General features: G+C 48.4%; 5 protein-coding genes, 1 non-coding gene and 1 pseudogene across 12 annotated transcripts; 4 read left to right on the top strand and 3 right to left on the bottom strand.

The window, feature by feature from the left end:
- Positions 1–13,266: 13,266 nt before the first annotated feature.
- LOC120238145 lies at positions 13,267–14,090 on the bottom strand (annotated as a pseudogene).
- Positions 14,091–21,251: 7,161 nt separating this feature from the next.
- Positions 21,252–37,452, top strand: KIFC1 (kinesin family member C1). Of its 4 annotated transcripts, none has more exons than XM_039241858.1 (11): positions 21,252–21,667; positions 29,256–29,393; positions 29,514–29,613; positions 30,124–30,177; positions 30,292–30,342; positions 30,544–30,938; positions 32,278–33,057; positions 33,714–34,004; positions 34,129–34,202; positions 34,446–34,521; positions 37,364–37,452. In XM_039241858.1, the coding sequence occupies exons 2-11, from the start codon at positions 29,367–29,369 to the stop codon at positions 37,406–37,408; spliced, it is 1,893 nt and encodes a 630-aa protein (XP_039097789.1). In that variant the 5' UTR covers positions 21,252–21,667; positions 29,256–29,366; the 3' UTR covers positions 37,409–37,452. The 4 variants fall into 4 exon arrangements, with proteins under 4 accessions (XP_039097789.1, XP_039097791.1, XP_039097790.1 ...); XM_039241860.1 differs by lacking the exon at positions 21,252–21,667 and adding an exon at positions 21,688–21,862; XM_039241857.1 differs by lacking the exon at positions 21,252–21,667 and adding an exon at positions 21,754–21,862 and having other exon boundaries at positions 30,547–30,938.
- A 1,147-nt stretch (positions 37,453–38,599) lies between these two features.
- PHF1 (PHD finger protein 1) lies at positions 38,600–43,684 on the top strand. 3 transcript variants are annotated; one of them, XM_039241852.1, is made up of 15 exons: positions 38,600–38,809; positions 39,530–39,704; positions 39,800–39,881; positions 39,972–40,067; positions 40,459–40,559; positions 40,659–40,807; positions 40,945–41,040; positions 41,243–41,311; positions 41,450–41,573; positions 41,683–41,750; positions 41,924–42,028; positions 42,154–42,343; positions 42,432–42,526; positions 42,796–42,873; positions 43,032–43,684. In XM_039241852.1, the coding sequence occupies exons 2-15, from the start codon at positions 39,546–39,548 to the stop codon at positions 43,318–43,320; spliced, it is 1,701 nt and encodes a 566-aa protein (XP_039097783.1). In that variant the 5' UTR covers positions 38,600–38,809; positions 39,530–39,545; the 3' UTR covers positions 43,321–43,684. The 3 variants fall into 3 exon arrangements, with proteins under 3 accessions (XP_039097783.1, XP_039097784.1, XP_039097782.1); XM_039241851.1 differs by having other exon boundaries at positions 38,601–38,808; positions 39,528–39,704; positions 42,793–42,873; XM_039241853.1 differs by lacking the exon at positions 42,796–42,873.
- A 99-nt stretch (positions 43,685–43,783) lies between these two features.
- On the bottom strand, positions 43,784–45,385 carry CUTA (cutA divalent cation tolerance homolog). 2 transcript variants are annotated; one of them, XM_039241744.1, is made up of 7 exons: positions 45,303–45,321; positions 45,167–45,213; positions 44,699–44,904; positions 44,458–44,517; positions 44,309–44,354; positions 44,136–44,185; positions 43,784–44,008 (listed from the first exon to the last, which is right to left on the bottom strand). In XM_039241744.1, the coding sequence occupies exons 2-7, from the start codon at positions 45,206–45,208 to the stop codon at positions 43,882–43,884; spliced, it is 531 nt and encodes a 176-aa protein (XP_039097675.1). In that variant the 5' UTR covers positions 45,209–45,213; positions 45,303–45,321; the 3' UTR covers positions 43,784–43,881. The 2 variants fall into 2 exon arrangements, with proteins under 2 accessions (XP_039097675.1, XP_039097676.1); XM_039241745.1 differs by lacking the exon at positions 45,167–45,213 and having other exon boundaries at positions 45,303–45,385.
- Positions 45,386–51,096: 5,711 nt separating this feature from the next.
- SYNGAP1 (synaptic Ras GTPase activating protein 1) lies at positions 51,097–78,384 on the top strand. The gene is made up of 18 exons (XM_039241842.1): positions 51,097–51,177; positions 53,331–53,436; positions 59,602–59,693; positions 60,164–60,285; positions 62,070–62,223; positions 62,439–62,537; positions 63,945–64,571; positions 64,713–64,857; positions 65,085–65,229; positions 66,731–66,967; positions 67,103–67,304; positions 67,516–67,694; positions 68,372–68,413; positions 68,794–69,868; positions 70,187–70,360; positions 71,999–72,210; positions 73,453–73,543; positions 77,617–78,384. The coding sequence occupies exons 1-18, from the start codon at positions 51,160–51,162 to the stop codon at positions 77,761–77,763; spliced, it is 3,867 nt and encodes a 1,288-aa protein (XP_039097773.1). The 5' UTR covers positions 51,097–51,159; the 3' UTR covers positions 77,764–78,384.
- A 2,035-nt stretch (positions 78,385–80,419) lies between these two features.
- ZBTB9 (zinc finger and BTB domain containing 9) lies at positions 80,420–83,315 on the top strand. The gene is made up of 2 exons (XM_039241743.1): positions 80,420–80,677; positions 80,863–83,315. Exon 2 carries the CDS (start codon positions 80,945–80,947, stop codon positions 82,361–82,363), a length of 1,419 nt encoding a protein of 472 aa, XP_039097674.1. The 5' UTR covers positions 80,420–80,677; positions 80,863–80,944; the 3' UTR covers positions 82,364–83,315.
- Positions 83,316–127,726: 44,411 nt separating this feature from the next.
- LOC120238221 lies at positions 127,727–127,830 on the bottom strand. The gene has a single exon (XR_005530158.1). It is a non-coding gene; the product is annotated as a U6 spliceosomal RNA (small nuclear RNA).
- Between the last annotated feature and the right edge of the window lie 12,196 nt (positions 127,831–140,026).

Below are 140,026 nucleotides of genomic sequence, written 5' to 3'. Positions count from 1 at the left end.
TAACAGGCCCAGGCTCATCAGCAGAAGGAGCTATTTTCTTTCAGATGTCAGGGACCCCAGACACGAGTCCTGCTGCTGTGCCTATTTTCCCAGCTTATCACACATTAATGTGGTAATCTAAGGATTGGCTGATGCCATTCCCTGTAGGATACCAGTTCTGGTAACAGCAAAGCTTCCTGAACTATGAGAACTATGAGCATTGAACCAGAATAGGAGAGAAGGATCATGGCAGATACTTCATGGAAGCTACAGCTGCCTCTTATTGGCTCATCTAAAAAAAGCAGGGAAGAGGGGTGCCTGGATGGCCCAGTCAGTTAAGCATCTAATTCTTGGTTTCCACTCAGGTCATGATCTCACAGTTTGTGATTTCAAGCCCCTCCTTGGGCTCCTCACTGAGAGCTTGGAGCCTCCTTGGGATTCTCTCTCCCTCTATCTCTGACACTCCCAGCTTGTGCTCGCTCTCTCTCTCTCAAAAATAAATAAATAAATAAATAAATAAATAAATAAATAAATAAACATTTAAAAAATTAAACAACAACAACAAGGGAGGGAACTTTCTGCAAGACTGGCTGATAGAGGTTGAGACCTATAATGGTCGGTGGTGTTGGTGACCCCTAAGGGATGCCTCCCAATATCCACACATTGTGTAGCCAATAGACTACCGGTGGATATGACTATGAGCCAGTTCTGAGCCTAAGCCTAAAGAAACCTTGGTAGTTTTCATTTTTGCTCTCTTGGGAACTTTAAGTCTCCAGGTAAGAAATCTGTCTACTCTGTTGGAGTGACTGTGTGGAAAGGCCACACGGAGAGGGAGGGGCCCTGAGATTTCCCAACAAAGCCAGCAACAATGAGAATTGAGGCCTCAGATGTATGATGCCAGTTGAGCAACTCCAGTCATCCCCTGGCCACTTGAGCCCTCCAAGCTGAGGCTCAAGACATGTGAGGGAAAGAAGCCGTCGTGGGAGTTCCAGCCCCAACAGGCATCACATGAATCAGAAGCAAGTTATGACCTGCCAAAATTCCTGACCCACTGCATTGAGAGAAACAATACAACGGTTACTGTTTTAAGACACTGAGTTTTGGTGCAGTTTTTTATGCATCAATAGGTAACCAAACTGGACCAGAAGAACTTAGGGTTCTTGATGTCCGACGGACTCCCTCTACCATAAAGAAGATCTCATGACATTTAGACTGTGCTCAAAAAGAGCTAAACATACAGGCATCTCAAAGCATATACTGGTCTGGAAGGAAATATGCATTTTAGAATTTTTTTTAAGTTTCTTCATTTATTTTGAGAGAGAGAGGCGCAGAGAGAGGAGAGAATCCCAAGCAGGCTCTGCACTGTCAGCACATTGCCCTACACAAGGCTTGAACTCATGAACTGTGAGATTGTGACCTGAGCCAAAATCAAGAGTTGGACGCTTAACTGACTACTGAGCCACCCAGGCGCTTTGGAATTTTTATAAAATCTCTAAAAAATATGAGCTTAGGCATTGTTTTCTTTATTTATCGCAAGGTTTCAAAAGCCTAAACTTAAAGAGTGGGAAATGCCCCAAACACTACCTCCAGATTGGGTGGATTTTTGACCCGTCCCAGTATGAGCACCCTCTAACACAGAGCAAGGGAGCTGGCATCCCCTCCGCTTATGATATTTTTTGGCAGTGGCTTAAATTTGATAACTTCAGTTTTTTTTAATTTACTTACTTTTATTTTATTTTTTAAATTTATTTATTTCTTTTGAGAGAGAGAGTACAAATGCAAGTAGTGGAGGGGCAGAGAGAGGGGGATAGGGAGAGAATCCCAAGCAGGTTCCATGGGGGTCAGTGCAGAGCCAGATGTGGGGCTAGAACTCACCAATCGTGAGATCTGACCTGAGGCAAAGGCAGACACTTAACTGACTGAGCCATCCAGGTGTCCCTATTTACTTTTATTTTGGAGAAAGAGAATGCAAGTGGGAAAGAAGGAAGAGAGAGAATCTTATGCAGGCTCTACACTCAGTGTGGAGCCAACTTGGGCCTTGATCCCATGACCCCAGGATCATGACCTGAACCCAGATCAAGAGTGGTCAACTGACTAAGCCACCCAGGTGCACCGATCTGATGCCTTTAGTTTATTTTTTTAATGTTTATTTATTATTGAGAGAAAGACAGAAGGAACAGCTGCAGGGGAGGGGCAGGGAAAGAGGGAGACACAGAATCCAAAGCAGGCTCCAGGCTCTGAGCTATCGGCACAGAGCCCATCTGGGGCTTGATCTCGCAAGTGGCAAGACCATGATATGAGCTAAAGTCGGACACTCAACAGGCTGAGTCGCCCAGGCACCCCTGATGCCTTTAGTTTAAACCCAGGTTGGGGCACCTGGGTGGCTCAGTCAGTTAAGCATCTGACTTCAGTTCAGGTCATGATCTCCCAGTTTGTGGGTTCCAGCCCTGTGTCGGGTTCTGTGCTGACAGCTCAGAACCTAGAGCCTGCTTGGATTTCTGTGTCTCCCTTTCACTCTGTCCCTCCCCTTCTTGGGATCTGTCTCAAAAATAAACATAAACAATTTTTTTAAATAAATAAAGCCAAGTTAAGTTTTTTTTGTGTTTTTTTCCTCCTCATTAAACTTTTGTTTTAATGGGTCTCAAAATTCTGTGACAGATTTTTGGTCAAGTTGTTTCCATTAAAAAGTACTGATTTTATTTATTTATTTTTTTAATGTTTTATTTATTTCTGAGAGAAAGAGAGAGACAGCGTGAGCAGGGAGGGTCAGAGAGAGAGGGAGACACAATCTGAAACAGGCTCCAGACTCTGAGTTGGCTGTCGGCACAAAGCCTGATGCGGGGATCGAACCCGTGAACCGTGAGATCATGACCTGAGCCAAAGTCGGACGCTTAACCAACTTTGCGCCACACAGGCACCCCACAAATCCGTTTTCATAAGGAGCTCGTCTAGAAAGATTTTCTTCAGCTGGGGCAGATCCTGGAGATGGGCGATGAAGGGCACTGGGACTGCGTACCCGGGACCTTCAACCTCACAACAAACCTCTGGCGGCCGAAGGACTCTGGACAGCAGAGCTCCATGCAGAGCCAGAAGGTGCAGTTGGGGCCACATTGGCGCGGCTGCTTCAGGGGCAGGATGGTGTTGTCATGACAGCGGTGTTGGGAGGGGTCGTAGACCTGGTCCCCACATCGGTGGGGGGGGGGGGGCGGGCTGGCACAGCCACAGGCCTGAGCCCATGGGGGCATCTGGGGAGACACTGCGACTGCCTTTGAACCCTGGAGGAAGAGGATTGTTATGCACAGGAACTCCTAAGATGCTTCTTCGAGCTTTCATCGCTTCTGAAGAGGCTGTAGGACAATGAAGGAGACCAATCAGGACTGGACAAAAAGTACTGATTTTAAAAAGTAATAACTTAAGGGGCTCCTGGGTGGCTCAGTTGGTTAAGCTTCCTACTTCAGCTCAGGTCATGATCTCACAGTTTGTGGGTTTGAGCCTGGAGTCGGGCTCTGTGCTGACAGCTCAGAGCCTGGAGTCTGCTTCAGATTCTGTGTCTCCCTCTTCTTCTGCCCCTCTCCCACTTGCTCTCTGTCTCTCAAAATAAAAATAAAAGACATTAAAAAATGTTTTTAAAATTAATAACTTAAGGGGTGCCTGGGTGGCTCAGTCGGTTAAGCATCCGACTTTGGCTCAGGTCATGATCTCACGGTCCGTGGGTCCGAGCCTGGCGTTGGGCTCTGTGCTGACAGCCAGCTCAGAGCCTGGAGCCTGTTTCAGATTCTGTATCTCCCTCTCTCTCTGACCCTGCCCTGCACATGCTGTCTCTCCCTCTCTCTCTCTCTCTCAGAAATAAATAAAATATTAAAAATTTAAAAAAATAAAATAAGAAATTAATAACTTAAAACTGCCCCCCCAATGCAATGGTCCACAAAACCTCCTTTTCTTCTGAAGGCTTTACAATTCACTGTTATCATTAACCAGTCTTTTACTTTTAAACTTAAATGGCCGATTGACACAATCAGTTCTGAGACCGCTCCTCCACCATGAAGCTAGGTTATGTTTTAAAAATAAACTCCTATAGGGGCGCCTGGGTGGCTTAGTCGGTTAAGCGTCCGACTTTCGCTTAGGTCATGATCTCGCGGTTCGTGGGTTCGGGCCCCGCGTCGGGCTCTGTGCTGACTGCCAGCTCAGAGCCTGGAGCCTGTTTCGGTCTGTGACTCCCTCTCTCTGACCCTCCCCTGCTCACGCTGTCTCTCTCTCTCTCTCCTAGAAATAAATAAAAAACATTAAAAAAAATAAACTCCTATAAGAAAGAAAATACTCATCTTTACAGAATTCTCCTCATGTGGTGCTGGCACATTCTCCCAAGGAGCACCTGAATGTAAGGAAAGGATGGTGAGGTTAGTAACCACATGAGACAGGGTCTGAATCCCATCTCTTTCATGTTTTAGCTGTGGGGCTTTGGAGAAGTTATTCAACCTTTTCCGTCTGTGCTCCCTCATCACTGAAAAGTGAGAATGTTAATACCTATCTTGAAGGGTTGCTTTGAGAGTAAAAGAGGTAATGTATATGAAACTACATTACATACTGCTGGGCATATGGTTAAGGCTCAAATATATCTTGGCTTCATTTTGCTGCATTCAAAGGTTATTGGAGACAGAGTTATGACTCAAGGAAGTCCAAAGAGGAGCGAGAGGGCTAGATAGCTCACTGGCAGTTTGGTTGAGTCACCATCACTGCCCTCTCTTCTCTCTATTGCATTGACGTAGATCCTAGAGGTACTAGATTTTTAAAATAGTAACCTATTCCCCTATATTTCCTGTATCCTCCATCCCTACACTCATTACAGAAAACAGGGTTCTGGTTTTATCTAAAGAAAGGAATGATAATAGAACATCAATTATAAATGAATCAAACTTTTTGCTTTGGGGGCTTTAAAAGCCAAAGACTAATGGCATAAGAAGACAGCTTTATTATTATTTTTTTAATGTTTTATTTATTTCTAGGAGAGAGAGAGAGAGACAGCGTGAGCAGGGGAGGGTCAGAGAGAGAGGGAGTCACAGACTGAAACAGGCTCCAGGCTCTGAGCTGGCAGTCAGCACAGAGCCCGACGCGGGGCCCGAACCCACGAACCGCGAGATCATGACCTAAGCGAAAGTCGGACACTTAACCGACTAAGCCACCCAGGCGCCCCAGAAAACAGCTTTAAAAGAATAATTAGAGAGCTGTTTTTTTCTCAACATTGTCACACATATGCATAAATATTCACACACATGCATACACACACACTGACACGTGTGCATGACCACACTCAAAGGACTAGCCAAATATTCTCTGAACTTCAGAGTAGAGAAGTAGAGCAGAGAGCTAGAACGAATTTCGCCATTGACTTAGATCCTTAGAAACTATTAATGTGTTTTTCTCTTTGTACTTAGCAAGGAAATGACCTCCTTTGTATTTGGTTATGGCATCAATCTACTTGTGAGGAGATTAAGATTGTTTTAGAAGGAATACTAAGAAGAAAAGAGGTAATATGCATTATTGAAATTCAAAATAGTTTTTTTCCAGCAAAACAATAGGCTTGAAAACTTGATTCTGTGTGAAATAATTTCCTATATTCACTTAGCTCCCATTTAACAAGATCAAGATCCAAAACTAGATTCAAATTTCTACCAAAGTAGGGGTAATTTGGTCTATTGTCTTTGATTTCCTCATCTACTCATGATGATGATGACAATACCTACATCAAAGGATTGTTTCCAGAAGGAGCTTCTGTCTTCTGAAGCGGCAACTGGAGCCAGGAAGCCAAGGATATGATATGGAAGGAATGAAAGAGAAGCCTGCCCTTTCTTCTCTTGGGCATTGAGGAAGATAGCTGGGAGGTGAGAGTGAGATAAAAATCAAAGAGGCTTAACTTGCTTTTGTGGGAATGGCTTCAGAAATATCCAGAAAAGAGAAGAAATCATTGAAAATGGCACAAACCTGTACCCAGTGTAGATAAGTGGACAAATCAGGGTGAGCCGTCAGAGAGACAGGGTCTAGTTTGTACTTCCAGTCCTCCAGTGATGAGTATTCAGTTGAGAGCCACGGGCTTGCCATGGAACATGGTGTGGCAGGAAGATCCAAACAGGAAACAGAGGCATGTAGTTTGGGTCAGAGACTGGATGGAGGACATGGTGGAAATTAAAAGGGTCCATTGGGCTTTGCAGAGCTATGGGGAGGTTGAGATCAGACCTAGACAAGAAAGACATATGGGGGGTGCCTGGGTGACTCAGTCCATTAAGCGTCTGATTCCTGATTTTGGCTCAGGTCATGATCTGGCAGTTCATGAGTTCGAGCCCCACCTTGGGCTCTACACTGACAGCACAGAGCCTGCTTGGGATTCTCTGTCTCCTCCCTGTCTCCTCCTCCTCCACTCATGCTCTCTCTTTCTTTCAAAAATAAATAAACTTAAAAAAGAAAGGAAGAAAGAAAGAAAGAAAGAAAGAAAGAAAGAAAGAAAGAAAGAGAAGAAATAAAGAAAGAAAGACATGTGAGATACTGTAAGTGCTAACTTGAGCCAAAGTCTAGCAGGGTGAGCATGACCAAGTACATATTGGACCATAAACCAGAGGAGCCAAAGGACATACTGAGAGCACAAGGACCCCAATTCTCCTCGTATATTCATCCCCAAGGAGATCATTTATGCCTTTTCTTTCTCTCCATGCACCCCCAACAGCTACTTGGCAAAAACCCTGGGAGGAGGCAAGACCTCTGAGAAATCTGAGACTCAGCTTTTTTACCTAGATAGACTAAAAAGTATCTGAACAGCCTATTTATTCTGTGGTATTGCACTGAAACAACTCCAGCTTTTAATGCCACCCGGTGGATGAAGGTTGTAAGAAAGACCACATTGCTTATAGATAGACTATATCTCCTCATATCTCTGAGTTTTGGTATACGATAATTGATCCTATTAAAGAGTTTAGACATTCAAAATTGCCTGCAATAGTCATTTTTTGTTGTGTAACAAACAACTCCAAGATCTCAGCGGTTTATAACAACAACCAACTATTTTCATGCTTTTGGTGGTAGAAATTGGCTATGGTTTGGCTTATCCAAATTGGGCTTGACAGGGAGTGGAGCCTGACTTGCGGCTTGATCCCATAACTGTGAGCTCATGACCTGAAGTGAAATCAAGAGGTTGATGGTTAATTAACTGAGCTAACCAGGCACCCTGGGCCTTAAAAAAAATTTTTTTAAATGTTTTTTTTTTTTTCTTTATTTCTAGGAGAGAGAGAGAGAGAGACAGCATGAGCAGGGGAGGGTCAGAGAGAGAGTCACAGACTGAAACAGGCTCCAGGCTCCAAACTGGCAGTCAGCACAGAGCCCGACGCGGGGCTCGAACCCACGAACTGCGAGATCATGACCTAAGCGAAAGTTGGACGCCCAACCGACTAAGCCACCCAGGCGCCCCCCAAAATTTTTTTTTAAATTAGGGATGCCTCGCTAGCTCAGCAGGTAGAGCATGTGACTCTTGATCTCTGACTTAGGAGTTCAAGCCGCACCTTGGGCATAGAAATTACTAAAAAAGAGGGGCGCCTGGGTGGCTTAGTCGGTTAAGCGTCCGACTTTCGCTTAGGTCATGATCTCGCGGTTCGTGGGTTCGAGCCCCGCGTCGGGCTCTGTGCTGACTGCCAGCTCAGAGCCTGGAGCCTGTTTCAGTCTGTGACTCCCTCTCTCTCTGACCCTCCCCTGCTCACGCTGTCTCTCTCTCTCCACTAGAAATAAATAAAACATAAAAAAAGTTTAAAAAAAAAAAAGAAATTACTAAAAAAGAAAAAAAAATTAAAGAGTAGGGGGCCAAGGGGCTCACTGTTTTGTACATATTATTTGATGGTGGAGGAAACACTCTATGAGATTATTGCTTGGATACAGAGTTATAACCAACATTAAAACAGAAACAGCACACATTTTGCCAGAGAAGAGAAAAAAGAGAGTATATTCTCAAATTATTTTATAATACTTAAATATAAGTTTGTTAATGACATTTGACAAAGACAGTATAAGATAGGAAAACTATAGGCTAATCTCACTAACAAACATAGTTGGGAAAATCCTAAACAAGATTTTTGTAAATCTAACCAAGGTGTGTGTGTGTGTGTGTGTGTGTGTGTGTGTGTGTGTACTGCTAACCTGACAATTAAAAAGGGGGGGAACCCTTAAGTAATTATTGTATTATTTATAGGGATTTTATTGTGTACATAGAAAACCCAACACATCATTAGAATTGATAGGAAACCTTAGAAATGTTACTGGTTCTGAGATAAATAAGCAAAAAAACTGATTTTCTTTATACAAGCAGCAGATTAGTAAGAAAATATAATTTTATAAAAGCCCTTTACAATATAATAACGACTTGAAAGTAACTAGGGATAAATCAAACAAAAATGTTTAAGAAATTTCTGAGAAAAATTATATCATTTTATTGAAATGTGCTAAAGCAGACCTAAATAAAGACATGCTATGTTTTTGGATGAGAAGACTTAGTATTATAGTGGTGTCAGCTCTCCCCCAAGTAATCCGTAAATCTAATGCAATTTTTAAAAAAATCCTTAGTAACAGTTTTTCTGAACTTCAAAACCTGATTCCACATGGATGAACAAAGAGCCAAGAACAACTAAGATATAATAAGATATGTGCCGTACCATATATCAACAATTATGGCAGGGTGCCTGGGTGGCTCAGTTCCTTAAGCATAGAATTCTTGATTTCAGCTCAGGTCATGATCTCTGGTCATGAAATCAAGCCCCACATCAGGCTCTGCACTGATGGCATGGAGCCCGCTTGGGATTCTCTCTCTTTCCTTTTCTCTGCCCCAGCTCTTTCTCTCTCTCTCTCTCTCTCAAACTAAAAAATAAATAAATAAAATTTAAAAATAAATAAATAATAAACACTAAAAAATTATGGCAATTATTTAGTAATTAAGATAGTTGGGTATTCATACAGAGATAAACTCATAGAGCAATGGAATAGAATAGAAAGTTTAACAATAATCATGCATATATATGGACATCCAATACAGACACAGGTAAGTTATCCTTGTTCTCTGGATGGGATTGAGTATTCAATAAATTGCACTGAGACAATTAGTTTTCCATAAGAAAAAACAAAATAAAGGGGCACCTGGGTGGTTCAGTCAGTTAACCATCTGACTTCGGCTCAGGTCATGATCTCAGGGTTCCTGAGTTCTAGCCCCACATCAGGTGAGCATGGACCTGCATCGGGTGAGCTTGAGTGACGCTTTGGGTGAGCATGAGCCCCACTTTGGCTGAGCCCCGCTTCTCTTTCCCTCTCTCCCTCAATCACTTGTGCCCTCCTTCTCTCTAAAAAATAATGCATTAGTAATAATGCTGCTATAAACATTCTTGTACAAGTTCTGTGTGGACATATGCTTTTATTTAATCTGCTGGCTCATGTCAAGAATAAACAAAGCTGGACACTACTTCAAGTGGTAAGGACAGATTTTAGTCCGTAAGATACTATCGCAGAAGGGAAAAGCATGAATGGAACTCAACTTTGATTCATACCGAGGTAACTGGGCATTTTAAAGGGAGAATGATGGAATAGGGAGGGGGTTGAGTGGCAACTTTGTAGAGTTAGGGAAGTGAAAAATTACAAAAAGCAGGAAGCGGAGGAGTTGGTCCATGTGAAAAACATTTGGCGCCTATCCAGGTTAGGCTTCTATCCTCCCAAAGAGGCTGGGAGGCAGGGGCCCTACTTTCAGGAGTCAGCAGGAAGAAGCAATAAATTCTTTTGGCAGCCTTGAGTTTTCTCAGGTAGGTGCTTTAAGGGGGTCAAGGGTCATCACAAGGATGTGGCCTTGAGCTGTTGGAAATGATGTTAGCATTTTTTAAAGTCTTTATAGGTCTAGATGGAAAGGGTTTAGAGAAACTTGGCTAGAGTTTGGTCAAGGAGAGAATCATTTTAGTCACATGGTAATTTTATATTTAACATTAACATATTTTGAAGAACCCTGGGTATCTTTGTGTGCTTTTTGAAAAACATGTGAATATATTGCTATTCTAAAAAGTAATAATAAGAGGTGTATTATAGCAGACATCATATACAGGCATATAACCAAGAATTACTATCTAAAATTTATAGAAAGCTTCCACAGATCAATATGAAAAAGACAATAAACCCCACAGAAAAAGTGAAGACAGGACAAAAGACAATTCCTCAAAGAAGAAACAAAAACTGCCAATGAAAATAATGAGATAACATTTCACATTCATCAGATTGGCAAAGATAAGTCTGGTAATATCAAATGTGAGACTATGGGGCAATAAGGACCCTCTTACATTGGATGGGAGAGTAAACTGGAAAAAACACTGTGGAAACCATTTGGCAATCTTTAGTAAAGTTGATAACACAATTCCATTTATACACTTTAAAAAAATGTTTGTTTACTTTTGAGAGAGAGAGACAGAGCTCAAGCAGAGGAAGGGCAGAGAGAAAGACACACACGGAATCTGAAGCAGGCTCCAGGCTCTGAGCCATCAGCACAGAGTCCTATGCAGGGCTCAAACTCACAAACCTTGAGATCATGACCTGAGCTGAAGTTGGACATTTAATGGACTGAGCCACCCAGGTGCCCCTCCACTTATAAACTTATACCCAAATTCTCCCACATTTGCACAAGAAGACATACAGGAGTATGTTTATTGCAGCATTGTTTCATATAGCATAAGTTGGAAATAACTTGAATATTCATAAGCAAAAAATGATACATGATATGTGATATCTTTATATAATTGAATATTATACTGCTGTGCTGTTCAATATGGTAGCTACAAGCCACATGGGACTCTTTAAATTTAAATTTAAAAACAATAGATTCAAATTTAAATTGATTAAAATGAATTCTATGTTTTAAGTGTCAGAGTTTGAATTCAGTTCCTCAGTCACATTAGCTGCATTCAGATGCCTCGAGTGCTCAGTAGTGGTACCATATTGGACAGTGTAGATATAGAGCATTTCCATCACTGCAGAAAGTTCTATCTACTGGACGGCACTGTTATAGAACAGATAAAATGAAACGTCTGGGTCTACATGTTTCAAAATATATAAGTCTCAAAAATATGGGGCACCTGGGTGGCTCACTCGGTTAAGCGTCCGACTTTAGCTCGGGTCATGATCTCATGGCTTGTGGCTTCAAGCTCTGCGTTGGGCTCTGTGCTGACAGCTAGCTCAGAGCTTGGAGCCTGCTTCAGATTCTGTGTCTCTCTGACCCTCCCCTGCTCACGCACTCTCTCTCAGAAATAAATAAAACATTAAAAAAAAATATATATATATATATATATAAGGTTGATAGGAAAAAGCAGGCAAGCTGTCCAGGGACACCCAGAGTGTCCCACCTAAATACCCTCCCATTTAATAAACCTTCCCAATTAAAATTTGAAAGAAATTAAAAACATTCATTGCCTTCAGAGATGGTAAGTGTGTAGTGAGGGATGAAGTGGTTGATAGACTTTTCACATATAGCCTTTGCCTCTTTTAAATTTTGAACCATGCCAACGATATTATCTATTCAAATATAGTAAAATAAATTCTGGCCCCAACCGGTTCAAGAAAAATGCTCAACGCAGGTATAGCCTGTTTGGACTTTGGCAAAACCATATTTTATGGGTTACTTGTTTAAACCTATCCATCCACCAGATTATCTTAAAAAAGAACCTTGTGTTTCCTTTCTGTGATCTTTTACAATTTCCACAGAATGCAAAATTTGAATATTTGCACTGAAACGTCTCCAGCAAGATCTTGCTCAATCCTGTTTCACGTGAAAATGAAAACCTATGACCAAAAAAGTTTTGAAATTACTTGTAAAGAACTGTAATGTGAAGATGAAACTAAACTGTAATGTGTTAGCTAATAAATAAGTCCAGTTTGAACACATTAAAATGCGGTATGTTCTTATAGACCCATAAAAATACAGTAATAGTACAAAATAATTTGCGGGAATGGCAATAATCACATTTAGGCTAGAGGTTACCTCTGAGAAGAGAGGAAGGCTATCAGGAAGGAGTACACAGGGGCATCAACTGAGTCTGTAATATTTTACTTTTAAAAAAAATACAGCAAATTGTTAGTGTTGAATAAGGTGGGTAGTGAGTCCGTGAGGTTCATTATGGCGATGCTATGTAGTTTTCTACTTATTTCATCTGTTTTTTTTTTTTAACACTATAAACGCTTTATTAACAATCGCAAATCACCCCTGTGGGCCAAGTGGTCGTCCCAGACATCAGGACCCAGCCACAAGTTCAGCGCAGCCTCCCTGCGGCCTCTCGCTCTGATAGGGTGAGCACTTGCGCCCAGGACCTCTTACCTTGCGGAGAGTGGAGCTGCTCGTGCTGCCCATGAACTCCACGCGCACCTGCGCTCACCGCTGGCGAGCCGGTCCCGCCCCGGCACGTTGCCGACCTTGGCCAGTTCGATAGGCTGAACCCGGCTGGTGTACGTGATTGCAGTTAGATGTAGATCTCCTCGTTTTGAAACAGAAAAAAAGACAAAGGAGAAAATCATTTTAAGCGTTAAATGTGAAAGCCTGGATGTGAGGGAGCACATTGCACCTCTGAGAAACTTAAAAAAGCTTTGTAGCCGGATTTGCCCTGGAGAAGTCTGGCCATGTGAGCATGGGCAGGACACTGGACTATTTAAGCCTTGGTGACAGAAAAACATAAGCAAATATAAGATCAGATATGAATTTTTCTTTGTAGAATGGACCTCTTTTTATTAGCCAAGGCGTCACTAGATTAGGTAAACATCAAAAAGCTACATACAATTCTTAATGTGAATACATTTTTACATTGCACTTACTGCTCTCAAGATTCTGGCACCCAGAGGGAAGAAGATGTGTACCACTGTATGTGCTGTGCTGAGTATGTGACATCCGTGATCTCTTGTAGTTTTTCATTGCCTCTCTATCTGCTCATCTATCTGTACTCCTCACTGGGCGAGTACTTCAAAAAAGTCAGGGACCATGTCTGTCCTGTTCACTGCTGTGTGCCCAGCATCCAGCACAGAGCCCCTGGGTCCATGCTGCAAAAAAAAAAAAGCTTCTTTTTTTGTTTGGTTTTGTTTTTTTGTTTTAATTGTTGAGTCAACATCTTTCTTCTTGGCCGTTTGTTTTATACTTATTAAATAAACCAAAAGAACCGTTGTTTGTTATACAAACATGAGCACAGGTATGTATGACTGAAATTAACCATCTCACAATAGAAAATGTCAATGTTCGGAGTCTATCATGCTTCAAGATTCTGGGCCATTTTCTAGTATGGAAAACAAACTGAGCATTTCCATCTCCAACAGATGCATGTTGTCTCCTTGATATTAAGGCATGAAATCGTCCTTCCAAGTCCATACTACATGTTTGCTGCCAGTGCTGGCTACAGTGTTCTGGTTCATGCTCCAACCCTGGTTAAGCTAACACAGTGTCTCCTTGGTGACTGCCGATTCTTCTTCTCGTATTCTTTGGTTCTGAGCAATCTCCACAAGCTGCTGGGCTGCTTGGTTTTCATTCATATACCAAGGAGGTTTATAAGTCTTCCTTCCTTTGACTAGATGTTCCAAAGAGTGCTCCTTTGTTTCGATGTCTAGTAACCATGATGTGTGTGTGCTGTTTTGTCTGTTCTTCGCTTTGTCAAAGAAGCTTTCTGGTGTCCAAGTGCTTGTCCAAGAAACAACAGAAACTGACTCTCCAAATTTAACAACGGTAAACCACAGCAGCCTAAGCATTTACTAATAAAGCATTTTGACTAACTTGATAAGAGGTTCCCAGTTTTGTTGCTCTCAGAAAGAGATCACTGTGTGTTGTAGCCCCAAATAGACCATCAACCACAAGGAATCACTGATATTAGCATCCTTCAAAATATTATCTGCTTCTTGTTCCACTTCTTCTCTATAAGCAAGAATCAGTTTTCTTCCATAAAACTCTTCCAGGGCTTTCTTCCCTACTGTCAGGACTCAGATATAGGCTTCCAGATACACTCAAGTGCAGCATCTTACAACTCCCAGGCCCTTGGATGTTGATGATTCTTGGGATCTCCCAGGCCCAAGCTAATCAGGTAACACATTTCAAAATCCAGGGGGAGGGAGACCACTAACTGCTGCCTTTCCAAAGAAGCAGTTACTGATGGGAGCACTTCTTACACTGAATTTGCATTCTGCATAAAAATGAAGCAAGATGTTAAGAGTAGTAGCACTTTTTCCCCCCTTTTTTGACTAATTTTTTCTGAGGAGCACTGACCAAAGAAAGAAAGATGGTTCCTTAGATCTACTTTAAAGGGTGTATCTTCCCTGGATCTTCAACATTGCTTTTCAGTGTGATAATGGACCTTACTCAGGGAATGGCTGTCCCTTACTTAGGGAGTGGCCTATCCATGCAGATGGAGGGTGTGGTGGTGGTGAGTGGTCCGTCCTTGGCAATGTGGACTGGAAACTGGAGAGAGGGGTCTTCGTATCTCCAGAGAGGGATCATATGCATTCACCTCTTTTATTTAACATCTTTCATTTCTTATCAAAGAAATGACAGCAAAATATAGAAAGCAACATTTCTTTCATCTGACCCAACCTCTAGCCTACTTTGGTGACCAGTTATTTCCCAGTCTGGGTATGAAATTTTTCATTACAAGATATTCTCTAGGACGTTCGTTGAATAAGGTTTATAGTAGTGGAATTCTGTGATCCAGACACATGGTTAAAAAGAACATTCCTGTAGCAGTTTGAGGTGAAACCTGGATGATGCCTGGCCTCTGAAGGTTGCCTCATGCCCAGTGTCACATGGGCATTCTCATCCCCAATCTCATCTCCCCTCCTCTTCCAAATCTGGGCTGTTAGGTGTGTTTGGATAGTCTGGGAGAGCAGGGAGAAGAATGAGATGGCAAGAGAGAATCCAGCCATCTGTTTGTAGTTAATGTGAGGAGCTCTCTTATCTTTCTGAGAACTGGAAAGTCACTGGGGAAATAATTACCACATGGACTAAAAATCTCTATTAGTCTTTGGGTAGAAAAATGCAAACAGGAATTTTCCAATGTTCCCCATCCAACTTTTGTGTCCTCAAGAACATCTCAACATTTCAATGGATCATTGGTGGGGATGGGGGGCAGATTTAATTCTCAGTCTCAGGGAAATGTTTTTAAAATAATTTTTTCATGCCAAGGTATTATAACCATGTTACACGACATTTGAAGACATAGTGAAAAGTTTTGCATTTTGGTTGTTTTCCCCAACTCTTTTTCTTATGCATCCTCCTTTTTTTTTTTTTTTCCAAATGCAATTTTGAATGTAGAGTATGGTGGACTTCTTCACTCACCTCACATCATAAATGCTTTCCTTTGTGGAGGATCCAGATGCGGTGATATGTTTCTGAAAGCAAATGTGCTATAATACCATTTTTTAAAAACTTGAATAACTCACAAGGAGGGAAACTCTAGATTTAGAATCTAACCTGGCAAGATAATATGCCGATTTGATTAATTATAACAAAATCAGCAAGGTCTCAAACAGGAGGCTATCAATATAAGGTTAATGTACAAGTGTAATTTCATATAACAAATATAGTTTCAACATGAAGTGAACAAATACAATTTGCTAACAAATAGTCTTGACAAATGCAATTTCCTATAATTAAAAAAATCAAAGCCTTCAATTTTAGGCCTGTCCCTGGGGTGTCTGGGTGGCTCAGTTGATTAAGTGCCTGACTTCGGCTCAGGTCATGATCTCACAGTGTGTGGGTTCGAGCCCCACATCAGGCTCTGTGTTGAATGCTTGCTCAGAGCCTGGAGCCTGCTTCGGATTCTGTGTCTCCTTCTCTCTCCGCTCCTCCCCCGCTCACGCTCTGTCTCACTCTGTCAAAAATAAATAAATGTATAAAAATTTAAAAAAAAGAAGTAGGCTGTCCCAGAGGGTGCCTGATTTTATCCCACTTTTAAAAATGAAATTAAAAAAAATAAAATGAGTGATATCTGGGTGGCTTTGTTGTTTGAGTGTCAGACTCTTGATTTTGGATCAGGTCATGATCTCACGGTTTATGAATTGAGCCCTGCATTGGGCTCTGCACTGACAGAGCAGAGCCTGCTTAGGATTCTCTCTCCCACTCTTTCTGCCCCTCCCCCCTCTCAAAAAAAAACTTTAAAAAATAAAATAAAATAAAATGGTAGTTACACTTTAACTAGAGACAGAGCATGCAAAAGTAATTTTGGAAGAGTTTCTTCCCCTTGGCCAAATGTTGGTCCATTGTACTTGATACATACTGTTTGTACCTATACCTGTACCTAAGCTCCATTGAAAGACCTCAGGTCAATGAAATTCTTTTCTTGCAACACTTTCCATAAGATATCACTGTCACTTGTAACTGATTTGAACCAAGGTTGAATTACAGTCTTTTAAAATGTATCATTTATTTTTCTGCCACACTTGTTACTGTATGGTCTCCAGAATCACCATTTTCAGTGGCTGCGTGATGTTCCACATGTTCTCAAATGCCTTTCTCTCCTATAGTTCATCTCATTTTATAGGTGTACACTGAATGGTATGGCTGTGTGCTTATGGTCTGTCTCTTCAGTTGACTCTAAGCTCCCTGAGGGCAGGGCTATGTCAGTTTGGGCTCAGGGCTGAATCACCAGCAGCAGCACACATAGAAGATGCATTGTCCCTGATACGTATACTATATGCCATATATATATATATACACACACATATACGTACATGTTTTAAATATTTGTAGATTAAATTTGCACCATAGTTTTGTCATCTTCTATTTAACAATTACCCACTCGTGGAAACTTTGTTTGTTTGCAGCACTTTACTTTTGTAAATTTTTGTGTGCATTTTTGATTACTTCCTTAAACTAAATTCTTAAATTGGAATATTACTTTAAGAGGTGTCAGTACTTTCGGGGCAGTTGGTTAAGCGTCTGACTTCAGCTCAGGTCATGATCTCATGGTTTGTGAGTTCGAGCCCCGCATTGGGCTCTGTGCTGATAGCTCGGAGCCTGGAGCCTGCTTCAGATTCTGTGTGTGTGTGTGTGTGTGTGTGAAAAATAAATAAACATTAAGAAAAACAAAAAGAAGTGGTGGTACTTTCAAGTTTCCTAAACTTCTAGGAAAGAAGTAGCAATAATGTATGGGAGTACCAATCTGACAGGGAAAGAGATTTCGTCTTTCTCATTTTCTTTTCATTCTTTTTATCTTATTGTGTAATGCATTCACGTGGTACAAAATGTGAAAGTACTCCCTGTGCCCTGGCACACTTTGAATTGCCTGGTCTTCATGCCATCTTGGGTTTCACTTCCTACACAGATTCGACAATATTGGAGGATTTTCTCCCACTCCAAATACTTCTTTCCCTTGGTGGAGAAAAGGCTGATAGTGCACCTTAGGCCTAATGGTAGTTCTCCCATGGGCTACTCAATTCTTGGTGCCTGAAGAAACACCCATAATTGTCACTTGTGGATTTGGGGTAAGTGGCCTGGAATAGGGTTCCTCCTCTACCGTGTTTTCAGAAGGTGAGCATGTGAGGGCCTCTGGAGAGCTTTGCTGCATCGTTTCCCCTAGAGCCTGTAGACAAGGACCCGGGAGTCACCGCAGTGCCAGAACACTCTGGGAAAAACTGGAGGCTTTTCTCTCCAGAATAAACCTCAAGACTACTCCTTGCCATGACTTACTCTGTGGAAATGAGTGGGTCTCCACCTTACAGGACTGGTATCCAGCTATGCCTTGGTTGTGTTACCAAATAAAACCCTGGGATAAAGGAAGAACAATTTTAGGGGAAATCAGCCACCTCTGGCTGGGTCCTCTCAGATCCACAAAACTAGACCCATCCTTTGGGACCTCAGTTCCTGGCCTGTAACCACATCTCACTCCTGTCAAGATGGAAGCTACTTTTTCTGCATGGTTACTTATCTTGCTGCTCACAGCTGAGATGAGAGCTTCCTCTGGAAATCTTTCCCCAACTCCTCACTTCTGAGAAAGGTGATCTAACAGCACTGGTCTTGGGGCACCTGGGTGGCTTAGTCAGTTAAGTGTCCGACTTTCGCTTAGGTCATGATCTCGCGGTTTGTGGGTTCGAGCCCCGCATTGGGCTCTGTGCTGACAGCCAGCTCAGAGCCTGGAGCCTATTTCAGAGTCTGTATCTCCCTCTCTCTCTGACCTTCCCCTGCTCACACTGTCTCTCTCTCTCTCTCTCTCCTAGAAAAAAAAAAATAATAACAGCACTGGTCTTCCTTCTACCATATGCTAATATTTTGTTGTCTGTCTCCCCTTACTCCCCAACTGGTAGCTCTGATAGGAAAGAGATTATGTTTGTCTCTTTCATCAAAGCCTCGCACAGTGTATGTGACATGAGCGGGCACTTCAGAAATGTTGAATGAATTGTGCTTGAAAACCGAATGACCTGTTAAAGCTTTTCTTAATAGCTTTGAGAAATAAAATTCACTTTTTTTTTAATGGTTTTTTTTTTTAATTTCTAGGAGAGAGAGAGAGAGAGAGACAGCATGAGCAGGGGAGGGTCAGAGAGAGAGGGAATCACAGACTGAAACAGGCTCCAGGCTCTGAGCTGTCAGCACAGAGCCCGACGCGGGGCTCGAACCCACGAACCGCGAGATCACGACCTAAGCGAAAGTCGGACGCTTAACCGACTAAGCCACCCAGGCGCCCCTAAAATTCACCTTTTAAAATGTACAAATCAGGAGCTCCTGGATGGCTCAGTCGATTAAGTGTCCAACTTCAGCTCAGGTCATGATCTCACAGTTCATGAGTGTCAGTCCCACGTCAGGCTCTGTGCTGACAGCTCAGAGCCTGGATCCTGCTTCAGATTCTGTCTCCCTCTCTCTCTGATCCACCCCTGCTCACGCTGTCTCTCTCTCAGAAAAAAAAAATTATAAAAAAATATTTTTCTGTGCATTAGCTAAATTATTTCTGAAAGTCACTAGAGAAATAGGCATGAGTAAAATGTTTTGAACGTAATTTTTTAAAAGTTTATTTATTTATTTTGAGGGGGGGTACAGAGAGTGAGGGAGGCAGAGAATCCTAAGTGGGTATTTGACGTGGGGCTGGATCTCAGGAACAGTGAGATCATGACTTGAGCTGAAATCAAGAGTCTGATGCTTAACCAACAGAGCCACCCTGGTGCCCCCAAATGGCATACTTTTAAAAGTTATATTTTCTCGGCGTGCGTTGGGTGGTTCAGTCAGTTAAGTGTCTGACTTCGGCTCAGGTCACGATCTCCCAGTTTGTGAGTTCCAGCCCTGCATCGGTCTCTGTGCTGACAGCTCAGAGCCTGGAGCCTGTTTCAGATTCTGTGTCTCTCTCTCTGCCCCTCCCCCACTAGCACTCTGTCTCTCTCTCTCAAAATAAACATTAAAAAAAAGGCTTTAAAAGTTATATTTTCTGATGGTTGCTGATGATAGAAATGTAGCAGATTTTGTATATTGATTTCTGTGGCAACTTTGCTAAACTCACTTATCAGTTCTATTTCAATTTTCTTTTGGGGTTGCTACATACACAATAATTTTATCGGTAAATACTGACATTCTTGTTTCTTTCCAATCCTTATGTATTTGTTGTTATTGTTTACTGGACTGGCTAAACTTCCATTATGTAGTAACTAGGGTTAATGAGAGGAAGCATCCTTGGCTTGTTTCTCATCTTAGGAGAAATGCTTTCAACATTGCACCACTATTGTGATGTGTGTGTTGGGTGTTTGAAGATGTCCTTCATCAGGTTACGGGGTGTTCTTTTCTGTTAACAGATGTTGAATATTTTGAGTAGTTTTTATGCATCAATTGACATGAATAAACTGCTTCCCCTTTAAGGTACTAATGGGTCTGTATTTCTCCTAGTTTAGCATTAGTTTAATTTTAACTTTGAGAAATGCCTTTTGCTGTATGTTTCTTCTCAATTCTCCCTCTTTACCTGTGCATTAAGTGTTGGTCTCCTTGGGGCGCCTGGGTGGCTCAGTCAGTTGAGCGGCTGACTTCCGCTCAGGTCATGATTCTCTGTCCCCTTCTCTCTCCGGATGTCCGCCACTTGTGCACTCTCTCTCAAAAATAAACATTAAAAAAGTAAAAAGTGTTGGTCTTCTTGTTTCCTCCATCACTCCTCCTTTCTTTTCTTTTTCTTTTTTTTTTAATGTTTTATTTCTAGGAGAGAGAGAGAGAGAGAGAGACAGCATGAGCAGGGGAGGGTCAGAGAGAGAGGGAGTCACAGACCGAAACAGGCTCCAGGCTCTGAGCTAGCAGTCAGCACAGAGCCGGACGCGGGGCTCGAACCCACGAACCGCGAGATCATGACCTAAGCGAAAGTCGGATGCTTAACTGACTAAGCCACCCAGGTGCCCCACTCCTCCTTTCTTTTCAAGCTCCTGCTTTTCGTAGGTTGCCTAAGCTATTAAACGTTGAGGGATGACAACAGGGATTTCAGACAGTCTCCCCACTGTCTGCTCCCTCCACAAGCAGGTTTGAATTCAAGTTAAAGCACTGAATTAGGAGATAGGTGGCTTGTGTTCCAGTCCCCTCAATCCCCAAAAATGCACCAAGACAGTGCCTTTCAGTCTCACCAATAAATTTCCTGTGCTGCCTATCTCCAGGTTGATTGGGAACTCAGATGAATAAATGCAATAAAATCACTCTGCAAATTACTCACAGGTAAGGACTGGTTGTTCTTGACACTAAGATTGTTAGAGGTAGCGTCTAGATAGAGGTAGTTCCTTACCCTTTCTAAACCTTAAACCTTGTCTCCTTCGTCCAATTTGCAGATAATAAATGCATAAACGGTTGACACGTAGTAAGACCTCAATGAATAGAACTTGGCGATTATTATTTTATTGTTTTTTAATATAGTTTATTGTCAAGTTGGTTTCCATATAACACCCAGTGCTCATCCCAACAAACTTGGCGATTATTAAAAGAGATAATGCACGTGCAGAGAGCCTGAAAGCATAATATACTCCATAAATGTAAGCAGTATGCCCTCTGTGGGTTCGAAGCTCCGAAGGACCTAAGCCAGCTCCAGTATCGGCGCCCAGGTACCGAGGAGGTAGGGTGAAGAGGGGGACTGCAGAGAAGACTACCCTTAACCTCGAATCCCCACCGTCGGGCTCCCATGGAGCGCCAAGCTGTACCCACGGTCCCAAAGTTTGGTGAAGAATGCCAAAATGACTGGGGAAGGGGCAAACGCGGCCACCCTCGCATTCGCCGGAGGGCTCCAGCTCCCACTTAAAACGCCCCGCAACCAACCGCAGTCACAATCCTCCAGTAGGGGCTAACTAGTGCGCTCCCTGCTGCAGTCGCTAGGGGGAGCTCGTCGCGTCCCTCGCCCTAAACGGGCCGTCGTTTGCGCACGCGTGATTCCTCTTCTCCGGCGTTTCGCCCCTACACCAGTTACGTTCGAACGGCGCGTTCCAGGCGTTATCTGGCGTAAAGCCCGGCGGCGCCGAGCCGAGCGGAAGTCCAGCGGGACTACTGCTGGAGGAGGGGTGGGTAAGAGAGGTGGAAGGAAGCCGGAAGTGTGACTAACCAGGCTGCCTCCCGGGCGCCGACGAAAGCAAGAACAAGGAGCCGACTTCGCGGGGTGTGGCCTCGGGAGGCGGAGGGCGCTGCGATTGGCCCTCGGCTGTGGCGACGGCGACGATTGGCCCCTGAGTGCGGAGGGAGGTGAGAAGGGTAGCGGCGGTTGGAATTCAAACGTGGCGGGTGTGGCGCTGGGCTACTAATCCCCTGAGTTCGGAGCGCGCGTGCCTTCTGTCGCGAGCTGGCGAGAGAACGCGGGTCCCGGGAGTCCCGGCGCCCTGTCCTCTTCCATTGTGCTCTCCTGGCGCGTGTGGCACGGAGCTGGCCATGGAGCCGCAGGTGAGTAGGAGCCGCCTTGGATCTCCTGCCCTCGATGCTGACGAGCCCCTGGCTCCCGGCCCGGCCTTCGTCCTCCCTGCTTGGAGGGCGAAGGCCCGTGCGTCCCCGCGCAGTGGAAGGGGGTGAGGGAGGGAGAGGCAGGGAGCAGCCCCAGAGTGTCTGAGTGCACGTCTGCCTGCCCTCGCCCAATTTCACGGAGTCCCAAAACACCCTCCCTTTCATGTCTCCAGGATTTCCCATTTCGAATTCTCAGGATTGTCTGTCTCGTACCCACTTCTTCATTCGTACCGACGATTGCAGTGTGTGATTGAGAAGGGAGAGTTCTGAGATTTCCGTCTACCTCTGGGGAAACGGTGCCTGAGGCCACATCCCTGCTGGTTTTCTTTCCTGTCCTCTCTCCTGGTTGCTGCCGCTCTGGAGTGTAGAAAGGGGATGTAGGGAGTGGGATAAGCTGAACTGAAGGACGTCTCATTCTCTCCTTCCTCTCTCCTTCCCCAAGTTTTACAGAGATCTCTCTCTGCCCCGTCTGCCTGGTTGACTTAGTTTCTTCTCTTATCAGTGCCACTGCACCCCACAACCATCTGCAGCCTCCCCTCTGGAGAGAGATGTGTGACAGCGAAAGAGTACTGACTTTTGGTGCCTGAAAAAGGCTCCTCCCTGGATCCTCTGTTTACTAGTTTTTCGTATTCAGATTTACCCAAACTCAAGTTTCAACCTGAAGAGATACTCTCTGTACCCCGACAGCTAAAGAGCAGAGCAATATGATGTGACCATGAAAAATAGTAGAAGCCTTCTCATATGTATGCATAAAATATTTACTGAGCACCTACTATGTACCATGCTGAGTTGTAGATACTTGGGATGCAGCAATAAAGAAGACAAATCCCAGTCATCTCTATAGATGCTGTTTTATGGGAAGCTGTTATTTTATGGGGAGACAGGAAATATCATAAGTTATATAACTCTATTAGAAAGTGCTGTGCTTGGGGCACCTGGGTGGCTCAGTTAAGCATCTAGACTCTTGATTTCGGCTCCGGTCATGATCTCATGGTTTGTGGGATCAAGCCCCATGTGGGTCTTGATCTTGAGTGGTCTTAGTAAGCACCATTATTAAGAAGGTGAACCTTGGGGTGCCTGGGTGGCTCAGTCGGTTAAGTGTCTGACTTCAGCTCAGGTCATGATCTCGTGGGTTCGTCGGTTTGAGACCCGGCAGGCTCTGTGCTGACAGCTAGCTCAGAGCCTGGAGCCTGTTTCAGATTCTGTCTCCCCTTCTCTCTAATCCTCTCCTGCTCATGCTGTCTCTCTCTCAGAAATAAATAAAACATTAAAAAAAATTTTTTTTTTAAAATCTTGATGAAGAAGATGAACCTTGAATAAAGGCTTTGAAGGAGGCGAGGGACAAAGGCTAGTGGATATTGAAGGAAGTGCATTACAGGCCAAAGGAATCTACTACAGCAAAGTCCTAAAGAATGGTATAACAGAGCTAAAATGGAGTGAGCAAGGGGGCAAGTTGTGGGAAGGGAAGTCAGATAATGGAGAGTGGGATTGTTGACCCCGTTGCTTCTTGTAGGAACCATTGTGAGGGCTTTGACTTTTACTTTGAGAGAGATGGGGAATCACTGGATGATTTTGTTAATCAGCTTAACAATAACCCACAACCCTCAGACCCACTATCACTGGATGATTTTGAGCAGCGATAAGATCTGTGTTACATTTTAAGAGGATCACTCGCCACCACATTGAGAGCAGATGTAGGGGGTAAGGATAGAAACAAGGAAAACTCTTAGGAATACAGCAGCTTTTCTCAACTTCTGTTCTATTGACATTTTTACTGTGGGGGCCTGTCCTGTACATTGTCTGATGTTAGCAGGGTTCTTGGCCTCTACCCACTAGATGTTGGTAGCAACTCTCACCTAATCAATGACAAATTGTCTCTAGACAATGCCAAATGGCCCGTCAGGAGTAAAATCACCCCCAGTTGATAATCAGTGAAGAATGATAACCTGAGATGATGGTGACATGGATCATGGTAGTAGCAGTGGAAGTAGTAACACGCAGTTAGATTCTGTCATCCTTCGCTGACATTAGATATGGAATGTAAGAAAATGGGAGGACTTGGGGTTTTTTGGCTTGAACAACTGGAAGATATAATTATATTGACTAAGATGGAGAAAGCTGTAAGAGGAGCAAGTTTGAAGGGGATTTGGAGATTAGGAGGTCAGTCTGGATGTAAGTTTGGCATATTTATTAGACTTCAAGTGGACACATTGAGGAGGCAGTTGCATAGAAGTTCAGGAGCAAGGTCTGGGCTAGAGATATAAATCGAGGAGTTGTCAATGTATGGATGGTATTTAAAGCCATGGGAGTGGACTGGAATGCAGATAGAAAATAGAAGGACCACCAATAAAGTTTGGAGAGATGAGGAGACCCTTCCATGAGAGATGGGGAACCCAAGAGAGGATGGTCTCCTGGAAGCTAAATAAAGGAAGTATATTAAGGAAGAGGGAGTGAGCAGTTATATCTAAAGCTGCTGATGGGTTAAGAAAAGCGAAGAAGCAGAGTTGACTTAGCAACACAAGGTTATTTGTGACCTTGAGGAGAGTAGTTCTGGTGAAATAGGGAGAGTGAAGTTCTGATTGGGATGGGTTTAGGAGAGAATCTGGACATAGTGAATACTATGTAGAAAGCACTTTGGAGTTTTGCTGCAAAGGGCAACAAAGAAAAAACTAGCAGGGAAAGCAGTCAACAAACCCTTTTAGGCTGGAAGAAATAATAGCATGTGTTGTAGCAGGTAGGAATGATCCAGTAGAGTGAAAAGTTGATGATGCAGAGGAGAAAAGGAAGGATTGGTAAGGTTCGTTTGTTCGTTCGTTCGTTCTTTCTTTCGTTCGTTCTTTCTTTCTTTCTTTCTTTCTTTCTTTCTTTCTTTCTTTCTTTCTCCTTTCTTCCTTTCTTCCTTTCTTCCTTTCTTCCCTTTCTTCCCTTTCTTCCCTTTCTTCCAATATGGTTGATTGTCAGATTGGCTTACAAACAACACCTAGTGCTCATCCCAACAAGTATAGGACTCTTTCTTAGTAGATAAAAGGAGTGGGATCTGATGTGCACCTGGAGGGGAAACATTTCTCTTCTGGTTCTCGTTGTGGAAAGTTGGAAGTCATTGTGTCTGGCTTTATTATTATAGATAAGAGAAAAATAAATGCTGTACTCTTTGGAGTTTTTCTTAATAAATAAATTAAGAAATAAATCTTTGAATACATTTTTGGAGCCCACACAAATTCTGGGGAGTTAGGTCTTTAGTAGATCCATTATGGAAGTGTAGAGAGAACAAAGGGCATTGGTTATAACAAAATTCACTGGGTAGCCATGGAATTCTTAAAGAAAACTTTGGTTTTAATACTACATTTGGGGGCACCTGGGTGGCTCAGTTGGTTGGACGTCTGACTCTTGATTTTATCTCAGGTCATGATCTCACGATTGGTGGGACTGAGCCCTGTGTCAGGCTCTGCACTGACAGTACAGAGCCTGCTTGGGATTCTCTCACTCCCTGTCCCATGCTCCCATGCTCCGTCTCCCCCCCCCCCCAAAAAAAAAAAAAACACCTTAAACAAAAAAGATTTAAAAAATACTACATTTGATTAATCTAAATGAGGGGTGCCTGGGTGGCCCAGTCGGTTAAGCATCTGACTTTGGCTCAGGTCATGATCTCATGGTTTGTGGGTTTGAGCCCTATGTCGGGCTCTGTGCTGACAGCTAGCTCAGGGCCTGGAGCCTGTCTTCAGATTCTGTGTCTCCCTCTCTTTCTGTTCCTCCCCTGCTCATGCTGTCTCTATCTCTCTCTCAAAAATAAATCAAACATTTAAAAAAAATTTTTAAATGATTAATAAATGAATTAAAAAACATTAATGCCATGTCCTTTGGTGGGCGGGTGTGTGTGTGCACGTGCGCGTGTTTTTTATTTGTATAGAAGCCAATGGTTTGGATCTATCAGTTTTAAGTATTCCCCTGCTGGTGGACATCAAATTTCATTCCTTTGAAAATGTACTGAAGGGCACCTGGCTGACTCTATGAACATCCTTGAATATATCGTATTGTATTTGGATCTCTCCATGATGTTTCTTACAACTTTATGTGAGTCAGCAGTGATTTTTTTAATGTTTATTTATTTTGAGAGAGAGACAGAGTGCAAGTGGGGGAGGGCAGAGAGAGAGGGAGAGAGAGAATTCCAAGCAGGCTTCATGCTGTCAGCACAGAGCCCTATGTGAGGCTCATCTCATGAACCCCGAGATCATGACCTGAGCTGAAATCAAGAGTTGGATGCTCAACCAACTGAGCCACCCAGGCACCCCTGAATCTGCAATGATTTTTAAATGAAAAGCCTAATTAAAAGACAAAAGAAAAGAAAACCAGCCCTCCCTGCAGTTCTCTTGGTTGTTGGAACCATGGCAGGCACCTTGGTGTCTGCCTGGATTCCTCCATCTCCCTCACTGCCAAGCCAGCTCCTAGTTGGATCAGTATTTGGTTTCCAGTAATCTAGCCCCACCTTTTCATTCCCATTGAGAATAGAAAGACCACCATGCAAGTTCAGAGAGGAGGAGAACCTTCCATGAGAGATGGGGAACCCAAGAGAGGGTGGCCTCTCTCAGATGCATTTCTCTTCAGCCCTTAATCTCCTAAAACTGCCCCTCTCGACTGAGCTCTGTGAAAATTTAGTTCTACTGCCCCAATGCATCCTTTACATCAATTGAATTCTCTCTAATGCATCTGGAACAGTAAGAGGTGTGTATTTCCTTGGGAGATATGAGAAAGTGGATCATTTTTTTGTAGAGCTTAATTATCTTGTGGTACTCCAGTTTGGAAAGGCTCCCCTAGAAAATAAGCTCTGGGAGGGCAGGAACTCTTACCCCAGCTTTATTTTATTTTATTTTATTTTAAATATTTTTATTTATTTCTAGGAGAGAGAGAGACAGCGTGAACAGGGGAGGGTCAGAGAGAGAGGGAGACACAGACTCTGAAACAGGCTCCAGGCTCTGAGCTGGCAGTCAGCACAGAGCCCGACGCGGGGCTCGAACCTACGAACCGCGAGATCATGACCTAAGCGAAAGTCGGACGCTTAACTGACTAAGCCACCCAGGCGCCCCTCTTACCCCAGCTTTAAAACAATGTCTGGTACGGAGCAATCTTGTAACAAATCTTAGTGTCACAAATCCTTGTTGAATGAAGGACAAAAGGAGTGATGAGTTCTCTCTGCCCATCATAGCCCTCATCTTCGACTTCTATTCATTCTTCACATTGCTTCACTTGCTTTTCTGGTGGAAATCTAGTCATATTATTCTCCTGATTAAAACCATCAAGGTCCCTCTTGCGTTCAGTAAACACTTGCCTCCCTTATCATGGCTTGCCGACTGCCACAATCCTTGCCCTCACCTCCCTACTTTCTGTGCCACTCCGTGTGTCAGCTGAACAGAATAACTTGACATTCCTTGCATGGATTCCCCCTCCTTGCTTTCTGCCTGGGATGCTCTTCCTTGGCCCAAGCCATCAGGCCAACTCTTTCTCATCCTCAAGGTTTTGCCTAAAAAGACTTTTTAGAAGTGTTCTCTGACACTCTCCCCATCTGAACTACATGCCCAACCCCTCCCCCTGGGCACTTTTATGATAACACTCAATAAAGTTTTAATTATCTCTTTAAGTGCTTCTCTTCACCATTTTCTATGAGCATTTTAAGGGTAGGGACCACATCTGTCACTCCCAAACCCAGATCATTTCCTGGCACGTAGCAGGCACTGAGTACATATTGAGTGAATAAAGTAAGTTGGAGGGGAGAGAGACGCCTTGGAATTAAAAGTTAACCCTCCTGGGGCACCTGGAGATGGCTTAGGTGGTTAAGTGTCCTGGGTGGCTTAGGTGGTTAAGTGTCCAACTTCGGCTCAGGTCACGATCTCACCCGCATCGGGCTCTGTGCTGACAGGTCAGAGCCTGGAGCCTACTTCAGATTCTGCGTCTCCCTCTCTCTCTGCTCCTCCCCCACTCATGCTCAGTCTCACTTGCTCTCCCAAATAAACATTATGGGGCTCCTTGGTGGCTCAGTTGGTTAAGTGTCCAGCTTCGGCTCAGGTCATGATCTCGCGGTTCGTGGGTTCGAGCCCCACGTCGGGCTCTGTGCTGACTGCCTGCTCAGAGCCTGGAGCCTGTTTCAGTCTGTGTCTCCCTCTCTCTCTGACCCTCTCCTGCTCACGCTGTGTGTGTGTGTGTCTCTCTCTCAGAAATAAAATAAAATATTTAAATAAATAAACATTAAAATAAATAAATAAATGAAAGTTAACTCTCGTGAAGATCAGAAGTTGATCTGTGTGTGTCGCGTTCTCCTGATGGTGGGATGGGAGTAGGGTTTGCATAGGAAGGACCTGCTTTTAGCACAGAAACGTTCTGTGTCCTCAGAAACCCTTTAGTCCTGGGCAAACCAGAACGGCTGGTCACCCTAGACAGGAGTAACGGTGGAGGGGACATAATCCCCAGGCACTGAATTGAGGTGCTTGGGAGAGGCTCTCTTTCTTTCCCACTGTCCCCACCTCTTACCTGACTTTGGTGGTCTCTAAACTGGGTCATGCTACTTCTTAGTCTTCTCCATGCAAGTCAGCCTCATTATTTTTTATAACTAGGCTCTTTTGTGTATTTTTCACATGCCCAATCAGAAACTGTATCTGGTTCTGCACATATGCAAGGCTAAAGCCTAAACTCTTCCCTAGGCTGGCATCAAAGCCCTAGTGGCATGGCTTCCAGAACCAGAGTGTGTAGATTCTAACCCTGGCTCTTCCCTTCACTCGCTGATGACCTTAGACAAGCTATTTCACCTCTCAGTGCCTTCCTTCCCTCATCTGCAAAATGAGGCTAATAATAGCACTTCTCAGTGGGCTGCTGTAAGGATTAAGAAATTAATACAGATGAAGCATTTAAAACAATTTCTAAAATGTTACCTGCTCCTCCCATCTAGCCTTCAGCCTTGTCTTTCTTCTGCTGTCTCCCTTACTTAGGATTCTCCATTCTAGCTGAAAGAGCCTGTTGGTCTCCCAGCTGTATTTGTGAGTTTGAGGTTTTGCCTTCTGAAAAGAGTGTCCATTTCTCTCTGCTAATTTAAGTACTACCCTTAAAGTTAGCTGAAGTTCAGTGACGTCTGTCCAGCTTTTCCCTTAGAGATTTCTCCCACTTTTGTGTTATCTCCCACTTCTCTCTGTGCCTTTTGGCTGGCACATAATCTGTGGGCCCCAGTTTGTGCACCAGAGATACTCGGTGCTTGTTGGTGGTTAAGAATTAGGGGAGGGGGCCCAAGAAGGGGGAGTTCTTGGGACATTTGGGCCCCAGGGAGTTGTCTAACGGTTCTCTCTTTTCCCAGCAGAGGTCCCCATTGTTGGAAGTGAGGGGGAACGTACAGCTGAAAAGACCCCCAGTCAAGGCTCCTTCTCGGCTGCCTCTCTCTGGAACCAGGCTTAAGAGGGGGCCTGAGCAGATGGAGGATGCCTTAGAGCCTGAGAAGGTAAGCTGGGTTTGGAAAGCTTTACATGTCCATGGGTGTGTGTGAGAGAGAGGTACAGAGAGTGTGTGTGTCTATACCAATCAGGGAGAGTAAACCGACCCCAATCTTGTCTTTCTCCAGAAAAGGACACGAGGCCTGGACACAGCGACCAAAATTGCCACGTCCCGCCCCAGAGCACCAGTCCTCGCCACGGTGCCACAGACACAAGGCCAGACCACAGGTGGGCTGTAGCGGTGGACAGAAACCAAGGGCATAGAAGGCCAGTGCTCTTCAACTTTCTTTCTTTTAGCTTATTTTGAATAGGTAATATGTTTCCCTTGTTTCAAAATTCCAAAGGCACAAAAGTCATTATACAGTGAAGAGTCTCCCTCCTACCCCTGTCCCTCAGCCACCCAGTTCCCTTCCCCAGGAGCACCTGTATGCCCTTCCAGGGCGTTCTATCATGGACCTGTCTGCAACATGTTCTTACATAAATGGTAGCATACTTGACACCTAGTTCTGCCCCCGGCTCATTTTTTGCTTATTTTCGTCCAACTTGTTTCTTGGTGTATTGTGTAATTTCTGGTCCTGGGACGGATACCTTTAGAGGCTGGTCACGCGTCAGGGAAGAGAGGGAAGTTGTCTTATTTCTAATCCTCAGGAAAAAGCAGCTCCTCTGCCCCTGGCCCAGCCAGAATTCACACCACCCTGAGACTTATTGTTCTTTCTCCTCTCTCCCATCTCCTGACAGCTCCGAAAGTTCCCAAGAAGACGGGCCCCCGATGTTCCACAGCTGTTGCCACAGGTAGTAGTGCTTCAGAGATGGGCTGAGAAGAGATGTGGGGTGTGCATAAAGGGAGGGCGATGGAGGCGGAAGGACACCGGTGCTGATTCCATACATTAATTCCCCAATTCTTAGTGTTGAAGAACCAGAAACCAGGCCCTGCTGCTCCTGCCCAGAAGCCTGCAGGTCGGTGACAAACATAACCACCGGGTGAGGGGCTGGTGGGAAGAGAGGAGGTGATGAGTACCAAAAAAAATCCATCTGGTCTCCTCCCTGTCTGGAGGAGAAAGAGATGTAGCAGGAGGTGTGGAGACCTTAAAGCCTAGGAGGGAAGAGAGGTAGAAAGCCAAGGCTTCGCTGACCCTGTCCTTTCTGTGCCCATGTTAGCAGCTGCTCCCATGCTGGGAGGGAGGAAACCCACCAAACGTCCGGCCTGGGACTTAAAGGGTCAGTTATGTGACTTAAATGCGGAGCTGAAGTGCTGCCGTGAGAGGACCCAGACATTGGACCAGGAGAACCAACAGCTGCAGGACCGACTCCGGGAGGCCCAACAGCAGGCCCAGTCGCTGGGGGCCGAACGCAGGACGCTGGAAGGGGAGCTGGCCAGGGTGCAGGCCCAGGCCGAGCAGGGCCAGCGGGAGTTGGGGAACCTCAGGGCCCATGTCCTGGAGCTAGAGGAGCAGCTGGGCACGCAGGAGAGCTTGGTGCAAGAGCTCCGGAAAGAACAGTTGGAGTTGCAAGAGGAGCGAAGGGGACTGGCCACCCGGTTGGAGGAGCAGGAGGTAAGGGCCACCTTCCCCCCAGATGCCAGCCCTCCTTTCTGGGTTACCCTGAAGTCTCTTTGGGCTTAGGGTTCCTGCCTGCCCCTCTCCGGCAGTACACATCTGTCCGTCTGTCCTCTAATCTCCACCCCAGCCTACCCCTGACCGTGTCTTATTTCTGCCCCGCTTCTTCCTATCCTTCTTGCTTTCATAGCTTCCGCCTGATCAGTGTGTCCCCCCGTCCTCCATCTCTCTCCCCGTCTTTCTTTCCGGATCCAAAATCTCCATGGCAGGAGTGTGTGGGTGACTCAGTCAGTTAGGCGTCTGACTCTTGGTCTCGGCTCAGGTCTTGATCTCTGGGCCGTGATTTCAAGCCCTGCGTTGGACTGTGCTGGGCGTGAAGCCTACTTAAAAAATAATAATCGGGGGGCACCTGGGTGGCTGAGTCAGTTAAGTGCCCGACTTTGGTTTCAGCTCAGGTCATGATCTCACAGTTGCGTGAATTCAAGCTTCACACTGCTGTCTGTCTCTCTCAAAAATAAATAAATAAACCTAAACACTTTTTTTTTTTTTTAAGTCAGGGTGCCTGGGTAGCACAGTCAGTTGAGTGTTCGACTTCAGCTCAGATCATGATCTTGCAGTTGTGAGATCAGCCTCTCTGCTGTCAGCACAGAGCCCACTTTAGATCCTTTCTTCCTCTCTCTCTGCTTCTCTCTCTCTCAAAAAAAAATAAACATTAGAAAAATTTTTATGTTTATTTTTGAGAGACACACACAGAGTAAGTGGGGGACGGGCAGAGAGAGAGGGAGACACAAAATCCAAAGCAGGCTCCAGGTTCTGAGCTGTCAGTACAGAGCCTGACGTGGGGCTCGAACTGACAGACCAAGCCAAAGTTGGACGCTTAACCTGCTAAGCCACCCAGGTGCCCCAAAAATAAATTAACATTTAAAAACAAATCTCCATGGCATTCTCTCTTCCTCTTCTCACATCCATTTGACTCCTTGGTGACCACCAACTAGATTGAATTACTTGCAGTTTCTCAGATGCCTCAATCTTCTCTTCAGGGCATTTTACATATATACTTCCCTCTTTGTGGAATGTTCTTTCTGTTCTCCATATTTTCCTTGCTTTGTTCCTATACTGTTGGGTGTCAGCTTAGACGTCACTGTCCTTATGCCCCTTCTGGCTATTCTCATAGCACTCCCTATTCTAGTACCATGATTCCTCTTTTCTTCCCTCCTTCTTTACCAGACTGAAGTCCTTGGGGACAGGAACCCCCTCCCGCCTCCACCCCCCACCTCATCATGACTTGTCCTTATTCCTCATGTCTCACCCTCTGTGCCCATTCCGTTCTGGACAGAGGAGGCTACAGGCATCAGAAGCAGCTCTGTCAGGCAGTCGAGCAGAGGTGGCATCTCTGCGCCAGGAGGCTACAACCCAGGCGGCCTTACTGGTGGAGCAAGGAGAACGTCTCCATGGGCTAGAGATGGAGCGCCGGCGGTTACACAACCAGCTACAGGAACTCAAAGGCAACATCCGTGTGTTCTGCCGTGTCCGCCCTGTCCTTCCAGGGGAGCCCACCCCACCCCCCGGCTTCCTCCTGTTTCCCTCTGGCCCTGGTGGGCCCTCTGATCCTCCAACCCGCCTCAGCCTCTCCCGGTCTGACGAGCGTCGTGGGACCCTGAGTGGGGCGCCAGCCCCCCCCACCCGCCATGACTTCTCCTTTGACCGGGTCTTCCCGCCGGCTAGTGGACAGGACGAAGTGTTTGAGGAGATTGCCATGCTTGTCCAGTCAGCCCTGGATGGCTACCCAGTATGCATCTTTGCCTATGGCCAGACAGGCAGTGGCAAGACCTTTACAATGGAGGGTGGGCCTGGGGGAGACCCGCAGGTGGAGGGGCTAATTCCTCGGGCCCTGCGGCATCTCTTCTCTGTGGCCCAGGAGCTGGGCGGCCAGGGCTGGACCTACAGCTTTGTGGCAAGCTACGTAGAGATCTATAATGAGACGGTCCGAGACCTGCTGGCCACTGGGACCCGTAAGGGCCAGGGTGGCGAGTGTGAGATTCGCCGGGCAGGGCCAGGAAGCGAGGAGCTTACTGTCACCAACGCCCGATATGTCCCTGTGTCCTGTGAGAAAGAGGTGAGGACTGATGGGCGCCGGGACTGGAAAACGGGGAGGAGTGGATAGGGTGGCATAAGATGCAGGTGGCTGGAGAAGGGAGCAGGGGAAAGTTGAAGGCTGAGGGGAGGGGAGGTTGGGCGGGTGGGTTGCCACATCAGTGTTGGCTAGTGGGCTGTAGGGTAGATCTGTCTGTCTCACTGAACTAGGGAGTGGAGTGATGCGTGTGCCCTGGGGGGGTAGGGGGGTCTCTGGCCCCCGCCCACTGCATCTCAGGTCTCATTTCCTACTACTCCACTTGCTCAGTTCACTCTGGCCTTGCTGGCCTCCCGGCTGTCCCTCAGCCTGCTAGTCACAGTCTGGTGACAGGGCCTTTGCCTGAATGTTCCTCTCCCGGAATGGCTTGCTCCCTCACTGCCTTATGAGTTGAAGGTACTGAAGCTGTTCCTGGCCGTCGTGGCTAAAACTGCAACTCTCACCCTACCTACACATCCTCCTTGTTCTCTTTTCTTTTCCCCCTTAGTATCTCAGCTGCACTGCACGTTTTATTCATCTTGTTTCTTCACTGGATAGAAAGGAGCTTCAAGAGGGCGGGTGCTGGCTCTTGTTCATTGCCACTGACCTAGCTATGTATTGACTTTCCGCCGCTTTTGCCCCTTGCTGTTCCCCACCCCCAGGTGGAGGCCCTGCTCCATCTGGCCCGCCAGAACCGGGCTGTGGCCCGCACAGCCCAGAACGAGCGGTCATCACGCAGTCACAGTGTGTTCCAGCTGCAGATCTCTGGGGAACACGCTGGGCGAGGCCTGCAGTGCGGGGCCCCGCTCAGCCTTGTGGACCTGGCTGGGAGTGAGCGGCTAGACCCTGGCTTAACCCTTGGCCCTGGGGAGCGGGAACGCCTTCGGGAAACCCAGGCCATTAACAGCAGCTTGTCTACCCTGGGGCTGGTCATCATGGCCTTGAGCAACAAGGTGGGCATGAGCATGTTGGTAGGTGGGACCTGATATTCCTACCTGATAGTGGGACCTGATGTGGGTGGGCTGGTCATGCTAAACCCTGTCCTGTCCTAATCAGCTATCCCCCTCAACCCTCTAGGAGTCCCATGTGCCTTACCGGAACAGCAAGCTCACCTACCTGCTGCAGAACTCTCTAGGTGGCAGCGCTAAGATGTGAGTGAAAGGGACAGATAGATAGAAGGGGTCAGTCAGAAGAGCGTGTGACTCTTGACCTTGGGGTTATAAGTTTGATCCTCATGTTGGGTGTGGAGATTATTTAAATAAATAACATTTAGAAAGGAGGAAGCAATAGGTGGAGACTGTGATGCTGGGGTCAGGGGCAGGAAAATGGAAACCTGGTCCAGGTTCCACTCAGCCACTGATGCTGGGGTTTGGCCCCCTCTCTTCTTTCCACAGGCTTATGTTTGTGAACATTTCCCCCCTGGAAGAGAACGTCTCCGAGTCCCTCAACTCCCTACGCTTTGCCTCCAAGGTGCAGTTACCACCAAGCCCAGGCCCTGTCAGGACCCTTGGGTGGTTGTAGGCTTCTCCATTCTGACCCTTCAGTCCTTTAGGCCAAGGGCACATTCATCTGGAAAGGATTTGCCTTTGCCAGGCATCTGGGGCACTATCTCTCTAGATTCATTTTTAACTCTTGGCTTTTGGGTCTTTTAATTTTTAAAAATAGGTAGTTAAAAAGTCAAAACTATAGAAAAGCTGTCCACAACAAATGAAGTTTTACCACCACCCCCGTCTACCCCTTTTCTCCCTACCTGCCCTATTAGAGGTAATCATTTTTATCATTTATCATTTTACTTACCCTTTCACTGTTTTCTTTTTGCAAATGTAAGCAATATGCATGTGCTCATTCTTTTCCTTTTTATATAAAAGATCTCTCTCTCATATACTTAATATGTGTATATGTATATATACTGTTCTGTGCTTTGTTTTGCTTATCAAGACAGCACCAAGAGTAGTCCCCACCAGCACACAGATTATTCCATTACTTGTATGTCTGCCTAGGACTCTGTTGTGTGGTTGCACTAAAGTTTATCCACCAGTTCCCTCTACTGGACACTTGGATTGTTTCCATCTTATTTCTATTACAAGCAAAGCCATGTTGACTAACCTTGTATATATGTCATTTTGTATTTATTTAGTTATATCTGACCATCTTTTTTTCAAAAATAATTGCTTTAATGTTTATTTTTGAGAGAGAGAAACACAAAGCCTGAGCAGGGGAGGGGCAGAAAGAGAGGGAAAGAATCCCAAGCAGGCTCCTTGCTGTTATACAGAAACCGACCCCAAGCTCGAACCTATGAACCATGAGATCATGACCTGAGCTGAAATCAAGAGTCGGACACCTAACTGACTGCGCCACCTCGGCACCCCAGTTATATCCGACTGACTAGGGAGAGATTCCTGGAAATGGGATTTCTAGATCCAAAGAGACTTAGACATTTTTCAGACCATTCCAAGTAGGGTGAATTCAGGCTCCAAAACACACTTAAAACATTAGGTGGAGGGAGAGCCATGCCATGAATTCTCTAGAAGACTGATGTTCCCTCCACTAGAGTTAAGTCAGAAAGTTTCCATACTGTCGGTCTCTGGAGGGTAGTTTTTTTCCTGACTATTCCCTTCCTGAGGGTTCTGGCTTTATTCAGGATTTCTTGTCAGGTATGCCCTTCTGCTATACTCAGGCTTCCCCCCAAGGGATACTGGTTGCTGCTGTGGAAGTAGTTAGGTCCCTTCGTACCTTGCTCTGGTCTTCTGCTTTGATCAGGGTTTCCTTTGCTGTCTTGCAAGTTCGGTTAAAGTTCTGTCAACATCATTAACAACCAACAGTATAAAATACTCTTTACTATCCTCTTAACACTCAGTTTACATTGTTAAATTTCACCTGATTGTCTGAGAAATGTCTTTTATATATTAGGTTTGTTCCAACTGGGATCAAAGCAAGGGCCACTCATTTCTTTTTGTTGAATTGTCTCTTTAATCTGTAAGAATCTCCTCTCCTTTTATGATATTTGTTTGTTGAAGAAATAGGGTCATTTGTCCGGTAGACTATACCAAATTCTGGATTTTGGCTGGTTGTTTCCTTCTTCCATAATTTTTGTTGTCTAGTAGATTTAGGGGCTTGATTACATTTGAATCAATCTCACATTTCTTGATGAGAAAACTTAAATGGTACACTACACTTTTGTTGAGTCAGGAGGCACCTAAATATCTAATTGTTCTACTTTTAATGAAATAAAAATCAGTCATTGGCTTTTGGTATTATCAACTTAATCTATCCATTTGAAAACACCCTATTGACCTAGTGATTTTATCAGTGTTCATACCTAGATCTTATATTTCATTAGGGAATTTAATTTCTTCACTCTACACATAGTAGTCACATCTCTTCTATAAAAAACTTTCCTTTGCCATGTATTACTGGGTTACTCTGAAATTCAGTACATATAGGAAAAGCAGGATACATGTTAGATTACTTACTGATTTCCAGTATTAGAAGTTGATATCTTGGCAACTTCCAAAGGTAACCAAGTGTTTATCTGGGGGTGTCATTTTACAGATGCTTATGTATTTGATGTCTGTCGTTTGTAGTCATTCTTTCTGATGTTCAAATTGCTCCATCTTTTTGGGCAGTGGGAGGTCCTTTAAGTTGGCTCCTTTGCCCTTTTTTTTTTTATTTTATTTTTTTTAGCATTTATTCAGTTTTGAGAGATAGAGAATGAGTGGGGAAGGGGCAGAGAGAGAGGGAGACACAGAATCTGAAACAGGCTCTGAGCCATCAGCACAGAGCCGGATGTGGGGCTCGAACCCACAAACTGTGAGATAATGACCTGAGGTGAAGTCAGATGCTTAACCGACTGAGCCACCCAGGCGCCCCCTGTGCCCTTTAGACAGGACCCAAGTAGTCTTTATTCTAGATTCATTTTGTACAAATTCTGCCCTAGACTTGGGATCATTTATTTGAGGAGCCTTGGTTCCTAAATGAGTGTTGTTCATGTTTTATCTAGTTTATTAGGAGGGTTTGGGATATTTGGGCCACAAAATCGGTGGAAATGAACACTCCATCTCTCTCTGCTCCTGTGTGTGGCTTCCATCCTTCTCAGGCCTTTTCACCTACTCCAGACCTGGTGTGGTCAGTGGGCAGAGAACTAACCATAGCTAACTATGTTAGTAACTAACTGCCTTCAGAGGCCTTGGTTTCAGTATTTTCTGAGGGCAGCCCTAATACTGGGAGTTGGGGGGGGGGCGGCGATCTTGGAGAAAACTGCTTTTGGCTACTCTGAAAACGTTTTTCTCTTGTCTAAACCCCTTATCCGCAGGTGAACCAGTGTGTAATTGGTACAGCCCAGGCCAACAGGAAATGAAGACACATCCAGATCTTGTGTGTGTTTAGCGGTGGCTGAGGGATGCTTTATTGGGGGTGGGGGGAAGGGGGCATTGTATGACCTGGGTCTATCAAATAAAGAACACTTTTTTGGTTGGTGTTTTTTTGTTTAGATAAAGGTTTATTAGCGATTGCCCAGATCTGTAAAAATGGGAACTGTGGATCTGTCCACTCTGCCAAGTTTTTGTGTTTTGCAGGGCAAGGGCTTCAGCTTTTCTCCCTATTAGGCCATCCCCTGGAGTCTAGGTGGCCTGAGGCTCCCATACCCCCCCGGGTTGTCCGCATTTAGATGTGTCCACTAGCTTGTCTCAGGCCACCCCAGCCCCACGCCGGAAGGCTCCTCTGGTGGATATGGGAAGGTGGGAACCCGAGGGCAGAAGCGGGCCTGGCGCGCCCTCCCCCAAACTGTTGGCTCTCCCCTCCCGCCCTTTCCCTGCCTTGCTGTTCGAACAGCCAGGGCCGGCCCGCCCGCTGCCCATTGGCTGGCTCTCAGCGGCGTCACGGCCTCGCTACTAGCTCTCCGGGTCTGAGCGCCCGCCCTAGGAGCGCTGGGCGGGACGCACGCCCGCTGACTAGCTCGCGCCAACCGGTAACGGCCGCCGCCCCATAGAGGAGGGGTCCAATCCTCCCAGGTGCCGCGCGCGGGAGGGGTCACGCGTGCGCAGAAGCACGGCGGTGTTGGGGGGGGAACTTGCCACGGGGAGGGCGGGGCCGGGGGCAAAGGCGGGAGGAGGGCGGGGCACTCGAGGGAGGAGGGCGTGGCGGGGGCGACGGGAAGGGTGAATGGAGGGCGGGGTCGTGAACTGGGGCCGGGAGGCGGGACTTGGAGTGACCATGGAAGTTGGGGGGGCAGTTAACGGATGTGGCTGGGGCGAGGGCCAGTCTGGAGGCCGGCTGCCGGGAGGGGGGGATTCCCTCCTGCCCCGAGGGCAGGTCTCCCTCCGAGGAAGGGGCTTCGGGGATTCCCTCTCCCTCCGGGTCTTGACTTTCCACCCGCCCCAGCTGTGGAGAGGGCACAGTTTGCTCTGCGCCCTCCAAGCCCGTCGGAGGTGAGGGAGGTGGGGTGAGGTGGTGCCCGCCCCCCCCCACCGGCTCCTCCTTCCCCCCAGTCCTCCCCTCCCACCACCCTCCCCCCGAGCCGGTTTGTCCCTCCCCTCCCCTCCCCTCCTTTCCCCCGCCGCCTCCTCCTGCCGCTGCCGCTGCTTTGGCTGCTGCGTCATACGCCCCAGAGCTGCTGGGACGGAGGGGCTGGGCCTGGGGACCCCCCGGCCCTTGCCTGCCCGCCCTCCGACGCCCAGACGTGCCCTCCCCGCGCGGGGGGTTCGCCTCGGTCTCCCACGTCTGCCTCTGCCCGGCTCCCGGCGGCCCCAGCTGTCACTGGTAAGGAGGCGGCGGGAGGCGCCCGTGGGGGGGCAGGGAGCCGGGGGTCGGCGCGCAGGGCGCGGGCGGGAGAGCCTCGCCGCCTAGGCATCGGTTCGGGCTGGGCCGACTCAAGTCCCCTCTAGGACTCGCCGTCATGGGGAGTAGAGACCGGGACTGGGACACGCCCCCCTCCCGGGGCACTCAGGGAAGTTATCTAACCCGGGGGCAGGGAGCCCCGTATTTGAGGGTGACCTGACATAACCTGGCATCAGGATGATTGTTCTGAATGAGACACGCGGGCCCAGGGAGGCAGCCGTTCCTATTCTGGAAAACATCTCCAGGAAAGGTCCCAAAACACATCTCTGGGTAGCGGAGCACCCCAGTTATGATACCTCTAAACAGGAGGTGACAGTAGAAACTGAATGGTAACCTTTGCTTCTGCGACCATCGTTTCTCCTGAAATCCCAAGGCCAGGATGTAGTATCCCCGGGGGAGCTCTGGAAGCTGGGAAACTAGAGAACTAGGCTGGGGGGTGGGGGGGAGTTAGGGAGAGGAGAGCCAGTCACCAGAGTTGGAAGAGCTGGAGTCAAGAAGCTTGGCAGGGGTGCTGTGTGGTTTCCTACCCAGGTGTTTCAGGTTTGGAGTCTGGGGGCACAGCAGCTTGAATCCTTGAGGCAAAGAAAACTGGGGACAGTTTCTCAACATTCATAACCTTTTCCTATCCCACTTCTGACTAGGCCCCCCCCCAGGATGCAATGGCACAGCCCCCCCGGCTGAGCCGCTCTGGTGCCCCCCCACTTTGGGACCCAGCCTCCCCTGCTCCCACCTCAGGCCCCAGGCCTCGGCTTTGGGAGGGTCAAGATGTTCTGGCCAGATGGACGGATGGGCTGCTATACTTGGGGACCATCAAGAAGGTAAGAAGACCTTTGATTTTTGACCTGTCGCCTTTTCCTCATTCCCCTTATGTAGCTCTGATTCCTGTTTCATCCCCTGTGCTCATCTATTCCAGGTGGACAGTGCTCGGGAGGTGTGTTTGGTCCAGTTTGAGGACGATTCCCAGTTTCTGGTTCTATGGAAAGACATTAGCCCTGGTGAGCATGTGCATGCCAGGGAAAACAAACCTAGCTTGGGGGATGGAAAGGGGCTTGAGGACAGGCCCCGCAAACTGTGTTTCCTCACAGCTGCCCTCCCTGGGGAAGAACTCCTCTGCTGCGTTTGTCGCTCTGAGACCGTGGTCCCTGGGAACCGGCTGGTCAGCTGTGAGAAGTGTCGCCACGGTGAGAGGGCGGGACACCTGAATAGTCTAGCTTGCCTCTGAGCCTTCCCTCCATTATGCCACTGTCCTGGCTGAGTCCCCAAGCCAGTGCTCTGCCTGTAACCTCATTCCCTTCCAGCACAGGGAGAAACAGCCATGGAGGCAGTGGGGGGTGTGAGCTTTGGAGACAGGTGCCTCACAGACATCCTTAATCTAACCCAGGAGACCGGGGGCAAATCCCCAAACCCCTAGGAGCCTGGTTCCCTCCTCTGTAAGAAAAGAGTAATTCACTCACCGCAGCAGGACCAGGGTGAAAGATGAAATGAGGTGGCTGAGATTCTTCCTGTCCCAGTATCTAGCATACACAGGTATGCAGCCATAAGCGGTCTGCCCTCAGTGTTGCCGTTATTCAGCTTATCACCAGGACTGCCACGTTCCCAGAGCCCCAGCCCCTGGAGAGGGAGAGGGCCCATCCTGGGTCTGCCGCCAGTGTGTCTTTGCCATCGCCACCAAGGTAAACGTGCTTTCCTGCGGGAACCCCCTCCCCACAGCTTCTCCCAAGCCTTTCCACTCCCCTCACCCCTGAGGTGGCCCATCCATTCTCTCTCTGCAGAGGGGGGGGGCACTGAAGAAGGGCCCTTATGCCCGGGCCATGCTGGGCATGAAGCTGTCACTGCCATATGGACTGAAGGGGCTAGACTGGGACGCTGGACATCTGAGCAACCGGCAGCAGAGCTACTGTTACTGTGGTGGCCCTGGGGAGTGAGTACTGAGGGGTGGGGGGAGGCGGATCCTGGGAGTGCGCATGCTGAAGAGGGCGGCGGTAGGTGGTGAGTAGGGTCCGGGGCAGCGGAGGGGGGGCAGTGTCTGGAGGTCACTAGGCCTGTGCTCCCCTGCAGGTGGAACCTGAAAATGCTGCAGTGCCGGAGCTGCCTGCAGTGGTTCCATGAAGCGTGCACCCAGTGTCTGAGCAAGCCCCTCCTCTATGGAGACAGGTGAGACCCCAGGGCGGACTGGAGCCACGGGAGCCCTCACGCTCTGCTCCACCCTCTTGCCCCCCGCCCCCCCCCATGCTGCCTCTTCCCAAGCTCCGGAAGCCTCGTCTGCATGCCCTGTCCTTGCTCGTGAGTCCTCCATGCTGTGGTAGGTATCATTTTCTCGTATAAGGCGTGTTCTCTCCTTCCTGCCCACTTCCAGGTTCTATGAGTTTGAATGCTGTGTGTGTCGGGGGGGCCCTGAGAAGGTCAGGAGGCTACAGCTTCGCTGGTGAGCTGGTTTGGGGACCTCAGTGTCACTCCTCTCAACACCCCCAGGATTTCATGCTGTCCATCCCAGCCTCCCAGCTTGGGACTCTCTAGGCTCTTGTAATGTTTCCACAACCTTGACAACCCACTGTTTCTTCAGGGTGGATGTGGCCCACCTTGTCCTCTATCACCTCAGCGTCTGCTGTAAGAAGAAATACTTTGATTTTGACCGTGAGATCCTCCCCTTCACCTCTGAGAATTGGGACAGCTTGCTCCTCGGGGAGGTAAGGGGTGGTGAGGCTTTGGGGAGGAGGGTGGGTCGAGAAAGTATAAAGAAAGGGGGAGGCGAAGGAGCACTGCTCCCCTGACCCCATTTTCCTTCCCCTCCCCCAGCTGTCAGACACCCCCAAGGGAGAACGTTCTTCCAAACTCCTCTCTGCTCTCAACAGCCACAAGGACCGGTGAGTCGGACGGAGGGCGGCTCGGAAAGAGATGCAGATATGGATATGGAATCCCGGGAGGGAAGGGGCTGCAACCCATCTGGAAGGTCATCTCTGAAAAGGACTGAGTAATGGCATAAGAGGGGCCCTTTTTTTACTGCACTGACCCTGTATCATTTCTCTCCTCACCCCAGTTTCATTTCAGGGAGGGAGATTAAGAAGAGGAAATGTTTGTTTGGTCTTCATGCTCGGATCCCTCCCCCTGTGGAGCCCCTTACTGGAGATGGAGCCCCCACCAGGTCACTGGTCCAGGGAGGATGGGGAAATTCTCAGGGTATCAATAGGGGGTGGTATATGTATGGAGATGGGGAGGTCTTTGGGGGTGTCCGGGAGGGGGCTGGGGGGATAAGGAGGCCTCTTACAGCTTCCCTTCAGGGCAGGGCCCTGGGGGAGGGGTCTCACGTCCCCTGGGGAAGCGCCGGAGGCCGGAGCCAGAGCCCCTGAGGAGGAGGCAGAAGGGGAAAATGGAGGAGCTGGGGCCACCCTCAGCAGTGCGCAATCAGCCCGAGCCCCAGGAGCAAAGGGAGCGGGCTCGTCTGCAGAGGGCACTGCAGGTACAGGGGCAGGGGGCACCCCATGGAGCAAACGGTGGTGTGGGAAGGAATCAAGGATTATCTCTCAGTTGTTTGCTCCTTCTTCTAGGCCTCAGTGTCTCCACCATCCCCCAGCCCTAACCAGAGTTACCAGGGCAGCAGCGGCTACAACTTCCGGCCCACAGACGCCCGCTGCCTGCCCAGGTCAGTGCTCCTTCACCCTCCAACCAGATATGCACCCTTAGTATCTTTTCTCCAATTATCTACATCCTCTGAACTTTCCTACCCAGAATTATTTCTCCCCCTTGGCTACCCCCTTCTTGTCCCAGAGACACTTCTCGAACCATCTGATCCCTAGTATTCTGGGGATGGGGATTCCTTGGGGCTAATGTTTGTGCTCTGCCCTTCTCAGTGGGAGAGGGTCCTATTCCCCTGCTTCAGGTCCTGACTTTCCCCCTCCCCAACCCCAGCAGTCCCATCCGGATGTTCGCTTCCTTCCACCCCTCTGCCAGCACCGCAGGGACCTCTGGGGATGGTGAACCCCCAGACAGGTGAGATTCTACCCCTTTGCCTGTGCCACCCCTCTTCACCTCTGTGTTCCTAAGTTCCTCAGTCTAACCTGAATTCTGTTCCTCCGATCCACATGTGAACTGCATTCTCAGGCAGTCCTTATCTGCACCTGGACTCAACAATTGCCTTCTCTCCCTAGGTCACCCCTGGAACTTCACATTGGTTTCCCCACAGACATCCCTAAAAGTGCCCCCCACTCGATGACTGCCTCATCTTCCTCAGTCCCAGCCCCCTCCCCAGGTCTTCCTAGACGCTCAGCACCCCCTTCTCCCTTGTGCCGTAGTTTGTCTCCTGGGACTGGGGGAGGAGGCCGAGGTGGGGTTGGCTACCTGTCCCGAGGGGACCCTGTCCGGGTCCTTGCTCGGAGAGTACGGCCTGATGGTTCTGTGCAGTACCTGGTTGAGTGGGGAGGTGGGGGCATCTTCTGAACAGCCTGCCTCTGCCCGCCTCCCCATTCACACACACCGGCACTTTCATACCCTGACCTCTGACCTCACCTACAGCTGGGATGTACCTGGGGAGGTAGAGGGTACTCTCTACTGCCCAGGCTGGAATCCAGGTGAGGGGATTGGGGGAGAGGCTCTCTCTTTCCTGCTCCCTTCATGATTCCTGACCCTTCCCCCGTCCCTCTTCCCATTTCCTTTGATGTTATTTTGTTACAGCTTTTTAAATATTTTTTAAAATTATTTAACCCCTGGGGATGAGACTGAGGGCAGGGGGGGATGGGGGATGGGGGATGATAAAGGATCCCAGACTCTGTATGATTGAAATAAAGGTAAATAAACAAATCTAGCAGCCCTGGGTCATTCTCGAGGAGGAGAGCACAGGAACCAGTAGCACTCCTAATCTTCCCAACTGAATTCACCTATGTGACAAGGAAAGAGGCAAAAGGCAGAGAGAACCGCCGAGGATTTATTAGGGGCCCAGCCATCGCCGGAAGTCAAAGGGCATTGAAGTGTACAAGGGGAACATGGCAGGAACCGGCCTCATCATGGTAGGGCTGTGCTGGAGTCCGAAACTGACTCTGTAACCTGGCGCACCCAGTGCAAGTACGGGGAGTTCCCCTGCTCCACAGGCAATGCAATCACCTCGGCCACTTCGTAAGGGTGCACAGAACTGAAAAAATGGTGGTGGTTGAGGGGTGGGGGATCACTCAAAGATTTACCTAAAGGAGCCCACTCCCTCAGACTGCCCAGCAAGTCCCACCCAGCGCCCTCACCCCTACCCACATCAAAGTTCTCACCGAACATAATCTGTCAAAGCTGGAACCAAGGAACTCTGGGTTTTAATCATCTAAGAAGCAAAGACAAACATGATTGAAACAAGGGGTGGGGTTGCTTTCAGGATCTCAGATGAAGGATGGGGTCAAAAGGGTCAGGGAATTGAGGTTTTGTTGGATGGGGAATCATTTCTCACCATCAGCACCTCACTGTCCTCCTCAATCTTTCCTTTCCACTCATAGCTGAAAAGGTCAGGGAGAGAGTGTTGAGAGAGCAAAGCCTGCCCTCAAGGAAAGGGCTGTCAGCCCCTAGAGTCAGGTTAACCCCCCAACGCCTATGACTCACATGGATGTGATCTGAGGGATGAGGTTAACGCAAGCTGCCAGGCGCTTCTCCACCACAGCCCTGAAGGCGAAGAGAAAGCCCCATTCAGAATGCCCCATGGCCCGGATTTTTGCACTGGCTGCCAAGGGACGGGGTTCCAAAGGCGGAGATCAGGCAGGAAGCTACAGGAGTGCACTTCTCTCCCGCCCCCAACTCTCTCCCCTCACGATCCTCCTTTCTCGCTCCACGCTGAGCTTCCCACCTGGCGATCTCCTTGGCGACCTTCTCGTTGGGGCAGGTGACAAAGGCTGCAGAGACCGAGCCGGGAACATAGCCGGAGCTCGAGGCCGGCGAGGGTTGGGACGGGGGACTTCCTGAAGCCATGGTCAGCAGAGCTCGGGGTAGCAAGAGAAGGCGGGAGGCCACAGGCAGCAGCGCCGGCATCCAAAGCGACAGGAGAAGAGCGGCCTGAGAGCACGAAATGAATTCGGTGTCACTCCACAACTACCCGAGGAAACTGCATCTCGGGAACCCTTCGCTTGGATAGACAAGCTCTGCCCTCCCCCTCTTCTGCACCCCGAAGGAAAAGGTCCCTGAAGCTGGGAGAGAAACTTGGGCAATTACGGCAGAATCGGTTTTCATTCCCTCCTCAGAAGCCACCCTCTAGGATTTGGGGAGCGGGTGGTGGCCGAGGGCGCGAGGACCGGAAGGGGCGGGGCCGGTCACTCACCCCTCCGCCGAACAGGATTGCGGGTGCCCGCCCCCAACTCATGCAGCCTATGTTGGTAGGGGAGGGTTTAATGTCAAAAATCACACGTAAATCCGAGAAAGGACCCCCAAATCCAGGATGAGCGGTCTGTTCTTACCTGGGCGGCACCCACGTGATAAGAAAACAGCACACACCACGTGACAGCAAATGCCAGACCCGAACCGCCAGAGCCAGCCAATCCTGGCCCTCACGTGGCCCTGTTTGCCCCGCCTCCTGAAGGAGGAGGAGCGACAGGGAATTGGGCCAATCGACAGCCGGATCTGCAGACGTGCGCGGAAATGGCACTCTCGTTTCCGTGTAAACCGGAAAACGGCCAATTGCAGGCTGAGGAGAGCCGCAGCGTCGTTCCACTGTCACGTGAGGGGGCCTGTCCCCCTCAGGCGGCTGTACCTCAATGAGCGACGCGAAGAGGCCAATCGCTGGCCAGCCCCGCACGCCACGTGATGAGAGTGCTGGCGCTAGGAAAGGGGGGCTGGAGACCCCGCCAATTCGATGCGTCTGGTTGTGGAGTGTGGAATCGTCTTTAAACGCCAGAATGTGCCCAGTTACAGCCCTTATACTGGTCCCGAGGTCTTAAGGAGTGGGAGGAGGGTCTGAAAAGATTGAACCTCAGGGGGTAATGAGAGCGCCCCCTGCCTCTTCAGTTAGGACTGACATATGCCTTGGTTAGGTAATGAACGGCGATAATCTGAGAAGCCAGCTGTCCCTGGGCAGGGGAAAGTGATTAGGCAGGGATGTCCATGGCAAGACGATGGCTAGGTGGGGCAAGATGCGTTTTAAAAGGACAGAGTGAATTCATATCCTATGAATGGGATAAAGGGTGATGAAAATGGGGCAATTCAGCCTTCTTAAACTGAAACCCTAAAGCTGGAGACAGACTGGTGAATGGGGTGGGGGAGAGACGAGGGCTGCAAGTTGGGGCTATGGAGGACACCAAGATGTAGCGATGGCCCTTTGGTCCCTCACCCCTCTCCTCTATTTAACTCTTCAGGACTGATCACACCTCTGAGTCTTGGGTCTCCTTCCCTTAACCCATCCCCCTAGGAGCCTGGACCTGTCCTACATAACTTCCCTGGGGCCCAAGCACATCCAGTGACCCAAAAATGGAGAGAGGGGCCAATGAGAGGAGAGAGGTGGGAGGAGGCAGCAGCAGAGAAAAGGCTCTTGCCACTCCCCCTACCCAGTATTCCTACTCCTTTCAAGGTCTGGGGTCTCAGCTCTGCTGGGTGGGTGTCACTGGGCATCTATCAGAGTTCTTTCCTACCTGAGTCTCCGGGGGGACCGAGTCTCCCTGAATCTGTCTTTGGGTTTGGAGTTTGTTTCTGAGCTGGATCTCTGCAGGGCCTTTCAGTATTTGCAGTGGGATCTTTCTCAGGACTGAGATTCCTTTTTGTTTTGGGAGTTTCTGTGTTTCTGGGACTGAGATCACTCTGTCTCTCGGGGGTCTTTCAAACCCTTTATGGGTTTGTGGTCTCTGCATTCTACATCTCTGAGTTACCTGAATGTCTCTTTTTCCTCCCCCTCTCTCTTTGCCCTTTTTCCCCATCCTCAACCCTCAGGTCTGGAGTTTTATGGTCTCTTGAGTTATCAGTCTCTGAGTCTGCAGTTTCTTTTCTCTGAGATTGAAGTCTGGGGTCTGGTATCTCTGGATCTGAGTTCTCTAAGACCTAATTCTAGTTCTGGGTTCTTTCTGAATCTGGATCTCATCTTTTTCTTTGACTCTAGGTCTCTGATCTTGATCTTCCTGAAATCACCATCTGATTCTAGAGTCTAAGGTTTCTGTGGCTGTGGAGAACCTTTCTGCATTTGGACATTCATATTTTGATCTCTGACCCTTCTCACAATGGGGAGGGAGGGGTCTTGGATCTTTTTTGTCCCCTGAGATTGGGGTCTCTTTTCTTCTAGATTTTGAGTTTAAAATGAACCGCCCCCCCCCAGGGGGGGAGGCGGCAAGGTATATTTCTCTCTGGGTCGGGGGTCTGTCAGTCTCAGGATCTGAGGTATACCTCTTTAGAACTGCACTCTCTGTCTGGTATGTTTTTGAGGCAGGGGTCTCTCTCTTTCTGGTTCTCACTGGGTAGGGGTGGGGGCTGCAGAGTCTCTCTCTCCTCCTCCTCCTTCTCTCTCCTCTCTCGCTCACTCCCCCGCCCCCCTCTCTGGAGCTCTCTCTCTCTCTCTCCCGGCTGCCGCTGCTGCCGTTGGCTCCTATTCTCCTCCTCCTCCTCCTCTCTCCTCCTCTCTGCTCCTCTCTGCTCCTCTCTCCTCCTCTCTCCTCCTCCTCCTCCTCCACCTCCTCCTCCTTCTCCCCCTCTCTCTCCCCCTCTTTCTCTCTTCTCTTTCTCCCCCGTCCCCCCGCCCCCTCCCCCCCAGGCCTGATGAGCAGGTCTCGCGCCTCCATCCATCGGGGGAGCATCCCCGCGATGTCCTATGCCCCCTTCAGAGGTACGGTGGTGAGGGGAGGGGGAGGGCCAGTTGGGGGGGCAAGGGGGGAGGGGGAGGGGCAGGGGCGGGGGGGGGGTGCCGAGCCAGGGCCAGGGAGGGGAGCAGCTGAAATGGAGGGAGAGAGGGGAGGACCGGGCAGGCAGGGATGGGAGCAATGGGGAAGGAGGAATGGGAGGCCAGAAGATAGGGGTAGATAGGGGCCGGAGGGGCCGGGAAGCAGGCTTTGAATCGGGCTGAGGGGAAAATGATGAAGGGGAAAGAGATTGCCAGAAAGGGTGGGAAGATAGAAGGATAGGGTTGGGGAAGACCTGCAGAAATAATTTGGAGGTGGGAGCTGAGAGATGAGGAAGATATTAAGGAAATAGGAGGACAGAGTCTTAGTAGAGGGGCCGGAAGGGAGAAATGAAAACACGGGGTGAAAAGAAAGGCCAAGAAGATGGGGGGTAGTATACGGTGGAGGGGCTCAGAGAATGGTAGGGGGTTGAAAAAGAGAGGAGGATGGACGGAGAGAAGAAGGGGCCAGATGGAGAGAGAGGGAGGCAGTGGGGGGTGGGGGGAATGGAGGGTCCAGATGGAGGGAAGAGAGGAGAGAGGGAATGGGCTGGGGGAGGAGAGACCAGGGCAGGGGGAGGGCCAAATTATGTGTGTGTTTATTGAGGGGGGGAGGGGGCAACAGAAGTAAGATTGAGCGATGGGAGTTGAGGGCAGGTTAGGATCCTGCCCCAGACTCTGACCCTCATTAAGCCCTTTGACCGGAGAAATGTAACCCCTGGGGTCGTATCCGCCCCCTTCACTTCACCACTTTGACCCCCCCTCCCCCACCTCCAATCTTTATTTCCATTCCCCCTCCCTCCTCTGGTGTCCATCACCTATATCTTTCCCCCCATATGGTGTCCGTTCCTTATATGAGTCCCCCTTCTGTCCTTTCCCTATCTCAGTCCCTTCTCTGGTCCTTTCTCTTCTATCTGGTAGCTCCCTCATATCTCTGCCACCTCTTTACCTCTCCTTCATGACCCCATTGTCTTAGTACCCCTGTTAGGTGCACCTCATTTCCTCTAACCCACGTCCACCTGGGCTCTTCTGGTATATTCCCTTGTCTCTAGGGATTGACTCTCATTTCTGCCTTCTTTTCACTTAGATCCATCCCTGTGATTTGTCCCCCAGCCCATCCTCTATCCCTAACCCATTCCCCATCTTGTCACTGCAAGTCTGTGCGTACCCACTTTCCCCTAATACCTTACTTAGCTCTTACCACCCCTTCCTCTTTTCTAGTCTCCTCTACTTCCTGGGGCGTTAGAGATTCGGGGTGCAAAGATGTAGGTTTTAACGGTTGGAACAGGGCCTACCCCCCATCTGAGCCCTGTGGGATTTCTTATCCTAGTAAATTTTTCCCTTTTCTCAGCTGTGTTGGTCTGTGTCTTGCATCTCCCTCCCAGAATCATCCTTACTTAAGTCCAGACAATATCTGTGTGGGGAGTGTGTGTTCCCAGAGTTCCTCCTCAGCTAAGTTCCCTGCAGCCTTCCCTGCTCCCAGGAGGAAAGTGTCCCCTGAACTCCAACCTCCCTTCCTGTGGCTGCAGCCAGAACCAGCACCTCCCGGAATGGTTATAGGTTAGCAACAGACGTCTCTTCTGGGAGTCCTCAGAGTCTGAGTGCAGTGGGCATGTTGCCTGCGGTGCGTGCAGTCTCAGAGCCTAGGGATTGGTGGTATCTGTATCTAGAGGGTATTGGAAAGAATCTCTGAGATGGTATTGAGATAGTGAAAGTCTAGAAGTATTGGGGTTTCTAAATACCTATATTCTAGGAGTTCATCTCTGACTCTGATCTGAAATTTACATCCATTTGAAGAACATGTATATAGACAAAAAGGGGCTAGATTTTTCAAAACTTTCCTACTCAGGTGTATTCAGGTAGATTTTATTTTATTTTAAAGTAGGCTCCACGCCCAACAAGGGGATGGAACTCATGACCCGGAGATCAAGAGTCGCATGCTCTACTGACTGAGCCAGCCAGGCGCCCCAGGGTATTCATGTAGGAGGAAGCTTAAAGGACAGTTCTTTCCCTGCAATATAGCCATGATTAACTACCCTGTAAAGGTGACAGAATTTGATTTTTCTTCCTCTAAACTGTTTCACACTGTGATACCTTAAACCTGTTTTCTATCACTTTGATGTCACCAATTTGATTCTTCCTTCCATAGGGCCTGTCCCCTGTGTCCCTGTGATGGTGTGTGGCACTGGGATTTAAAGGAGAGACAGTGTGCAGGGATGGGGGCATGGGAAGATCAGCTAAGTTGGGTAAGATGCCGCCTGGGGGCATCTCCGAGCCTGGGCAAAGCTTGCTCTACTGTTTTTTTTTAGAAGTCTGTCCCCATCCTCAGCTTGCACTTTTGGAGGCCCCTTCTCTGTACAGGCTCGGATCTTCCATTCTTCCTTCCCCTCTTTCTTCCTCAAGCTCCTCACTGTGCCCCGGAGAGGTTCCTAACCTGTGGAGTTGGCTTCTGTCCTGTCCACCTGTCCGTGGAGACTAGGTGAAGAGAGGGGGCAGTAATGAATCTTTAATCTCTGGGCATGGAGTGGGAGAAGAGATAAATTCAGTCTCTGTTCCTCCAGACAAAGGCATGTTTCCTACCTCCTCACTCTCCAGCCCCGCCATAGCCAGAAGTTGACAAGACCTCCCCTCCCCTCCCACCACCAGAAGAACCAGAACTTTCCCCAGAGGTTGAGCGGGGTTGGGCTAGAGGAGGAGGGAGCTGAGAATAGAGGAGAGGCAGGAGGAGAGGCCCTCTCCTGTCTCTGATTCTGTGAACAGGTAAACTCCCTCACTTCCTCTCTTTTCCAGATGCTTAGCTCTCAGAATTTCATGACCCAAATGCTCCTACACCTCTGACCACATTCTTCTTCCCCACAGCCATGTAGCCCTCCTCTCACTGTCTTGCAGATGGGTGAGCCATCTTCCCTCCAAGTCCTCATCTTCTGGATGCCCTCCCTCTTCCCAGTCACCTGCCACCACCATCTCTGTGTGCTTTCCTTCTGCCAGTTTTGCTGTACCTTCCATCTTTTTATTTGTTGGGTGTGGATGGAAAGCACCATCACTTTTCTCTGCCTCTAAACTTGTGCCCTCTCTGTCATGATATGATTCTCCTTCCTGAACCCCTCCCCCCCATTTCTTAACACAAGTCTACAGAGCCCCCTGTGATGCTATTTCCTCTCCCCTCTTTCCCCCCAGATATAAAGGCTTATTTTCTGTTCCTTTAAAGTTACCATGTGCCTCACCCCCTATCTGTGATCTTAAGGCAGGTGGGGTGTCATTCTCCCACTTTGTGGACTCTATTCTTGCCATTTTGGGCCTTTGTCTCCTAAATGCAGAGAGCCTCCCTTACTGTTTCTGTGTGTCTCTGTCCCCCAGATGTACGGGGACCCCCTATGCACCGAACCCAATACGTTCATTCCCCATATGATCGTCCTGGTTGGAACCCACGGTTCTGCATCATCTCGGGGAACCAGCTTCTCATGCTGGATGAGGATGAGGTGAGCAGTGTGGGAAGGTTGGGAAAGGACCTCTGGGTAGCATGGGAGAATGTGGAGAGAATGGTGAGGAGGATCCTCATTAGTGAAGGGATGACAGGCACAGAGAAAGCAAAAAAGAGAGAAACCTTTGCACATGGTTGGAGGAGGATGGCCACTGAGATTTGGATTGGCATGTGCAAATGTACAGGCCTTCTCTCCCCTTGGCCAGGGGATCTTTCGGGGCCATGTGCAGGGTTGGGAAGGAGATGTGGTTCTGAAGATTTGGGGTTGGCCTCTGTTGTCACCCTGCCCATATTGTGGGATAGGTTAGGATGGGAAAGGGAAACTGAAGGGTTTGGAGAAGGGGTGGCAAAATGGATATTGCTTTGGAGGGATCACCTCCAAGTGATCCTTGAGAACCCTCTCCTCTTCTCCCCCACCCCTACCTCAGCAAGACCCATCAATCACCACCATGCCCCTATCATGTGGAGAGAAGGAATTGAGGGAAACTGGGGAGGGGGGCCTGGGAGGCACTGGGAGAGATGACATAAGTCAGTGGATCTTGGTGTGGATGGCGGTGAAGACTGGGAAGGTGCCTGAGATCAGGGTTTTGAGAGACTGGAGAGCTTTCACCAGGGACACCAATCAGGAAAGAATATAAGGGAGAAGGTACCAGGGGGAGGAGGGGAACTAGGAGGAGGGGACATTTTCTAAAGGAGTAGGAGTGGGAGAGGGGCAGGGACTAGCCAGAGTGTGGGAAACGGGGGTGGGGGGGCAGGGGGGCATCCAGGGCCTTTAGAGCCAGGGGAGTATGGGTTCCCAACAGGCACTGGGGCAGCAGTGGGGACCCATCAGAGGAAACAGGGGATGCAGATATGAGAGGTGGCTGCCCAGAGGTGTGATTCAGGGAGTGGGGGTGATTTGGGAGAGCAGCTTTAGAGAGTGATAGGTAGCCTGTGAAACCAGATTGGTGGTGAGAGATGTGCTCCCGGTGCTGTTGGCGAGGGTGTGGTGGGGCAAGGCTAGAATCAGACTCGGGGTTAACCAGGGTCCGGAGGGACCTGAGGGGCAAGTGAAGAGTGTGGAGAGATGACCAGCTTGAGTTTCCAGGTCACAGAGTGAAGTCCAGTCTAGAGGAGGATGTGGTAACTTTAAAGGAGGAGGTGGTTTGGGAGTCCCAAATTTTAGGCATTGGGGGGCATTTGAATGATTCACTAGGAGTGGCAGGTCTTGACCAAAGGTTGTGGTCTGCAGAATGAACTGGGGAAACAGGAACGAATGAGAGCGGGGCTCTTGGGAGGATGAAGAGCAAGAGCAATGGGTGGGGTAACGAAGGAAGGGTAGAGGTGGGCACAGGCGGTGGGGCGGACCGGTGGCCAGCAAGCTGAGCAGCACCGCAAGTGGCCAGAGCAGGGACGGGTAGGTGAGCAGTGTGCAGGGCCACAGGTGCTGGAAGCAGATGGGCTGTGGAGCTGGGGCTAGGGACCAGCAGGGTGGGGTGGTTCTTGTAGGGGTGCAGGAGAGGGGAGGATTGGAGCTGGGGTTGAGGCTCAGGGAGAAGGAATGGCTCAAGAGAAGAAGGAAGTGAGAGAGGTTGAGTGGGGGGCGAGGGAAGGAGATGAAGGGTGTGGGGGGGGGTGACCAGGCCCTCTGGGGGGTGTGGGGAGGTTGGGTCCCAGTCTGGCCGAAAGCCCGGCCGTGGGAGGGAGACAAGCTGTAGATCCTGATTATAAATGCAGCTTCTGCTACCCCCGTGACAGGCACGGAGGGAGGGAAGGTGGTGAGGGAGGTGGGAGGTTGGGAGGAAAGCGGGGAGAATGGAGGAATTGAAGGTCAAGGGGAAAGGGGATTTGGAGAGTAGCAGACTCCTGCGGGGTTTCGAGAAGAGCTGAGTAGACTTTGGGAGGGTGTTTCAAAAGCGATGGAGGGAAGGAAGAGGAGGATGGGGCGGGAGGGAAGGAGGGAGAGATACCTGGAGAGAGAGGGGAAAGAGCAATCGACTCATCCCGAGACACTTCAAGAGTGTGCTGGAGCAGGGGCTGAAGGTGGGCAGGCCCGATGGAGAGAGAGGTTCATCCTTCCTCGGTGGGGGGGGGGCGGGGGGGGAGAGGGGAAGGGGCAAGAGGAGGGACGGCCTGGGCCAGTGAGGTCTGACACACCCCCGCATCCCCTAGATACACCCCCTTCTGATCCGGGACCGGAGGAGCGAGTCCAGTCGCAACAAACTGCTGAGACGCACGGTCTCCGTGCCGGTGGAGGGGCGGCCCCACGGCGAGCATGGTACGGCGGCCGAGCAGGCTCTCGTGCCCCGGACAGTCGCGGGGAGAGGGCTGAAGGTGGACCGGGCTGCCGGGGAGGGGGGAGTCCGGGAAATGAGGGAGCTGTCAGGGGGTGGGAGGAGGAGGAGGAGGAGACAAAGTCCTCATCCTGCGAGTGGGAGCCTGGAAGGAGAAGGCGCCCTCCTCTGGGATCTGAGCGGGACTGGGGCTGTGGGTGAGAGGCCCCAGTGGTCTTTGCTCTGTTTCGCTCCCTTTTTTCTCTCCAGCTGCGAAGTTTGCCTGTTTTCCTGGTGCTTGTAAAAATAGTCTCCTTAGATCTTTAGCTTCCTGTCCGAGCGTTCCTGCCCCTGCCCCTCCCAGCCCTTGGTCTGGGATCGTGGAGAGAATGACCTAGTTCCTGCCCTCCCCCCCAGACCTCTGCCCCACCCCCACGGTCCTGCCTCCTCTTTCAGACCTTCTGGCCTCTGGGCCCTTCCTCTTTTCTTGCCCCCCACCCCTTTTTCTCTTCAACTGCTGCTATTTTCTGCAATTCTGTCACCCCCTTTCTCTTCCCTCCCTGATTTCTCATATTTTCTCCACCCCTCTTGATTCCTCTGTCGCTCCCCTCTGCTCCCGGTGGAACTTCATCAGACCCCCATCATCTCCTTTCTGTCTGTCTGTAGAGCTATCTGCTCAGTCTGTCTCTCCAACTCTCTCCCTCTCTCCATCTGTCTCTTCCCCTCCCTCCCTCTTTCTGCCCCCCTCCACCCCCCTCTTTAGTCATTTAAAAAAAGATTTTTGTCTTCCTGAGAAGTTCGCTTAAAAGGTTTCCATGGGAACAGTGAGGGTAGATGAAGGCAGAGAACAGAGATCTGCAGCCAAGGTGCAGAGAGACGCCCTCAGCCCCCAGAAACCCCCATTTCACTGCCCTCTACCACTGCATTCCTCTTCCAGGACCTAGGGATCCAGTTCCTCCATTCTCCCCACACCCCTGGTGACCTCTTTCTTCCACCAGCAACCCCTCTCCTCAGGGATCCAGACTCCCAGTTTCTCTTCCTCAAAGAGATTGAGTGGCCTGTCTCCAACCTTTGGCATCCTTTTAGCCTTCTTCTGATAGGCCTAGGTCTCACTGCCCTTGGGGGCCAGCTTTGGGACCCTGGGTGAGTGGGTGGGCAGGGATGTGTGTCATTGTCATGGAAACCTCTGACCATGGGGGTGTGTGGATAGCACATTTCTGTTAGGCAAAGCCAGGTGGTGGTGGTGGTGGTGGTGTGTACAGAGAATATGTGTGATGTCTGTCACATCTGTGTGTGTGTGTGTGTGTGTGAGTCATGTCCACGTGTGGGAAAGATTTGTGTGTGCAAATGTGCATACCTGTATGTCTAGGCCAGAATGGTCACATGCTCATGGAGCATGTTTATCATATGTCAGGTGTTTGATAATCTCTGCCCACAGAATCCCCATCTTTCTCCTTATCCTGAGTCCTTAGGGTCTGGGGTCTCTGGTGTGGGTCTCTCCTGTGTGTTTTGGGTGGGGGCACCTGTGTGTGTTTGGAGTTGGGGATGGTACTTGGAAGTTGTGTTGGGGGTTCGATAGTGGTTGGGAGAGGGTCCTGCGGTACATATAGTTGGGGGGAGGGTTTAGTGAAAGAGTTGGTAGCTGGTGAATGAACGTTTGGGGTTTTCAGGAGGACATGGAATGTGTAAAGGGCATGGAGGATATGCAGGGGACATAAGGATCTTTAGGGGGTTGGGGGCCTGGGTCCGCGAAGGAGTGTACTGAAGCTGTGGACGCTGGAGCCCAGGAGAGGTCGCCGGACCTTTGAGGGGCATTGGAATCCAGGGCTCCTCCTCTGCTGGGTGGAGCCGGCGCCCCTCGTTCCTTCCGCGATTTTGGTGGGGGGGTCCTGCTCGGGAAGGGATGGTGGGAGGCCCGGTTGGTTTTGGGGGTCCCCTCGCCCCCCTCCCCCGTCTCTCTCGCGCTGTCTCCGGGCGACGGGGCTCGTGACAGAGGCGGCCACGGCAGCAGCGGTCGCCTAGCAACGGCGGCGGGGCCCGGGCAACGGCGGCAGCGGCGGGAGCGGCGGCGGAGGGAGCCGTTCCCGCGGCCGTCACCGCGCGGCCGTCCCGGCCGTCCCGGGCCCCGCCGCCGCCCCCAACGCGCCGGGCGGCGCGAGCCGGGCCGCGCCGCCCCCTCTCCCGCCGCACCCCGCCCCTCCCCCGCGCAGGGGCGGGGCCCCTCCCCCACCGGGGACACCCCCCGACCCCCCCCAGGGGGCGGTGCGAGGTAAGGGCGGGGCCGGGCGGACGAAGAGCGCGCGTGGGGGCGGGGGCGCGCGTGTGCGTGGGCGCGGGAGGGGGGTGGGGAAGCCGCGGCGGCGGCGGCGGCGGCAGCTGCTCCCTCCGCATGTTCTCGCTGCATCTTCCGAGTGGGGGGAGTTATGGTAACTGGAGGGGGGCAGCGGAGGTGGGGGGGTCGGGGACCGGCCTCGGGGGGCCAGGGTCGCGGGCACGCGGGGGAGGCCGGTGTGGGGTGATCTCGGAGCCCCTTGGTGGACACGGCAGCCCGCGTGTCCGTGAATGTGTTCGTGTCCATGCTCGTGTTCCCTGTGTGTCGATGCCATGTGTACCCGGGGCCCAGTTCCTCTTGCACACATGTGTAGCCAGCCGTGTGAAAGCTTGTCCTGTCTCATCGTGCTTCTGTTCGGTTTCTGCCTAGGAGGCTACTGGTCATACTGGTACATGTCACCTCTGACCCTGAACATGCATGTCTCTCTCTGGCTGGGGCTCACTTCCAGTCTCCTGTGTGTACGGATGTGTGGCTGCATGAGCAGGATTTTCCCTGTCCCTGGTGGCAGGTGTGTGTCTTTGCATGTGTTCCATCATTGGCCTGGGTATCTGTGTCAATCCCAGCACGGGTGTCCAGGGTGTGTCTGGATGTGGGTGGTGTGCAAGTGGGGGAAGGGAGTGAGTGTGTGTGAGTGGGCTTCTTGGCATCCTACTATGTATGAAACACCTTTGGGCTAGGCAGGCGTGAGCCCCTGGTGTGTCTGGGAGTGGGGACGGAAAAGGTGAAAACGAAAGGAGTGGGGAGAAAGTGGAGAAGTGAGGAGAAAGGAGGTGAAGAGGAATGAGAGAAGCTTGGCGAAGAGGGAAGGAATAGCTGGAGAATGGGAATGTGGGAGATATTTGAGCCGGATTGAGGAGAAGAGGATAAGGGAGCTTAAGATGGGGAACTGGAGGGAGATGGAGGGAGAAGGGGTCTTGGGAGCTGGGAAGGAGGAGCGGGGAGAGGAGAGAAGCCTTTCAGTAAAGCTGTCTCCTGAGAGAAGAAAGGGGCAAGATGAGAGAGGGCACCCGTTCATGTAGGCTTTATAGGATCGGGCTTGGTTGGATGAGGGATGGCCACTCAGGCATAGAAGCTGGCTCACGGTGAGGCCTGTCATTGCAGGTACTGTCATTAGAGCTTCCTGTCTCCTGCACAGTTTTGCCCCCCATTTCTCTGCTCTGTCCAGCTCTGTTCCTTATCCTGCTCTGGGAACCTTTCTCCTTGGCTTCCCCTCAAGAGCTGCCAAGCTGGGTAGGACAGGAAAGAAAGGCCAAAGGGAAGGTTAGGGATTCGGGGGATTGGAGGGCAAGGGGAGAGTCTGTGGGTGATGGCAAGATTAGAGAGGTGGGAGAGGCGGGAGTCCAAGCCCTTGCTGTGTGTGTGTGAGAGTGCAATTGTGTGTGTACACAGGGTGTGTACATGTGTGGGTGTGTGCACAATGCCTGTGTTACGGGTGTGTGTAGGTGGCAGTTATGTGCGTGCATGCGTGTATACATCGTGCAGGGATGGGACATGGAGACCCAGGATCGCAGTGTACACTTACCAGGTTTGCTCTGTGTGTGTACACGGGTTATGTGCTGTGTTTCCTGTACGTGTCATTGCATGCAGCATTAGTAACAGAATGTCCTGTGTTTCTGTCACTTTGTTTCCTTTTTCTTTGTGTTTTTCTTTTTTTTGCGGCAGTGACAGTCTCTGAGCATATGTGTACGTGGCTTACGCGTACCTGTGACTTACGTGTGAGTTCATGGATCTTAGCTCCTGATAATATGCATAAGGTTCTATTACTTCCAAGAACCAAGTGAACCAATTAGCAAATTTATTCCTTTTCTGTCAATTCTTTAGTTCCAAAGCAAAATTTTGGTGGATTTAAAGTTAGTCTTTGTGCTTCATTAGAGGAGCTTGCATATGAAAGTAGTGGCTGAGTTTGGTTCCTTGAAATGGAAGGGAGGCAGCCATACCTGAGAAATTCAGAGACTAGCAAAAAGATACCCTTAGATGCATTGTTGAGTGTGTCCTCAGAAGAGTAATTACGCATTTGCTTCTTGTTTTTTTCTTATTGTGAGCCTGTGTTGGAGTCAGGGAAGGGCTGAGGGAGAAGAAGGGGTTGTCCTGAGGTGGAGTGGATGTGGTCATACTTCCCATGCGAATGAAGGATGATTTTGCTTTTGGGGTACCAGCATACCTTGCTGTGGTTGGGAGCATATACTCAAGCATGTGTCTTAGAGGTTAAACTGACTTCCCCTGTGTGTGTGTGTGCACGCCCATGTGTTAGGGTTAAATGTCTAATTCTGTAATGTGCTGCCCACATGATTGCCCAAGGGACTGGGGCCTCAGGTCCACACCAGCAGCTCTCATGTGGGTGTTTGGGTCCAAATGTGTACTCCTCTGTTGCAGTGTTCACATATGTCTTAAGCATGTATCCCATGGGGTATGTGGGTCTCAGGGTCTCAGAACGTGGATCCGTGGCACCCCTGTGCTCACAGTTGTCTGTATGTCTCATAAGCACCTAGATCCCTATTTTTTGTATTGTGGTTATATACACGTACCCCCGCAGCTCAGTGTATGTTTCCGTGCTCTACACACATGTTCCCAAGGGTCTGACAAGGGTGTCATGGGGTCCACATTTTTGTGGGCAGACCTTCTAACACCTGCGCTTTAGGGGCAAAGGGAAACTGGAGACTGATTCTAGGGCAAATTGCTGGTGATTTGCAGTTCTGGAAGCAGACAGTGAAAATGTAGTTGTGGCCCTCCCTTGTTCTGGAGCCCAGAGGGTTAACAGGCAGCTCTTCCGGTCTCTCGTCCCCCCCCCCCCAGCCTGTAGCTTCTTGTTGCCGTGGAGATGATAGCCCCGCCCCTGATGCAGCACCTGCCCCCCCATTGGCTGCAGTGGTGACTGTGGGGCTGAGGGGGGAGCCCAGGCCTGGGCAGCCATTCTGGAGCTGGAGCCGGAGCTTGGCATCCCCCACTTTCATTCTCCTCTAGCCCCTTGGCCCCTCTAAATTCCCTGGCAGCAGAGCCCCAGCTTCCCTCCTCCGAGCTGCCACCCCTCCAGACTCTTGGCGGTCCGAGCTTCATCCGCATTCTCTTCCCCTCCTCCTCCTTACCTTGCCCTCATATGGGAGTCCCCTGAACCTCCACTGCTCATCCTCCCCACTCCCTGCCCACTCCCCTGCATTCTTCTCTTTTCCTCTTCCCCACCCCCCTTCCCTTCCGAGTCCCTGCCACTGCAGTGCACGTGGAACCGGCCCTTCTCCCCTCCCCCTCCCATCTGCCCCTTCCTTGAATTTTCTGGCCCCAGGCTGCTTCCTCTGCCACTCCTCACAGGTCCCTTCTAAGACTTCCCCCTCCAGACCAGGGAGGGGGTCATGGGAGGCAGCCCTGGCTGTCCAGACAGACAGGGGTCCCAGGAGAGGGGGGCAGGTGGAAGATGTGCCCAGCTGAGGGGAGAGGAAAGCCTGCGTATGGGCAATGACCTTTAACCCAACTCCCCCCCCAGCTAGCCCCTTCCTGGGGGGGTGGGCACCAAGGACCTAGCTTCCGTGGATCTTTGGTGTCCTTTTATCACTGGGGTTTTATTGACCCTCTCAGCCATGCCCTTCTGCTGACTGCCAGTCCCAGTCATGGGCCTAAGGCCTCCCACCCCATCCCCCTCGGGGGGCTCCGGCTCGGGTTCTTTACCCCCTCCTTCCCGCCGCCAGCCTCTCAGCCGCCGCTGCTCTTCCTGCTGCTTTCCGGGGGGTAGGTGAGGCTGGAGCTGAGGGGCAGAGGGAGGTGGGTGAATGGGCTGGGGCCAGAGTTGGAAACCTGGGCTAACAACGACCCCTCCCAACTTCCCTTCTGGCTCTTTATCCCCTTCCAGAATACCACTTGGGTCGCTCGAGGAGGAAGAGCGTCCCAGGGGGGAAGCAGTACAGCATGGAGGCCGCCCCCGCTGCGCCCTTCCGGCCCTCGGTGAGTGAAGGCACCAGCCAGATGTGGCTCAGCTGGGCCCCCTCCCCTCTAGCCCCAGCTGGAGCCTCAGGATTCTGAGAAAGGGGGCAGGAGGGGGAGAGAGAGAGAGAAAGCGCGCGCACTCTCACTCAAGCGCGCGCCTCTCCCCACCTCTTTGGTTTCCCCCTCCTTGGCTCTGTCCCCTTGCTTCTCAGACCAGCCCTCCTACCTTCTCCAAGCTGGTGTGTGTGTGTGTGTGTGTGTGTGTGTGCGCGCGCGTGTGCGTGTGTGCGTGCGCGTGTGTGTTTGCACCCGTTGGGAGCAAGGGAAGAAAAATTGGTAGCAGGGCTCCTATCTCCATTTCCTCACTTCTAGAGACTTCCCTTTTCCCCCATCCCACTTTCATCCAGGGACTCTTCCAGCTGAGGGGTGAGTAGGTAGAACTGACCCTGCCCCAATCCACCCCTATCCCCATTTCCCCCCCACCCCAGCAAGGCTTCCTGAGCCGGAGGCTAAAAAGCTCCATCAAACGCACGAAGTCACAACCCAAACTTGACCGGACCAGCAGCTTTCGCCAGATCCTGCCTCGCTTCCGAAGTGCTGACCATGACCGGTACAGGGGCTGGAGCGGGCGGGATGAGTTGGATGCAGCATAGGGGACTCTTGGGTGAGATGGCAAGGAAGAAGGTTATCTAGGTGCAGAGAATGAAGGCCTCGGATTGGTGGATTGGTTCAGGGATGCTATGGGACAAGGGACAGAATGGACAAGAGGAAGCGGCAGGAGAGGGGCAGCGTGCAGGGAGAGGACGAGCAGAGAGGCAGGAAGGGAATGAAGGTGAGGCCAAGGAGGGCCTCTTCTGGGCAACAGAAGGATGGGCTCCAACCCAGGAGTGAAGGAGCTGTACAGGACAGAGAAGGAGCAATGGAGCCTGCGAGCCAGGGAAACACTAAGGGACCCTGGGAAGGGGCATTGGGTTGGTAGGAGAGGGCGCGGTGTGATGTAGGAGAAGAGTGTAGGGCAATGGCAGCAGTTGGAGTGGGGCTGGCAGATACTGATGGATGAGGGAAGGGCAGCGTAGAGCCTGACAGAAAGGGGAGGCTGACCAGGTATACAGGTTGACAGAACTGGGAGGGGAAGCCGTAGGGTTAATCATGGACTGAAGTGTGAGGAAGAAACCCCTCAGAGAAGTCCAGAGGGCGCTGTCCCTGAGATTGGGGTTGCAGGAGATCTGATATTTGCTTCTGTTGTTTGCCTCTTGGGGTCCCTCTTTGGATTTCCCCCTCACTCAGTCTCTCTCCGGGGAGAACCCTGTCCCTCCTTTCCCCCATGTCTGGCCGCCCCCAGGATTGGGCAGGTGGGGAGGTTGGGATAGGTGAGTCACACCTTCCCCTACCCCCCTCCTGTGTCACCAGAGCTGGATTTGGGCCTGGCGGGGGGTGAGGGCATGGTATTCCTGGCCGCGGGGGCGGGGGGGGGGCCGGGGGAGCGTCGCGCTGACGGCAAAGGAGCCCAAGATGACGGGGCTGCTATAAATAGCCTCATGGAGGCTCCCACACCCGAGAGCTCTCCCTCCCGCTTTCCTACTGCTCTCCACTCTTCCTCCCCTAGCCGTCTCCCAGCCGCTCGCTAGCCCAGCCCTCTGTATCGTGTGCCCCGTCCTCCATTCCCTCAGCCCCCCTTACCTTCTGCTCCGTGGTGTGGTCCCTGCTTGTCCCCCATCTCTGTTCCCACGCCCATCTTTCCAGCTGCTCCTCATCTTCTCCCATCCTCTCTCTTTCTGCACGTGGCTTTGCCTCCCCCTTCTCCCTCCTGCCCTGCCTCCTCCTCTTCCCCAGGCCCCATTTTCAATCTCTTCCTTCTCACTTCTCTGCCCACAGCTTTCTCCTGTTGCTTGTGATTTTCCCTCCCTCCTTCCTCTGATTTTGCTAAAACTTGTCCCCTTCTTTCATTCATTCATTCTTTGAATCATTACATGGTTTTAGGTACTAGCTGTGTGCCAGGCCCAAATAAACTTTTTTTTTTTTTTGTATTTCTGGTTCTTTACTTCCACTTTTTTCCCCCTAATATTGAGGCTCTGATTTGGGGGGGTGGTCACCTAGAAGTGCCCCACGTCCACCTGTTCTCTTTGTTTTGTTTTTTCCCTTTCTGCCATGGTCTGTTTCTGGGTTGAGATATTTCCAGGTGTCCCCAGTCCTCACAGCCCCTTAAGTGTGAATTAGGGGATAGGGGCTTCTTAAAGGGTCCTGGCTTCTCTCACTTTCCTCATGTCTTTTGTCTGTGTCTGTGTGAGAAGAGGGCTCAGGGGACTCTTTCCCCAGGTCCCCACCCTAGAGCTGGCCCCTGGGTGTGTAAGAAGAGGGGAGCCCTGACCCTGTCATCTGACCCTTCCCTTCCAGGGCCCGGCTGATGCAGAGCTTCAAGGAGTCACACTCGCACGAATCTTTGCTGAGCCCTAGCAGTGCGGCTGAGGCCTTGGAGCTCAACTTGGATGAAGATTCCATTATCAAGCCAGTGCATAGCTCCATCCTGGGCCAGGAGTTCTGTTTTGAGGTACTGGATCTCGTGGACTGAGGAGGGCAGGAGTGATGGAGGGTGAGGGCACGGAGGCCTGGAGAAGGTGGCACAGGTGGGGATGGTAAGGAAATGGAAACCTCTGGGGTTGAGAGAAAGGCGGGCAGGCCAGGGAGGAAGACACTGATAGAGTCTCCAGGCTTAGGAGTCACCTTCCCTCTGGAGCCCCATCTCAACCCCCCACCCCTCCCTAGGTAACAACATCTTCGGGAACAAAATGTTTTGCTTGTCGTTCTGCCGCCGAAAGGGACAAATGGATCGAGAACCTACAAAGGGCAGTAAAACCCAACAAGGTATCGGGAGTAAAGGAGACACAGACAGCATGAGCAAGGCAAAGGTCAAGCCACAGGGGAAGCTGGGGGGCTCTAAAGGAAAGGGAGGCTTGGAGAGGAGGGGATCTGGATGAGCAGGAGGTGATCCCCACTTTTTTTCTGAGTCCCCCATTTCTTTTACCATTCTTTCTACCTCGGGGTCTGTTTCCCTACCATGGAAGTCACAGACTTACAGAGCCGATTCGTCTTCCCTGTGGACAGCAACACCCCAGCAACATGCTGACAGTGGTCACCTAGCCCCTGCTGGTAGCATTCCTGCACAGCCACGTCTCTAGGCCTTGGTTTCCTCTCCATAGAGCTGGTGGGAATGGGGTTTAGATGGGGATTAGATGATCCCTAAAGTCTCTCTGGCTCAGAAATTCTACAGCCTGTTCTTCCCAAGGAGACATGCTCCCAGTTCCCTCAGCTGTTCTCCAATCCCAGTTTCCAGTGAGCCCACAGTCCTGTTGACCTGCCTCTGGGGGAGCCCTTGTTTTTCATTGTCCTGATTAGACCCTGCGTGCTGGATATGGTCTAACCCGTCCAAACTCCATGCTTGCTTCTCATTGCAGCACCCCCTGAGCTTCACCATGACCTTGTAGCCCCATGTGTTCTCCGGGCCCTTTCATGCTACATATAGCCTCCCCCATCCTGTACTTATGCAACTCGCTTTTTTTTGTTTGTTTTTGCAATCAACTTTCGATTGTCTTTGGAGGACTCCCCAGTTTTTCCCTTCAAATTCCACCTTATTATTTTTGGTTTATTATTGCAGCTTCTGAAATTTTTCCCAATGCTGATTCTGTTGTCTGATGTGCGAGCTACCATCTGCATTAGTGTTCTAGCGCTGCTATAACCAATCACCACCAATTAGGTCACTTAAAACAAAAGAACTTTATTCTTTAACAGATTAGAAGACTGAAAGTTCAAAATCAAGGTGTTGGCAGGCCTTGCTTCCTCTGAAGCTCTAAGGGAGAATCCTTCCCTACTTTTTGTTTTTGCTTTTGTTTTCTTTTTTTCTTTCTTGCCTTTTGAGAGCTCCCGGGGTTGCCAACAATCTTTGGTATTCCATGACTTAATAGCCGCATCTCTCCAATTTCTGCCTCCATGTGTCTCTGGTCTCTAAATCTCTCTCCACACAGATATGGGGCATTGGATTTAGGGCCCACTCTAAACTAGGATGAACACATCTTAATACGAGTGTGTCTCTCAGGACCCTTTTCCCAATGAAGGTCACGTTCATAGGTTTCAAGTGGACATGAATTTTGGAGGGGAGACACTCTTCAACCATCTCAGAGACCCTGTCTCACTTTCTCACCATCTCTTCCCTTTTGGTGTCTCTGTCTCTCTCTCCCTTCCCCTTTATCTACCGCACCCACCCCACCCCACCAGGACAACAGCCGCCGGGTGGACAATGTGCTGAAGCTGTGGATCATAGAGGCTCGGGAGCTGCCCCCCAAGAAGCGGTACTACTGCGAGCTCTGCCTGGACGACATGCTGTATGCACGCACCACCTCCAAGCCCCGGTCGGCCTCAGGGGACACCGTCTTCTGGGGCGAGCACTTTGAGTTTAACAATCTCCCGGCTGTCCGCGCCCTGCGGCTACATCTGTACCGTGACTCAGACAAAAAGCGCAAGAAGGACAAGGCGGGCTATGTTGGCCTGGTGACTGTGCCTGTGGCCACCCTAGCTGGACGCCACTTCACAGAGCAGTGGTACCCCGTAACCCTGCCAACAGGCAGCGGGGGCTCCGGGGGCATGGGGGGCTCAGGAGGGGGCGGGGGCTCAGGGAGCGGCTCAGGGGGCAAGGGCAAAGGAGGCTGCCCAGCCGTGCGGCTGAAGGCACGTTACCAGACGATGAGTATCCTGCCCATGGAGCTGTATAAGGAGTTTGCAGAGTATGTCACCAACCACTACCGGATGCTGTGTGCCGTATTGGAGCCTGCCCTGAATGTCAAGGGCAAGGAGGAGGTTGCAAGTGCACTGGTCCACATTCTGCAGAGTACGGGCAAGGCCAAGGTGAGTCCTGTGCCCTCAGGAATAGGTAACCTGGGAATGGGCACTTGCTTGGGAGGGGGGATAGTAAGGACAGGGCACTAATATCTTCAGAATGAGCTTGGGCTGTACGGAGGCTGACCCTTGGATTTTCCCGGGTCTCAGGACTTCCTTTCAGACATGGCCATGTCTGAGGTAGACCGGTTCATGGAACGGGAGCACCTCATTTTCCGCGAGAACACGCTCGCCACTAAAGCCATAGAAGAGTACATGAGACTGATTGGTCAGAAATACCTCAAGGATGCCATTGGTACGGCCCACCCTCAGGTCTTCCTCCCAAACCCACCAGATGTGCGTCCCAGCCCTAAACCTGGCTACTCCAGATCCCAGGTCACCCTTCCTCAGCTTGAATGCTTCCAAGCCTAGAGTCCCCGGACTCCAGCCTCCAACCATGGGGTTCTGAGATTCCCCAACCCAGGCAGCCCCCATCCCTGCCCTTGGCAAGTATGACTACCCTCTGTTGTGCCCCCACCCCAGGGGAATTCATCCGTGCTCTGTATGAGTCCGAGGAGAACTGTGAGGTGGACCCCATCAAGTGCACGGCGTCCAGCCTGGCAGAGCACCAGGCCAACCTGCGGATGTGCTGTGAGTTGGCCCTGTGCAAGGTGGTCAACTCCCACTGGTGAGACTGGGAACGCTGGGTGGGGGCTGGGGCCGGGGTCGTGTGTTCATCTGTTCATCCATCTGTCCATCCGCAAAGAGGACTGATACTGGTTATGGGCAAATTGGTGTGCTGGGGGCTATAAGGCAGACAGAGAAGAATGAGGCCTGGCCCCTGCCCTTAGAAGGACATTAGATTCACAGAAAGCTACAGGCCAGTTGTAGTGTGTGTTAAGTGCCGAGGAAGGTTCCCTCTCCACAGGCAACATAAGGTCAGAGACAGTGGAGATTTGACTGAGATAAGCTGAGAAGGCTTCACGAAAGTCGAAAGTCGTGCCCCCACACTCCACCCTGGGGCTGGGCTTTGAAGACTGGGTTAGGTTCTGGCATGTGGATTTGATGGGCAAGGAAGACGTTCTGGGAGAATGCTGTAGGAAGGGCACATGTGTGAAGGTGAGGGCCCGGGAGCTTTCGGAGGCTAGCAGTTAGGTCAGGTGTAATGGAGCACGTGGCTCATAATGGAGAATGGAAGAAGAGGTCTGGATATGGGAGTTGGAGTTAGAATCTGGAAGTCCTCAGCTGCCAGGCTAAGAGTTTGAGTTCATTGGTGGGTCATGGGGTGCCATTAGTGGTGCTAGTGCCAAGAAGGATCATGATCGAGAAGATGAGTCCTTGAGTGGAGTGGGATGCAGAGAGTGACTAGGGTAGGGACAGCGGAGTCCGGCTAGTTAGGGTGGTTGTTAATGGGTCAGGATGATGACAGGAAAGGGAGAGAGGGGCTGCTGTGAAGGACTCTCTGAGGAAAGGATCAGCTGGAGTCTTCAACTGATTGCAAAAAGGAAGCTTGTCTGTGGGGAGTCAAGGATGACTCGAGGCCACCACGGGGCTGGTGTTTGAGACCTGTGGTCTTATTGACAGAACTGGGGAAGTCGGGAGGAGGAGCTAGTTGGAGGTGTGGGGGCGATGGTGAGCTCTGCTTTACACTACACAAGACTACACAAGTCGGAGTTTAAGGTGTCAATGGGACACTGAAGTGGAACGGGGAGGTGGGGAGTGAGCTGAGCCATTGCAGGGAATGGGGGTCACGTAGGGGCACCTCCATCCCCATTTCCCTGGAATCCAGAAGAGTTGGGGGGTCCGAGCTCCCTGTACCTCAAGTGACCCTCCATCTCTCTCCCATCTCTGTCTCTCCCTGGTGTCTGTTTTTCTTCTACTCCTCTCCTTGTCTCTCTCATACGCCCTCCGTCTCTCTCCCGCATGTCTCTCTCCCCTCACCTTCTCTCCCCCTCCATTTCTCTTTCCCTAATCTGTCTGTTTCCTCTGCCATAGCCCTCTTCTTCCAGCAGCCTCCCGTCTTCCTCCTGCAGTCCCTCCCTCCCTGTCTCTCCCCCACTCTGTTTCCACACCCTCACCTCCTACCACCCCCCTCAGCATGTTCCCTGGAAGCTGAGGGTCTCTGGGGCTCAGTCCCGGTCTCTCTCTTTCTTTCTCTCTCTCTTTGTCTCCCCACCCCTTCCCCTCAGCGTGTTCCCGAGGGAGCTGAAGGAGGTGTTTGCTTCTTGGCGACTGCGCTGCGCAGAGCGGGGCCGGGAGGACATCGCTGACAGGCTGATCAGCGCCTCGCTTTTCTTGCGCTTCCTCTGCCCAGCCATCATGTCGCCCAGTCTCTTTGGGCTCATGCAGGAGTACCCAGATGAGCAGACCTCACGAACCCTAACCCTCATTGCCAAGGTCATCCAGAACCTGGCCAACTTTTCCAAGTGAGGGAAGCCTCAGGCAGGGGTAGGGTGGGGCTGGGGGTGGGCAGGAAGGGTCTCCTGAGTCCCCAGAGACCCTGGGACGGGTGGGCGTGAGGCCTGTGTGTGTGACCTCCACCTTCTGGATGCCTTGGCCAGGTTTACCTCAAAGGAGGACTTTCTGGGATTCATGAATGAGTTTCTGGAGCTGGAGTGGGGTTCCATGCAGCAGTTCCTGTATGAGATCTCCAACCTGGACACGCTGACCAACAGCAGTAGCTTTGAGGGTTACATCGACTTGGGCCGAGAGCTCTCCACACTGCATGCCCTGCTCTGGGAGGTGCTGCCCCAGCTCAGTAAGGTCAGCAAATGCCCCTCTGCCGCATCCCCAGATGTCTCCAGAGGCTCCTGTGGCCTGAGAGACGACCCCCCTGCACAGATTTTTCTCTCTTTACTGTCCCCAGACTTGTCTCTAGCACCCCTCCCCCAGCTCAGCTACCCTCCACCTGCACCCTCTGAGGCCCTCTTAGAGCTGGGCGCTTAGCCCCCAGGTAACAGCCTCACCCTTCCAGGAAGCCCTCCTGAAGCTGGGCCCACTGCCCCGGCTCCTCAATGACATCAGCACAGCTCTGAGGAACCCCAACATCCAAAGGCAGCCAAGCCGTCAGAGTGAGCGGCCCCGGCCTCAGCCTGTGGTGCTGCGAGGCCCGTCGGCCGAGATGCAGGGCTACATGATGCGGGACCTCAACAGGTGAGCACCTGGGACCCCCACCCCGGTGCCCTAGGAGCCCCTACTTTTCTGTTCCGGATACACGTCACTGGGCCCCTGTGCATCTCTCTGGGGCTTAAAGGGAAAAAGAGGCAGGCTCTCACAGAAAACGGTAAGGAGACAGGTGTAGTCAGTGGTTAGGCTGAGAGCCCTTTAAGACCAGAGGGAGCCAGAATATCTGAGCCTCAGGAAGAGTGCGGGCTCCTCCAGCTCCAGCTTGCTGTCAGCCTGGGGGTCCTGCTGGGAGCTCTGCTTTGCCTTGTCCCTCTGCCTGCCCACGCCTGTCCCAGAGCTGAGGTTCGGCCAGCCGTGTTAGATCCGCCCTGTCGTGTCAAACCCTTCAGTTGTCTCTGTGCTGGTTGGTAAATAAGCACTACCCCAGCCCCCCACCAGAAGTCTGCAGACCTCAGTCACGACCCAGGCCGTAGGAGTAAGACGCGGACCCTAGCAGGGCCTCCCGAGCCCCGGCAGTCCATTCCAGTGTGGCGGCCTCAGTGGCTGCTCCTGATGACCGCCCTGCTTCTTCCTCCGCCCCGGTCTCCCTCCATGATGCCATGCCCATTCCACCATTCCCGCCTCTCCTTCCATGCGTCCACGCCTTCTGCCCACCTCTCTCCTTCTCTCTGTCTGTGCTCGCCCCTCTTCCCATCTCTCTCCAGCTCCATCGACCTTCAGTCCTTCATGGCTCGAGGCCTCAACAGGTGAGGGGCTCTCCCCTCCCCCGCCCTCCTCTCCTGTCTGCTCCCCACTCCCCCTCCAGTGGCCTTCACCTTCCTCCTCCCCTCTTCTCCTCCGTGCACCCTCATCTCCTCCATATCTGCCGGGACCTGCCCCTCATCCCTGCTCTTGGTGCCCCCATCTCCCCTCCTCTAGGCCTCACTTCCTCCACGGAGGGGCCTTTTCCTTTCCTTTTTCCCATGTATCCCTTCCCATCCTCCCTCCCAGAGCTGCCCCCTCAGCTCTCCGCCCTTCCCTGTGGGTCCCACTTCTCACCCCAAGGCCTGTGCCAGACCACAGCAGGCTCAGTTGCCAGTGGTGTCGGCCTTACCTCCTGCTCGTGTGCCCCTCTCCCTTCCCGCAGCTCTATGGACATGGCTCGCCTCCCTTCCCCAACCAAGGAGAAGCCCCCCCCACCGCCCCCCGGTGGGGGGAAAGACCTGTTCTATGTAAGCCGTCCACCGCTGGCCCGTTCCTCACCGGCATACTGCACGAGCAGCTCGGACATCACAGAGCCAGAGCAGAAGATGCTGAGTGTCAACAAGAGTGTCTCCATGCTGGATTTGCAGGGCGACGGGCCTGGCGGCCGCCTCAACAGCAGCAGTGTGTCCAACCTGGCGGCCGTTGGGGACCTGCTGCACTCGAGCCAGGCGTCCCTGACAGCGGCCTTGGGGCTGCGGCCTGCGCCCGCTGGACGCCTCTCCCAGGGGAGTGGTTCGTCCATTACAGCGGCTGGCATGCGCCTCAGCCAGATGGGTGTCACCACGGACGGTGTCCCTGCCCAGCAACTGCGTATCCCCCTCTCCTTCCAGAACCCTCTCTTCCACATGGCCGCTGATGGGCCAGGCCCCCCAGGGGGCCACGGAGGGGGTGGTGGCCACGGCCCTCCTTCCTCCCATCACCACCATCACCACCATCACCACCACCGAGGTGGAGAGCCCCCCGGGGACACCTTTGCCCCGTTCCATGGCTATAGCAAGAGCGAGGACCTCTCTTCAGGGGTCCCCAAGCCCCCTGCTGCTTCCATCCTTCACAGCCACAGCTACAGTGATGAGTTTGGACCCTCTGGCACCGACTTCACCCGTCGGCAGCTCTCACTCCAGGACAACCTGCAGCACATGCTGTCCCCTCCCCAGATCACTATTGGTCCCCAGAGGCCTGCCCCCTCAGGGCCCGGAGGTGGGAGCGGTGGTGGGGGCAGTGGCGGGGGTGGCGGGGGCCAGCCGCCTCCATTGCAGAGGGGCAAGTCTCAGCAGTTGACGGTCAGCGCTGCCCAGAAACCCCGGCCATCCAGTGGCAATCTGTTGCAGTCACCGGAGCCGAGTTACGGCCCTGCCCGTCCACGGCAACAAAGCCTCAGCAAAGAGGGCAGCATTGGGGGCAGCGGGGGCAGCGGTGGCGGAGGGGGTGGGGGGCTCAAGCCCTCCATCACCAAGCAGGTACGTGAGGGAGGAAGGCCAAGTGGGTGAGGGGCGGGGAGGGAAGAAGGAGACAGGGTGGGAAGGCGGGGGCAGAATAGAGTCTGTGGTCTGAAGTTACAATTTTCTCACCCCCTTTCATTCATTAAACAAGTGTATGTAGAGTCCCTGCTATGAGTTATGTCCTGTTCTAGGCACTGTGGATTCAAGGAGATCAACACTAGAGCAGGGGAACAAGGTTGGGACGGTCGTCTCCTTTGGCAGCGCTGCCTCCTTCTAAATGCACCCTGCCTTCTCCCACCTTTCCTCTCTATTCACCCCCACCTTGCCCCATCCCAGCATTCTCAGGCGCCATCCACGCTGAACCCCACAATGCCGGCCTCCGAGCGGACGGTGGCCTGGGTCTCCAACATGCCTCACCTGTCAGCTGACATTGAGAGTGCCCACATCGAGCGAGAAGAGTACAAGCTCAAGGAGTACTCTAAGTCGATGGATGAGAGCCGGCTGGACAGGGTACGCTAAGCCCCTGATCTTCCCGTTACCACAGGGGCAGCTGCTAGACGCCTCCCAGGGAAGCACCCAGGGTCAAGTAATTATGGTGGAAAGAAGAGACAAAGACCTGATCCCCTTCCTTGGGAAGCTTTCGGTCTATCAGGGGAGGCTGTCTACAGTCTCTTGGAAAGCCAACTTCCACCTTTATTTCGTGGCGTACACACATCGTAGACTGGGGAGAAGGCTTCTATGTTAAGGCTTATTTCTATGTTCTTCCCCAGGGAGAACATAAGCCCTGGCTCCTGTGACTACTCAGGAAAGGGGAGGTGGCTTTGCCAGCAGTGTGAGCTGATAAATTGGGCAGGGGTCACGGTGGTTGCAGTTGTACTACAAATGGTGTCCAGCTTACCCGGTCGTCCTGTAGGCATAGGTGACAGAGTCGGTGTTGGGAAGTGGTATATATGTGGAAAGACCATCCAGACTCTGAGCTGGTGATGCCCAAAGCAAAGGACAGCAGGAGCTCAGGGACACACACAGATAAGTTAGCAGAAATTTTCTTGGGGAAGCTGTTGCTCCAGGGCTCTGAAGAAGAGGGTAGCTGTAGGATTAGGTTCATGTGAAGAATGTCTGACTCCAACTTGGGGGAGCAGAGAGAGGTTTCTTGGAGGATGTGTTCTTTGAGCATAAGAAAACGTTGGGACTGATCTAGATGGATTTGGTGTAGCAAGTTCCATGAGAGAATAAAGCCCTAATGCCCCAAGGTAGCAACCTTGGGTAATATAGAACATCTCTCCTTTGCGTCTAGAATGGGGTTGGTTATGTATGTATTTTCTCTGGAGAATGAGAAAATATTCTCCTAAGTCATTTTTCCTGTTCTGTGGCTTGGATGAGATATTTTTGTTGATGAAAGCTCTAGGCTAGTACCATCCAGTAGAACTTTCTGCAGTAATGGGAAGTGTTCTGTGATTTGCACTGTCCAGTGTCCAGTGTCCTGGCCACATGTCGCTGATGCAATTGAGGAACTGAATTTTTAGTTTTATTTAAATTTTAAGTAGCCACGTGGGGCTAGTGGCTACTGACTGTATCGGATAGTATAGCTCTAGCCTCTGGAGCCAACAGGGCAGATAAAATGACTCTTATGTGCCCTTCCAGCCCCAGAATTCCAGGATCATTATCAACAGTGAGGCATCCCTAGATGCTCATCCTGGACTTGTTTGAAACCCAGACCCCTGACCCCACATAGCCTCTCCTTATCCTAGGTCTTTTCTTTCTGGGTCTCCCTAATGTGCCCTGCTTGGGTCGAAGAGTCACCTTATTCTTTTAATTTCTGTGTATGGTCCCTCAAGGTGTGTCCGTGAGTCTGTGTGGGTTCCTGTGTGGGTCCTCGTGTGTCCAGATTTACATGTGAGGGCAGGTCTTTGCTTCCCGGTGTAGGAGCATATGACCTTGGTCCATGTTAAAAGAACCTTAGCTCCAGGGAAGGGCCTTCTCAAAAGCTACTGTGTCTGGTATGATGAGCAGGCAGGGAAGGGGCCTGGAGAAGGCAGTTGGGATGTCCCTCACCATGCAGTGGCTGCTTGGGAGGCAAGGATGGAGACTGGGTGGTGGGGTCAGGGTGAGGCACCCCTCACAGTGCGGGGTCGTTTGCCCGGCGGGCAGGTGAAGGAGTATGAGGAAGAGATCCACTCGCTGAAGGAGCGGCTGCACATGTCCAACCGGAAGCTAGAAGAGTATGAGCGGAGGCTGCTGTCCCAGGAAGAGCAGACCAGCAAAATCTTGATGCAGTATCAGGCCAGACTGGAGCAGAGCGAGAAGAGGCTAAGGCAGCAGCAGGTGGAGAAGGATTCGCAGATCAAGAGCATCATTGGCAGGTGAGGGGCGGCCTGGGGAGGGGTAGCAGGGGAGAACCTGAGGGTGAACCTGAGGCTGAAGAGAGCCAGTGAGCTCCCCGCTCCAGCCTCAAGCCCCAAACTCAGGGCCCCATGAGGAAAGCCCACCACCCTACTCCCAGAGATTGCCACCCACTCATCCATCACCCAGTGGGGGAGAAACCTCTCTCGGTGCATAAATGTCCCTCTCCCAAACCCTGACCTCTCTCCTGATAGAGTGACTTTCGAAGCCCTTGGAAATGTGCTTGTCCATTACTAGGTGTCTCGCCCCAGCCTAGGCTGCAACTTCCCATTGGTTACTCTCAACCCAGCCTGTGATGTTCTCCCCAAAGCCAGGCAGAGACCCCCAGCCAGAGTAGCCCCTACCTGTCCCTGTCCTAGGTAAACCCTTTCTCTCCGGCCTCGCGAAGGGGTTGTGTTAGAAGGTGAACGACCCTGCTTGTAGTGTGTGCACACTTCCTACTGCTCTGCCAAGCCCCGGCCTCCAAAGAAGGAGTCCTGGCAGGGTGGTCAGCTGCCCTGAGAACTGGTTGGGACCCCACGCCCCACTCAGATCAGAGCCAATACCACTTTGATCCACTCTGAATGTATTTTTTTTTTTTTTTTTTACAAATAGTTTATTATCAAATTAGTTTCCACATAACACTCAGTGCTCATCCCCACAGGTGTCCTCCTCCCTGCCCATCCCTCCTCCCCCCCACATCCATCAGTCCTCAGTTTTTGTCAGCTCTGAATGTATTTTTGAGTAAGATTGGTTAGAAGAAAAAGACTTGGCTTGAAACTTATTTTCAAACCCTTCTCTAATTGACATCCTTGACGAGAATTCACCTTGAGACCCTTCATCAAAGGCAGGGAGATGCTGGGAATGATGAAGGTCGACACCCCTCTTGAGCTAGGGGTGTCCCAGGGGCTGCCCTGGAGATGTCCTGGGTTCGGGGACGTGGATGGGAGACGCAGAAGCCAGGCCTTCAGCTCAGAGGGGCGGTGGGCAGGCACCGTCCTGAATGGGAGGACAGAGGGCCAGGGGTGTCAGGGTGTCAGAGTCCTTAAGAGGAAGGTTACTACAGGGCCTCTTGGGTCATAACGATGGAAGGATCCCGAGGGCAGAGGAGAAGCAGCCCAGGCTTTTCCAGAGAGCTGCAGGGGTTCCCCAGAATCAGGAGTTCCGCCGGCAGGCGCCAAGCCCGTGCCCGCCACTAACCCCACTGAAGCCCGTCCCTTCAGGCTGATGCTGGTGGAGGAGGAGCTGCGCCGGGACCACCCCGCCATGCCTGAGCCGCTGCCCGAACCCAAGAAGAGGCTGCTCGACGCTCAGGTGGAAATTACAATGTCATTTATCTTCTCCGTGTCCCATCCCCATCCATCCCACTGTCCTTCGTGCACTCACTGCACCAGCCACCTGGCCCCATCACCATCTGTCTCCCACTGTCCTCCGTTTGTGCTCCCCAGTGACCCCATCTTCATCCCATCGTCTGTGCCTTTGTCACTCCTGGCAGTGTCAGCCCCGCCCCTGTGCCTTCCTACCCCATCTCTCCCGCTCCTGTCTGGGTCTCGGAACCTCAGTCCCTCTGCCCCCAGGCCCCGCCCCGCCCAGTTCCTGGCACCCCTGCTCTGTCCGTGCCTGCTCCTGTCCACGTCGGGAGTTCCGCTTCCTCTGAGCTCTTCTTGGGCCAGAAGCGCTAGAGGCTGCAGTTTGCTAGACTACACAGGGCAGTGTGAGCTCCCGTTCCCAGGCTCTGAATGGTTCCCGTCACCTCTGTTCTCTCGGCTCCCCAGTTTGCTCGTCTCCTGGGCAGCTCCCAGATAGCTTCCTCTTCTGACTCTTCAGCTCTCGAAGGCCTTTCTCCCCCTGTAAGCTCTCCTTCCCTCAGTATGAAAACCCCTCCCTCTGGTCCTCACACCTGTGTAGCTCTCCAGCTCCCTCCCCTTCTCTTCTCAGCCAGCTTTTAGGACCTCCCTCCTGCACCCTTACCCCTTGCTCACCCCAGTTCTGCTCACTTTCCCACCCATGCTCCTCCTTCCTCTGCTCTGACCGCCAGGCTTCCCCACCACTACCGCCAAGGCTCCTGACCCCGTGACCCCACTCTCTCCCCCTGCAGCTCCTCATCAGGTAATTCTCCTGGTTCCGCTTTGACCACGGGCGGAGGACACAGGGGGAGGTGACTCCGGACCACTGCAGGTTGGTCGTGAAGCCCGCTCCCCTCCGACTCTCTGGAGCCTCTCCCCACCCTCACTGCTGCCCTCCACACCCGAGACCCTCCACAGACCCTACCCTCCTGACACCTCCTGCACAGACCCGTCTCCTAAGGCACTGCCCAAAGAGAGCACTCCCTGCTGCTCCCAGAACTGCTCAGTGGCACCCCGCCAGCACCAAGCATTTTACCCTGGACAGGCCCAGCACATCCCCGGATCTCCCACAAAACCCACCACCCAGCCTCCTCTCGGTCCTCTCCCTCTGCCTCTCCGGTGTATGTCTGTCACCCCCCATTTCACCAGAGCGTCCTTGGGAGTTGGGACATTGGGCGTGGGGGTTATTAAGGGGTGGCAGTGATGATGGGTTGGGGGGACCCTGGCTAGAGGGGCTGTGCTGACTGCAGCAGGTAGGTGGGAGTTTCCCCTTCCCTCCCTAACCTTGGCTCTCCACCCCTCCTCCTACCCCTCCCCTGTTTCTCTTCCTCCTCCCTTACATCTGCGAACAGAAGAGATCTGTAGCTCCTGTTGGGCCCCCTGGGTGAGAGTTAGGAATGAGTAGCTAACTCAGGAAGACTTTTGGGGATGCTGAAAAAGATGCTCTTCAGGATGTCAGGATAGTAGGCAGGGTGAGTGGAACAAGGAGGAACAAAAAAGGAGCCTTGACAGATGTTAGGATGCAGACGGGCCCATGTGGCGTGGGAGTTGGAAGTGGGGTGAGCCGTCTTCCTAGATAAGATAATGGGCTCAGTAGCCATGTGGATTTCCAGGCAGAGATGCCGGGAACAGCATTTTAAATAACCTCTCTGTCCTTATCGGAGCTCACTCCCCATCTCCTGCCACCCGGTGGCCTCACCGGACACACAGTCCTGCCCAAAAACCAGTAAATGGGAACCTGTCAGCCACTGAGACCATTTCTGAGGTGCTTTCTTTTCTGTGAGATTGATCTGCAGTGGGCAGTGGTTCCTCACACTGTAATTTTAACTCTCTGCCTGCCCAGCCTCTCTGTCAGAGTAGTTAGTGATCTGTAAACAGATGCTAAAAGTCACCAGGGGACCTCATCATTTAAAGGACTCCTGCAGTGAATTCTTTTGTAAAATGAATAACGGCACCCTAATTTATCTCCTTTCTAAATTTGGGTCCATGGGGGTGTAGGGGGCATGCCTGTGTTCTGTTGCCAGCAGACAGGCAGAGAGAAGGGAATCGGAGGTTTCCTTCCCCTGCTCTCCTGCCACACTCAGGATCCCCTACCATACGTAATTTCCTCTCTTGCTGGCTTGTGGAAAGTGTGTGAAATCCTCAGCCAGCTAAGAGGGGAGCTTTGCTTCAGGCTGGGGTTTTGGTGACCTTCAGAGAGGTGAGCTCTTTGATTTAGAAGGGAGAGCCAATCTGGGAGCCTCTACTGAGAATGTTTTTGTATCCTATAGAGATATGGTTACACAGAATGAGGATGCAAGGCTAAAGGCCCTGTGGCCCAGGAAATAATTAGGTTGCTTTCTTTTTTTTTTTTTTTTTAAACATTTTCTTAAGTTTATTTATTTTGAAAGAGAGCGCGCGCGTACGCACACACGCACACACGAGCAGGAGAGAGAGGCAGAGGGGGAGGGAAAGAGAGAATCCCAAGCAGGCTCTACACTGTCAGCGCAGCGTCTGACCTGGGGCTCAGTCTCACAGACTGATCATGACCTGAGCAGAGATCAAGAGGCAGATGCTTAAGCAACTGAGCCACCCAGGCGCCCCTGGACACTTTGTAGATCACTTTTAGGTATTGTTCCCTCTGCAATTCAGCCATTGACTTAACAACTAATTCTGGGGGTGCCTGGGTGGCTCAGTCAGTTACGCGTCCGGCTTTGGCTCAGGTCCTGATCTCACAGTTCGTGGTTTCAAGCCCCGCGTCGGGCTCTGTGCTGACTGCTAGCTCAGAGCCTGGAGCCTGTTTCAGATTCTGTATCTCCCTCTCTCTCTGACCCTCCCCTGCTCACGCTGCCTCTCTCTCTCTCTCAGAAATAAATAAAACAAAACAAAACAAAAAAGCCAAGTGAGCGACCAGAAGTGTAGCACAGGTGGCCTTCTTCTCTCCTAGCACAGGAACGGCAGCCAGAGCTGAGGGCAGGAACCAGGAGCTGGTCCAGGAGCAGGAGGAGGCAACAGAATAGGACCAGGGTTGGGAGGAGGGTCTGATGCCCCCTCACCCTCTAACTGGGATCCCAGGGAGAGGGATTTGAAAGGAACATGGGGGCGGAACGGAATGAAGCAGTTCTCTTCCTGGGGATGCAGAGATTGGGGCATGCTGTGCCTCTGCAGAAGCTCCTAGTCATTTCTGCCCTTAGCACGAGAGAGAGGCAGCCCTCCTACAATGTTTTTACCATCCCACATCACTTCCGTGACCCCCCCCCCCCACCTCCCCTCGCCCCAGCCCAGTACAGTTAAACCTCTCTAATTTGGAATGTCATATTTGGGAAGATGGCCACTCTGAACAAGTGACAAAACTGAATGACAGTGTCTAATATTTAATGAAATGCTTGTCTTCAGAATTATGTACAATAAGTAGAACTTGATGAACAAGGCTTTTCCGCTCCAGGCCCTCAGGGAGCATGCGTTAATGAATAGATAGGATTCAAAAGTCTGTTTGCTGGTACCCTCCTACAGACACGTTTCCACTATTAATTTGCTTAGCACGCCCTTTCTTCACAGATAAAGGAAAACTCAAGCCAGTTTTTGTTCAAATTATGAAAAAATTCCAAATCCCTGGGGTTCTGGATTAATGAGGTTTTGCTGTACTGCCTCCCCTTGTTCCCTCAACACAAAGTTCCTACCTCGGATTGGGGGTGGGCTGGGAGGGGGTTGCAAGAGGAGGAGGGAGGCTGGGTAGGGGCAGATACAAGGGGTTAGGTTGGGGGTGAGGTAGGAACTTGTTTCTTTTGAACTGGTTTCCTGGTCCGACTCCCTGGGTTGGAAGGCCCATTAGGAGTCTGGGGTGAGATTCTCTTCTCCCTGATCCCTGAAGATGTAACTTCTACTGCAGGTGAGAAACAAAATAGGAGGATGGGGGTTGGGGGGTTGTCCTGGGGGAAGGTGGGGGGGACATGATTTACAGAATGGGCTGGCTATGGGGGAGGCCACGGCTAAGAGGGCTGACACCCAGGCCCCCGCGAAGCGTCTCAATAAGTCCGCGCTCTCCTCTTTGGTGTCTTGCAGGAGAGGCAGCTTCCCCCCTTGGGTCCAACAAACCCGCGTGTGACGCTGGCCCCACCTTGGAACGGCCTGGCCCCCCCAGCACCGCCCCCCCCACCCCGGCTGCAGATCACCGAGAACGGCGAGTTCCGAAACACCGCAGACCACTAGCCCACCCAGCATCACAGACCTTCTCCTTCCCCATGCACCCCACCCTGGAACGGCACCCACCACCAGGACTGGATATCGCCGAGGGACAGCAGGATTGCCTCCCTGAATGCCTCCTTGGGGGGCACCAATCCCCCACCCCCACCGCACCATTTCTAGGGGGGAGAGTGGGGACCCTTAGCTGCCCCGTTTTCCTTCCTGTTGGGGTGCTGCCCCCCTGTGACCCCCAGGGACCCTTGCCCGAGGACACCACCTACCCCACACAGACCCCTTCACTCCGGGGTGCTATCCCCATCCTCTGCCTCATCGTTCCCCTGAGCACTGGGGGACAGACCCTCACCCCCACCCTGGGGGTGTGGCACCTCCAAACTTTCAACTTCAGGGTGATTTTTTAGCCGTAACCAGAGCTGACAATCTAACTCCCCTCCACCGCCCCATTTTGGCCTCCCCTGTCCCCCTTGTTATGGGGAGGGGACCCCAGGTGAGGGGGCCCTATTACCCCTTGATTTCTCAGGAGCGTCTGGGGGGGCTCAGCACGCACAAACTCCTTCTCCTCCTACTACTCTTAAATTTACTCCCTCCCCACCCAGAACCCAGATGGGGTGGAGGGGCCACCGGGGCAGGGAGGGGGCGGCAAGGGGGGAATGGGAGTTGTCTCCCCTTCCTCCCACACCTGATCTGCTCTTGGCTGGTCCCAGAGCGGGGTGAGGGGGCTGATGCCCCCCCCTCCCCCAGTGTGTTGGGTGGGGTGGAATTGAGGTTAGGGTGAGGGGTTAGGGTCTAGGAGGGTGTGTATGTTAGGGAGGACAGACTAGTTGGTCCGTCCTACCCAGACACACGCAGCCCCCCTTGTCCCTCCCCTCTCTCTTCTTGGTCTCTACTCCCAGGGGGAGGGGGGAACTTACTCTAGGAAAAGCCATGTCTCTCTCCCCCAGGGTGGGGGGACCTGTGTTGTAGGAGGGGTGTTGGGGGCCCCCTTCCATGACTCTGTCCCCCCCCCGGGGGAGGTAGGACAGGGCTGGGCTTCCCTCTCATCCTCCCCCCTCCCCAATCTCCCTCCACCTCCCTCCCTCCCGCCAGCTCCACAATTTTTCGGTGTTTCTCTGTACATAGCTCTCTGGCGGGATAGGGGAGGTAGGATGGATGGGGTTTAGGGTGGGTAGGTCATGGGAGGGGAGAAGCCCCTCCTTGGCACCCCCTCTTCCCTGACTGCTGTCCCCTACCCAGCCTTGCCCCCCTCATCCCTTCTTGCGTTTGGTATTGAGACTTTCCACACTTCACCCTTCTTTCTTTTGTATGGACAGTTCCCCTTCAGTCCCATCCCCCTACACACATACACCCAGCCGGGGCCAAATTTATACTTATATAAAACTTGTAAATATGTGAAATTTTATCCCTGTGCCCTCTCCTTGCTTTCCCAACCTCAAACCCTACCCCTGGATCCCCTTTCCTCCTCTCTTTGGCTGTTGTAATTATCTGGGGTTTGTACTGTACATATCGGGGGTGTGTGTGTGTGGGCTGGGGGCAACCCCTCTGTACAGAGCTTCCTGGCCCCCTCCCCCCCCACGCTTTCCTCCCCCTCCTCCACCCTAAGGGTAGGGAGATGCTCTTCCTACCTGTTTTATTTTGTTTTCTCGTTCTCCCTCCCCACCCTGTCCCACCCGACTCCCAGCCTTCTCTGTCCTTCACCACTATCCCTTTTTCTCCACTCCCAGCCCCATTTCCTTTTTTTCTGGAGTGTGTGGTGAAACAGAAAAATCATGTTTAATAAACGGAGATTGTTCTTTTATCGCTGTGATTTTCCTAAGCTGGGACCTCCAGACACACCAACAGGGTGACAGGATCTGCTTTCTTCAGAGGGAGCTGACAGACTGGAAGAAACTAGATCCCTTCGTGATGCCACGGTCTCCCCCAGAATCTCCCACCCAGCGACGAGATTTACTGTTTTTGAGCAGGGGTTTTGCACTGGCCAAGCTTACCCAATCTAACTCTCCTCTCCGCACTGTTCCACTTTTAACTCGAAGGAGTAAAGAGGTCAAGGTACAGGACCATTATCTGATAAATCCACGTATGTTTTCTACATGCGCGCGCGCGCGCACACACACACACGATTAAGTTCACGTATGTTATCTACACACACACACACACACTTAATGATTACCTAGAAATAAGGTTTATTTAATTGCTGGTTAAAATGCTCCCGTACTGGAAGGAGGAAAGAACTTGGTGCCTCATCAAATCTGAGTTCCAATCCCAGGGCAGTCTCTTGCCAGCCTCGGTTTCCCCCAAGGAAACTGAAGACCGCAACATCTATCTTCCAGGGCTGGGAGAGGATACAAGGTGATGGGGACAGAACCGGGCCCACACAGTAGGTGCCCAATTAATCTCCCCTTCTCAGCACCTACCGGAGGACGGGCGCTACATTTAAGCACCCCCTCGGGTTTTGGGTCGCCCCCTCCTTCCGGGCTTAGCTCTCCCGAGGTCTGAGGAGCGGCCACCCGGTCCGCAGCAGCGTTCGGGCCAGCGACCTCCTGCTAGCACCGCCTTCTCGCCTGCACAACCAATCAACAAGAGGCTTGTAGGCTACTGCCCTCCGATTGGCTGCGGCTGTGGCACCACCCACCACCCTGCGTTGGCGTCCGGCGGGAAGGCGGTGGCTTCCGGCCCGGGACGGCGAGGTGGCCGCAGTGGCTCTCGGGGCCCGTGCAGCGTTGTGTACCGGCGGGGGCGTGGCGGCGGAAAGGGCCCCCCGGCCGTCGCTCAGGGTCTCCCGGTGGCTGCGGCTTCCCGAAAGCCGTGCTCCGGGCGTGAGAAGGAGCGGAGCGGAGGGCAGGAGCCGTCGGGGGCCGGCGAGGTCAGGCGCGTGGCTGGAAGGACCTCCTCATCCTCCTTCACAGGCCCTGGAAGTTAAACCCTGGTTGGTCATTCGCTGTAGTTGTTTAGTTCTTATTTCCTTGGTGGGTGAGTGCGCGGGATTGATCTGCGGAAACCCCCGCGGACCGAAAAGTTTCCGCATGCTGGGTTGGGGAGGCTCCTGCGGTATGAGGAGACGTGGTGCCCCTACCCAGAGCTTCTGTGACCCCCCGTTTCTTTCCTCCACAGCTTTCGTCCTGCGTGGGCTCCGCCCCCAGCCCCTCACCTTTCGTATTCGATCCTCCGGGATCTCTATTTCTGAGGGGGCCAAATGGATACCTCGACGCCTTTGCCTCCCGTCGCCCCGTCCCCGGTCTGCAACTCAGCCCCACGGACGATCCAGATCGAGTTCCCGCAGCATAGCTCACTGCTGCTGGAAGCCCTGAACCGCCACAGGCTGGAGGGAAAGTTCTGTGATGTGTCCCTCTTGGTGCAGGGCCGGGAACTTAGGGCCCACAAAGCAGTGTTGGCTGCTGCCTCTCCTTACTTCCATGACAAACTTCTTCTGGGGGATGCGCCACGTCTCACTCTGCCCAGCGTCATTGAAGCTGATGCCTTCGAGGGGCTGCTCCAGCTCATTTATTCCGGGCGCCTCCGTCTGCCACTGGATGCTCTCCCTGCCCACCTCCTTGTGGCCAGTGGCCTCCAGATGTGGCAAGTGGTAGACCAGTGCTCAGAGATTCTTAGGGAACTAGAAACCTCAGGTGGTGGAATTTCAGCCCGTGGGGGGACCTCTTACCACACACTTCCTTCCACCACATCCTCTCCAGGAGGCTGGTGCATCCGCTCTTCCCCTTTCCAGACCCCAGTGCAGTCTTCCATCTCTACCGAGAGCCCCGTTTTAGGGGAGGGGAGTGAACTGGGAGATGTGTTACAGATTCAAGTGGAGGAGGAAGAGGAGGAGGAGGAGGAGGAAGAGGAGGAGGAGGAGGAGGACCAGGGGTCAACAGCACCCTCTCAGACTCCTCAGCCTCAGAGAGTATCGGGGGGCTTTCCCTGCCCTCATGGATCTCACCCACTGCCCGTATCCACTACTCCCCGCAGGGTTCCAGAGGGTGAGAGTGCACCACTTGAGCCTCCTGCCCCTCATACTGCACTACCCCCCAAAGTCTTCTACATTAAGCAGGAGCCCTCTGAGCCTAAAGAAGAGATATCAGCAGGTGGAACTCCGTCTGGAGGAGCAAAGGAGGAGACCAAAGCGTTTCCTGGAGGGGACGCTGAAGGGAATGGAGAGCTAGGGTTCTTGCTGCCCTCGGGAGCAGGGGCAACGTATGGAGGAGGAGGAGGTCCATCCTGGAAACCAGTGGATCTCCATGGGAATGAAATCCTGTCAGGGGGTGGGGGACCTGGGGGGGCAGGACAGGCTGTGCATGGGCCTGTGAAGTTAGGAGGTACACCCCCCGCAGATGGAAAACGCTTTGGTTGCTTGTGTGGGAAGCGGTTTGCAGTGAAGCCAAAGCGAGACCGACACATCATGCTGACCTTCAGCCTTCGGCCCTTTGGCTGTGGCATCTGCAATAAGCGCTTCAAGCTGAAGCACCATCTGACGGAGCATATGAAGACCCATGCTGGAGCCCTGCATGCCTGCCCCCACTGCGGCCGTCGGTTCCGAGTCCATGCCTGTTTCCTTCGCCATCGGGACCTATGCAAAGGCCAGGGCTGGGCCACTGCCCACTGGACTTACAACTGACTGCCAAGGCCATGCGCTGATTTCTAGTACAAGAGAGCCACTGCTGCTGCTGGATACTTCCCTTCCCCATTGCACCCCACTCTCGGATCTTGAAATCATGCCAAGGGAGTAGATACATTCTGGACATCTTGTTCGTAAGTGTGGGTGTCAACCTATCAGATTTGGAAACTCAGATTTCTCATCTCCAGGTTTTTGCTAACCACCCCATAGGAAGGTGGTTTCTAGGGCATAACAGAATTTGATCACTGGCCTATAATAGACCTTTCATACAGGAAACCACATTGCAGATTACAAGTTTGCTGAGAAAAGAGAGCAAAAAGAAGTGGTGACTAAATGTTGCATTTGGTCTTCACAAGGAGTTAAAGGAGCTGGTCTCCATGTTGGGATATTTGATTCTAAGGTCTAGTAATTCAGAATCTAATGTTTTCTCCCTGATCATTGCTGAAATGATTTAGGTAGAGTTCTTTTTAATGTGCTTTCTTTTGTTAGGTCTTTCCAGAAGCCCCTCAGATCATAACTTGCTCTCACTTTCCCAACACTTCCATTTTTAATATTGTAGTCGAGCACTTTAACAAACTTGAGCATTCCATGTGTCATTCCTGGAGCCCTCTTTTTAATAGAGGATATTCCCTCAACAGTCTGTGCCTCTTACTTACCTTTGTCCACCACTGATCACCCATATATTGATCACAGTGATTGGAATGTGACTCAGGAGGTGGCCACTGACCTAAAATGCTCTCAGGGTAGCACCACTGTTTTTGAACAAGTGTCTGTTGGCAGAGGCTGAGAGCGCACATACTGGAGAGTAATTGCACAGTAGGACCACACGCTCTTCCTTTCCGTCCCACTCACATGATAGCCCCTTGATTGAGAGACAGAAGAGTAGATACTGGAATGGGGAGATTTTCACAGTTACTTAATTTCTTCAAATAAACTTTGCCCTGAAATCTAACCTGACAATGGACTGAATTGAGTAATTTATGTGGGAGAGAACGCATGAAAACAGAAACTTACATGTGTTATGCAGCAGGGCTATGTCGATGGGGGAAGAATGGGATGGTTTCACATTGGTGCAGAGAACATTGTCGGGGACCTCAGTGGTGCAGGACCTGTCACTGATTGATTTCCAGTAAGTTACTCTTTCAGAGTATGAACTGGTCATTTTTGGTTTTTGTAAGATGATCTATATCTCCTGACTGGTTCTCAGTCTTATTTTTGAAGGATTTGGTTCTCGTGGTCTTTACCTATACTCTTTCCTGACTTTGTTATTGATAATATTTGGTTATTGTTTGTTCTACGTTTAGTGCAAAGCACTGTGCTTGACCCTTATACTCTGACCTCAAAAAGTTCACGGCTACTACCAAAGCTAGACAAATAATGACAATGTGGTATGATACGTCCATTAAAGGGGGCAGTACAGGCTACTGTAGTGGCATAAAGGAAGCTGAGAAGACCTCCTGTAGATCAGCAGAGGTTTCACAAAGATCTCTCTGTACCAGAGTATAGTAATGGTGTGGGTGGCTGAAATGATGTTGAAATGGTGAACATGAATTGAAGTTATAACTGTTGGGCCAGGATTGATAGCTTTCTCCAAAGATATTCCTTAAAAGCTTACTAAGTATGGCACCCAGAAGAGGCTGAAAAATGTGACTTTATGGCTGAGAAGGTGAATTCTAGCTGTGATGTGTCAGCCTCTCCAAAGAGCTGTGTTATGGTACCATCCCCATGGTACAGACTGTGAACACATTTAGAAAGGGGTCAGGGAGAGGGCTACCAATCTTGGATCAATTACAATCCCACCCAGCTGCCATTCTTTTGGCACACATTCTGTAGGTGGCTACAGACATACCTCAGAAATACTGCATGTTCAGTTCCAGACCACTGCAACAAAGCGAGTCAAATGAACATTTTGTCTTCTCGGCACATATAAAAATTATGTTTTTATGGTAGCCTATTAAGTGTGGCAGTAGCATTAGGTCTAAAAAAATGTACATACCTTTAAAAAATACTGCTAAAAAATACTAACGATCATTTGAGCTTTCAATAAGTAGTAATCACTGATCACAGATCACCATAACAAATACATTAATAATTAAAAAGTTTGCAAGATTTACCAAAATGTGACAGAGACCCAAAGTGAGCCAATACTGTTGGAAAAATGGTGCCCATAGACTTGTTTCAAACCTTCCCTTCAGTTGCAGACTTTCAACAGAATTTCTACAAACCTTTAGTTTGTAAACAAAACAAAAAACCCTGCAATATCCGCAAAGTGCAATAAAATGAGGTGTGCCTCTCTGTTGAGCAGAATCCTTTGGTTGCAAGCAAGGGAAGCTGGCTCTGACTAACCTTATTAAAATAGGAATCTCTGAAGTATGTGGGGGTGGCTCCTGGAATGGAAGGAAGGGCTCAAGGACCAGCCTTGGGAAGGACAAGACCTGGATAAGGATAATGTCTGAGGGTTAAGGGAACAGGAACTCCTGGGGATCTTTGCAGGTCCTATGTTTTGGGATGATGATCCAAGCATTCTTTTCTTTTTTTTTTTTCTTTTTCTTTTTTAATGTTTATTTATTTTTGGAGAGAGCAGGGGAGGGGCAAAGGGAGGGAGACACAGAATCCAAAGCAGGCTCCAGGCGTCCAGCTGTCAGCACAGAGCCACCAGCCGTTAGATCACGACCTGAGCTGCAGTCAGACTCTCAACCGACTGAGCCACCCAGGTGCTCTGATCCAGTCATTCTTATTTCTTGTGTTACTTATCTAACAAAATAAAATTTCCCAGAGAAGAACTCTGAGCCTCAGGTCCACCCTATGGCCAGAGCATCCTGATCATATGTCCATCAAGGCAACAAAGTGAGCATGCACAATCCTCAAGGGGAAATTGAGGTCCTGGAAGAGAAGATTGGGGAATGGTGCTAGCCAGCCTAGAGGAACAGAGGCCCGCCCCAGATAATCTCCACATGTTGCCCATCTTGGGATCCTTAATGCATCAGATACACCTGGCACTTAATAGGTGTTCAAGAAATGGTGAATCTGCCCAACTTCCACCTCCGCCCACCGAACTTAAAGCAGAATTGCTTTCTCCTTCTTAATCCCTGTAGCACTTTGTTATTACTACTGTAAGCAAATTAAAACGCCATCTTAGAGTTTTGTTGTTTTTAAGTTATTAGGAATTCTACAAAAAACCAATTCTATAAAGATCTGGATGTAGACCCCTCACCGCGCACGTGGAACGGCCTTCCTCGGTCTCCTCTGTAAATGGGCTCCCTGGCCTGTGTCTCAGTCCCTGCCACCCGTGATTGCGGGCCCAAGCCTGCAAGGAGTCGCACAGAGGTTTCCACCAGACCACAAGTGACCAGCATGGCAATTATCCCTTCTAGCACCTTGCTCACTCATGGTCACCCATGACTATTACCAGTGCCCCCTGGGTTCCACTTCCAGTAACAACTTCTGCAGAAGTGCAGAGTATTCTAGGGAAGCCATCCCTCACCACCCCTGTCTCCCCAGGGCTGACTTGGTTGGTAAACTTCTTTGGGAAGTACACTTTCCCAAAGTAGTTCATGGCTACAGCGTTGGAATCCCCAGAATGCTCAGAATCTCCCCCAGGCCTCCAGTGGCACGATCACCTGTGACTTGGCTCTGAGAAGCCATGAGGAGGCAGCCTGGTGGCCAGCCTGGCAGAGCCAACACCAAGCCCCAGTCCTGAGTGGCCACCACCAGGAGGTGCTAGGCTCATCAGAACCTCTGACCTCCCTTTAGACTAGGTAGGCTGCCTCAAGCAGAAGCAATTGGTTTCTTTTATAACAAAACAGCAAAACACCAAAAAGTTGAGAGAACCCCAGTCTTTCCTATCCAAGCCACAGGCAAGCTTTCCTTACACCCTGTAACCACGTGCCTTGCACCAAGTGGAAAATAAACTCCAAGCAGCCGTGGAATTTAGATTTAAGTGTTTAAAGATTTAAAACTTAAAAGCATACTTCTCTGCCTCTGTCCTCCACGTAGTGGAAGAGACGTCCCTATGACTGTCCAAGGCTAGCCCCCTTCCCAGAGCCCTTGCTCTTTTAATTATCCCTTCTGTCCAGTATCGTCACTCTCCGTCTGAAGTTCCTCATTAGCATTTAACTGTGCTTGCAGGTTTCGTGTAAAGTGCTTACAACAATGCCTTGCGTTCGGTAAACTCAATAAATGTTACCTGTTATTATGAGTGAAAACATTAGTTCCCCACACCTTTACCAGGATCAGTGCTCTCAGGGAGGGGTCACATATATAAAGGGAAAATATTTTCAACTAAAGGGGAAGTGAAACATACGGTACTGAGTAAGGATTAGATGTGAACATTGTTATTATTACCTTTCTCATAAATGCGAGAGTTCTTCAGGGTTCTTTTCACCCACTTCCACCTTTATATATTCCTGGGAGATTTTTATCCACTTTTCTGAGTTAAACCATTTAAATACTGATGATGCTTTATTTATTTATTTATATGTTTATTTATTTTTGAGTGAGACACACACACACACACACACATACACAGAGTGTGAGCAGGGGAGGGGCAGAGAGAGAGAGGGAGACACGGAATCTGAAGCAGGCTCTAGGCTCTGAGCTGTCAGCACAGAGCCTGATTGCGGGGCTCGAACCCACAAACTGCGAGATCATGACCTGAGCTGAAGTCGGCTGCTTAACCGACTGAGCCACCCAGGTGCCCTTGAGGATACTTAATTTTATATCTCCAGCTTTCCTGACCCCCAGACCCACATAGAGTTCCTTCTTTCCTTCCTTCAACAACAGGGCCTGCCACGTGCCTGGCACTGATGCGAAGAGCAGGATTATCACCTTAAGAGGCAGAGGCTTAAGCCAGCTATGTAGGTACTTCACACACATCTCAAGCTCAGTATGCCTAAAATACTCTACCCCAGCTCAAATCAGATGCTCCATTCTCTCCAGGCTTAGTATAAGCTCCACCATCCACCTAAATGCCCAAGACTGAGACCCGGAAGTGTTCCTGGGCACCTATCTCACCTCCCGTATCTGTCCTTCCAATCCCATCCCCTAAATATTTCAAATCGATGCATTCTATCATTCCTACTACTGTTACTGCAACCTCCTAACTGGTTGTCTTCTGTCTTACTTCTCTCTACGTCTCACTCCACACACTAGGGCCAGAGTGCTCTCTCTAAAGCATAAAGTACTGTTTCGCCAGCTCTCCAGCTTAAACCTTTCATTTGCTCCCTCCTGCTTTTTGATGGAGTCCAAATGATCTGCTCCCAATTACTGCACTCTCGTGTCTCCCCTGGGCCTCTGCTTTTTCTGCTCCTCATGCTCATCTCTCTGCCTAGAATAGTTACCTACCTAGAAATAGTCTTCAGTGCGCTAATTCCTACTCTCTTCAGATATCAGCTGAAACCACTTCCTTTAGAAATCTGACCATGAGGCCAAGGTGGGACCTTTGCTATGTGTTCTAATAGCTCTTATTTCACCTTGTCATGAAACTTTCTTGGCATTTCTTATTCAGTAACTATATATCAACTCCGCTATTGCCCATTATATGTGGGTGCTATTTTAGGCATGGTGGACAGTGCTTGCCCTCATGACATTACATTCCAGTGCTGTAAAGAAAATAAACCACTAATAAGGGGGAGTGTGACTGGTAATAAGGAAGACATACTGTATACATTGATCTAGTATCCAACGGAGAGGAAAGACCCAGACATGCAAAGCAGGGCAGGGGAGATGGTTCTAGCACAGTGTTCAGCAGATGCAAAGGCCAAGAAAGAGAATGAGGTTCATAGGTGTGACAAGGAAGCCAGTGGACTTGGGGAGGAATGAGATGTTGTCTTAGTCTGTTGGATCTGCTATAATAATACCACAGACCAAGTGACTTAATAACAACAGAAATGTATTCCTCCCAGTTCTGTAGGCTGGTAAGTCCAAGATCAAGTGCCAGCAGACTCAGTGTCCTGAGGACCTGCTTCCTGGTTCGTAGATGGTCATCTTACCATGTCCTCACATGGCAGAAAGAGAAAGGAAGCTCTCTTCTAAAAGGGCCCTAATCCCATTCATGGGGCTCTACCTTCATGACCTAATTGCTTCCCAAAAGCCACACCTTCTAATACTTTCACAGTGGGGGTTAGGATTTCAATGTATGAATTTTTGGAGAACACAAATGTCCAGTCCACTGCAGATGTGGTTGAAGAGGTGGGCTGGGGCTGGGTTATACGGAGCCTTTCAGATCATGTTAAGGAATTTGGATTGTATTTGAAATGGAATGGGAAGGCAATAAAGAGTTGAAAGCAGAGGAACAATGATCTTTTCACATTTTAAAGAGATTCCTCCAGCTACAGAGGGAATATTGGATCATTAGGGGCAAGAGTGGAAGCAGGGAGACCAATTAGACTATTTCAGCAGCACAGACAAGAGGGGGATAAAAACAGCAGGTATGGAGAGAAGTAGATGGATTAAAAGCTATTATTACATTTGAAAGTAGGACTGACACAGGACATTCTAACAGATTAATATAGAGATTGTGGGAAAGTAAAAAATCAAGGAAGACCCCTACAGTTTTGTCTTGATTAATTGAATTAGAGGCCATTTAATGAGTGGAAGACTGGAGTAGAAGAACTTGGGAGCGGATCAAGGGTTTTATCTGAATGGCTAGAAGCAGCTGGCTGTATTTGTCCAATGTTCTTCTAGACCAGGGGTTGGCAAACTTACCCTATAAAGGATCAGATAGTAAATATAAGGCTTTGCATGCCAAGAATCAAAATCAAGAATATTATGTAAGTACATAAAAATTAAAGACAACAAATTTGCACAGATATTTTACTGACAAAACTCAAAGTATAATGATCAAGTACAATTTTTTAAAATACAGGTCTACTGCTTTAATTGGGGTACAAAGTTAGTGTTTCCTGTCATCAAAATCAGTTGCAAATGTTCATGTGCTAATGCTGATCTGTAATGAGATTTTATGTATTTCATCTTTAAAAATGTCTTCACAGAGATAGTACTGCCAACTACTGATATTAATCCAAGAGCATGTAATTTTAATTGAGCATATTCATCACCTGAAAGGCATTTATAGAATTCTATTATATTCTTCTCTTGATACTTGCCTTTTATCATGTCATTACATTGTGGATTAGTCACATCCAAATGAAGGTTAGATGGAAACTCCTCAACTGCACAATCAAATGAAATACAGAAATTTTCTTTGCAGTTGCACTGAGGTTTGAAAAACACTGCTGGAACTGTAGTTCAAGCTCAGAAAAAATATATGCTGCAACTCTGTGTGGGAATGGAAATCTTGCTGTTTGTTGTAATTTCTAATAGCACAGGAAGTGTATATAGCAGCTTGACATTACCTGCTATTCAACAACTTTGATGACTCTGCTACAATATATATTTTATATATACGCACTGCCTTGCCCTGTAATTTTAGATTAAATTCATTAAAAAACATTACCGTGTCTGCAGCAAGTGTCCACTGATGGATGAATGGATAAACAAAATTTGCATACAGTGGAATGTTATTCAGGCTTAAAAAAGAAAGAAATCCTGACACATGCTTGAATCTTGAAGTGAAATATGCTAAGTGAAATAAGCCATCCACAAAAGGGAAAATACTGTTTGATTCCATTTATATGAGGGACTTAGAACAGTCAGGTTCATAGAGACAGGAAGCAGATGGTGGTTTCCAGGGGCTGAGGAGAGGGAGGAATGGAGAGTTACTGTTTCATGGGTACCAATTTTCAGTTTGGGGAAATGGGAAAAAGTTATGCAGGTGGATGGTGGTGATGGTTGTGCAGCATTGTGAACACACTTAATTGCCCCTGACTGTACACTTGAAAATGATTTGGGGACGCCTGGGTGGCTTAGTCAGTTAAGTGTCTGACTCTTGATCTCAGCTCAGGCCTTGGTCTCAGGGTCATGAGTTCAAGCCCCACATTTAGCTCCATACTGGATGTGAAGCTTACTTAAAAAGAAGGAGAAGGAGGAGGAGGAGAAGTTGGAGGAGGAGGAGGAGAAGAAAATGGTTTAAACAGTCATGTATTTTACCACAATTAGAAAACAACAACAACAACAACAACTAAATGAATGAACCATGAGTGAACTAAAGGATCTAGGCACTAGGAATCAGTGGCTGCAAACACCACAAAAAGAAACAACCAGACCCTATGTGCCTCTTATGGAAAACCACCACCACTACCACCACCACCTATGAATTAGTCTGGCCCCAAATATTGAAGGTGAATGTGATCAAGCCTCAAAATATAACTACAAATTCATAGAAAATGCACCGGGCAGGGGAACATATTAAACCACACCACAATAATGAAGTCAGCAAAACTGGGACTGCAAGAAATTCTAAGAAACAAACACCCCATTTTTTTTTTCACCAGAAAAACTGCAAAGGGACAAAGGGGAAGGAGGGAGACCTGTAGTTTAAAAGCAGTTCTGTTTTGGGGGCACCTGGGTGGCTCAGTCAGTTGAGCGTCTGTCTCTTAATTTTGGCTCAGGTCACGATCTCATGATTCATGAGTTCAAGGTCCGCAGCAGGCTCTGTGCTGACAGCGTGGAGCCTGCTTGGGATTCTCTCTTTCCCTCTCTTCCTGTCCCTCCCCTGATTGCTCTCTCTCTCAAAATAAATAAACTTAAAAATTTTTTTGTTAATGTAACAAATTCATGTTTAAAAAAGATTTTATGTTTTTAAAGTTTATTTCTTTTTTTAGTAATCTCTACACCCAATGAGGGGCTCAAACTCACGATCCCGAGATTAAGAGTCGCACACTTCTCCAAATGAGCCAGCCAGGTGCCCCCTAAAAGATTTTAAATGACATATTAACCAATCATAATGTGAAGACCTTATTTGGATCATAGTTTTTGTATTTATTTACTTTTCTTTTTTTTCTAGTTTTTTATTTAAATTCTAGTTAGTTAACATACAGTGCAATATCAGTTTCAAGAATAGCATTCAGTGGTTCATCACTTATATATATCACTCAGTGTTCATCACAACAAGTGGCCTCCTTAGTACTCATCATCACCAATCTAGCCCACCCCCCATCCCCTCCCTCCATCAATCTTCAGTTTGTTCTCTAAGAGTCTTTTGTGAGTTCTTTAAAAATGATTATGTATTTTTGAGAGAGAGAGACAGAGAGACAGAATATGAGCAGGGGAGGGGCAGAGAGAGAGGGAGGCACAGAATCTGAAGCAGCCTCCAGGCTCTGAACTGGAGCTTGAACACATGAACTATGAGATCATGAGTTGAGCCAAAGTCAGACGCACAACCAACTGAGCCACCTAGATGCCGCTGTAGCCATTTTTTTTAAAGATTGAGAAATAAAAATGGGAATAGCTAAACACATTAAGGATGTCTAATCAGAAATTTTATATTACAAACACAATTCTGGTTTGTGTGCTGGTCCAAGTTAATAAAACGTTCTGCTTGACTATTAAAACCATCAATTGCTCAATATATTGATGTAGAAAGGTCTGCAATATATTTTGTTGGATGAAAGAAAACAAAGTATAATATGCTATGTTTTTTATGAGACAATGAGGGTAAGAAGGAAATAAGAAAGGTATATTTGTTTATATTTGCAAAGAGGAGCCCTACTAGAATAAATAAGAAAACAATAAAAATGGGAAAGAAGTTGAGGGAAAGATAGAAACAAGACTACGTGTACTTTGACTCCCCTATGTGTACTTTGAATGATGTAATTCAACTACCTAATCAGAAAATAAAAGAGATTTTAGAAATTCTTTTAATTTGAGAATAAGTGAATTGAAAAATATTAACTTGGCAGCAAAATCACAGACAGAATGAATTCTGAAGACTACAATCTTAAGGGGATGTACCTTAAAGACAAAAAAAAAAAATAAAACCTCCAGCTATAATTTTACAGTTTATTTTTATTTATTTTAAAATATTATAATGTATTTTAAAAAATTATTTTAAGTAGGCTTCATGCCCAACATAGGGCTTGAACTGACAGCCCTGAGATTATGAGAGGATGCTCTATCGACAACCAGCCAGGCACCCCTACAATTTTAAACTTTAAACCCTTAAATATTAAATTCTCTTAATTTTTTTTTTGAGAGAGTATGAACAGGAGAGAGAGGCAAAAGGAGAGGGAATCTTAAGCAGGCTCCACACCCAGGGTGGAGCTAGATGCCAGCGTAGAGCCCCATGTAGGGCTTCATCTCACAACTATGAGATCGTGACCTGATCTGATATCAAGAGTTGGCCACTCAGGCCAATTCAATCAACTGACTGAGCCACCCAGGCGCCCTAAACTCTTATAAGTTTTAAACTTCTCTCAGAATTTCTGTTGTTTGTAGTATTACCAGTAATGGAATTTTGAAAATACAGTATTTTCTTATAAATTGGTTAAGAGACACAAGTAATTATATTAATAATGTAAGGAATATAAGGAATCAGTATTCTTAGGATAAGAGAAGATATTATATAACCAAACGTAATAATGTGAAAAATGAAAAATCAATATGAATTTCATGAGTTTTCAAATATATACCTTTCTGCTTCTGTCCATGGAAATGGAATGGGTTAGAAGCAATGAGCAGGGCTAGTGCCCATGTTAGGATTTCTAATACCATCCAAACCATCGTCTAATACCATTCAAACAAAGCATGGCCTTGACAGCCTGGGGAATATAGTAAATTATAGTGTAGCAGCTTTGTATGGGGACAGATGGGAATAGACTTATTGTGGTGACCATTTCATAATGTATATACATATTGAATCACTATGTTGTACACTTGAAATCAATACAATATTATATGTCAACTATTCCTCAATTAAAAAAAATTTTACAGAGTAACAGTGGAAAATAAAACAAACAGATAAAACAAAACAAAATAAGACAAAACAAAACAAAAATATGGTTTCTTTAGGAAACTGCTGATTCCAGGTATAAAGTAGGCATTTTTCAAGGTGTGCCTGGGACATGGTTTTGTGTTAAGAATAAGAAAGCTGGACCCAGGAGCCCATATGAAGGTGGCCCCATATGAAAGTTACAACATTCTGAGCAACTAAAAGAATAATGACTGCGGCCCCTGGGTGGCTCAGTCGGTTGGGTGTCCAACTTCGGCTCAGGTCACGATCTTACAATTTGTGAGGTTGAGCTCTGCATCTGGCTTGCTTAGAAGATTTTTAGGAATCCATTCTTGAAAACATATTGGATAGTGAATTTTTAGATAGTGGGAGCCTGTATGTCATTATTTTAAATGAAAAAAGAAAGTATTTCCAGCACATTTAAAGCCCCAACCATATTTCCCAGCCATTAAAAATGAAATCTTGCCTTCTGCAACAACATCCATGTAGCTAGAGATTATTATGTGAAGTGAAATAAGTCAGTCAGAGAAAGACAGATACCATATGATTTCCCTCATGCCTGGAATTTAAGAAATGAAACAAGCAAACAAACGGCAAAGAAAGAGAGAGAGAGAGAGAGAGAGAGAGAGAGAGAACCTAATAAATAGGCTCTTAACTATAAAAAACAAATTGTTGGTTACCAGAAGGGAGGAGGGTAGGGGGATGGGTCAAATGGGTAATGGAGATCAAGGAGTACACCTGTTGTGGACACCAGGTGATGTGTGAAGGTGTTGAATGTTGTACACCTAAACTAATACTGCAATGCATGTTAATTTATTGGAATAAACAAACTTTTTTTTTTAACTTTTTTTTTTAAATGTTTTATTTATTTTTAGGAGAGAGAGAGACAGACAGACAGACAGCGTGAGCAGGGGAGGGTCAGAGAGAGAGGGAATCACAGAATGAAACAGTCTCCAGGCTCTGAGCTGGCAGTCAGCACAGAGCCCAACGCGGGGCTCGAACCCACGAACCGCGAGATCATGACCTAAGCGAAAGTCGGTCGCCCAACCGACTAAGCCACCCAGGCGCCCCATGGAATAAACAAACTTTTAAAAATATTGGCAACCTGAAACCAACAACACATTAAAAAAACATTCATCATGAAAAAAACAAAAACCAAAAACCCCAACCAATTTCCCTCAGGGCTTGAACCACTCTAAATATGTATGTATATATATATATCAACTAGGTTTTTCTGCTTAACGTAAAATCTTTAAAACACCAGTTACTTAATAGTTTAACACTTAATTAACTCATTAATGAGAGCTGTTGAAACCCACTAGTGGATTTTTAAATTTCAGTTATTGTACATTTCAGCTCCACAATTTCTATTTGGTTCCTTCTTATCATTTCTATCTCTTTATTGCAGTCTACCTTTTCTCCCTCTGTGAATGGGCCATACTTTGTTTCTTTGCATGCTTCATAATTTTTTTGTTGAACACTGGACATCTTGGATATTATGAAAAAAGAAAAAGAAAGGAAAATTACTCTCTAGGTCTTTCCAGATTGGCTCTGGGTTGCAGTAATTCCCTCAGTTCCATTTACAAGTCATTCTTAGCCTTCACGTCCTGCTGCCTAAAGACCAACCAGAAATGAGATCACATGGTCTTCTAGGTCTTTTTTGAGCACACATTCTGCCCTGGCCATACGTGTGTGGATTTTGAGGTTCCCCAGTATACATGATAGCTTTTCATGATCCTGCTCCCTCCCAAAATCTCCCTAGCTTTTCCTCCCAGGCGTTTCTTGTGTCTATTGTTTGCTCCAACAGCTATAAATATATAACCCCAGGGGGCAGCAGCTTGTTCACTGATGTTTCAGTAACCTTAAAAAATTTTTTAAACATTTATTTATTTTAGAAGGACACAGCATGAGTGGGGGAGGGGCAGAGAGAGAGGGAGATGCAGAATCCAAAGCAGGCTGCAGACTCTGAGCTGTCAGCACAGAGCCCAACATGGGGCTCAAACCCACAAACTGTGAGATCATGACCTGAGCTGAAGTTGGCACTTAACCAGCTGAGCCACCCAGGCGCCCCAGTTGTCTTTCAGTATTTTAAAAGAATGTCCTCTGCATAGCTGCTCTGCCCTGATAGAGTTCTGAGATAGGGAAACAAAAGGAGGCCTCTTACATCAGTCCTTAAGGGAAACCCCTGTCAGATCAAAACAAACAAACATAATTCCTTGGGAACAAAGTCCATCTTGTTCCCTCTGGAAGCAGGTACACTGGGAAACAATCCGCCATCTTCAAGACTGCCACCATGCCAGGGAGAGAGTGTGCAGGACTAGGTTAAGACACCTCAAAGCTCCCTTGCCCTGTTACAGTGGCCTTTCTCCTGGTTAGGCATTCGCTTGGTTGCTGTAAGCCTTTCACTGCCTTCCAGAGTTTCAGAACATTGATTCTGACCAGTTTGGGCAGTTGTTTTTGGTGTTTCTGGGAGGAGCTGGACCCCAGAAGCCCCCTCTCCGTTTTTTCTTCTGTCATTTTCGGTGATGCTTTGAAGTTTTAATTGTAGAGATCTTATACACCTTTTGTTAGATATTTTTCTGGATATTTTATATAATTATAAATGTTTTTTTAAAATATCATTTTCAGGGCACCTGGACGGCTCAGTAGGTTAAGCGTCCAACTTCTGCTCAGGTCATGATTTCACAGTTCGTGAGTTGGAGCCCCACGTCGGGCTCTGTGCTGACAGCTCAGAGCCTGGAGCCTGTTTCAAATTCTGTATCTGCCTCTCTCTCTGCCAATCCCCTGCTCATACTCTGTCTCTCTCTCTCTCAAAAATGAATAAATGTTAAAAAAAAATGTCATTTTCTTATTGGGTGTTACTGGTATATAAAAGTATAATTTCTTTTGAAATATTTATTCAGGGATCATACTAAACTTACTACTAATCCTAATAGTTTCTGTATAGATTCCTCTGGATTTTCTATGTCTTCTGTAAATAATGACAGTTTTTTTTCTTTCAAGTCCTTATAATTATTTTTTCTTGCCTTATTATAAAGGTTAGGACCTCTACTACAATGCTACACTGATGTGGGATAGTGAACATTCTTGTCTCAAATCTGATCCCATGGGGAAAACTTTTAATATTTCACTATCGACTATGATGTTCACTGAAAAATTTTTTATACCCTCATTTTTTAGGTTCTTGTAAGTGCCCTTGATATACTGGATGGAGAAAATGTCGGGCCACAAATTCAGGAAAAGTGTGAGCCAGAATGTTGCTATGGCAGTATTATGAAAGACACGCATCTCCTGAAGCTAGAGGGAAGATTGAGCTGAAACAAGCACAGGACTTGTTTGCAAGAGTAGCAGAATTAGAGAGAAGTCTTAATTCACGGCCTTGTTAAGACTCCTACATCAAAATCAGTGCCCTGGTAAGGAGAGAATGACACTCTGGTACCTGGGATGGGGATATTATGTGGACATACTTGAGAACCCTGAACCCTAGATTCCCCTGCACTTGCTAGACCTAAAGAAATATCCCATTTCCCCTTTGCTGGAGGATAACAGCTTCCACTTATTCAGAAACATGTGGAGGCAGATGCCTTATAAGATGTACCTGCTCTCCTCAAGATTTGTCCCCAACCTCCTATGGTTTCTAGGCCAATAATTTGGGTTATTTTTCATCATGGCCCAAACGGGGTAATACTGACCCCACTTTGGAAGAAAACACTTTATTCATGAATCTAGCTATTATGTACCAATAGTAACTGGGAAAATATGCTTGGGTATGGGGATCTTGAAGGTGTTGGACCAAGGGGATTGGGATATAAGACTGGATAAGGAGGAGTATATTAATATAAGGACACTCTCTTGTGACAGGATTTGATGTCTGGGAAAAGACACCTAGAACTGATCCTAGTACATCACTGAGGAAGCTCCTTGGTGTTCAGAAAAACAACACCGCATGGTAAGAGATGGAGATGCTGGAACTGCCTTGGAGAGTCTGAAGGGTGGACATGCTGGAATGGATTTAGCTTAAGATCAAAGATCCCACCAGTTGACTGTGTTCCTGGAAGGCCCAGAGGAACCATCCTCAATAAAGCAATAAGAAACGTGTTGGAGATGAGCCCTGGACATCATTGAAAATATCCGTAGTAGTGTTCTTTGAAAACCAAGTTTCATCATAAAGGAGGTTGATAGGGAACCAGAGTCCCTAGTGTCAATGGAGGTAATAGGATTTTGAAAGAGTAGAGGCCTTGACATAGTTGTTAGGGCCAAAGTGGATACAATTACCATAACAGGCAGCAAAGCTAGATTGGCATCCAAAGGAAAGAAACCCATGGAAATTTGTGATAATGGCTAATAGGCCATGGTAGTTCAAGTGCAAGATAGTAGAAAGCCAGTTAGGATATTACTCAACCAATATAACCAAAAAAAGATCAAGAGTGGATGAGCCAAAGGCTGATGTTTGCTACTGAGGAGAAAAATCATGATCCTCCACCCAGTTGCAAGGCTTGAGCCACTTCTCAGACTTAGAGAAGACGGAATCATCTTGAAGAAGGACTCTGTGACCACAAAGTAGCAATTCTTCTTATCCTAAAAGGACTGACTGCAATTTGCTAAGGAAACTGCACAGAGAAAAGAGAAACAACAAGATCTTTCGAGAGATGTGGGTTTCAGAGTCTGAGGTGACACTGATATCAGATACCCAAAGTGAAATCATGCCCCCCGTGTTAAGTAGGGTATGGAGCCCGGGTGATAAATGGAGTCCTGGCCCAGGTTTTTCTCACAGTGGGTTTAATGGGTCTGTGGCCCTGTCCTCTGGTGAAACCTCCATTTCCTAAAGCGTGGCAAGAATGGATGTATTTAGACTCTGGTAGAACCCTCACAGTGATTCCCTGACCAATGGAATAAGAGTCATCATGGTAGGAAAAGACAAGTAAAATCCTCTAAAACTGTCTCTCCTCCTCCCACCAAGCCAAGAAAAGGTAAAAGTAGTTTTGCATTCTACGTGGAATGGCATAGATTAATATCATCCTCAAATATTTAAAGAATGCAGTTGTTATATTCCCATTACATATATGTATACATATATATATATGTATTTCCATTTATTTCACCACTGTGATCCCAGTGAAAACTTGATTGATCATGGTGGATGGTAGTGGACCATGTGGTGGTCCAACATAGCCTCTGCATCTTGTATATGGCTTTTTATTTGGCAATTATATTCTTTCTATATGAGGAAGGAAAATCAGAAACAGTTCACATTCACCTGCAATAGATCACAGTGTATAGTCATGGTCTTTTCCAGAGCTACTCTCTTTCTCTCTCATCACAATATAGGCTAACATGACCTTGATCATCAGGGCATCCCCTAAAATATTACACTAATCCATTATATTGAAAACATCTTGGACCAGGGAATAGAAAGTAGCAAGTACTGCATATACCCCCATAAAATGTAGATTTGCCAGAGCGTAGATGAGAGGCCACACACAGATTCAATGGTATCTCGTATCAGTGAAGAAAAAAGGTATCCAGTGATTTCAGACATGATGATGCATCCTCTCCAAGGTAAAAGGCAACTTAATTGTACTGTACATCTTCTGCTACCAAAAAGATGCACAGTGATTGTTGGTCTTTTTGGCTTGTGGACGTAACAACATTTGTTTGCTGTAATTTTTTTGTCTTTCTGTTTGGTTTACAGCAGTTTTAATATGATGTGGTTAAGTGTGTGTGTGTGTGTGTGTGTGTGTGTGTGTGTGTGTTTCTCTTGAATCTGTAGTTTGATGTTTATTAGTTGATGATTGGGGAAATTTTCAGCTATTATTCTGTCAAATATGGCTTCTGCCACATTCTTTATCTTTTCCTTTTCTAGAACTCCAACTACACTTATGTTATGCTTTTTACCATTTCTTCATGTATCTTATGACCTTTTTGGTATTTTTCATCTTTTTGTCTCTCCATTTCAGTCTGGATATTTTTCTATTAGCCCATTTTTCTGTTCACTGATCTCTCTTCAGCTGTGTTCACTCTCCTGTCGAATCTACTAAGTTATCCATTTCACTTACTGTATTTTTTTTCTAGAATTTCCACTGTATTTATTTTTATAGATTACAATTGTCCTGAAAATTCTCCGTTGTGTCATGGTTTTTTTCTTGAACATATTAATCACTATGTTAAAATTTATCTATTTTTGAGAGAGAGAGAGTGTGTGTGTACAAACAAGGGAGAGGCAGAGAGAGAGGGAGAGAGAGATAGAAAGAGAGGATCCCAAGCAGGCTTTGCACTGACAGCGCAGGGCTCAGACAAACCATGAGATCATGACCTGAGCCAAAATCAAGAGATGGATGCTTAACCTTCTTAGCCACCCAGGTGCCCCAGTCAGCTATTTTAAAATCTCCATCTGAAATCCCAATTTCTGGATCACCTAATTGTCTGTTCCTATTGATTTTTTTTCTTCACCCCATTTCTTAGTATGCCTGGAACTTTTTCCTTTTTCTTTTTTAAAACATTTTTAATTAATTTATTATTCTTTTTATTTTTGAGACAGAGACAGAGCACGATTGGGGGAGGGGCAGAGAGAGAGGGAAACACAGTATCTGAAACAGGCTCCAGGCTCTGAGACAGAGCCAGACGTGGCGCTCAAACCCACGAACTGTGAGGTAAGGACCTGAGCTGAAGTCGGACGCTTAACCGACTGAGCCACCCAGGCACCCCCTTTTTTTTTAAGTTTTTATTTTATTTATTTTTGAGAGAGAGGGTGTGAGGGAGAGAATTCCAAGCAGCCTTCACACTGTCAGCACAGAGCCCGAAGTGGGGCTTGAACCCACAAACCCGGAGATCATGACCTGACCTGAGGTCAGATCCTTACCCGACTGAGCTACCCTGGGACCCCTGCCTGGTACTGTTTTTTATTCAATGCTGAACATTTTGTAAGAACAATTGCTGAGACTTTGGATGAAGTGATCTCTCCAGAGAAGACTTATTTTAGCTTCTCTAGGCAGGAAGTTAGAAGTATGACAGATTAATTTGATCAGGAATTGAGCATATTTGTGGCTGGTGTGCTCTGTAAGGCTTTATCTATTTCTGATTTCTGGTTTTCCATTACTCCTAGGATTTAGACCTTATTTAATTGACAGGCTGGGGTTCACAGAGAACTCTCCTTAATCAGCCTGAGCTCTGTGTTTTACCTCCCTAGCACCATGCGACAGCCAAGAGCTCTGTTTAGATTCTCATTCTCTGGGCTTATGCTTTCCTCTTGGCTCCTATCACTTATTAGGACTCCCCTCTCCAGGCTCTCAGCGCCTCAAGTCCTGGTTGTCTCAGGAGCCACCTCAGCCCCCCCCCCCGAGATCATTGAGGGAGCTACTGAGCTGCTTGGCCTCTTAGCGGCCATTTCCTGACAAGCTTCTTAACCCCTCACCCTGTGCCACTTACAAACAAACTGGCAGATACTTCTGGGTGAAGACTTGAGTAGAATTTGGACCCACCTCAGTGATTTTTCATTCTTTCTGGAAACTCAGTCCCTTAAAACCTGGCTATCTTAGTACCTGTCTGATGCCTGCAAATAAAATTTGTTTTGTGTTGTTTTGATTTTTATCTAGGCTTTCTTGTTCTTGGTGGGGAGGTTAGTGTGCTGCGAGCCATGCCATCACAGCTCAGAGACGGGCCTCTTCACTTGGCAGCCCTTTCTTGCTTTATTTTGCGTATCATTTGTGGCCTGTTGACATCTTTTTATGTTTGTTTGTTTATTTAAAAACATTTTTAATGTTTATTTATTTTTGGGAGAAAGAGAGAGATCACAAGCAGGGGAGGGACAGAGAGAGAGAGAGGGAGGCACAGAACCTGAAACAGGCTCCAGGCTCTGAGCTGTAAGCACAGAGCCCGACATGGGGCTCGAACTCTGACCAGTGAGATCCTGACCTGAGCTGAAGCCAGATACTTAACTGACTGAGCCACCCAGGTGCCCCTATGTTTGTTTGTTTATTTACTGTCTGTCTTCCCTCATTACAAGGTGGGCTTTATGAGAGCAGGCAATGGATCTATCTCGCTCGTGATGTGATGCTAGGATCTAAAACAGTGTCTAGTACATAGTAGGAGATGTATTTTAAAGAAACAAATGTTACAGGAGCCTTACAAAGGAGTTGTAAAGACATTCCTTCTTTTTATTTTTTCCTGGCACTGCTTGTATATAAGCACTATAGCAAAGTGATGGACGGCATTATGCCAGTTCTCAATGGATTAACTCTCAGCTCCAAATTCATCCTTCAGTACTAGTTCGGCGGTGATGGACTGGACGATTTAAGTGTTTCTTCTGTACAGTGAGCATGACGTAGAGGGCACAGGAGGACAGAAGGAAGAAGGGAGTTTTTCTTCCTACTTCCAACATGCTACGTTTTGCCTTTATTGCTACGTTGCCTCTCAGCAATGTGTGGACGCGTGTGTTTGTGTTGGCCGACGGTGGGACCATCCGGGAGCACTTGGGTCCAGCCACGCGTCCAGAGAATGCAGCCCTTCAGCTACCGTGAAGCCCCGGTGGGCCCAGTGACTAGTTTGCTGCTTGCTGTCCTCCCGGGGCGGATACAGTACATTCCAGGCCTCATGGCCGTGGCAGTGCCCTGACCCCCTCTGCGTGCCCACCCACCTGGCTCAGCTCACTTCGCCCCAGGGTTATTTCCCATAACCTTCTGGATGTGACCACCACACAATCACATGCCTCAACTGTCTCTGCCCAGCGACCTCAGTTCGCCCACACCCTGGAGGGTTGTCTCCCGCTTTGCCTGGTGATTGCTGAGTGGCTCTGGCCTGGGCAACCCAGCAAGCTTCTCTGCCATGCAGTGGGTTCAGTAAGGTCTGAGTCAGAGGCTATTAAACAACCTATCATTGTTTAATAATTCCCTATTGTAAACTACCCTGTTTAAATTACTGTGGGGTTTCTGTCTCTTGATTGGACACAAATTAATAAAGAATTGGTCCCAGGGATGGTCCCAGGAAGTAGGCCTATATAGGTGGGATTTGGGCATTGGTTTGGTCACACCCTTGGGCTGGATGAGTGTGCAGACTTCTTTGTCAATGACAAATGGGCTGCTGGTAACCCACGGAATGCAATGGCACCACAATGAATCAGACTGTCGTCTGTGGTTGATTGTGAAGTGCCAACTGAAGCACATGCCTTGGGGGCCCATGTGGCTGTGGCCTTTCACTGTTAAGCCATTAACAGTGATGATAAGTGGGTGCCTGGCTGGCCCAGTGGAATATGCGCCGTTTGATCTCAGGGTGGTGAGTTCAAACCTCACATTGAGTGTAGCGTTTACTTAAAAAACAAAATCTTTTTAAAAATAACTATGGGGGGGCTCCTGGGTGGCTTAGTCGGTTAAGCGTCCGACTTTCGCTTAGGTCATGATCTCGCGGTTCGTGGGTTCGAGCCCCGCGTTGGGCTCTGTGCTGACTGCCAGCTCAGAGCCTGGAGCCTGTTTCAGTCTGTGACTCCCTCTCTCTCTGACCCTCCCCTGCTCACGCTGTCTCTCTCTCTCTCTCTTAGAAATAAATAAAACATTAAAAAAAAAAAAGATTCTCTCTCTCTCACTCTCTATCTCTCTCTCTCTCCCTGCCTCCACTCTGCCCCTACCCTGCTTACTTGAGTGCATACTCTCTGTCAAAGAAAAAATAATAATAATGACTATAAAGATTGTGGTGTGAGACAGGTTTTTCTGAGCATAAACAGAAAATAATAGTTCAGGACTGCCAAGTCTCAGCTCAGGTCATGGCATGAGAACCAGAGAGCTTCCAGGATGACCGTAATAGAATTTCTTATTTCTTATACTTCCAGGGCTGATATAGCTAAAAATCAAAACCAAAACTTAATTGTGTAGGTTGCTGACTTATAATGACCGTTGGATTAACAGTCTTGCCAAGGTCTTCACGTGAAAGTTAGGGCACTGATCTGGAAAGAATGGGATTCTGAACCTTGAAATGGAAACATCCCAAATGAACTGAGTCATCCAAATAAAGCTGATAATCTTGAACTCCCAGGCTATTCTGAGCCCCCTTACCTGTGGAAGTAGTTTGCCCTCTGATGTCTGAAGATACTGGTTTTCCTCTACTTGAGAAACTTGAGACAACCTTGCCTGAGGCAGATGCCTTGAAAGAGGCCCCTTCTCAGGATCCACCACAGCTCCCCCTGCCTTGTCACTAGGCCCATAAAGTGTGTAAAAGCTTCGCATATTCCTGAGGTACAAGAACACGTTTTAGAACTCAGGAGAAAGTAGTTTAGACATCAAAAGAATCACAGGAATTTTCTAATATATATTGGTACTAACCTGAGGAACGTGTGTGGGAATGGATTCTTAGGCTGGTAAATCAAGGGTGGGGGGCGAGATAGAACACCATATCCGAAAAACCCAAAATGTTTTTAACACTCTATCAAGTTTTTTATATGAATATACTTCCTAGAGTTCCAGCTGAAGTCTGCTAGTTTGTGTGCTATAGGTGGCTCTACGCATCTTATTTGGTTGGCTGACTGAAACTTGAACTCAATATTCCAGTTTAGTGAGGTCTAATTTAATGGGGTCAAGATGCCAGAGCTTTCCTGGCATGATGTGGAGAAGGAAATCCAGATGTGTAGGGAGATTGTAATGTTGGATCGGATCCATCCTGTGTCACCTACCCCCTAACTGTATTCTGTGCGAAGGGCCAAGAAGACGCCCTCTTTACTAAGGCATTGTGGAATGTATTCATGAGGGAGCACCTCTATCCTAGAAGAATTCTGTGGTTTCTCTCCCTTGCGGGCCAGTTATGACTATAGAGAATGCCACTCTTAAACTGTACTTCTGATTTCAGTGAGAAATCAGATGATGATACTATTCCACTGTAACAGAGGCGAAGCGGAAGCACTTAACCTTCAAACACAAGGTGGGCACGTCCACCATGAGACCGTCAGGGATGTTTCAGTAATCAGAATGCCTTAGTCTGCAGAGATCTTTAGTGGTAACTAATTGCTCATCGTGTCTTGGGGAATGAAATTGATAATCAGCCGACTAGAATTGCTTGATCCACGTAACAGGAATGACTCTAGGACTGGTAGTCAAACACCTAACTTTGAGTCACCGTAGTAGAGAATGATACCCTCACTCAGTTTCCAGACTTAAATGAATTCACAGACCCAAAGCCCTTTCAAAAAGCTGGGTTCCCTTGAGAAAGGGCCTTGCTCTATAAAGACCCTAATCTTTCTGCAAGCATTCCCAAAGGAACCCACAACTATTTACTAAAGCGACCGTACACTGGGGAAAAGGAAAGAACCAGACTTTTCAGGAGTTACTAGACATGGCTCTGAACTGATGCCAATTCCTGTGGGCGTGCTTGGGTGGCTCAGTCAGTTAAATATCCAACTCTTGATTTTGACTCAGGTCACGATCTCACCATTTGTGAGTCCCATTTGGGATTCTCTCTCTCCCTCTCTCTTTCCCTCCCCTATTCACGCACTCTCTCAAAATAAATAAACATAAAAAATTTTTTCTAAAAAAATAAATGCCACTGTGGCCCATCACTCAAAGTAGGGGTATATGGTGGACAGGGGATGCAAAGAATCTCAGCTCAAGTATGACTCACAACAGACCCAGCTGGACCATGCACTCACCCTGTGGCTATTTCCCTGGTTCCTGAGAGTATAAATGGGATAGACGTATTTGGCAACTGGCAGAATCCCCACATTGGCTGTCACCTATAGGATTATAATGGGGTCATTATGGTAGCAGGGCTAAGTGGAAGCCTCTGGAATCTCCACCTCCTGTCAAGAATGTAAAGCAGAAGCAACACTGCATCTCTGAGGGAAATGTAGACATTAACACTCTCATCAAAGACTTCAAAGAAGCAGCTGGCTAGGGATTCCTAACCCTTCCCGTTTAATTCACCAGTTTGGTCTGTGCAGAAGTCAAGTGTATTCTTAGAAAAATGACTGTGGATTACTGTCAGCATAATCTGGTGTGACTTTGACTGTAGTCACTGTCCAGATACGAGCTGCAATGAAGTCCCTTTACTGTAGGATCTTTTACTGGACCTATGACTCATCCAGAAGTTGTGTGTTTTTTCAATGTATAAAAATATGGAGATTTAAAAGTGTCTTCTTAAAAAACTTATTTCTAACTTGATTGCATTGTGGTCTGAGTATATTGTTTTATATGAGAGTAACCTTTTCAACTTGCTAAGACTTACTTTGTGTCCTAGTACATAGTCAATTTTTGCCATTTTTGCACTTGTTATGATGGGCACTGGGAGTTATATGTAAGTGATGAATTACTGAATTCTACTCCTGAAACCAATATTGCATTGTATGTTAACTAACTAGAATTTAAATAAAAATTTAAAAACTTTTTTGGCCATTTTTGCAGTGTCTCATATGTACTGGACAGGATAATTCTATGCAAGATTGCTTACCTATGGAGTGCTAATATAGTTCTCGCTCTGTCTACTTAATCTAGAAAATTCTTTTTTTTTTTTTAATTTTTAATGCTTATTTATTTTTGAGAGTGAGAGAGAAAGCGGGGGAGGGGCAGAGAGAGAGAGGGAGACACAGAATCCCAAGCAGGCTCCAGGCTCTGAGCTGTCAGCACAGCCCGATGCGGGGCTCAAATTCATAAACCACAAGATCATGACCCCAGCTGAAGTTGTACGCTCAACCAACGGAACCATCCAGGTGCCCCTTAATCTAGAAATTTCTGACATATATGTTAAAATCACCAATTATCATTGGCAATTATAAATACCTCCTTATAAATCTGTTAGTTTTTGGGGCGCCTGGGTGGCTTAGTCGGTTAAGCGTCCGACTTTCGCTTAGGTCATGATCTCGCGGTTCGTGGGTTCGAGCCCCGCGTCGGGCTCTGTGCTGACTGCCAGCTCAGAGCCTGGAGCCTGTTTCAGTCTGTGACTCCCTCTCTCTCTGACCCTCCCCTGCTCACGCTGTCTCTCTCTCTCTCCTAGAAATAAATAAAACATTAAAAAAAAATCTGTTAGTTTTTGCTCTTATATTTATAGACTGTATAATTTTGTGCATACAGTTAATAGTTTTAAATTCTTCCTTGTGAATATATCATCTTTGATTATACAGAGATCCTCTTCATTTCTTTTTAAAAAATCATTAGGCTTGGGGCACCTGGGTGGCTCAGTCGGTTAAGCATCCGACTTCAGCTCAGGTCATGATCTTACGGTTTGTGGGTTCGAGCCCGGCATCGGGCTCTGTGCTGACTGCCAGCTCAGGGCCTAGAGCCTGTTTCAGGTTCTGTGTCTCCCTCTCTCTCTGACCCTCCCCTGCTTACACTGTCTCTTTCTCAGAAATAAATAAAACATTAAAAATTTTTTAAATAAAAAAATAAAAATCATTAGACTTTTTATTTTATTTTATTTTCATTGAGGTATAGTTGATACACAATGTTACATTAGTTTCAGGTGTACAGCAGTGATTTGACAAATTTCTATGTTATGCCATGCTCTCTACAAGTGTGGCTGCAGTCTGTCACCATACTATTACAATACCATTGACTGTATTCCCTACGTTGTACCTTTTATTCCTGTGACTTATTTATTCCATATGGAAAGGCTGTTTCTCCCATTTCTCTTCACCCACTTTGCCCAGCCTCTCCCCCCACCTCCTCTCTGGCAACCATCTGCTTGTTCTCTGTGTTTATGGGTCTGTTTCAGCTTTTCATTTGTTTATTAATTTGTTTTCTATTTTAGATTCCACATTTAAGTGAAATCATATGGTATTTGTCTTTCTCTGACTTATTTCATTTAGCCTAATACCCTCTACGTCCATCCATGTTGTTGCAAATGGCAAGATGCCATTCTCTTTATGGCTCAGTAATATTCCACTGCATATAGGTACCACTTCTTTACTTATGCATCTATCGATGGACACTTGGGTTGCTTCCATATCTTGGCTATTGTAAATAATGCTTCAATAAACATAGGGGTCTATATATATTTCCAATTTAGTGTTTTCATTTTCTTTGAGTAAATATACAGTAGAATTACTCGGTCATATGGTAGTTCTATTTTTAACTTTTAAAGACATTTTTTAAAGCTGTATTTATTCATTCCTGAGACAGAGACAGTGCAAGCTGAGAGAGAGAGAGAGAGAGAGAAAGAGAGAAGAGAGAGAATCCCAAGCAGGCTCTATGCTGGCAGTGCAGAGCCAGACATGGGGCTCTGTGCTGACAGCTCAGAGCCTGGAGCCTGCTCTGGATTCTGTGTCTCCATCTCTCTCTGTCCCCTCCCTCATTCTCTCCCTCTCTCAAAAATAAACATTAAAAAATTTTATTTTAAGAAGTTTTTTTTTTTAATATTTTTATTTTATTTATTTCTAGGAGAGAGAGAGACAGCGTGAGCAGGGGAGGGTCAGAGAGAGAGGGAGACACAGACTCTGAAATAGGCTCCAGGCTCTGAGCTGGCAGTCAGCACAGAACCCGACGCGGGGCTCGAACCCACGAACCGCGAGATCATGACCTAAGCGAAAGTCGGACGCTTAACCGACTAAGCCACCCAGGCGCCCCAATTTTAAGAAGTTTTTAAAGTTTAGTTTTAATGTTTTGAAGAAACTCCATACTCTTTTCCACAATGGCCACACCAGTTTACATTCCCATCTCCACATCCTCGACAACACTTGTTTGTTTTTGTTTTGTCTGACAGGGGTAAGGTGATATCTCATTGTGATTTTGACTTACATTTCCCTTATTAGTGATGTTGAGGATATTTTCATGTGTCTGTTTGCCATCTGGATGTATTCTTTGGAAAAATGTCTATTCATGTCTTCTGCTCATTTCTTCACTGGATTATTTGGTGGGGTTTTTTTTGTTGAGTTGTATAAGTTCCTTATATATTTTGGATATTAACCCCTTATTGGATATATCATTTGCAAATGTCTTCTCCCATTCAATAGGTTGCCTTTTGTTTTGTTGATAGTGATCCTCTTCTTTTCCTTTTTTTTTTTTTGTTTATTTATTTTGGGAGAGAAAGAAAGTGCGTGCACACATGAGTGGGGGAGAGGTGAAGAGAGAGGGAAAGAGAGAGAATCTCGAGTCGACTCGGGGCTTAATCTCACTAACCATGAGATTATGACCTGAGCTGAAATCAAGAGTTGGGTGCTTAACCTACTGAGCCACCAGGCGCCCCCCCTCTACATTTCTTTTTTTTCTTATGTGTTTATTTATTTATTGCTGAGAGAGAAAGAGATAGAGAGCCAGAGGCAAAGGAGCAGAGAGAGTGGAAGACAGAGACTCCCAAGCCCGACGTGGGGCTTGAACTCATGAACCACGAGCCAAAATCAAGAGTTGGACACTCAACTGACCGAGCCACCCAGGTGCTCCCACACCCCCACTTCATTTCTAATAATGCTTTCTTTGGGTTAGTTTTTTTTTGCCTGATATTATATCTTTCTTTAAAATTTTTTTTTAAATTAAGTAAGTCCCATGCCCAAAATGAGGCTTGAACTCATGACCTTGAGATCAAGAGTCCCATGCTCTGCCAACTTAGCCAGCCAGGTGTCCCTGTCTGGTATGTCTTTTTACATCCATTTATTTTAAACTTTTCTGTGCCTCTTTGTTTTTATATCTGCTCTAGTAATAGCTTGATAATTAAAAATCTTCCAACCCAACAATCCTTGGAAAGATGAGAAAATTATATCTATTTTGATTAGTGATATATTTGGACTTACTACTATTATCTTGTGTTTTGTGATTTTCCTATGCTGCCTGCATTTCTGCTTTCTAACTTGCATTTAAAATGATCGTGTTTTCTTTTTTCCTTTATGTCCTCTCTAGTGGTTTGGAAGCTATACTCCTGCTTTTATTCTTTTAGTAAATATCTTTAATATTTTGGGGCACCTGGCTGGCTTAATCGGTAGAGCATTTGATTCTTGATTTTGGGGTTGTAAGTTTGAGCCCCATGATGGGTGTAGAGATTACTTAAAAAATAAAATCTTTAATATTTTTTATATTTATTTATTTTTGAGAGAGAGAAAGAGAGAGAGGGTGCATGGGGGAGGGGCAGAAAGAGAGAGAGGGAGATAGAGGATCTGAAGCAGGCTTCATGCTGACAGCAGAGAGCCCAACACAGGGTGTGAACCCATGAGCCACAAGATCATGACCTGAGCAGAAGTTGGATGCTTAACTGACAAAGCCACCCAGGTGCCCCATCTTAATATTTTAACATGCATACTTGACAGTTTAAAGTTGCTTAATTTCTGTACCTTCTTTCAGAACAATAAAGGGCCGTGGATTGCTTCTACACTAACCACCTCCCTTCCATCTGGTGTGTTACGGTGTCCACCATTCAACTGTATCTTATTTTATATACCCCATATTTATGTTATTATTGCTTGATAGAATCCACTCTCTGTTGTATCTCAATGTCCTATTTCCTTCATCCTGAAATACATCCCTTAGGAATCTTTCTCTCCGAGTTTTTCTTTGAGTGAAAATTACTCTATTTAACCCTCATTAAGAAAAAACTTTTATATTTTAAAAATCCAGAATTTTAGACATCTTTACATCTCAATATTATATATTTATGTCTACATTTTAAAAAGGACTTTTGTTTACGTAGGCCAAATTAACACAAACACATCTAACACCAGGAACTGTAATTCCTTAATATCAAGGAAGGTCCATTCCATATTCCGATTTCCCCCATTATCCTGATCAGTCTGGTTTTCCAAATGAGATCCAGTCTAGAACCACACACTGTGTCAGTTTATTGCATCCCTTAAGCTTCTTTTAGTCTAAAACACTTTCTATTTTTTGTGACACTGATTTGCTGAACAGACAGGGCCGGTTGTCCTGTGAAATATCCTACCTTCTGGGTCTGATACTGATCCACCTGCTATATAATAAGCATGCTTGTACAAAGTTCTATGCTAAGTAGGTTCCATGCCCCAACATGAGGCTTGAACTCATGACCTGGAAAATTTTTCTAGGATACAAACTTAAAAAGACGCTACTGGTTCACAATCTCAAGAACTTTCCTGGTGTAATCTGAAACTGGCCTCATACACAGGGGGCAGGGAGAGACCCAAGAAAGAGGCAGGCCACCCCAGATTGGTAGGTGTCAGTTTTAATAAGCAAGGGAAGTTATTTACAAGGCTTGTCGTGGCCAGCAAGTAGATTTCTGGCACCGGCCCAACAAGTCTTAAAAGTTTATAGGGACACCTGGGTGGTTCAGTTGGCTAAGTTTCCAACTCCTGATTTCAGCTGAGGTCATGATCTCACAGTTCATGAGTTCAAGCCCTGAGTTGAGTTTTGCACTGATGGCACTTGCTCGGGATTATCTGTCTCCCTCTCTCTCTGCTCCTCTCCTGCTGGCGCTCTCTCTCTCTCTCTCTCTCTCTCTCTCAAAATAAATAAATATTAAAAAAATTAAGTTAGTTCCCCCTCCCAAATAAAATTTATATAGAGGCCTTAACCTGGTTCAGTCACATATCTTATCCAGACGGTCTCAATAACACATTGATCTCTCAAGGCTTTGTGTTTGAAAAAGGCTCCCACAGCGGGAATGGAGGGGAGAACATACATTCCAAGCAGCGGGGGTGGGTAAAGAGCCTTGAACTGCCTGGTCCAGCTCAGAGATCGGCTCTCCACCACATCATCTTCACTACCTCCTCCAAGAGCAGCATCGATGGGTAGGAGGAAATTGCATCTTACGCCTTACCACTCGATACCAAATCACTCTCCGGTTAGCCAATTTGTGCCTCTGCCAGCCTTATACAGATATTTCCTTCCCCCAGTACTTGGTATTTTCAGATTTCTCTTTTTATTTTTGCCAGTCTGATTAAATGAAATAATGGGTCATTTGGTTTTTGAAAAGTTATTATGCACATCATGAAATTTTGCCCCTAAATTCTTGAGTACTCATTTTATGAGAATAAGGACATTTCCTACATAACCACAATATCACTTTCACTAACAAAATAATAATTCTTCAGGGGCGCCTGGGTGGCTTAGTCGGTTAAGCGTCCGACTTTCGCTTAGGTCATGATCTCGCGGTTCGTGGGTTCGAGCCCCACGTCGGGCTCTGTGCTGACTGCCAGCTCAGAGCCTGGAGCCTGTTTCAGTCTGTGACTCCCTCTCTCTCTGACCCTCCCCTGCTCATGCTGTCTCTCTCTCCTAGAAATAAATAAAACATTTTAAAAAATAATAATAATAATAATTCTTCATGCAATCTAATCCCATCTATATTCATATTTCTCTAATTGTCTAAAAAGTCAGTAAGGATTTAGGTCAATCTAAACAGGAGCTAAGTGTATACTGGTGCTCTGTTCAAGTCACCTGATGGCCTAGCTGGATGTGAAGGCCCACGTTGCTAGGTATTTCCTCCAAGAACTATGAAGACAACATTCCTCTACTTTCTAGTTTCTGTAGCTGCTGCTGAGAAATTTGCTAGTTGTCCAGGCATCGTTGCCTCATGGAAAAACATGTTTTCTTTCTGGTTTCTTTGAACATGTCCTCCCACCTTTGGGTTCTTCAGTTTCTCTCTGATTTATTTGGATGAAGACTTAGTTTATCTTGGGACTGACTTCCCGAGACTGAGAGTTCTTGTCCAAAATCAGTTCTGGAAGATGATCAACCACGATCTCTTCTCATCGTCTCATCATTTGTTGTTGAAAGAGCCTAAAATAGTGCTTGGCACACGTTAGGTGCTTATAAATAGCTGTTGAATGAATTTGTAAATAAATGAGCATTTCTCTGTTCCCCCTCATTCTCTCTATGCTCTGATACTCAGATTTTTTACAGATAACTCATTCTACCCACCATGCCTTTTCCTCTCTTTTACACTTTTCATCTCCTTATTTTTCTGTGCTACATTTTCTTAAGATTTTTTACAAGTAATCTCTACACGTAACGTAGGGATCAAACCTACAACCCCAAGATCAAAAGACTCATGTTCCATCCGCTAAGCCAGACAGGTGTCTCATTTCTGTGCTACATTTTATTTTATTTTTGTAATTCACAATGTATGTATGTATGTATGTATGTATGTATGTATGTATTTTTAAAGTAAGCTCTGCACTCAACTGGAGCTTGAACTCATAACCCCGAGATCAAGAGTCACACTCTCTATGGATTGAGCCAGGCAGTGACCCCTTTTTCTCTGCTACATTTTATATAATTTTGCCAGATTTGTCTCCCAGTGCCCAATTCTAACCTCAGCTACTTTTAATCATCTGTTTAATGCACCCATTGAGTTTATAATAATAATTTTTAAATTAATTTTATTTATTTATTTATTTAGAGAGCAAGCATGCTCATGAGTGGGGGAGGGGCAGAGAGGGGGAGAGAAAGGAAGAGAGAATCCCAAGCAGACTCGGAGCTGTCAGTGCAGAGCTCAGTTGCTCACATTCACAAACCATGAGATAATGACCCGAGCCGAAATCAAGAGTTGGACGCTTAACTGGACTGAGCCTCCCAGGAATCCCTATAATAATCATTTGTAATTATTGATACCTAATCATTTTTATAGCATTCTGTTCCTTCTCATGCTTTTGATTCTTTGTCTTACTACTTCAATTATATTTATTTTTTGTTTATTTTTTAATTAAAAATATTTTTTAGTGTTTATTTCTTTTTGAGAGAGAGAGAGAGAGTGAGAGAGAGTGAGCACAAGTGGGGGAGGGGTAGAGAGAGAAGAAGACATAGAATCCGAAGCAGGTTTCAGGCTCTGAGCTGTCAGCACAGACCGCTATGTGGGGCTTGAACTCACAAGCAATGAGATCATGATCTGAGCCAAAGTTGGACAATTAATCAACTGACCCACTCAGGTGTCCCTAACTTCAATGATTTTTAACATCGCTACAGCTTGAATCTTGTAATTCCATTGTCTGAAGTGGTTGAGGGTCTAATCTTGCTCTTTGTTACGTAAGCAAGTTCTCATTCATGGTGGATTATTTCCTCGTGGGTTTTCCCATTTTGCATTGTGAGCTCATGTTCACGGCCTTGAAGGAGACCTTCATAGGCTACTGTGAACTCCTATGAAGAAGATATGTCTCAAGTCCAGGTGAAAATAAAATCGTATTGAAAAGCATAGACAGAAGGACGAGAACAGTCCACCAGGATAGACTATGTGTAAAAGCAAACAAACAACACAAAACCCCCACAAGACGGACACGCGTAAACCATCAAACCTTGGCGAGAGTCACACTGTGGAGGGGTGCCTGGGTGGCTCAGTCGGTGGAGCATCCCACTCTTGATTTCAGCTCAGGTCATGACCTCACCAATTCTCTCTCCCTCTCTCTCTACCCCTGCCCCGCTCATATTCTCTCTCTCTCAGAGTAAATAAACATTAAAAAATAAACTTATAAAGGAATCATACCAGGGAATAATATTAAACACTCTTTCTCACGTGCCAGACACTTTAGTCATATCTTTAACCTTCGTGACAGCAGCAAGGGTGGTGATACTCCCATTCGACAGAACAGAAACTGCAACAAACGCATTAATTTAGAGCTAACTGGGGGACCCCCGTTAAAACCCAGGTCTGAAAGATTAGAAAGTTCATGCTTTTTCAGATTCACCCTGTTGTTCTTCAGAACTATTACTGGGAAATATACACCATCATTTGGGCCACATACATATTTTTTCCCCGTTCCAATTTTAATTCAGGCCAGTGAACCCCATGGATCATAAAAACGTGTTAAATAATTCATGAAAAAGGAGAAAGAATGCATAAAACTACAAAAGAACTGCATTTAAAGAAAAAGAATTGCATTTTAAGTAAAGAAATTTTAGTTCTTCATTTGCTTTCATTTTTCCAATTTGGGATGTTGTTTATGTACAAAAAAAGGCAATTAACGAGAAGCTTACTTGTGAGAACCCCCTGGAGCTCCCAGAAGCTAATAAAAATGCATCTGAGCATTCCGAATACAACAAAGCAAACCAGTGTAAATTTAATCTCTTAATAAGGAGTTCGCGAATGTAACCTCAACATAAACAATTTTGCATCAGCAAACCAGGACACATTAAAGCCAGTCGGTGGCAGTACATTTCGGTCGTCAATCCTTCATTACCCAGCCCCGAGCCGCAATCAGCCTGCTCAGAATGCGGGCTTCAGGAGACCCCCTGCCTCATCCAGGGACCAGCTGGAGTGGTCGGGAATTGCCAACTAGCTTAAATATTTTCAGCATAAATTGTACATAGTATCTGGAGTTAGGGGATCTGATTTTAATCAGGTATATTCACCACTTATTTAAAATGCTGGTCTAAGTCTCTTGATCTAATCAACTTTCAGCAAAAATGTAGTGTTTGTCATTTTATGCGTGTGCTTCTCATTTGATATAAAATATAAGCATTTACTTTATGAGCGGGGGAGGGGCAGAGAGAGAGGGAGAGAGAGAATCCCAAGCAGGCTCCTCACTGGCACTGCAGAGCCCTACCAGGGGCTCAGTCTCAAGAGCCGTGAGATCATGACCTGAGCCAAAATCAAGACTCAGATGCTTAACCGATTGAGCCACCTGGGCACCCAATGGTATAAATTTTATACATGATCTTCACCCTTCAGGTTTGGCTGTAGAGGTCACATTTGACTATGGGGACTTTAAAAAATGTTAATGCCAGGTGCCTGGGTGGCTCCGTCAGTTAGGCATCTGACGTTGGCTCAGGTCATGATTTCACAGTTTGTGGGTTCAAGCCCCGCATAGGGCTCTGGGCTGACAGCCAGCTCAGAGCCTGGAGCCTGTTTCAGATTCTGTATCTCCCTCTCTCTCTGACTCTCCCCTGCTCACGCTGTCTCTCTCTCTCAGAAATAAATAAAACATTAAAAAATTATAAAAAATTAAAAATTAAATTAAATTAAATAATTAACTAATTAAAATCAATCATTAACTTTGCAAATGTATCCAAAGAAATACGGAAAGATGAGTTTGTTGATATAGTTAACAAAAATAGAGGATGTAAGTAATTGGAGCCACCGGGAGATGAACTCTCTCCAGCTAATTGGTCAGATTTGCATTTTGACAGTGAGTTTATTTTTGTCAGATTCTGTGAAGAGACCACCATCGCCAAAAGATATACTGACATCTTAAAAGTATTTTATATTTTATTTTCCTAATAATCTGGATTCTTTCTTTTATGTGTTTGACTTTAACAAAACAAATTAAGTGATTTTAACACTATGACAGCAATACAAATAAAATATTGTTAAAATTGTAATCATCGCAACAAGAAAAATCACTTTGCCTTCCTATTTAGAGCCCCTTAGGGGCGCCTGGCTGGCTCAGTCTGTACAGCACACAACTCTCAATCTCAGGGTTGTGAGTTCAAGCCCCATGTTGGGAATGGAGCGTACTTAAAAAAAAAAAAAAAAAAAAAGGCCACTTTCAGCTGCACATGGGCGTTCACCCCAGCTGCCTGCAGTCCCGTGCAAGACTGGGATGAAGGTCCCGCGCTTATCTCTGCACGGGCCTGGGCAAGGCTTTCTCTGAGCTCTGCACCTGGGTGACAGCGGCACAGAAGCTAATTGCACAGAGCACCGCAGATGCCTCTCGAGAGGGCGCTCGTCCATCCACGACTGTTGCCCAAGGACCCCAGCCTCCCAGCTCCTGGCCGGCGTGACACATTTCCCACCTTTTCAACTGTGCTCTCTGTAATTGCGATAAAGTGCTTATCTCATTGACATGAATGTTTCATTTCTTTTTCTTTCTTTTTTTTTAAATGTTTTTTTATTTTTTTTATTTTTAGGAGAGAGAGAGAGACAGCGTGAGCAGGGGAGGGTCAGAGAGAGAGGGAGTCACAGACTGAAACAGGCTCCAGGCTCTGAACTGGCGCGGGGCTCGAACCCACGAACCGTGAGATCATGACCCAAGCGAAAGTCGGACGCTTAACCGACTAAGCCACCCAGGCGCCCCAACTTTTTTTTTTTTTGACAGGTCCTGCTGCAGGGTTATTTGTACCAACAACCCAGGACGCCGGCCCCACGCAGACAGATGCGTCCTGTCACGCCAGGCCTTCCGTCCTCACAGTGGCAGACGGAAGCCTCTACGCAGGAGCTGGAGTGGAGTCGCAGCTGTAGCCTGGGTCTTGGTCTAAGCGGTGGCCTTGGCCTTTAGGCTGCAGAGCCCCGAGACCCGTGGCAATGCGCACACAAGCATGCTTCCCAAGCTTGGGAGACATGGCAGGTCAACTGAGTTTGCAGCTGCAGCCCTTTGGGATCTTGGGCTTGACGGGGGCTCCGTAGCCTCAGCACGTGGACTCGTGGCCTTGGCATTGTTGGCCTGCATCTTCTTCGGGCACTTCCTGTTGTGCTTCTTGGCAAAGCGCATGTTCCTCAGGAACTTGGGGTCTACCCATTTAGGAGATTCACATTTTTGTGACTGGGGTTTCTGGATGCAATTTCTGTGCCATTTTTGTGACTGAATGTGTGTGGTGTGGTTCCTGGATTTGGCCGTGTTTGTACGGAAGCCTGCAGCCTCCGAAGCACCTTTCGCTTCATTTATTGTATTTATTATTTCTAGAAATCCAACATGGTTCTTTTTAAGATGTACCATATCACATTTTCTACTTTCCTATTTCCTGCAGATATATTCAACCTATTTCTTCAAAACCATAAACCAAGGGGCACCTGGGTGGCTCAGTAGGTTAAGCCTCGGACTTCAGCTCAGGTCATGATCTCACAGTTTGTGAGTTCGAGCCCCTGTATCGGACAGTACAAAGCCGGCTTGGGATTCTCTCTCTCCCTCTCTCTCTGCTCCTCCCCCCACCTCTCTGTCTTTAAATAAAACTTAAGAAAAACAATAAACTTAGTTATTTTTTCATCTGTACCAGATCATTCCATTATCTAAAGTCTCTACATAGGCTGCCCCTAGGCCAATAGGGCATCTTTATACAAATTAGAAAAAGTGGCCTTTCTTCAAAGCACATTTTAAAAAACTTTTATTAATTTTTTCAACATTTTGTTTTGAGAGACAGGGACAGAGCACAAGGTGGGGAGGGGCAGAGAGGGAGACACAGAATCCAAAGCAGGCTCCAGGCTCTAGGCTGTCAGTACAGAGCCTGATGCAGGGCTCGAACCACCAACGGTGGGTGAGATCATGACCTGAGCTGAAGCCGATGCTTAACCAACTGAGCCACTCAGGCGCCCCAAGCACGTTTTTTTTTTAAGTTAGCATATTATCCCCAAACGGACCAGCTTCTCAGGGAGAACATTCCAACGTGCTGGTGGCATACACAGGCACACACACGGTCACCAACTCACACAATCCCTGGCTGCCGGGGCACATGGCTGCTGATGGCCCCATGCTTAGTCGGTGCCACCTCAGCTCCCAGGTGTCAGATTTGGAGTCCAGAAGCCACAGAAATTTGGCTTCTAGGGCAGTGGGCTGAAGCCCAATTTCCTCGTTTCCCGAGTTATCTTTGATTATATGCTGGTTGTTGTATTTCAAAGATTATGTGTAGGGATAATTTGGGATGAGGGTAATGTATGTTTGCTGCTTTCCAGAGCCTGGGGACATTGCCAGGGCTGAGCTGCTCAAAGTCAAGGCTCAGGATGCCCTGCTGTAGGCCAGGCGAACAGATCCAGGCTGTGCTGGAAGATTGGTCCACTTCTAGTTTACGCTTAACCCAGCTAATTGGGGGCGCGGGCTCTCCTGTTAGACTTCCCACCGGGGGCCAGGCCCAGGGACACATTCATCTCAAGAGGCTATCAATAGGAAGTTCAACCCTCCGCTTCAGTTCAGTCCTTAGGGAGAGACCAGCCTCTGGGCTCCTCCCTCCTTGATCCCTGTGCCTTACGATGCTGTCCCACCTTGTCCCATTTTGTCAGCTATTTAAGAGGTTCTTTTCAACATTTTATCTGTAATGCTTATTTAGCTGTTTCAGCAGGAGGGTTGCTGGAGAGAGTTATCCTATTACAGGAGAGTCCCGTTGTTTTAATTCGTGTTCCTTTGATTAGTGGTGGATCCCAGCCTCTCTTCTTATACCCGTAGCAATTCCAATTTCCTCTTCTGCACGATGACTGCTCATCCCCTGTGCTCTCTTTTCTCCTGGCTTCCTGCCTTTCTCCTGTTGATGTGAAGGTGTTCCTTAAATACCCTGGATGTTAATTCTGTGTTAATTGTATACATCTTTTCCTAGTCTGTTAATCCAGCCATTCAGTACCTTTCCAGAACAGAAATCCTGGATTCTGATGTGGGCAAATTCAACATATTCTCCTTTAGGTTTGCGATGTGTCAATATCATCCTTAATGACCGTGGTTCAAAGCCAGCGGTTCCAGCGTCATTTGACCTAAGTGAAGTAGAAGGGGCCCTGACCTCTCTCAATGGTTCACCAGGCTTGTCCTTTCGCAGGCGAAGTCTGCAGTGTTGGCGTCCTTGCCACATCGCTGCTTCATCTGTTAGCTTCCAATATAGACCACAGGTCCCTGACGTGAGTTGCTGTCAAACCGCATGCCCCCTCATCCTGCGCTAGGGAAGTTAGACCTACAGGCAGACCACAGATCTCTATTATTTCTCATCTTGATTCAGCCCCACCATTCCCAGCTGCTAAGTTATTTTTGGACCCCGATTCTGTCATCCAGTGCTTTGGCTGTCCCAGTTTTTTGCCACCTGAAACTTTGGTAAATATGTCATCCATTCCTCTGTCCAAGTAACTGGAGAGAATGTGGAGCATGAGGGGACTAAGGCCAGAACCCTGGACCGTGTTCCCGGAGTCCTCTCTGAGGCAGATCTTGACTAATTAATTGATAACATTCCCTGAGTGAGTTCTTGAGGAGCATCTAAATGTCTGAGCCTGGGCTGAGTGCTGGGGGTGCAAGATGGCGGAAGAGAAAGTCCTTCACTCTCAGGGCTCACGCTCTAGGGAGGAGGAGGAGGCAATTACATACATAAATTACAACTTCCACTCGTTCTTCTGTTTTAACAAAGAACTCCCTCCCAGATCGGCTCTTTTGAGCTCCGTTTGGGATAGGCAGTCAATCAGGAAATCGTTGACTTCATTACATACCTTCCTACCTCTCCCAAGTTATCCTTGGGGCTGTTACGAGATCAGTCAAATGCTTTGCTGAAATTCGCAGGCACCGTGTCTGCAATACTAGTGAAATGTTGCCGACAGGACAGAGATGGATCTGCTGTGAATCGTTCCTCATGAATGCACCCTTTATAACTGCTTACTAATTATTTGTTCATAATTCACTGCCAGTCTTCTCTGTGGCATTTCCCGAAAGGTCTGTGAGGTGCATTCTCACCCGGTGCTGATGCGTAATTCATCAGGCCCAGAAGATCCGAGAGGATTTTACAGTCTGCACCTTTTACCCTTGAGCCCAGCATCCCAGGGGGAGCCGGTAAAGCCAGCTTCTGGGTCCAGTGTACCCCCTTCCTCTGCCAGGAGGCGGTAATGGTGTTTCCCCAACTGTGTGGGAGAACTGGGGGTCCTCTCCCATCAATGAATTAGGAAATGCATTTAGCAGGTCTTGACTAGCATTTCCTTTTAAATAAAATAGAATGAATAGAAAGTAGCGGAGAGCCTTGTAGGTGGTAAGGATACTTGCTGTTTTATGAAATTTTCCTTCCAGTTATATATTATATGTATGTGCGCTGGGCTAAGATCTAAAATCCATCTCTTACTGTGGGTCTTAGTGGAAAAAGTTCGAAAGCTACCGGCAGTGATTAAATCCATCCTCTTGAGCAGCTAGAACAGAGTTCAGCTCTGTGACTTTGGGCGAGTTACTCAACCTCAGAGAATTTCACCGATAAAACAAGATCGTAATACCTATCTCCTTGGGCTTTTATGAGGATTAAATGAAATAATAAGCGAAAATTCCTTGGTTCAGCACCTGGAAGGTAATGTGTTCAGAAGATGTGGTTATTTTCTAGCTTGGAAGATATGCACACATGGCCTGGTTTCCTTCTCATTCCCAGCGCTATTAATTTCACTTCCTCCTTTCTATTTTCAGCAGTTTGGAGAAGCAAGTTTGTGGCTTTCTAGCAATCCTGGATTTTATGGATATTATCTCTCACATCTCATGGATTTCAAGGCTCATAAACCTGCTTCTCTTGCGGCTTGATGCCTGTGTTGCCTGCTGTTTGGGGGCGACTCTGTGCGCCCCAGCCCATCCTCTTCTGTCATAGGCCGGCCTCCTGGGCCTCTCTGGTTACCAGCGGGGGTCCGGGGGAGTTTTTAAAAGTAGGCTCTCTCCTTCCTTTTCCTCTGAGGAAAGGAAACCTTTTCCTGCTTGTCTCCCCAGGGTCATAAATTCTCTTGCATTCCCGGGTTGGGCCTCTTCTTTTCCCATCTCCCCGTCACCCCTGCTCCTTGGCCAGGGGGAGGGGTGTGCTCAGCCCAACCGCTGGCCCCATTCCAGGCCCTCATTGTTCTCTCACCCGGGGTGCTGGAGCCATCTGCCCGGGGGAGGGGGTTGTGGGGGCACCCATCTCTATCCACCTCCCTGAGCTGGGGTCCAAGGGCCAGGGGGCAGACTGCAAAGGCCACCTACTCCCGGGAACGGGCGCCAGGCTGATGGCTTTCTGGCTGTGCGAAAATGCCACGGGCCTCCCTGGTTCTCGTCAAGTACTGGACGTGCTGAGATGACTAAGAAATGGTGCCTGAGTTCAGAAAATCAGTCCGGTCCTAGGTCTTGCATGCCACCCCTCAAAAAGGCAGCAGGTGCAGGGGTGGGGGGCAGCTGTAAGGGCACCTCTAACAGTGAAAATTACCCACCTGAACGACAAAATTTGAATTCAAACATGTAACAGCTTCTCGAACAACAGGATCAGGATTGAAGGAATCGGAAAGCTGAAGCTAAGTTTGCTTTGAAAAAATCTTGTTCCTGTTTCAGGGGTTTTCCTCCTCAAGTGTGTACAAAACAGAAACCTTTCTCGTTTTTCTTCTCGGATTCTGTATTTAGTGCCGGGTCAGGACGGAAACGGGACGCCAGAGCATCGCTCCCAGGGCCACGCCCAGCACAGCATCCCACAGAGCAAACCCGGGGTGGCGAAGTCCACTGCACTTCTGGAGCGAGGTCCCCGAGTGATCGTGGGACACTCCCCTCTGCTCGCAAATAAACATCACTTAGGCAAACCTTTGCAATTAGTCCACCAGCAGGCAACAAAATGGATCCTCAACTATTCCGGGATTCTACACCCCTGCCAACAATCCTATTAGAACTAGGCTTTAATTTTTTAAAACGGCTATTTGATTAGATAGAAATTACTTTTCTACAACTTTCCTTTAGCCAAAAGTAGGTTATATAAATGGTCTTTAACCTGTGCTTTACAAACCACGTGGACTTGGTGTGTCAAAATTAAGTTTCAAGAGAAACAGATGTATAGAAAGGTCAGCTGAGCAGAGCCCTGATCCTGAAAACACTCCTTACTAAAGATACTAATAATTGATGGTTAGCACACAGCTGCACACATGTTTTTTCAGTATTTTAATTTCTCATTCTGATCACAAAATACAGTAGAGGCACAGAACACAGAAAATGAGTTTCTCCAGTAATTCCATTTCCAGTCTTTTGTCTGGCCCACCTTCTCGCAGGGAGATGCCTGTGTGTGAACCCCCCCAGAAGCGTGTGTAAAAGTAGAGATGTTTGCTGCCATCCGCCAGTTTGAGGTGCCTCTCCCTGGGGAAAGATGGGGTGCAGGGCCTCATGCTGGGGCTGGAGCTGGGGGTAGCACACCTCCCCCGCCCCACCCCGCTTCTCAGCGACGTTGGCCGGTTGTCTGGTTGTCTGTTGGAGAGAGGAGTAAACACCTGGAGGGGGCGCGGCGGGGAGGGAGGGACTCAAAGGAAACCTGTCAATGTGACATTCGCAGTGTGGGAATAAGGACAGGGGACAGGAAGAGCTGGGAGGTGGCAAGCAATAGCGGCAGTGACAAGAGGCCGCTGGAGAGGCAAACACCTACTCCGCCCTGGGTGACTTCAGGAGACCTCGCCCCCACCCCGCCCCCCTGCGCCTGGGGACTGTGTGCGCACGCGGGGCAGAGCGCAGAGCGACTCTCGTGGGTGGTGAGGGGTGGTGAGCAGTGGTGAGCGGTGGAGGTGCCCCTGCATGTCACAGAGCAACTGCTCAAGACAAAGCCCTCCCCGGGAGATGTGGAAGCCAGATGGAAGCCAGAGGCTCGGCGCCCCCCCCCCCCCCCCCCGGCTCATTCTGTCAGTGTTAGGGATGCTGGGCCAGATCGTGAAGCTACACTCGCAGGCGGAGGACACAGGACAAGTGAGTTGGAACAGGGAACACAACTAAAAAGTTATGCTGCAACTGAGACTTGAATACATCCCCCCCTGACCCCCCCGCACCTGACCATCCTCCGGGCGCTATTCCTCCAGGGAGTAATTTCATCTGGCCTGTCCCTCACCGACTGTCTACCCGTCACAACATGGCCTATCTGGCTAAGGCGCCTACCTAAGACCCTCTGTTTCGTTCCCTTTTGTTCAAGGTCGAGATGACCTCAACTCGCAATTCCCCCAAGTGCACCGTTTGTGTCGCTGTTTAGGAATCCTACTCGAGAGAGCTGGCGTGAGCTTTTACTGCCAGAGGTCTGGGTACCGGCCTAACCCCGAGCCTAAATGGGGGCGCCCTGCATACAACACTACGTCCTCCTCCTGGACGTTCGGCGGGTGGGTTGAGCTATGCAAGGACAGGTTTCCTGCGGCCATGGGGAGGACATGCCACTTGGTTGATGGAGAGCTGCCTCAGTACCGCAGGTAACCCGGCTTCTGCAAGCCCTCCACTGGGCCTTAGGGCGTCCAGGAGTTGACCCACTACAAGTTTCATCGCTTTCATCTCCTGCCCCCAGGACTTGGCATTGCTATCCACACACCCCCCCCCCCGCCCCCAGGCCCCAGTCAAGCTCATGTGGCCTCTAGACCCTGATGCGATGCGCCCACTGAAATGGCTGGTTCCCGAAAGGTCACGGCTGTGTAACAGGAATACTGTGATGTAACTCCCCACCTCCTCCATCCCCTCCTTCTGAGAATGTGTGTGCGGGGGTGAGGCATCCGACGCGGAGAGTAGGGTATAATAGGATCTGTGCTTTCATCAGGCAAGTGTGACTCAGTCTTCCCCTCCAGCCCTAGACCTGCCTGCCGTCTGCGCTCTCTCTGCCCCCGCCCTCCCCAGAACCAGCTCACATGCTCTGTTACTAGCGCTTCGCCAGCAAAACCCGGAGTGCCATCCCGCAGTAGCTACGTCCGCACCCCAAACCCTGGAGCCTAGGAATGTGAACCGATTTGGGCAAAGGGTGTTTGCAGGTGAGAATGGGGTTACACAGCAGCAAACCAAGGAGCGTCTGGAGCCCCAGCAGCTGGCAGAGGCAAAGTATTATCCTCGAGGGCCCGCAGAGGGGGCACGGCCCTGAGGGTGCCTTGATTTGGGACATCTGGCCTCCAGAACTCTGAGAACTCCTGTCCTTTCCAGCCAGCCAGCTGGTGGTAGTGCGTTTCGGCAGCCCCAGGGACCTAACACAGCCCCTGCGACAGACCCAGGGTCCATTCCCGGTCCCACGCCCACCCACCCACCCAACGGCAGGACTTGGAGGTGACCTCAGACGCTGCCTTTACCCTGCCTTCCTGGCTCCACAAAGCTGCTTTCCTACCACGCAGGACGCTTCCACAATCTTTCGTGCTGAGTCCCTCACATCTTCCTCCTGCTAAATGTTGGACGCCCCACCCCACCCCCAGCCATGAATCCCCTTCCTGAAAGCTCCTGTCCATGGCTCTCAATACCATCCACACACTGACACTCCTCAATTTACCTCTGCAGGATGCAGACACAGTGGTGGCTCAAAAGCCAATTGGAGAAAGAGTAAAATCTTTTCACATAAATCACCATTTCAAATGTGCTTACCATGCTGGGGCGCGGTGGGGCGCCTGGCCAGCTCCGTAGGCAGTGTGTGACTCTTGATCTCAGGGTGGTGAGTTTGAACCCCATGGTGGGTGTAGAGCTTACTTAAAAATAAATTAATAAATGTGATAGATGTGTTTACCACACTCACTTTGAAAGCACTTTCAGATATACTCTCTTGCTCTTCTCATCAAAGCCCTGTGGCTCCTGGGTGGCTCACTGGGTTAAGCATCCAACTTCAGCTCAGGTCGTGATCTCCCGGTTTGCAAGTTTGAGCCCCGCATCAGGCTCTCTGTCAACACAGAACCCGCTTCTGGTCCTCTGTCCCCTTCTCTGCCCCTCCCCCACTGGCACTGTCTCTCTCTCAAAAATAAACAAACATTAAAAAAAAAAAAAGCCCTGTGGTTCTTGGGTGACTGGGTGCTAGTCCTTCAGCTATTTCTGGATGTTTCATGCCTCTCCTACTGACCCTCTCACAAGGCTGGAGCACCCTGAAGGTTCTGTTTCAAGATTTCTCTGCAGAAGGAATCCAGTCTAGTGACTCCACCCTCTGATTATTAAAGCTTCTCAAGAGGTTCTCTCTCTAGAACAGGGATTGGCAAAATATGACCTACAGACCAGATCCGGGCGGCTCTCTGTGTTTGTAAAGAAAATCTTCCGGGAACAAGCCACATTCGTTGGTGTACGCACCGTCTGGCTGCTTTTGGGTGCTACCAGCAGAGCTGAGTAGCTGTGACAGACACCAGAGAGCTCACAAGCCGCACCTAGTTACTCTCTGGCCCTTTACAGACACAGCTTGGCGACCCCCGCTCCGGAATCAGCTAAGCAAAGGCTTTCCCCTCTGTAGTGGGCTCGCCCAGCCGGTCTCCTGCGTCCGTTCTGGGGAACAGTCAGGTGTGACCTTTTCCTGCTTTCCCACTCATCACACTCACGGGACTGGAAATTGTAGGAAAGTGACTACGGTGACGGTCCGCAGGGTGGTTAACAACCTTTCTTCCTTCCTCCCTCCCAGTCAGCGGGACTGACTCCCTCTCCCCAAAGTGAAGTCTGTAACGATCAGTAAGGCTGCCATTCCTCATAAAGGCCTTTCCACCTTTGCGTTGCTCCCAGATTTCTCTCCCGTGTGGACTCTTTCACGGGCCCTTAGATCCGTTTCGGCGGAAGGCATTTTCACACGTGCCTCTGGCACTCTGAAGGCTTCTCTGCGGTGGGAACAGTCTGATGTTCACGGGCTGATTCCTGGAGCCCTTCCCGCGTGGGCCACATGCAGAAGGCTTTTCCCCCCGAGACTCCTCAGAGGCACCAAGCCTTGGGAGCTTTGACGTTTGTGGGGCTTCTCTCCGGTGCCAACTCTACAGGGCACAGGAGTTAACAGAATACAGAACAGCTCTTCCACACTTGTTGCACACATATGGCCTATTTGGGGTGTGAACTCTCTGCCGTGTAGTGTGATGTGACCTAGCTGTTTACACCCTACACAGCTTCTCTCTGGTGTGGACTGTGTAATTGGTATCAAAACAAAGCAGCCTCCTGAGGAAAGGCCTCCCCGCACTCCTTACAGATATATGGATACTCCTTCCAACCAGGAAGAAAGGGAGAAGGGGCCTCGTTGCGTTCGAATGTTCTTCCACACTTGTTCACATTCCACGCTTGGAGCCTTTTCAATTATGGAGAACTAATGAGCAGCCTGAGTGGTTGATTCCTGGCGATTCTTGGTGCTTCCTCTCCACCCTCAGCGCTCCGGACACTTCTTCCGACGTGTCGGAAGCGCGGAGCTAGAGCTCAAGGTCTTGCCACCTTTCTTACATTCACGGGCCTTCTGTCTGCTGCGACAGTCACAGCCCCGGACACAATTTCCCGCACGTGCTGCAGGACTGGGCTCTCTCTGGCGTGGGCACATCAATGCACAAGAACTTCACTGTTTCTCGGTGCTTTCTCACACCGTGTACGGACCAGACTCTGCCAGCGCAGTTCCTCTGGGCTGCAGGGACGGGAGACAGCAAACCTCTCTCCAGTAGGTTTTCTGAAAGGCAGCGAGTTGTGACTTCCCACGGGGTCTCTTACTGCACTCACCATACTTGAAGGATCATTTCTTCTAAGACCTCTGGTGGCTTTTTAGGATTCAGGAGATTCGACCAAATTGGATCTCTGGGGCCCAGCCTTTGGGAGTTCTCCCCACGCCTTCCCTCCCCGCTCAGCGTGGTCAGAAAGGCCCTGCTTTACAGCTGACTCTGCCTTCTTGGCTCTGCTCTCACCAGCTGACAAATAAAAACACGACATTACCTGACAGCCACTGTGAGCAAAAACCAACTTGAGAAGAGAACAGTCAAAGAGAGAATGGGAGGGGAGCCCGGGTGGCTTAGTCGGTTAAGCATTCAACTTTGGCTCAGGTCATGATCTCATAGCTTGTGAGTTCAAGCCCCACATCGGACTCTGTGCTGACAGCTCAGAGCCTGGAGCCTGTCTTCGGCTTCTGTGTCTTCCTCTCATTCTGCCCTTCCTCTCTTCATGCTCTGTCTCTCTCTGTCTCAAAAATAAATAAACATTAAACAATAAAGAGAGAGAGAGAATGGGAGTGTGCAGCACTTACCCTCCCAACCCTTCACAGTAAGGCAGGGAAGGGGTCTTGAATGGGGCCAAGAGCTGGCAGACAAAGAAGGCTGAGTGGACTGGTAAACACAGAGAACCGAGGGAGGGGACAAAGGACAGAATAAAACACCTAGGGAATGAACAGGAGAGTCAGCCGATGTGTGAAAATGAAGCCAACAGCCCGAAGGTGAGGGGGGAGAAAACACAGAAGCAGGAGAAGGGTGAAGCGGGGGTCCTTGGTGTCTTCAGCACACGCAGACAGACCAGGCATGGCATCGGCCACGTGGTCTGGGTGCTGATGGCTGGCCCCAGGGAGAGGAAGGTGTGCCGGGTATTCCTGTGGGAGTGTCCATCAGATTTCCACCTGGCGGGTAAGAGGGCAAGAGAAAGTGAGGAATCCTCTAAACCTGCCTCCGCCTTGGGTGCATCGATGTTTCAAAGGCACGAGGGGAGGAGTCACAGCAAGGAGGGTGCTAACGGACTCCCTCACTCCCCGGGGCAAGTGAGGTCCTCCAACCCTCAGCGGCCGGCAGATCTGGTGCCCCTCGTTCTAGGAAGATGAGCAGATTCGGCTGGGAAATGAAATTCTGTTCGGAGCCCTGAGACAGGAAAGGGGAGATGGTGGACCCAAGCCAATCTTAGCCCTAAGCCACGCAACGGACAGAGCCGGGGAAGCCAACAGGCAGGCTGCTCTCTGAGGGGACAACCGTCTCGGGACAGAAGTGCAACTCCCATGGGCAGGGTCTTCCGTCCAAAGGCCGGTCACCTGGGGGCTGCTGAGGGGAGACTCCAATCACAGGGAAGGTGCCCATTTCCGGTAAGGGAGATATCAGAACCCAACATCTATGGGAGGCAGAAATCGCCCATGTTCCATCAGGAGGGACGAGGCAGCTTACAAGGATTCGGAAACCAAAACCAACTGAACTGGAATCTTTAGGGCATGCTGCCAGCAAAGGTGGCAGCAACGACTCGGTTATAGCAATGGACGGATGGAATCACACAGACCACATTCCCCAAATTCTCCATCACATCTTTTTTTTTTTTAATGTTTAAATGTTTATTTATTTATTTATTTACAAATAGTTTATTGTCAAGTTGGTTTCCATATAACACCCAGTGCTCAAAACATATGGAACGCTTCATGAATTTGCGTGTCATCCTTGCGCAGGGGCCATGCTAATCTCTGTATCGTTCCAATTTTAGTATATGTGCTGCTGAAGCGAGCACTCTCCATCGCATCTTAATGGAGATTCGTCTTGGAAGGGTCAGAGGATGCCAGTCCCCATGAGGGGTGTGTGGCCATGGCCTTTCACATCCTCAAAGGTCACCCAGTCCTGAAATACGTGACTTCCACTGCCACCGGAGGAGTAATCCCTGAGGCACAACCAGATTCTGCAGAAGAAAGGGGTTGACTTTGCGTCTATGTTTATACCTGACAAGCAAAGAGAACTGTGGAACAAGACAAGGGTCAAGTCTAGGAAGACGCTTCCAGCAGGGAAGGGGTGGTCAGGGCTGGCGTGGTCAGCAAATGTCACAGCAACAAAACTGCAAGGGGAAACTGCATTTGTCTCCCCTCTCCTAATACTTCTGGTCACCAAATGCGTGTCTGTTGAGGGGACAATGTGGGGAGGAGAGTGGTCCTACACCAAGCAGTCCTCTGACACGAGCTGGGTGTCTCACCGTTTAAAGATTTTAAGTAATCTCTACACCCAATGCGAGGCTCGAAGTCACAATCCCAAGATCAAGTGTCATGCGCTCTACCGACTGAGGCAGCCAGGCACTCCAAGGGCGTCCCACTTGTCCCAAGTGTCAATTCTGACACTGCCTATGTGGACAAGGCATCAGAGCCTACGGGTTCAGGGCTCAGTTCTGCTGGTCTGCCCCCACTTCAGACACCAGTCTTAAGTCCAAGTTGTCACCTGCACTAACCGACTGGCTATAAATCAGAGGTTCCGTGGCCGTCTCCTCAGGTTCAATTAATTTGCCAGAGACGCTCTCAGAACTCGGGGAAACAGTGTACTTACTACTGTCAGTTTATTACCAAGGGTATTAAAAGATATGAATAAACAGTTAGATGAAGGGACATGTAAGCAGAGCACAGGTGCTTCCTCCCATGGACTTAGGACATGCCACCTCCTAGCAAAGGGACACATTCTTGCTCAACCCAGGGGGCCCATCAAATCTCACTGCCCAGGGGTGCCTGGGTGGCTCAGCCGGTTAAGCGGCCGAGTTCGGCTCAAGTCATGATCTCACAGTTTGTGGGTTTGAGCTCCACGTCAAGCTCTGTGCTGACAGCCAGCTCAGAGCCTGGAGCCTGTTTCAGATTCTGTGTCTCCCTCTCTCTCTGACCCTCCCCTGCTCATGCTGTCTCTCTCTCAGGAATAAATAAAAGCATTAAAAAAAAAAAAAAATCTCACTGCCCAGCAGTTTTTACAGGGCTTAATATCCAGTCCTCCTCCCTTCCCACAGCTTGGCAGGTGGCGCTGACCGCGACAATCCCTCTGGTGATCAGCCCCGTCGTGAGGCTATCCAGGGACCCTCCCCTAAGCGCCCTTGTGAGCATAAACCCGTACGCTTGGAAAGGGACTCCTGAAGAGTAGCAAGAGGCAATCCCATCACCCAGGAAATTCCAAGGGTTTTAGGAGCTCACCGCCAGGAACCAGGGACAAAGACTAAATATACTTATCGTGCCACAGGCAGGAGTGCAAACTTTAATTAACTCGGTGGCCGGGCAAGGTCCCAGGAAGGGCTGCAGAGGGAAGCAAGGCTTCGCAGGCCCCGGTGCTAGGGCTGCGGCTGCCGTGACCGGGCCTCAGGACTTTCCTCGGCAGAGGGCGAGAGCTTCTGGGCCACAACTGGCAGAAGACAGGGGAAGAGTTTCTGAGGACAAAAAAAAAGGCACTCCTCTGCCTTGTACCCTGACCAACTCCCAGTGCCCAGGGAGGGGTATTTACAAGGCAGGAATATTTACAAAAGGCGGAGTGCAGCCAAACCCACTTCGGAAACCAGACTCTGAGGCAACAATGGACGGTATCCAACAGGTCTCGTGTGGGAGGGCAGGTAGGCTTCACTCTAGGACTTAAAATCCTTCCCAGAGTCACCCTAGGCGTCTCGACTTGGGTGGCTAAATAAGTAAGCAACTAGAAGTGTCACCAATAATAAATCTCCACCAAATAGATGTGGCGTGTCTCCACAGCACACCTAAAGGGAAAGGCTTGCAGATGTTTCGTGACGCAGCAGGTGCCGTAAGCGGAGAATCAAGGTTCGGCTTGATCCTTTTATTATTATTTTTAATGTTTATTTGTTTAGTTTTTGGTGGGGAGAGCAGAGAGAGAGAGAGAGAATCCTGAGCAGCTTCCAGGATGGGCACGAGGCTCGATCCCGCAGCTGTGAGATCACGACCTGGCCCCAAGTCAAGAGTTGGCCGCCTTACCGACTGAGCCACCCAGGCTCTCCAGATCCTTTTACATGTATACTTGTGTAAAAGCTGGATGGCGTTAGTGTAAACTCTTGAAGGAGAGGATTAAGAGGGGTGTTCATTCATTCACTCTCAACATTTATTTTTTACACGAAGAGCTTTATGGAAAACATCTCTCAAACTTTATATTAGGTAAGATAAACACACAAAACGTACTTATTTATTGACTTTTGGAACAGCAGCAAAGATTTATTTCTCACTCGTGTCCTAGAAGGGCTGCGGCTGTGGCTTTGCTCCAGGGCACGCAGGCTGAGGGGACAACCCCCAAGACTTCCTCGTGGCTGCGCCCAATCGGCAGCCACTTTTTAAAAAGTTGCGGCACAACGTACAGAATGGGATTTCACATCGTCGGAGTTTTTTCCTGGACGGTTCAGTGGCACTGGGTACATTCACACCGCAGTGCAAAAATCACCACCGTCCGTCTCTAGAACTCTGCTCATCTGCCCAAACGGAAACTCCAAATCCATTAAACAAGAACTGCCCCCCAGCCCCCGGCACCCACCGTGTTCCTTGCTGTCTCTGTGAGTCAGACTCCTCCAGGCACCTCATGTATGTGGGACCGAACAGTATTTATCGCTCTGTGACCGCCATACCTCACTAACGTGTCCTTAAGGGTCGTCCACGTTGTAGCATGTGTCACGATTTCTTTCGTTCTCAAGGGTGAGCAATACTCCGCCATAGGTATACCGTGTCTGTGTCTCCAGTCATCCACCCATGGCTACCTGGGTGGCTTCCACCTTTTGGCTGCGGTCACTAACGCTGCTGTGAACATGGGTGTGCGAATAAACACCAGAGTCCCGGTTCTTAAGTTTTGGAAATATACCGAAAAACAGGAGAGCTGGGTCATATGGTAATTATATTTTAATTATTTTGAGGACCTGCCATCCCATTCTTCATAGCGGCACTGGCAACGCACAAGGGTTGTGATTTCTCTACAGTCTCGCCAGCGCTTGTATTTTCTGTTTTTCGGGTGGAGCAACTGTTAAGGGGCGGGAAGCGGTTCTCTCGCAGTAGGTGTGATTTGCGTTTCCCTAATGATTAGGGATGTTGAGCATCTCTTCCTATGCTTGTTACCCATCTGCACATCTTCTTCGTGAGAAATGTCTATTATTCAAGTCCTTGGCCCACTTTTCAGTGGAGTTGTGTAGGTTTTATTTTTGTTTGTTTTTATTGTAGGAGTACTTTGTATATTTTGGATCTCTTTCAATTTTTAAAGACTTTCTAAAAAACTTTTTGCGTGGAAAATATCTACAATTCAAGAACGTCTCCAAACTATCATTTCCAGTTGGATTGGGATTTTTGAGATTATTTGGCTTTTTATTTTGAAATCAGGACAGGTCTACAGGACCTTAGAGATTTGTATCTGGAGAGTTGTATCAGGATGAATGTAAAGGCTGAGTAAATATGCAAAGCTAAGCAGGAGGGTCTCCCTTAGTCCATCTCTGCCTGCCCTTTCTCCCACCGCAAAGGCCACTTATTTCACCCATCAGAATGGGCAAACTATAGTGGACAGAATTTGTATCTGGGAAGGGTGACAAGGGCCATCACTTCATATATATTATTAAATTATTCTGGTTTCACTGAGAACATCCCCAGAAAAAAATTTGCCATCAGGATAGGCAGTGGAAATCATTCTTTCTACCAAAAATGAAGTGTGACAGTTAACATAACAGACTTTCAAAAGTTTTTCCAGTGTGATCTGACCACTGTCAGAGGGCCCAGTCACCTACCAACACCACTCTCTTCTTTCCTACTAACAGAAACACATTTGTATCCAGGGTGACAAAGTGCTCAGCTAAAAAGGCCACAACTTCCAGCCTCCGTCACAGCCAGGGCTGCTTACATGACAGTTCTGGCCAATGAAATGAAAGCCAGGAGTCACTAGACAGGGTTTCCAGAAAGCTCTTTAAAGCCCTGTTATTAAAAAGCGTGACACTTTGTTAGAAATACGGAATACTGGGGGGAGGGGGCACCTGAATGGCTTAGCTGGTTAAGCGTCCAGCTTCAGTTCAGGTCATGATCTCATGGCCTGTGAGTTCAAGCCCTGCATTGGGCTCTGTCCTGATAGCTCAGAGCCTGGAATCTGCCTCAGATTCTATGTCTCCCTCTTTCTCTCTCTGCCCCTCTTGCGCTTGTATTTTGTCTGTCTATATCTCTCTCTGAAAAATAAAACATTAAAATAAATTTAAAAAAAGAAAAGGTAAGAAATATGGCCCAAGAGTGCTCCACTCCAGACCTAGAGACTTGGGGTGTGCATTTTAATAAGATCTCCTGTTGATTCACATGGGCATTTCAAGTTCTGAGAAGTACTACTTTAAGGGGCGTTAAGCTTTGTCTTTCTTCCAGCCTGGAATGGGAATGTGGTGGCTGGAGCTACAGTGGCCACCTTTTGACCATGATGTGACCTCACAGGAGCCACATGCTAAGGAAGATGGGAAAAAAAAGCAGAAGGAGACTGGGGCACTGATGGCATCATGTCATGGGGCCACCACACTGCCTGGACCTGCCTGCTCCAGACTTTTTTTTTTTTTAAAGTAATCTCTACACCCAATGTGGCACTTGAAGTCACAACCTCAAGATCAAGAGTCCCATGCTCTGCTGACTGAGTCAGCCAGGTGCCCCAGCTCCAGACTTCTTTAACGTGAGGGAATAACCTCCACCAGGTGCACTTACTACAGACAAGGAATCACTCCAGATGTACAGACTAGGAGAAATATCAGAAAGCCCGAAGCAAGAAAAAGCAGAGTCAACCGTTACTGGATCATAAACAATATACAATCTTTTGATTTCAAGTTAATATATGTAGGCACATGTAAGTGTATAAAAATTTCCAGAGGATGGAAGTATATACATCAATTGGGGATCCTGGACGTCTCAGTTGGTTAAGCGTCCGACTCGACTCTTGACTTTGGCTCAGGTGATGATCTCATGGTTTGTGAGATCGAGCTCCACGTTGTGCTCTGTGTGCTTGGGATGCTCTCTCTCTGCTCCTCCCCTTCTCGTGTGCTCTCTCTTGCACGCACACTCGCTCTCTCAGAATAAATAAACTTAAAAAAAAAGTTCTCATAACAAGAAAACATTTTTTAAAAAGTATATACATCAAAATGCTCAGAGTGTAGGTGGTGGAATTAGGAGTAAATTTAATTTTCTTCCTTACACCTTCTGTTATTGACTGAATTTATACTTTGCATGAATTTTATAGTAAGAGAAATTGTTTTAAAAGCTAGAAAAAGGGCGCCTGGGTGGCTTAGTCGGTTAAGCGTCCGACTTTCGCTTAGGTCATGATCTCGCGGTTCGTGGGTTCGGGCCCCGTGTCGGGCTCTGTGCTGACTGCCAGCTCAAAGCCTGGAGCCTGTTTCAGTCTGTGACTCCCTCTCTCTCTGACCCTCCCCTGCTCACGCTGTCTCTCTCTCTCTCTCCTAGAAATAAATAAAACATTAAAAAAAAAAAGCTAGAAAATATATGTACCTTACACAAAAGGACACCTTAACATGAAAAAAGGTACAGGGGCCCCTGGGTGGCTCATTCGGTTAAACGTCCGACTTCAACTCAGGTCATAATCTCACAGCTGTGTTCGTGGGTTTGAGCCCCACATTAAGCTCTGTGCTAACAGCTCAGAGCTGGGAGCCTGCTTCAGATTGTGTCTCCCTCTCTGCCCCTGCCCTCTTCATGTTCTGTCTTTCTCATTCTCTCAAAAATGAATAAACATTTTTAAAAAAGGTACAATATTGAACAGGATAAAGAACTGCCACGGTGGGGCTCCTGGCTGGCTCAGTCAGGGGAGCAGAAGCTCTTGATCTCCAGATTGTGAGTTCGAGCCCCACCCTGGGTGTAGACTAACTTAAGAAATAAATCTTAAAAAAAAAAAAAAAAAAAAAGAATGCCTGGCTGGCTCACTTGGAAAAGCATGCAATCCTTGATCTTGGGGTTGTGAGTTCAAACTCCACACTGGAGGTCAGAGATTATTTAAATAAACTTAAAAAAAAAAAAAAAAAGGATTGCCTACTCTTAGGGGTGGGAATGGGCTACCAAGAAAATAGTGAATAAAGTGAGAGAGACTTTGTTTGACTAATAATGACAATGGGCCTAAACTTGAGTATCATTTGCACACTCTACTTCTAAGGGCCAAAAAACTCCCAGGTCACATCACATATACTTAAAAAAAAATTTTTTTAACATTTATTCATTCTTGAGACAGAGAGACAGAGCATGAGTGGGGGAGGGACAGAGAGAAAGAGGGAGACACAGAATCCGAAGCAGGCTCCAGGCTCTGACCTGTCAGCACAGAGCCCGACGCGGGGCTCAAACCACAAACCGTGAGATCACGACCTGAGCCGAAGTCGGACGCTTATCCAACTGAGCCACCCAGGTGCCCCACATCACATGTATTTTTGACTATACATCTGTTCACCGGCTTGAGTAATCCCTTGGTTTTCAGACTCCACTAAATAACGTTTGGCTATATTTCAAAATAACATGATCCTCAAGAGGCAAAGAGTTGTCACACCTGAGGCCCACGTGCATGTGTCCACGTCAAAGGCAGCTCAAAAAACACCGTACAAGCACAGTAAAACTAACCTAAGTACAGCTTTCCAGGATCCTTCCTTTAAGGGGAAAATGTTCAAATACACACAGAGTTAAGAAGCACCGAAGCATCTTACTGTGTGCACTTCCTTCTTACTGGGCTCTCTATGCTCTCGATGTAAGAACATTTCAAATATTTAAAAAAAAAAAAAAAACCACATTATTTAAGCTGTCTTTTGAATACAGTTAAGTTAAAATGTGTATACAACAGTCCAAATAGGCAAAAGTCACCCTAAAATGAAACTAGAGCACAAGAGAGTGGCTCAGCCACTACCATACTGATGTCACACAGTAAAATTCAGTAATACCCACACCCTGCTCCAGTCGCACAGAAATTCATGAGGGAAGGGATTTTTCTCTTTTTTGTTTATCGATGATCTCAAGCATCTAGAATAGTACTTGTCACATATGAGGTGTGGGGGGAAAATGTGAATGACTATAGATAGCAATAAACAAAGTCTTTACTTAAATTAAAAAATTACACACTGGGGTGTCTAGGTAGTTCGGTTGGTTAAGCGTCCAACTTTTGATCTCGGCTCAGGTCACGATCTCACCATTCCTCAGATGGAGCCCCAGTGCACAGCCTGCTTGGGATTCTCTCTCCCTTTCTCTCTGCCCCTCCTCTGCTTCTGTTCTCTCTCTAAAAAAAATTTTTTTAATGTTTTATTTATTTTTGAGTGAGGGATAGAGACAGCATGAGCAGGGGAGGGTCAGAGAGAGAGGGAGACACAGAATCTGAAGACAGGCTCCAGGCTCTGAGCTAGCAGTCAGCACATAGCCTGACGCGGGGCTCGAACCCACAAACTGTGAGATCATGACCTGAGCTGAAGTGGGACGCTCAACTGACTGAGCACCCAGGTGCCCCTCTGCTTTCTCTCTAAATAAATACATTTTAAAAATTACATTCAGACACACATTAAATCAATTTGCAAATGCCTCCGAGAGAAAAGGATACTGAGTAGTTTCCCACTGGTCTATGCATTCACCTAAGAAAATAAAGCTAATGCTCATGTTGTCAATCAAATACTTAGATGTTACAAATCCATGGCAATGAGATGTAAATTATGGGGAAGCATGTATATATGATAGATCTCCATGTTAGATGTTCAGGCTTTAGTCCATGGGGATGCGATGACAGGCATGTAGGACCTTAGGAGTGGCAGGAGAGACAAGCTCAGTCACCTGCCGGACCCACGCACCGCATGCTAGCTGTAAAGGTGAGGATCAGAAGACTCTGACACACGCGATTTGGGCTTTGTCTCTGATGTAACCTGGAAAGCTATGATGCGGACAACCTGATTCAAACATCTCCAAATGTGTATTAACAGGCTACCACATAGCTTACTGATGCTGGTTATTAAGATCAATGCCCTTTTTTTGTTTGAATTCTATGACATAGTTTGACTTTCTATATCCTTTTTATAGGGAAAAGATGTGTGACCAACTTGCCGAAATAGTCTTGTTTGCTTGCCAGATATATTTCTCATCGTAAATTTGCATGCTGGCTAATTATAACAGCTTGAAAGTTACATAAATGTCCAACAATAGGGAATCAGTTCAGAATAAAATTCATTATAGTGCATATATATAAGACTACACAGCCATTAAAAAACATGATGTAAAAGTAGAGATTGCCATGGGAAAAGGTCCACAAATAGAGGACATTTAGAAAATCAGGTTACAAAACAGGTATCAAATGATCCCAGTTATGTTTAAAAAACTAAATAGGAGGGGAAAAAACCCTGGCAGAACCCTACTAAGCATGGGGCTGTGTCTCAGGGTACAACGAAAGACGCCTTGTTTTTTTTCTGTAATTTCGTAAATTTAGGTCTCATTTTTCTGCATTTTCCAAATTTTCTACAACGGAAAATATTTGCTTCTATAATCAGAAAACAAGCAGCAGTAATTTTTTTTTTTTTCAGTTTTCATTCAGATGACCTTAGGCAAGTTAATCAACCCCTCTGTGCTGGTCTCTTAATTGGAAAGAAAAGCACTCCAACCTTAGGTTAGCAGGACATGTAAATGCTTACGACAACCCCTGGCAAGTAGGGGTTGCTCAGTAAAGGTTAGTTAGCTCTTAGCTCTGAAAGACTTCCAAGGACGCGCATGTGCACCGGAGGGCCAGGCCTGTCTTCAGTAGAGCCAGCCTCGGAAGCCGGCAGGCGTCTCCATCTCGCTTCACTGTGAACAGCTAACAGAGGTAGAAGGGGAATTTTGGGCTGGGTTCACAAATTCTCAAGTCTTTAGGCACCAGGGAAAAAATGTAACTGTGAGCAGAGCCGATGGGGGGCTGACAAGGTGCTATGGCTCTCGGCGGGGGGGGGGGGGGGGGGGGGGGGGGCGCCTGGGGAGGAGGGACTCCCCAGAAGTACCTCAATTTGGCTTATTTTATTGATCTCTACAGGCAGCGTGGGGCTCGAACTCACAACCCTGAGACGAAGAATTGCATGCTTCTCGGACTGAGCCAGTCAGGAGCCCACGCATTTTAAAAGCCTGCAGGGGTGCCTGACTGGCTCAGTCAGTTGAGCGTCCAGACTCTTGATTTCAGCTCAGGTCATGACATCTTGGTTGGTGAGTTCAAGCCCTGCATCCGGCTCCATGCTGACAGTGTGGAGCCCCTTGGGATTCTCTCTCTCTGCCCTTCCCCACTCCTGTGCTCCTTCTCTCTCTCAAAATAAATAAATAAATAAATAAACTTAAACAATGTTTTAATAAATAAAAGCCTGTACTGGCCCAACAGCCCACATCTACCCTACAGCTGCCCTGATTTGTGCCTTAAAGTATCCACAGAAAAGAACAATTTAAAGAGATAGATACTTTACAGGTTGCTGCACAGGCCAACGCAGTAAATGCTTAAATAGGCTCCATGCACAACATGGGGCTTGAACTCATGACCCCAAAATCAAGAGTCTACCAGCCAGGCACCCCAACAAGGAACATGTATCAGGGGCTGTTATTAAGGATGGAAACCAACTGTATGACCAACCTGTGGTAAGAAAGGGATTTCCAGGGTTGGGGGTGCCTGGCTGGCTCAGTCAGTGGAGCCTGCAACTCTGATCTTGGGATTGTGAGTTCAAGGCCCACACTGGGTGTAGAGAGATTACTTTAAAAAAAAGAAAAGAAAAAAAATCTTAAAAAAAGAAAAAGAAAGGGATTCCAGGGTTACACAGTTGACGAGTCCCATAGGTAAGTCAGTCTGACTGGTTCCAGTCCAAATGACCAGGGAGGGAATTCAGACAGTAGGAACTAATTCTGGACCAAATGTAATCTGTCCTAGAATTCCAGGGACCATATGACTTATTGTCACAATGAAGATACTTCTTACTTCTGAGACTGGAAATGAATGCTATTAATAATTCCACCAGAGGGGGCGCCTGGGTGACTCAGTCGGTTAAGTGTCCAACTTTAGCTCAGGTCATGATCTCACAGTTCGTGGATTCGAGCCCTGCGTAGGGCTCTGGGCTGACAGCTCAGAGGCTGCTTTCGGATTGTGTCTCCCGCTCTCCCTGCCCTTCCCTGGCTTATGCACTTTCTCAAGAATAAATATACTTTAAAAAACCATAGTTATAGCAGAGGGCACCTGGGTGGCTCAGTCAGTTGACTCTTGATTTTGGCTCAGGTCTTTGGATCGAGCCCCATGTCAGGCTTCATGCTGAGCGTAAAGCCTGCTTAAGATTCACTCTTTCCCTCTGCCCCTCTCCCCTGCTCATGTTCTCTCTCTTAAAAAAGTGGGAGGGGAAGAGGGTGGGTACCTGGGTGGTCAGTCAGTTAAGTGTCCAACTATTGACTTCGGCTCAGATCATGATTTTATAGTTTGTGGGATCAAGCCCTGTGTTGGGCTCTGCACTGACAGTGCTTCTCTCTCTCCTTCTCTCCCTGCCCCTCCATCGCTCACATGCTGTTTCTCTTAGAATAAGTAAACATTAAAAAAGAAGAAAAAAAAAACTAGAGCAGGACATCAGGTCTTGAGTAGAAATGCCTCAAACAAATTGGGACATGTGGCTACCCAATTAAAATCATAGTGTTCCCTAAGGCCTAGGGTAAATTCCAGCTCTTCACGTGAAAACTATCTACTTTTTTTGTTGTTGTTGTTAATGTTTATTTATTTTTGAGAGAGACATACAGAGGGTGAGTTGGGGAGGAGCAGAGAGAGAAGGAGACATAGAATCCAAAGCAGGCTCCAGGCTCTGAGCTGCCAGCACAGAAATGGGGCTCAAACTCACGAACCGCAAGATCATGAGCCGAGCCGAAGTCAGATGCTTAACCCTGAGTCACCCAGGAGGCCCGAAAACTATCTACTTTTATGGCAGTTAGAAACCACTCTCTTCAAACCACTGTGTACTAGTCAATAACCCAGTAGACCTATTTGAAAGGTTTACTGCCCACGGAAGTTTGGATCTTCCTTTCTGAAATTCTTGGGCTGAAAGTGAAGAGGCCCTACAGCCAGGATGAGGGCCTGGTTCCCAGAGTTGATACACTGAAGTGTCTCGGAAGGTGGCAGCGACTAACTGCTCTCTCAGTTACTGGTCCCTCCCTAGATCCTGGACACCACATCCGCCTCAGGGAGGAGGGAGGAAGGGGACTGCTCTGAGTGGCACCTCCACATGAACTCAGCAGGGTCAGGGACTGTCCCACCAGCCACCCTGTTCCTCTAGGGGTTACAGGTCGGTCACTGGCTCAGAAGCCACCAGTGCAGTAGTGATGGGAGACCATGATTACAGGCCCGAGACCATGTCCATGACTGGGACCAGCTGGGATTTGTATTTGATGTGCATTCTACCTAACAAGTATCTTCCAGATTCTACTGGAAAACAGGACTCCAGTACATTCCCATGGTCTGTTTGAGAATTATCCTATTCAGCTCTTTTCCTTTCTATGTTGTGAATTTTTAGCTTCTCAAATCTGTCTTTTCCCTCCTCCTTTACTGATTAACAGAATTCCAAGCCTGGCTTTGAAACTAGACCTTCCTACCTACTGATGAAAAAAGTCTCAGCTAGGTCAAAGGGAAGAACTATTTCTGTTTTCCTATGGCTGCAGAAAAGCTCATACTATTCAATGTCACAGAAGTGTTCTTGCTAAGGTTATTTTTAAGGAGTCTTTCAAGACTCTTGGACTTCAGAGTCTGTTACTACATCCTGGGAAAGTGGTCTTTAACTTTTAAAGTCTATAATTCTGATTGGCCTACTTAATAATTTGTAGTCCTGGTAGCATTATTTAAGTAGATATGCTAGGTTTTTGGCTCATGACCAAAAAAGTGTGATTTTTCATTCTTAAACCAAGAGAGGATCATTATTAGCAACCTTATCTACTCATAAGAGTATAGAGATAAAAATGAACAGAAACAATGGCTTTATTGGATTT

This window comes from Hyaena hyaena, unplaced genomic scaffold, assembly GCF_003009895.1.
Source record: "Hyaena hyaena isolate Hyena2069 unplaced genomic scaffold, ASM300989v1 scaffold_202, whole genome shotgun sequence".
NCBI classification, from domain to species: Eukaryota; Metazoa; Chordata; class Mammalia; order Carnivora; family Hyaenidae; genus Hyaena; species Hyaena hyaena.
The sequence above is the reverse complement of the archived record's forward strand: the minus strand, read 5'-3'. Positions and strand labels throughout refer to the sequence as shown.

Excerpts from the sequence above, each read along its gene's own strand:
- KIFC1 (XM_039241859.1), top strand. Across the intron at positions 29,394-29,513 it reads ATGCCTTAGAGCCTGAGAAG|AAAAGGACACGAGGCCTGGA; the intron begins GTAAGCTGGGTT and ends GTCTTTCTCCAG. Across the intron at positions 30,939-32,277 it reads CCCGGTTGGAGGAGCAGGAG|AGGAGGCTACAGGCATCAGA; the intron begins GTAAGGGCCACC and ends CGTTCTGGACAG.
- PHF1 (XM_039241851.1), top strand. The coding sequence starts at position 39,546 with ATGGCACAGCCCCCCCGGCTGAGCCGCTCTGGTGCCCCCCCACTTTGG. Across the intron at positions 40,808-40,944 it reads TACTGTGGTGGCCCTGGGGA|GTGGAACCTGAAAATGCTGC; the intron begins GTGAGTACTGAG and ends GCTCCCCTGCAG. Across the intron at positions 42,527-42,792 it reads GACGCCCGCTGCCTGCCCAG|CAGTCCCATCCGGATGTTCG; the intron begins GTCAGTGCTCCT and ends CCCCAACCCCAG.
- CUTA (XM_039241744.1), bottom strand. The coding sequence starts at position 45,208 with ATGAGTTGGGGGCGGGCACCCGCAATCCTGTTCGGCGGAGGG. Across the intron at positions 44,518-44,698 it reads GTCGCCAAGGAGATCGCCAG|GGCTGTGGTGGAGAAGCGCC; the intron begins GTGGGAAGCTCA and ends CTTCGCCTTCAG. Across the intron at positions 44,186-44,308 it reads AGGACAGTGAGGTGCTGATG|ATGATTAAAACCCAGAGTTC; the intron begins GTGAGAAATGAT and ends TTTGCTTCTTAG.
- SYNGAP1 (XM_039241842.1), top strand. Across the intron at positions 65,230-66,730 it reads AAGGTGGTCAACTCCCACTG|CGTGTTCCCGAGGGAGCTGA; the intron begins GTGAGACTGGGA and ends CCTTCCCCTCAG. Across the intron at positions 67,305-67,515 it reads TGCTGCCCCAGCTCAGTAAG|GAAGCCCTCCTGAAGCTGGG; the intron begins GTCAGCAAATGC and ends TCACCCTTCCAG.
- ZBTB9 (XM_039241743.1), top strand. The coding sequence starts at position 80,945 with ATGGATACCTCGACGCCTTTGCCTCCCGTCGCCCCGTCCCCGGTCTGC.